Genomic DNA, 139,771 nt, shown 5'->3' on the forward strand with positions numbered 1-139,771 from the left:
GGAGTCCCACAGTCACCCTACACCCACCGTGGCTATAGAGGAGACTGCCTGCCACCAGGATCCCCCAACAGGATGTGAAGGAAATAGCAGTTAAAAAGAACTAAAGATGCTCATGACGAGGGAGGGCTTTACCATGCCACACTCCTGAGGTGCTGAAGGTCAAACCTGTTATTACCTCCTCCCACTAAAAACTATAAGCAGAACATGAAGAGAAGCTTTGCTCTTCCTCTGGATCTTAAAAAAACTCGAGCACTAGTGGAAGGCTCCCTACGATGTTTTCCTTAGGAACATCTGAGTTAGCCACTGACCCCGACCACCAGTCATTTACTTGCTAGTTGTGAGGTGAAGAAAACTGGAGTCAAAGATTCCAATGAGCCGTTTCCTTAGCTACCAACTCTCCAGGAAATTAGGCAAACATGGAATAAACACAAGGTGAGCATTATCTTCTACTGGGGCCCAGCAGACCAAGTGGAAAGAAAGTGCCAGGCTGGTGACCAGGACTCTGGGCAGAGATCAGCACCGGCCACAGCAGCTTGTGGATTCTGGACTCCAGGAAGCCACTTCTTCCCGAGTCACGGTTTTCTTTCTACATGGTGAACCAAACAACCCCCGCTCTACTAACTCTGGGTAACCTCAGACAGCTCATCACCTATGAAAAGTCCGTGACACTAAAAGTTAGAGATACTGGAGAGCACAGCATGGTCTACACAGTTTGTGATGGTGGGCTGTTTCTGGAGTTTAGTGGCTGCTCTGAATTCAACTAAAGATCATTGTTTCTTCGGTAAGTCAGGATGCTCTGTACCACAAGTCACGCTTTGCCCCAGTTGAATGACTTAATACTTCTAAAGCATTTAAAGCAGTACCCAGTGATTTAAAAATTGTGAGCCAGGGCTGCAGAGATGGCTCAGTGGTTAAGGGCACTGGCTGCTCTTCCAGAGGACCCTAGTTCAGCTCCCAGCACCCATGTGGCAGCTCCCAATATTTAGGACTCCAGCTCCAGGGCATCTGATACCCCCTTCTGGCTTCCACAGGTACTGCACACATGTGACGCACTAACATACACAGGCAGACACTCATATACATAAAATAAATAAAATATCAAAAAGTATAAAAGCAAAAATACTAATAAAAAAAGTATAAAAGCACATGTGCTCCGGCGACCCTATGATGTCAGGGCTGAGTACTGCTACAATTCTCTTTTCCGTCATCATCTTGCAATTTATGTCACTTTCACTCTGGAACCCTCTCTAAGGCACAACAATCAATAAACACATTACCTGGCTGCAGAATTCAATAGCATCTTTACACAGCATGTTGCAATTTGAGGGACTGAGGATGTCACTGCCAGTTTTTTTTTTTTTTTTTTTTTTTTTTGCCTCAAATCTGCCATGCAGTCTAGATACAACGCAGGGAAGGCTCCACTCCCTGTAGGGTCCTCTAGTTCAGCTCTTGGGCTGGTCAGGAGCTCAGCTATGCCATCAACGTCTCCCAGAGGCCCTGCGGGGTAGAACGTGGGATAGACTGTACTGAAGAGGTGCTGGGGGCTGGCCGGGATACCTTCCAAACTCTCCCTCAGACTCTGAAGGTGAGCTGCCCAGATAGGGTCTCTGGTGGCCAGTGAACGGACACAGAATATGTGGGCCTTGCTCTTGGCGTGGTATTTGAGAGTCTCCACCTTGAATGGTCCTGTGCAGCCTTCTACGAATGGTGACTGTTTGTCCCTGATGACTGGGTATTCTCAGCAGACAGCACAGAACAGAGCTGTCTGTTCCTCGTTCATGGTCAACCACAGAAACCACGTAAGCCACGACTCCTGAACAGAGCGGAGCTTTGGGGGCTCCCTGTTTTCTCCTGTCCAGTCTCCCTTGACGGCGCCTCTCTCTGCACTAACGTGGGCAAGGCAGGCTTTCTTTCGTGGTGACAGGTACCGTCCTTCCTCTCTGGCAGAATCCTGCATATTTACTTCTTCCATGTAGCTCGTGTGGGTTTTCCCTTTCGAGGAAAGACAAAGTGAAATTTGAAATCCTCTGGTCTAAAAGCCAACAAGTATACAAAAGGTGGGAGGACACATGGGTCCAAAATGACAGCCCTTCCTCTCGGCTTACCCTGAAGAACGCTGTAATCGAGTTCTCGACTCTCACTCGTCTCAGACTCCTCATACACATCTTGCTTAACCCAGAAAGAAACCAAACGCATGTGCTTTAAGCAAATGTTTCCTATCAAAGACTTAACAGGTAGAAACACCGGATCCAATGGCCACTGCTGCACTTCGAGCAAGGCCGCCTCGGGCACTGGCCCTGGCCTAGGTTCAGAGCTTCGGATAAACGCCGAAGGCACGGAAACATGGGGCTTAGAGAGCCCAAAGAAGCAGACTGCAACTCTGACTTTGTAGGAACCTCCTTCTTGGGGGGTGGGGGCTGGCAGAGCGGCCTCTGCATCCTGCTTAAGCACCTCAAAGCAAGACAGCCACCTAACCCTGGCCATAGCTGCAGTCTCAGGATGGACAGCATCTGGTGAACTCTCTGAGTGCGACAGTCCTCCTTGTCTTCAGGGACTGTGCTCCGGGCCCTGACAGATGCCTGGGCCATGGGGGGGGGGGAGGGCTCAGATTCTCTACATACTGTGCTTTTCCCATCTATACAGAAAAATGATAACATCTCATTTATAAATTAGACATAAGGAGACATAAAAATTTCATTTATAAATTAGACATAATAATACTATAATTAAAGTGATGAAAATATCGTCTCTCTTCTTCAAAATAACCTACTATATTACATTAGCTATGGTTGACGGTCGGTTATCTGACACTATGGTGAGACAGCATGAATAAAAGAGGGTACACACAGCGGATAAATGGGGCTACTGCAGTGATGTGGATGGTATCAGGCTCAGCTTCCCTCTATGACACCATAACCTTTCAGAGCACAAAACTCTCATGCCCTCATGGAGACTTTTCTTCTTGAAACTAAACTAGAAGTCCCTTTCTTTACAGGAAATGGAACTGAAATCACTTCTTAGGCACCGACCTAAATTTCAGTGGCCAGTGGCCAAGGGCTCAAAATGGGCCTCTGTGTTTCTCTGCAATCACAGCAGTCCAGAGATGCCTGTGGTCTATCTGAGGAAACCACAAGAGACAGCAATCTCTGTGGATATGACTCACAGGGAGCGTGAGCCCCACTCCCTGTGTTCTCACAGGAGGAACTGGGTTAACTCTGTCCTCTCCCAAAACGCAAATGCCAACACCAACTCTAGGACTCAGCAAACAGCCGCACATTCATTTCTTCACTCATTTGGTTACAGTTTTTCTACTGCTGTATTCCAGGCACTGCTATGGGCACTGAAAATACAGCAGGAGGTAAGACAGTCACACCTCTTTGGAATTTTCAGTTAAACAAACATGTGATATAGGGAAGAGATCACAGGAAGGGGCTGAGAGGGCAGAGTACAAGGGGGTTCGGGGGTAACATTCAGACAAGGTAATATCTGTGGGAAGGACAGTGTTCCTCTTGAGCATGGGGGAGAACAAGCAGGCACTGGGTAAGGTTGGCTTCTAGCATCTCCACTCTGCTCCTTGTCAGTAAGTAACCCCCCCCCCCGACACACACACACATAAACCACACTCACCAGGATGATGGTTCAGGAGACTCCTCTGGCCACGGATGTTGCCTAGCCATGGCTCAGTCCCTTGCCGGAAGCCAGGAAACAGCTCAGGATAGGCAGTAGTTGGTCCTGAGTTGGAAACACAGAAAAGCCATGAGGGCTTGGCTCCAGGTCCTAACACCAGGCTCTGCCTCGGACATCCTCAGTGTTGTGAGACTGAGGGTGGCTTAAGAAAGTGAGAACTAGGTGATCTGGCTTCGTGGTTTAGAAACTCTGCTATCTATGAGACCCCTATGAGAGTGGGGGAATAGGCAAAACCAAGAAGGGGTGCAGGCAAAGTTAAAATGACATTAAATTGTCAGTTCACTGGGCTGGAGAGATGGCTCAGTGGTTAAGATCACTGGCTGAGCCAGAGTACCCGGGTTTAGCTCCTAGTTCCCACATGGCAGTTCACAACCATCCTTAACTCCAGGGAATCAAACACCCTCTTCTGGCCTCTGTGGGCAGCTGGCACACTTGTTATACAGACATACATGTAGACAAAACATTCCTATGCACATATAGTAAATGAAAATAAAGGCAACTATGTGGGACATGGATCCAGCAGTGGCCCAAAATGTTGTCAACTTGAACATGTTGAAGAAGCCAAACTCAACTAGTGAAAGCCAAAATGAGGAAGCAAAGCGGAATAGAACTCCCACTGTGCGCCAAAGCTGGCCTGTGAGATAGTGCTTTGCAACTTGAAGCTTCAGGAACTAGGTGCTTTTCAACCTTATTCAGCAGACATGGAGACAGGACCCAGATCAGCTACAATCCACAGACTCTGAGGTCACGGCTCCCACACCGTCCTCCATCCAATGTGGAATGAGAAAGTCGTGGAGTCATCACATTGCATTCAGCAAACACAAGGTAATGACCCTCATCCCAAAGGCTCAGGGCCGTGGGGACTAAGGATGTAGTTCAGTTGACAAAGTGCTTGCCTAGGAAGTTCCAGGCTCCATCTCAGCACACGGGGAGGTAGATACAGGAAGAGCAGAAATTCAAGGTCATTCTTGGATATATAGGGAATTTGAGGCCAGCCTGAGCTATGTGATTTTGGAATTTTTCAGATTTGTAAGCATTTGTACTTTCTAGTAGAGTGCCCTAATCTAAAATACTCCAAAAATCAAAAGCCTATGAGTACAGATGACTTTCTGGAAGTTTCAGAGTTTGGAGTATTTCAGATTGTAGATTTTTGGATTACAGATACTCAATCTAGAATAGAACATATGTGTGCACAAACATTTGAACACGATTACTTCTGTCCTTGGCACAGAAGGGAACTCAAAAGCAGAGAAAAGAGCATTTTAAAACTAAGACAGAAGAGATAAAAAACACCCTACATTTGTAGAAAGTTTCTGGTTCATTTAATCTTACTAAGTCACCTTAAGCAAATCAAGTCCTAAGAGGTTGAAGGCACAAGTATCAATGTGTGGACCTGGAGAGAGATGAGATTTGCTAAACCAACGCTCTGGTCTCCACTATGGACTCCCTCCAGGCCCTGGCAGCCCCACAGAGCCACAGGTTGTTTCCTGCCCTTCACTGTGGAAACAGCCCAAAGTACTAGACAGCCAGGCATTCCCTATTCCTAGCCAATTTAAAAAAAGAATAGAACTGGGATTGAGTAGATGAGTAACTGATACCTAGAGAAACCAAAGAATTGAAAAAAAAAACAAAAACAAAAACAAAAAAACAACAACAAAAACCCCTCTCCAGTATGTCCTGACCCAGCTGAGGCAGGGGACATGGATGACACACAGGAATCCAAACCTAGAGGTGCTGTCAGCTTGTCCTTCTGTGGCTGTCTGAGCAGCATCCTGCAGCAAGAACAGTGTGATGTCATCAAAGGTCACAGGAACCTGAAAGGAAAATGATCTCTGCTAAATATCAGTTTTCTATGAGACACATCTTCCACACAGGCAGTCAGAGCTCTTACTCTAGGAATTTATCAGTGTGTGGGCCGGGGTGGAAAACATTATCAATGTACGGACACAACCTGCAACCAACCTATAGGAGTAAAAATGCTGAGTAAACATCACAGCACAAGAAAATTAGGATATCCCAGCCTCCGAGCTCAACCAGAGCCTTCTTTATGAGGCTGGTCTAGGAAGTCTGTCTACATTTTACACTGTGTGTGTGTGTGTGTGTGTGTGTGTGTGTGTGTGTGTGTGTGCACGCGCGCGCACACACACACACACACGCGCACACGTGCACCCACATACATATGTGAATGTGTAGACTAGAGATCAATGTCGTGTCTTTCTCAATTGCTTCTCATTTAAAAAATAAAAAGTTCTTACAATATTTATGTGTATAAATGTTTTGCCTGTATGTACGTCCATGTAGCACACACATGCCTGATGCCTGGGAAAGTCAGAAGAGGGTGTCAGATCCCCTGGAACTGGAGTTACAGATGGCTGTGATCCACCATATAGGTGCCGGAACCAGAACTTGAATCTTCTTCAAAAGCAACAAGTGTCCTTAACTGCAGAACCATCTATCTCTCAAGCCCTAGGGAGGGAAAGTTTTTATGTTCATTCTCATCTTTGAAGTATAATTACTATTGTTTGGCATATGACCTCCCAAAGTTTTGTCTACGAATATATAAAAAACTGAGCAGTTTTAAAAAGCAGTAGTAGGGTCCAACAAAACGTGGCTTAGCAGGCAAAGGCACTCGGAGCCAAGCCTGATGACCTGAGTTAAGTCTCCAGAAGCCACATGGTAGAAGAGTACTGACTCCTGCTAGCTGTTCTCTGATTTACCCACATTCATGTACACAACATACTAATAAGGAAAAAGAAAAACCCAGTAGTGGAATGATATCACTAAACAGTCACTTAAAATAAGCATTTGTGCTTACAGAGTCTTTCAAATGCTACTGCAAAGTGGAGTAGACTAAAAGGAAGAAGCCAGACAAGGAGGCACATGAAAAGACAGCCTCGGAGGCTTAGTGTGGAGACATGGGACTCTGATCCCATGGGAGGCAGAGCCCAGGATAGATACTGCCCTCCAGGGCCAGAGGGGAGTCTATTCCTCTCAGTGTAGGAATCTGTGACCAGAAGATCTGGTATGAGCACACCTGGCCAGCAGCAAGGAGGCTGCCACCAGATGGAAGAATTCAAGGTCAGCCTGGCATATACGGGTGAGACGGTATCTCTCAAAACAAACCAACCAAGCCAATGAAAAACACAGCTCTGTGACCAGGGACTTGAAGCTTCCTTTTCATGCTGCTTCCTCAGCTTGAGAAGGTGTCAAAACGAAGGCTGATGGTCCTGTCTCCTTAGCAGAATATTGAGGTGGAAACTGAATATGGAATGAAGTGTCCTGTCACCCAGAGAGATCTGAACACCTGGCACCCCTCTTTTAAGCTACATTATGGCAAACACCTTCTGCCTCTGTAGCATAAAACCTCAAATCTGCTTGAATAAGAGAAATTCCTTACCTATGAAGGATGCAAGTGTATCTGATCTGAATAGTCTATTCTAGCAGGGCCCTCCATCCAGCACCAAAACCCTCCCGAGCCTCAGCCCTTCCTGCTCTACCTTCCCCTACAGGAGTCGTTCTTCCTGCCATCACCCAACTTTCCTTGAAGCAGCCTGAGGTCATATTCTATACAGGCCTTTGTCTTTTCACTCGTTTGCAATGTACCTTCACTGCCAGTTGCTTTCACAATGCCCCTCTCTCGGGTAGTCTGAGTGAAAATGCCCCCCATAGGCTAATAGGGAGTGGCACTATTAGGAGGTGTGGTCTTGTTGAAGGAAGTGTGGCACTGGGGGGTGGTCTTTGAGGTCTGAGATGGTCAAGCCAGGCCCAGCGTCTCTCTCTTCCTGCTGATCCAGATGCAGAGCTCTCGGCTCCTTCTCCGGCACCATGTCTGTCTGTGCACCAATCATCTTGCCCTGATGATTATAGCATAAACCTCTGGGCATGTAAGCCAGCCCCGTTAAATGTTTTCTTTTGTAAGAGTTGCCATAATCTGCTGGGCGGTGGTGGCACAGACCTTTAATCCCAGCACTTGGGGAGGCAGAGGCAGGTGGATCTCTGTGAGTTCAAGGTTGGCCTGGTGTATAAAGTGAATCCAGAACAGCCAAGGCTACACAGAGAAATCCTGTCTCCAAAAAAACAAAATAAAATACAAGAACAAAAACAAACAAACAAACAAAAACAGTTAAACAGTTGCTGTGGTCATAGTGTCTCTTCACAGCAGTAGAAACCCTAACGAAGACAGTCTGATTTTTTTATAATGTTCTCATCTCTCAGGGTAGAAAACATATACACTTGCAGAGGCTAAGCCTTTTGGAGGTACCCTGCAATCCAGAGTAGAAATCAAGAAAGAAATATCTGAGCTTTGAGATTTTCAATTAGTGGTTGGACCTGAAAAAGAAAATCAAATCTTTTAAGACTTCTCTCTTTTCTTGTTAAAGGTTAAGGAAGGATACTACCTAGCAGAAGATCTTGGGAATTAACCTTAAATCACTAACTCTAATCTTGATGCCATTTTAAATACTTTCTGCTCCATTCCCTCATCTGAATTCAGGTTCAATCTACACCAGTCTGAGGCTATTACCCAAGCCCATTCCTTTTCATGTGTGTAAATACAGCTGGCCAAACAGCTTCCATTCCTTAAGGGTCCAGTTGAGCTTGCCTTCACCCAGATAATCTGTGGACTTGCTGGATCTGGAAAATCTCTGTAGCTAATGGGCTGAAGAAAAGGGAGGAGGGGTGAAGAGATGCTTGCAGATAGAACGGGTTCTAAGGCAGAAACCTTTCCAGATAAAATTACAACACCAAACACCCTCCTCATCTTTCCTCTCTTGTGGGCCAACCTTTCCAGGCTCATCCAATTTACTCAAGCGGAAACTACAGGAGATTTCTCTGTGAAATAAGGTTCCTTCCTGTGTATTCCTGTACTTCCAACTTCTTATTGATTGCAAATCTCAGAGTATAAATATTTAATAAGTAGACATCGAGGGGATGGAGAGGGACAGAGGGAGAGAGAGATTCACAGCACTTGAAAACGTTTGTTGAAAAACTTCCTTTCCAACTTACCACCTTACCCCCCACCCCACCCCACCCCCCAAAAAAAAACTTTAAGAAGGGCTGCAAGAACTGAGGGTGTAGCTGCAAAGAAAGACCTTAATCCTAAGAGGCTGTCTTTCTCCGGGCCACTGTGCCCACAATCCTGTCAACACTCCTCTGCTCCTGACCACTTTCCACCCTACCTCATCTCCCAGCTCAAAGCCTCTTCTGTCCAAAGTCTTGCAGCAAGTTTGAGGAGTGTGTTTCTAAGCCGTGCGCACATTCTTCATAAAGCAGACAAACATTTGCAAGCAAGCAAATGCCTGAAGCCTTTTTTCCCTACTCAGTCCTTTCCTGGAAGGAGAAGCAAGCAGCATCAGCCCTCACTCCACTTCTCAGCTGCCCACTTTTTGGTTCCCACTGGCATACTATCTATCTCCAGCCTCCATGTCTTATAAGTAAGGCCTCCTCAAAACGCCGAAAGCGAAGAAGGGAAACCACAAGCACCTTGGCATGCCTATGCTTGGTGATTCCCCCACCCTGGGACCACCGGCAGAGCAGCCACAATCAAGGAGGTGGGCTGACCCTTGGAAGGGGACTGGGGCGGGATGCTCAGGACAGAAGTAAGTGCCTCCTAGATGAGCAAGAGGGAGAGCGCGTCCCTGAAAAGCTAGCTCACCCGCTAGTCCAGACAGGATGCGCGACAGGAGGGAGAGCAGTCCCGTGCGTTCCAGTCCTACCTTCCCCGACTCCCCAGGCTCCATGGCCCGCCTCCGGCGGCCGTGCAGACCCCCTCCCTAAAGGCCTGTTCCGACTCCACCGCTGCCCACTCGGGTCTTGAGCTCCCGGAGGGGAGCGGGACACGTGGCAGCAAACTTAATCACTCCCACAGCAGGAGGCAGTAGCGCTGTTGCTGGCTCAGGTGGTGGTGAGCTGGACTTGGGTCTTACTAGCTCAGCATTTTACAGCTGCCGCTTCACGGGGCAGAGAGGCTCACGGGAAATGTAGTCCAGCCTGGAGAGTCCTGATTGGACCACTCCTCTTGCTTAGGTCAACTCCGGCAGACTCACACACAGGTCAACAAGGCTGATCAAGAAGGGGTAATACTTTTTCATACATTTCTTTGTTTCGTAAAAACAATAGCCCAAGCTTGCCTCAAACTCCTGATTTTCCTGCTTAGCCTCTTGAACGCTGTTGATTATAGGTTGGACCATCATGCTGGGTTTACTCGTGTGTGTGTGTGTGTGTGTGTGTGTGTGTGTGTGTGTGTGTGTCTATGTGTGTTACATATCTGTTCAGGTGCCTCCCTTTGTCATTCTACACACTCTATACCTTGGATTTTGAGACACGGTCTCTCACTGAACCTGGAGCTGACTTTTTGGAAAGACTGGCTGGCCAACAAGCTCCCAAGACCTCACCATCTCTATACCACCAGAACTGGGGTGATAGGTGAGCACTGCCCACCTATGCGGGTGTTGGGAATATAAAAAGATATGAGACACAAAGACTTGTATAAAATAATTTTATGCATAATAGAAAAAGCAGCAGCAACAGGAATGTCTATCAGCTGGTAAATAGATAGGCAAAACATAAGGAAAATCCATCAACTGGCAAATGGTAGGCATTTTGCAGATAATCCACGTCCATGAAGGGCAATTCTGTAGGAGCAAGTTAGTGTTTGCCTGGTGTTAGAAGCAGGAGAAGTTGATGGTCAGTGCCCAGGAAACAACAGAAACGTTCTATGAATGGAGGTGATGTTCACACAACTTAATTTACTTCCTACTAAAGTGTTAAAGTTAAAATGCATGGATTTCAGTCTGATGTGGCACTTCACACCAGTAATCCCAGCACTCAGGAGGCAGCGGAGGTGGATTTCCGTTGAGTGTAAGGCCATCCTGGTCTATACCGTGAGGATCAGGCCAGCCAGGGCTACAGGGAAACCATGTTTTAAAAATTGCGTGCACACACACACAGACACACACACAGAGACAACAAGTTAGTTTCTTACCATATAAATCACAGTTCAATAATACTGTTGTCAAGAGGAGGGTAGCCTGAATGCCCCAGAAGTCTGTATTGTGATGGGATCACATGGGGTTGAAGGATATGACCGGGGACACTCACGCCTAATACAGGAGCTCTTCAGGCTCTAGATTCATCCCTTTCCTACGACAGCTGAGGAGACTGGGGCAGTGATGGGGGCGACTTATTCAAGCCACAGCGAGTGCCATGATGAATGCATAGTGGGCCCACCAGAGCTGCTGCTCAGGTCCAGGCTGAACTCTCCCTCCAACTGGGACCAGGAAAAGAGAGCACACAAGAGTTTCTCAGCATTAGTTGCCAGCATGCCTTTATTTGGAATATGCTAACACCAGACCATGGTTCACAGGTCAGAGATGGGTAAGTGGGCGCCGAAGGAAGCAGGGAGTGCCACAGAGTGTTGCAGGAGAGACAACAGTGGATGCATCCAACAGAGCATGTCAGTGCTTTGAGAAATCACCACCTGCGGACAGAATTTTCAGGAGGGCTGAGAGGCAGCATGGTCAAATGAGACAAGCTGGGGCAGGCAGGTGAAAGACGAGGGAGAGCTGCCTGAAGGAAGTGCAGGGCGAAGCCAGCTCCTCTAAGCCTTCCACCTAATTTGGGTTGTTGTCCTTCCTCTGCGTCTTCCCCACACATGGAGTATGTAACTTAACCTGCCCGGAACTTCAGATGCTCGCCCTTGCAGAGTCCTCCCTGCAAGCCTGTGTAGATGTCAGGCCCATTTAAGGGATGGCATCATGGGTACTGACCCGAGCGGAAGACTGAGATTTGAACCAGGTACAACTTACTGCAAACACCCAAGCCTAAGTATAATTGGGAAGGAGAATGATGAGAGCGGAAAGGATCAGAGCAGATTGGTAAAACCCAAGAAAGAATGGATCCCTGTGCTGTGCATGTTCCTAAGGATTCCTGCCCACCAGGAGCCCTGCCCTCTCCTCCCCAGGTAGACCCACCCTGGCAGGCACTACACTGGCAGCTGTGAATCACTGGCAACACCGCTGGCTCTGTGTGGCCGTCTGGGCAATGGAGATGCAGGATCCGCACGGGGCTGTCGGGATCCAGACGGTAGCTGCAGCAGTCACACTGGCTCTGCAGGTAGGGTTCCTGGGCGAGAGAGGCTGGCTGAGTGGGGAGGGAGCCAAACGGAGTTCTGGGAGTTCTCCCCACCAACCCCCAGCCTTTCCTTTCCAGGGAAAGGGCCAAAATCCAATCGTCCTAGAGGAAAAGGCCAAAATCTGAACATTCAGGGAATGGATGCATTAGGGTAAGGATGTGGCTTGCACCCTAAGGGGTCTAGATGGAAATGGGCTAGTCCTACATGAACGGCTAACAAACCCTAAGTACACAGTTGGGATCCTAAGCACACTGGGTGGTCCTTCCAGAGCAGACCCTCCTGCCGCACCCAACGGTGACTTGATTTTTCTTATAATCTTTGTATGGCTTATAACTCCTTCACACATTCATATGGCATCGAGGTCAAAGACAGCAAAGGTTGTCATCTCCCAACCATTCCTATTCTCTTTCTGTACTCCATTTTAAAAGTTCCAAGTGTGTTTGGGGAAGCATCCCCAGGAGGGCAGGAGCACTTGAGCCAGCAGCAGCACAGCACAGGATTGCGCAGCAGCATCTTTGGGACCCGCCGAGGAAGCACCCCTGTCTTCCAGCACTAGCTAACCCAGCCTGGTGAAAGCAGAAGGGAATGGACTCAAGAGGAGATGTGAGGTGCTGGATCTGGGTCTCCATTCAAAGGGAATGCCATGGTACAACTTTCCACGTTGAAAGCTAAGGAAGTCAGGGGGTGACGCAGGGTCCAAGGAGAGCAAGCAGAGAGAACTTGAGTCTAGGCTTGCTCAGGTCTAGACATTACAGGAAAAGCCCAGGAGGGCTTGTATGTAAAAGGCTAACTCTGGGTACCTTCCTGCTGCAAACATGATGGATCTAGCCTCAGCCACTTTCTATCCCCAAGCCTTTCTTCGTGGGCATCTCCACTTACTGGCTTAGAGGGACACAGGTGTCTGAGAGCCATACTCCGGGGATGTGTGTATACTGCCACCTTGGAGAAGGGCTCTGACGCCCCATAGCCCCGGTTCTGTCAGCTCAGTGAGAATGGGTTGTGTTCCTCGTGCTCTCTGAGTTTTGCCCAGGTCCTCAGCTGGCGTCAAACCCCCAGGGACACTGGCTGACCTGCCCCGTGGACCTTTAAGGCAGTTCCCATCCCCCCATCCACCCCTGCTCACCTCAGTCATGACGTTGGTGCTGGACCTGCAGTATCCACTGCAGTAGCTCACTTCTACCTGATCCAGGTGGCAGGGACCCTTGGTGAGGTTTCTGAGCTCTGTGAGGTACCTGCAGGAGGCTGGCTCCTCCTCTGGGGTTGAGGGGGTAGCACCAAGACAGAGGGTGAGGCTATGACTAGGGGAGACCCTAAGTAAGGACATGGTAGGGAAGAGCCTGGGATGAGGGAACCCCTGCGATCCCCACACAGGCAAGCCTGGGAAGGTGGGAACATAGCAAGCTGGGCGTGAGGCTGTGAGGCAGAAGTGCAGGCCAGGAAAAGGCATTACACAGGTGCCCGAACTCTCCATACCCCGAGGGTCCTGTTGACAAATGGGACAACAGCTCTCCGGCTCCTGCGCCATCACTTCGCCCTACAGAGAGCCATCCAGGATTCACACAGGAGGACATGCTATCATCCCATACTGCCTGCCCAGAGACCCCAACTCCAGCCGTGGAAAGAAGGCAGTAGGGGGCTGCCAAGAAGGCTACAGGGACACAGAGTACCTGAGCACAGGTGAGGCCTGGGCAGTGTCGAGTGCAGACACTCCTCCCACGAAGGCAGCGGCAGCTCTCACAGGCCTCCTGCCATTCAGATCCAGGCTGCAGGAGGGGGAAAGCTCTACTTGGTCTCTCTGGATTTTCTTTTCTTTCTTTCTTTTTTTAAAGATTTATTTATTCATTCGATGTATATAAGTACTCTGACTGCATGTGCACCTGCATGCCAGAAGAGGGCATCAGATCCCAATAGAGATGGTGTGAGCCTCCATGTGGTTGCTAGGAATTGAACTCAGGACCTCTGGAAGAGCAGACAGTGCTCTTAACCACTGCTCTGTCTCTCCAGCCCTTCTTTTCTTTTTTTAAGAGTAAACTCGTGTGTGTGTGTGTGTGTGTGTGTGTGTGTGTGTGTGTGTGTGTGTGTATGTGTGTGTGTGTGTGTGTGTGTGTGTGCGTGCGCGCGCGCGCGCGCGCACATGTGGAGGCCAGAGAAGGGCATCGGATCCCCTGGTGGCTGTGGGAACTAAACTCAGATCCCCTGTCAGAGCAATACCTGCCCTTAATCTTTGAGCTGTCTCTCACCCCATCTCAGCATCCCACCCCCAGATTTTCATGATAGCACCTCAGTTCTAAATCCAGCCCGGGAGTTCCAGCCACAGAAATGGCCTAGATGTAGAGTCTAGCTGGGAGAGCTCAATACAAAATACCAGGGGTTTTCAACCTAGGGCCAGTTGGGTCCTGAGAGGACAGGGTCCCCAGCCACTGTGAGACTGGGAGTAGGGAGCCAAAGGAGGTACAGCTCTAGGTCAGTAGGTAGGGAGTCCTTGAACAAGAAAGGGGCTGGAGTCTCACCAAGTGGAGACTCCCATGGTGCCAGCATTCACAGCGGTCTTCGGGAACGCAGAGACCTGTCTGGCTGCGGAAGTGCCCCCGCTGACACACACAGCCTGGAGCCTGTTTGGTGCAGTTTCTCCAAGCCAGTGTCATGTTCGTTTCCGGGCATGTCTGCTCGCAAGGCCCCAGCTCCCCAGGGGCAACATGCTGCCATATTTCCCCAGGAGGGCACTCTGCAGGAAGACCATCCACTTGTGGCCTCTGCCAGCTCTGGATCCCGCCCAGATGGCCCGCCCCACGAGGCACTCCTCAGGTACTTCACTGTCCCCTTCCTATGCTGCCTCCTGGCTCCAGCAGCCATCTCCCTCTCATCATTCACCAAACACTGGGCCCAGACAGATCTCACCCTATAACCAATTCTGTCCACCTTACCTCTGTATTTCCAGTACCCTGGCACACCCTAAGGGCGTTTCCTGCTTGCCTTTACTTGTTCTGGTGGCACCCTCATTCAGCAGCTCGGCTCAGGGCTTTGGAACTTCCCAAGCCCGTGTCTGAATCCACAGATCCGTGGTAAAGGTGGACAACACCTAAAGGTCTGGGGTTCCTCAAGCCAGACTCCTCCTTTCCACCCACACCCCTGAACCTCAGCAGGAAGGCAGCACCCTTTTACTTCTGGGCCTTGCTCAATGCACACACATACAGTGCTGGTGAATACCACCATGGGCACTTAGGGATTGCAGTGTGGGGAGTTCTGGGCCTCAGGGCAGGGGCAGGGACAGCCACGTCTCACCCTGACAGTCGGTGACAGCACAAACGAAGGCTCCACCTTCACAGGTGCTAAGAAGACAGCAGCAACCCATCAGAGGCCCCGTGGCCCTCCGCCCCATCCCATTCTCAACACCCCTGCCCTCCGCCCAGGCTCCGGCCCTACCAGTGTGTGCAGTTCCCGGTGAGCACAGTTCCTGGGGGCAGCTCCCGGGCCTGCTCTTCCAAGGGTAGGGTGAGGTGCCAGGGCAGGGAAAGCTGGGTGCAGGGGCAGGCAGCAGGGGGAATGCATGCGCCATTGTGGAGCAGCTGAGGCAGATATGTTGAGTTACTCTTGGATCCGGCCTCATGACTCCCCAGTTGCCGCTCTGTCCCGCCCCCAGAAAATAGAACCCACTGGTCAGACTCACCTGTCCCCCAGGGCAGCCACAGCCAAGCTGGCAGGGTTCCCGCACACAGACAGTGCCAGGCTGCAAGTGGGAGCAGAGGCTCGGGCACAAAGTGGCGCAGGTACTGATCACCTGCCCGGGTGGGCACTCTGGGAAATGCACATATACAGTGAGAGGGGTACTTACAGGTTACAGGGGGCCTCTCCTACCCACTGCAGGGGCCAGCAGAGATGGAGGGCTGTGCGACCCCAGGACACTCACCAGGGCAGGCCTGCAGGTTACACTCTTGCCATTGCTGCACGTCCAGGACCTGGCATGGCACACCCTCGGGACGCTCCTCACAGTTTCTGTGGCGTACCATGGTGCCCCTGCCACAGACAGCTGAGCACTCGCTCCAGGCTGACCAAGGTCCCAGGACTGGACACTCAACGTATGGACACACCAGGGACCCATTTATGCATGTGCTGTGGACGAGATGTGCAGCCAAGGGCTTAGGCCCCAAGTCGTGACAAACAGCTTTCATTCTCCAGCAGCGCCCATGGCCTTGACCTGCCCCATGTCACCTGCCCAAAGCCCTTGTCCTGGTTTGGCAGCATGGCAGCATACCAGTTATGGCAGTCCAGCTGGACCACCTGTGTGGGGGCCAGCTCCCATGAGGCATTGGGGGGCAGGCCACAGCGGCACGAGGAGATAGGGACACAGCGTCCATCCTGCACCAGCTGACCAGGGGGACATCGGCAACCTGCGAGGGGCAAGCACGATTCAATGCTTTAAAGACTGGAAAGCAAAAGGGTGATTTACTGTTGAGGAGGAAAGGGGATGGGGGAAAGCAGGGAGAATGAAGAAAAGGAATGAGGAGAAAATGGTAAAAGTACATTATACACATGTATGAAAATGTGACCCTTTATCTTGTGCAATTAATACATGCTAATAAAAAGGTTATGAAATTCAGTGTCTGGGGCAAGGTTTAGCAATGGGTCCCTCCAGCAGCTAGACTAGGTCCAAAGCCTGATCTCAGGCTCTGGCCATGCATGGGAGATACCTCTGGGCTCTTCTATACAGCAGATTGTTTTAAGATAGGATCTTGCTGTATAACCTCAGCTGGCCTTGAACTCACACTGTATCCCAGGCTAGCCTCAAACTCATGGCAATCCTCATGCCTCGGGCTCTCAAATGCTGGGATTTGCAGATGTGTGCCACCACAGCAGCAGGTTCTGACGGAGCTGCTAGAAGGGACTTAGAGTGGTTACTGGAAGTGACCCAAGAACTTACTTTCTTGCCCTGTCATGATCAATAACATCTTCCCTACCCTAGCCCTGCCCATGCAGTGAAGAGGGCCTGGGCAACCAGATCCCCCAGGCCAGGCTGTGCTGCGGCCAGGTACCTGGGCTGCAGGGTCCCTGTAGACACTGAACACCATCCCAGAGGTCAGCACAACTGCGAGGGCATTGGTTGGCACAGTCCAGGGTAAACACGGCGTCCTGAGTCGCACAGCTTTCTCCTGAGGTCCGGAAGTAAAAGTCCATACCAGGGCACTCTTGACCATCCCACCCCAGCCCTCAGCAGAGCCTCTCTTGCCACCGGAGCAGAGGCAATAATTCCCATCAGGGCCCATTCCAATGTTCCAGTCTCTATACCCCTGGGATGCTGGGATACTGGTCACCTGGGCAAGACCCCACATTGCAGCTTTCTGTTTGAGCCCACGGTCCTCGGCACTCTCCTCCAGAGCTGTTTCTGGCCTCTCTCCAGCGCAGCTTGAATCCTCCACTGCAGGGCACTTGGCAGGGGCTCCAAGGTCCCCAGGGATCCCACTGGCATGTGTCTGGGGACAGAAAAATAAAAGCAGAAATCAATGACTCAGGCCCATTTACCTCAGGTCTTGTCTCCTCCTACCCTGGAAAAATACCCTGAAGCCTTTCTCATTCTTTTTTCTTTCTTTTCTCTTCTCTTTCTTTCTCTCTTTCTTTCTTCATTTTTTTCTATTATCTTTTTTCCTAACTGCTACCGCTACTAACATGCTCCACCATGTCTCAAATCCAGCAGGTCCCAGAGGCAAGCAGAAGTATTAGCAGTATTTGCCTCACTCCTAACAACTGGCATGAGCCTGTGGCTAGCCTCCTCTGGACAAACCCCTGCTTGCCAGCATGCCAGACCCATCCTGCCTGCTGGCCTGCAGTCCTTCTTTACCGTTGCAGGCTCCAGGGTCAAGGCAGAGGCGCTGCTGGCTGAGGGGCACAGTGCAAAGGGCAGGATCTCCAGCCCAGGGCCTCCCTGTCTCAGGGTCCAAGCAGAGGCGGTGCCTGTACTGCTCTGAAGCCAGCAGGGTGACTGAGGCTGAAGGGAGGCCTGCCGTGTTCAGAGGCCAGTACCCCTCCAGGGCAGTCCTGGAGGCCGGAGCCAGGGCACTTCCGGGCAGGCAGGGCCCACAAGGTGACCACTCTGACCATCCAGTCAAAGGCAGAAGACCTAGAAGGGCAATGGGTCTGTGCTGGTGATCTCAGGGACTTTTTAATTCAGAGAGCCCAGCGGGCGGGCAGGAAGAGCCATGACCAAAAGGAGCAGTAAATAGGAAAGACTAAGAAAGGTGTCAGCGTAGGGCAGGGCAGGGTACTAAATGTCTAGGACTGTCTTGGCTTTAGCAGTGCAAGCGCCAAGTCCTGCAGGCTCCCAGGCCTAGGCTAACAGGGACAGTTCAGGATTACCTTCACACCCTCTGCTGGAACACTGCAGCTCTCCACTCTGGCATTCACTGTGGGAGGGGAACATCAGGGTGGGTTTTGGGAAATAGGAATCTGCTGAGTATGTATGGCTCATCAGCCCGAGGGCTGGGTGCTCTGGTGCAAGCCGACAGAGCTATAAGGTTGGGCATCTTGGGTCACTTGTTCTCAGATTGGACTGGTCCAAATGGGCTCAGCTTGGCATCTGCTGAGTCAGGATGCCCTTGCCCACCCCACTTCTGGCCTTCTGCCCTCCTTCCCCTATTACTCACCATTCCTTACAGCCTAACTGCAGGCGGTCCCCAGGGGCCAGGGTCACCCTAGCTCCCTCTCCTGAGGTGAGCCAGCAGTTACACTGCTCTGGGGGGATGCAGCCCCCAGCCTGCTCCAGCAGGCCCTGCGCAGAGGGAAAAACCAGGACAGGCTAGAACCGTGCAAGGACCACTGTCTCCTACACGTCCTGCACCGTGCTGGCTTCTAGCAGGTGCACATGTGTGTTGCTCCCCTTCCCGAGTGTCGCACCTTAGGGCAGTAGCAGCCAGGCTGGCAAGGCGGCAGGTCCTGGCAAAGCCGACGGCTCAGATGTGTGGCGCAGAGCCCAGCACAGGGGGAGCCACAAGACTGGAACTCAAAGGGAGGTGGGCAGCTGTCCTCTGAGCGGAGAGGAAGGAAATGCTGGACACCTTCTCCCCATGAAACAAAGCACATACTACACGGTCCCAGTGACGCCTTTAAGAGGTCACTTGGTGATAGATAGTAGAAGACTGTCCTTCTGCTGCCTGTCAAGAAAGACCAGTGTTCCCCGCCCCCGCTCCCACCCCGCCTTCCTCCTGGTTCCAGCTCAGCTCATGTGCTCCCACGAAGGATTATGATGGTTGGGCCCCAAGATCTGGAAGCTGCATGGAGGAGGGACAGTGGAAATCAGAATTACAGTGGGTGTTCCAAGGACTGGCAGATAGGGCACAAAGGGACAAGATGAGGGACAGCTTCAAAAGAAGCTAGGCAAGATACTCTGCCTCTGAGGCAGCTACAAGAGGAAAAAACACAGTGGAGCCAGCAGCTGTCAGATGGGAAGTCGCAGTGAGGAGTACAGCTGGTGAGTGGGACAGAGCAAGCATGACTGCGTTCTCCGGGCAAGGGTCGGTGCAACCCCTCCGCATTGGTACTGTGGTCCGCATGAGGGTACCTGCAGCTCTTCCCGCTCAGCTCCTTGACCTCTCATTCCTGGACCTTACCGGAGCAGTTGCCAATGGCGCATGGCCGGAAGTGGCCATCCAGACGTGTGCAAGGGGCGCCCTCTCCAGGCCGGCCAGGTGCTGGCACCTGGTGCCGGTACCGCTGCTGTACTAGGACCTTACAGGAGCAGCGTGTCCAGCGGCTCCAGTCACTCCACATACAGTCCTCTAGAGATGGGAGGGGATGTAGGCTGGGACCTCCCTGTGCCCACACCCATCCCTGCCCTAGTGGGACCTCCCACATCGTCCCTGTGCCCACACCCATCCCTGCCCTAGCTCGAAAAGGAAAAGTGGAAGCCATGGGTTCCAAAAGACCTGACTGGGTGGATTCTCTCAAAACAGGCAAAGAGAGCCCACGACAAAGGGCTCTTTGTCAGATGTTGTGTGGTAGATATAGGGACATTTCAGAGAGATAACCTAGCATGGGCAAACACCCGTTCCCTGAATTTTCCAAGGAAGAAACGCAGGGGAACAACGCACCCTGGCATGGCCCTGGGTAGCAGGCCTGGGTGTCCAGGTGTGAGAATGTGCCATTACAGGTGGAGTCCTCTTTGGTCAGTAGACAGGGACAGGACCCAGAGCGGGCGGCCAGGCCTGTGCCACAGCTGCGGGAACAGGGTCCCCACGGTCCCCAGGAGCAGGTGTCCTGTGGCTGCAGGCACAGCTTCTGCCCACAATGCTGGGTCTGGGTGTCTGGGCCCTGGCAAGGGAGGCTCCCATGCTGAGGGGCTGACACCATGCAGGAGCGTGTGCGAACCTGGCTTCCACCTCCACAGGAGACAGAGCAGTGGGACCAGGCGGACCACAACGTCCAGCCTCCAGGCACTGCAGGAGGGAAGGGTGAGTTAGAGTAGTGAGTGGGGGGTGGTGAAGACCCAGAGGGTAGGTTGGGATCCTACTGGCACATAGGGGGGCATTGTGTTGGGGGGGCAGAGGACATAGAAGAGACAGTCTATAAGACAAGGTCAGTAAGGGGGTTCTGAGGTGGGGCACAGGATGGAAACCAAACCTGCACACTCAGTGTCTTTGCAGATCACTCCTTCTGGGGTGCAGGAACTAGAAAAGAGCCTGGATTCAGGGCCTTGCTGTCCAGTAGGACAGTGGGTCACCCTTTCCTGGACTGTGCTTACCATTGCTGGCACTCTCCCTGTAGCCAGGTGTCCCCCAGGGCACGAAGGCGGGCTTCATGTAGGCACAGGGGTGGACAGGGGTCCTCGGGGCAAGGTCGGGTCTGTGACTGCTCCTTCTGACACTCCAGGGCCCACGAGCCTGATGCGGAGGACCTGGGCAGGGTCAGGGACAAAGGATGGGGGACAGACAATCCATGGTCTACATAATCCTTCTGGCTTCAAGGGGGAAAGCCCAAGGTAAGCAGGAGGGTGGTTAAGAAAAGGCCTAGGTGACCAGCACAAACTGGGCCAGGACACAGGATGGAGCAAAAGCACTGATGAATGCAGGAAGCACCCAGGAACTGTGTCAGAGAGGACATGCAGAAGGCCCTTGTCACCCAGGCCCCTACCGAAAGCGACTCTGTTGCCCTTGAGCGCCACACGAGTGACTGCAGGGACTCCAGGCAGACCAGTGGCTCCAGGCACAGTGGGCAGGAGGTGGGCAGGGCTGAGCAGTGCAGGAGAGTTGCCCAGCCTGACAAGAACAGTTGTTGCAGGCGTCCTGGTGCTGGCTCCCTGGGGCCCAGCTGCGGCCCTGGGCATCTGTGCATTCACAGTGCCCAGCTGGCACACAGCCACCATCCTGCTCCAGAAGCCCTGTGGGGAGGCAGCAGATCGATGCTGGTATCTGGACCACACCTGCCGTTCCCACTGAGCTACCCAAGGTACCAGATGAATATCTAGCGTATACCTTCAGAGCAGCGACAGCCCAATTGGCATGCCTCGTCCTGACACATGACTCCCTCCTGCAGGTCTGAGCAGCTGCGTGGGCAGCGGTTGGCACAGTTCACCATCTCCATGCCTGCTGGGCACCCTTCCTCTGTGGGGTAGGGAGGAGCCCAGTGTCAAGAGCAGCTGGGTGCCCCAAGACCCCTGTGGTGGTTTAAACAGTTCTAGCCCCCAGAGACTCATGTGTTTAGACGCCTGGCCCATGGGGAGTGGCACTATTAGGAAGTGCGGCCTTGTTGGAGGACATGTGTCCCCGTGGGGATGGGCTTTGAGGTCTTCTATGCTCAAGCTTCACCCAGTGTGGAATCCAGTCTCCTGCTGCCTTCAGATCTAAATGTAGAACTTGGGGCTCCTCCAGCACCATCCCTTCCCACGTGCCCCACTATGATGATAATGGATTAAACCTCTAAAATTGTTGGCCAGTCCCAATTAAATGTTTTCCTTTATAAGTGTTGCCTTTGTCATGGTGTCTCTTCACAGCAATAAAACCCAAGCTAAGACAACTCCTCTCTCTTTCCTATCAGTGACTCCTAGAGGCTACAGGGTCCATCCTTTCCCCCATAGTGGTATGAACTGAAACATTAGGGGCTTGGCAAAATCCTGGGTTTAGATTAATCTAAGTGCACAGAGAGCTCCTCTCCCTTCCAGTAAGTTCTCAGAACCCAGCTGGTCATCCAGCACATGTTCTTGAAGCGAGGCTCAATTTGTACATCTCAGAAGCTAACATTCTCACCTAGTGGCGTGTGGCCCTGTCTGAAGTGTGAGGCAATGGATGAGTGCGGGAGCAACCAGCACCCTCGGGGATTGGGAGCACTGAAAAGAAGGGCTGAAGCTAAGAGGAAGGGGGAAGGTTTCAACCACAGTCTCTGCTTCAGTACAGTGCGCTATGCACAGCCTTGGCTTCACAGTGCAGGCTCTCAGAAACTTTGTCCGGACGAGCAGTTAAGAGGGCAGACAGGCTGGGAAGCTGTCCTAGGGATGAGCTTGGTAGGGGGCAGATCTTTGTATCTCATCCTCAGCCACAAAGAATTCAGATACACACAGAATGTCCCTACTGGGTCCCCAGATCCAGTCATTCCTTCCCTTAACATCTGTGTGTTCCTGAGAAGCCCTCCAAGTAGCAGCCTGCCTCCCCCTCCATCCCACGGGTAGAGTGGTAATGAAGTCAGAGGTGGGTGGAGAGAGTGTTGCATAATTAAGCTCGGCAGACAGGAAGTGGCTGTCACCACTGCAGTACCGCAAGGCATGGGATTGCAGGACCGGATGTGGTGCCTCTCCCCGACACAGGATGCTCCCCCGTTCTTGGGTGGTGGACTTGAGCAGCTTCTGCTTCTCAGGGATCGGCCCCCTCCACAGCTGCGATCACACCAGGACCAGGGGCTCCAGCGGGACCAGCCCCCAGGCACTGTTGAAAAGAGAATAACTCCATCAGGGTTTGGCTCAGGCAGAGGGCCCATGTAGCCCATGAGCCAGGAGATGACTGTGGCATGATCAGGAAGGCTTAATTCAAGACATCAGAGCTTCTGGGAAGAGCCTGAAGCGTGCAATTTTTTGTCACCTGGACAAGCACGCAGGTTGCAGAAGCGGCGCTCCTGGTATGCGGTCAGGATGTCAGGGCACCAGTGTCCACCAGGCCCAGGGGGATGATAGGCACGTAGGCGACGCTGCTGACCCACCCCACAGCTGCGGGAGCAAGGCTCCCATGGGGCCCAGGATGTCCAGGAACAGTTCCCCGACACACAGCCAGGGCCAGGGCACAGGGGCAGCGCTGTAGGATGAAAAGGATTTGGAGCCAGCAGAACCTGCCCTAGGCTCTCCTTCCTGAACCCCACAGAGAGTGCTCTGTGCCCACACATACATCAGGATAAAGGAGAATCTGGCAGAGCTCAGAGCAGCTGCTGGGGCTGCTAAAGTGAACAGGAGGCCTAGAGTCAGGCAGAGATATGAGGTGAGATTAGGTTGTTCTAAGGGGATGGGATGTTGAGCTTACGTGTGGGTTTGGACAAATTGGTTGAAGGCTGTGATTGTTAGGTCCCTACCTGCTGCAGGGCGTGGCTGGTATACCCTGCCCTCCTCCTAGGGGCAGGGCTTTTCCAAGCACAGACACCCTTCACTGTATAATCCACTTTGTTTCCTCCTGCCCTTGTTCGCCCTTGCCCCTCCCTCTTTCTCTCCGTTCTTCCTCTCTCCCACCTCCCTCTGTCTCTGCTTTCTCCCTCTCTCTCTGTGTCTCTGTTTCCTCTTTTCCCCTCTTTGTCTGTGTGTGGGCTTCTTCCCCCTCTCCCTTCCCCTTCCCCTCCAGAGCTGCTCCTAATAAATCTACATTTATACAATCTAGCTTCATCTTGCCATTAGCTCATTCCGTTTTAATCAATCAGTGATTAGGCCCCAAGGTTGAGCTTCAGGGTCATACCTGTACATGAAGGGAGGTTGCAGGGGCGCTCTTGTGAGGACTCCCCCACTGTACAGTTGGCCAAGCAGAGACGTGTGCGGCTGCGCCATGCAGGGTGAGCAGGGTCTGTGCAGCTGTGGGAACAGGGAGACCATGGCCACCATGGGCCCCAGCCACCTGTGGGAAGTTGGAGTAGAAGGCAGAGTGGGTGTACTTTCCAATGAGCCAAGGCTCTCCAGCCCTCCAGGGTGTAGGGATGGGGAGGGAGGAGGCCCAGGGCTTGCTCTTCCCAGAGAAAGGCCATACTGGAGAGGTTCAGGAGACTCAAGCTACCTGCAAGGCCTGTCACTGGTTCCGGTTCCACCGTGGACCCTGAAGTCCCTGTATAAAAGGAGACGGGGCTCAGAAGTGTTTTGGGGCCTGCAATGCACCCTACCCGCAGCATACACACAGGGGAGGGCATCTGCTAAGGTCTCTGGTAAGTGCTGGTTGGAGACCCAAACAAGTCTAGAGCTATTGCATAAGAGGAAAGAAAATCCAGAGATCCCAGACACAGGGGAGGACAAAGGCAGGCTGAGCCATGCCTGGCCAGGGAGGTGTCTGCCTAGCTCCTTCCTGCTTCCCTTACCAGGGCAATCCGGGCTGAAGCAGTGTTCCAGGTCCTGGAGGGGCCCATGGCAACCCAGTCCACCAGGAACAAGTATGGGATGGAGACACTGGCGGGTTCGGGAGCGGGTACCCAGCCCACCACAGGAGCGGGAACACAGGCTCCACATGCCCCAGGGACCGAAACTGCCACGGAGCCTGGAGCATTCCTCCACAGAACAGGACAGCTTCCCGTGAGCACAGGAGCTGGGGAAAACACAAGCATGAGGGGTAGAGTGACCAAGGAGGTGCAGCCAGGCAAGAGGACAGAGCCAGGGTTTCCTACCCTCACCCTCTAATCCCTCCTTTAGCTCCTCCCCCTACATTCTAGCCCACTCCCCACCTTAGGGGTTCCCTTACCAGTTGCCACAGACTGTTTGGAACTTCTGGCCTGGGTGCAGCTCATCTCCAGGTCTAAGGGTCTGGCCCTCATCTCCCAGAAGAATTGGATTGACCCCAGGGGCAGTGCTTGCCACCCCCAGCTCCTGCAGCAGCAAGACTGTCAACACACAGGGGCACTCCTGGACGGGTGAAGAGAAGGAGACAGTGACATTCTCCCAGGAAGCTTCCTCCGGGGTACCTGTGTACCTCGAGACTTGGGGAAAAGGAGGGGATGGGAGGTGGCAGAAGGGAGGCCCTCGGCCTCAGGAGGCATTTCCCAGTACACATAGGACTGAGGGCCTGTAGGCTGTGAGGCCGGCCTGAAAGTCAGCCATCTTCCCGTACAGAACAGCTGGAGGGACACAGAAGCTCCAAGAGGACAAAGAGCGCCCTGCCAGGAATCACAGGAGTCCTCCTGACCTTGGAGCAACCCTTCCTCCCTCAGGTTCATTACCATCATTCTCTTAGTGGAGGAAGCAGGGCCAGGAAGCATCTCAGGTTCTGGCCAGCAGAGGCCACCAGGATTAGGGATGGAATCCCGGAGAATGTATGTATATGTTGGGCTCAGCAGAGCAGAGGGAGCACCTGCCTGCCATCTGTCCCATAGCTGAAGATGCCTGCCATCTGTCCCCACAGCTGGAGGCGGGGATCTGGGACTAGGTAGGGTAATGGTGTGGGGGTCCTTTCCTCACAACAGCATGGCAGGGAAGAGAGAGGTCATGAAGATCCACAGTCCCCCACAAAGAGGGCAAGGTTGCTGGTCCAGGTGCCATGGGCAGCTAGGGAAGCCCAGTAGGGAACTGCCCTTCACTCCCAGGAAGAGTGAATGCCATAGCCAGAGAGGCACAGGGCAGCGTGTGATCATGGTGGGCTCAAAACTCTTCTAGATGGCCTTGATCTGGCCTTGATTTGGGAGATCAGCTGGTAAGGAATGCAAGCCCAGGTGCTGGCCCTAGCCAGCGCGTGACCCCTGGGAAACTAGGGGCACCCTGGGAAGCTGCCTCACTTCCACCTCCCTTTCTGGGCCCCTGCTCCGACACCCTGTATCAGCAGCAAAGCCCTCTCAGGTTTGAGTGCTAGTTAAGATCCCAGATTCCTTAGGGGAAATTAATTGCCAGATGTCAGGAACAGAGGAGGGCACAGCCCTGGGCTCCTGGCCAGCTGAGTTCTCACCTGGACACAGGCCAAGCGATGCTGAAAGGTGCCCTCGGGACAGTGACATCCCTCCTCACAGCTGTCTGAGAAGCAGGCCACCTGCCCCGTGATGTGAGCACAAGAGAAGGGGCACCCCTCGCCAGGCTGGCATTCACGGTACAGTCGGCCCAGTGGGCAGCCTGTCTCTGAGACAACCCTGGAATAAGTACCCTGTTTGATCCCCTCACTGCCTACCTCTGTGCCCACCATTTCTATGGCCTGAAAGTCATTGTACCCACCCCCTTGGCAGCTTTCCCCCAACTCTGCCCCATGATCTGGCTGTTTCCTCTTTTGTTTGATCATAACTAACAAGAGGAAAATATGTCTGGGACAGAAAGAGAGGATTCTACAGGCACTCAGAGTCAGAGTCAGGCACCTGCTAGGACTCGAGGCTACAGGATTGGGGAGAGGCTGGCGGGGCTCACCTCTGCAGACCTGGGTGTGGCAAGTTCGGCTCTGTCTGGCCAGGCCGGGGCAGGGAGGTTGCGCACAGTACCTGGAACGTAGCTGCTCTCCTCCCCCACAGGAGACGCTGCATTTCTCCCAGGGCCCCCAGGAGCTCCACATCCCAGGACCAGGGCAGCTAGGCACCTCCTGGCACTGCAGGACGCCTGCCACACAGGTGCTGAGGCCAAGAAAAGAGGCTTCTGTGACAGGGCCCGGACCGTGTCCCTGAGGGCACCATTGTCCGGCTCCACAGCTCACTCCCCGACCCGCTTACCAGTTGTCACAGGGCCCAGTCACCACCTGTCCGGGCTCCAGGCTCTCCCAGGAGCTGAGTGTGGACCCTACTGACCGGCTCTGGTTCTCAGGGATCCCTGAAGGCCACAGGAGTAAGGGTGGAGACCCTCTTCAGCACAGTGGCCTCACCCTGCCCCTCATCCTACACTCCTGCACTCTAGAACTCCTTCCAACATTACCCACGTCAGGGAGGCGCTACTGACCCATGGCTCTTGGCTGGAAGTGACAGTGACAATCAGCTGGGAGCACACACAGCCCATCCTGGGAGAGCTGGCCTGAGGGACACCCACAGCCAGACTGACAGCCCGCCGAGCCTGGCTGGCATGTGGTGCCAAGGGACAGGTCCTGGCAGGAGTGAGGACAAGGCTGCCCACAAGGTAAGAGTTCCTGTCCCCCTCCACAGTCTAGAAAGAAAATGAGAGAGTTAGCGGTAAGGAGCTATCCCAGGAGGTGCGACCCTCTGACCTGACACCTCACCCAGAACCATGGGCAGGTAGCTTGAGGCTACCCTTTGAACAGTCCTATATATAAACATGAGATAGCCAGAGCCAGCATTCCTCTAGACCCTTACCCCACCCCAAAGCCTTCACCTGTGCACAGGGCGGAACTGTTCCGACAAGGGCGACTCTGCTGGTGGCCCCCAGGACAAGGCCTGCCTCCGTCAGAGGGGGGAGGATGGCTGCATGCCCGGCTCCGGTGGGACTGCCCCAGGCACGCGTCACAGGGAGACCACGGTCCCCAAGGGCTCCAGGCTCCATCCACTGCACCAAGGAGACAGAACCGTCTGTCCTGGGAGAGCCAGGAGGCCCTAGGCCATCAGGGTCAGAACACGTGGGGGGGGGGAAGCACAGGCCTCATGAGAGCGCCACACCTGGGCACACAGTGGAGTTAGGGCAGGCCTCCGTTTGGTGCTGCACTCCTGTTCCCCCTGCCTCCTCGGGGCATGGGGCACCCCCGTGCTGGGGAGCAGGGCAGACGCAGGCCCTGGCGCGGGTTCTTGTCTGGCCCCTGCAGGGCCGGGAGCATGCTGTCCACTCTGACCACAGGCACCAGCCTCCAGGCACTGCGGATCGTAGGGCAGGCGTTGGATGTAGTCGATACAATCCCGAGACCAGCCTCCTTACGCCCCCTCCTCCTCCCCACCCTGCAAGCTAGCACACACCTTGGCAGGGCAGGTCTGTGCAGTTGAGCTTCCCCTCCATGCAGGTGCTGGGCCAGGGCAGAGCCAGGGGGAAAGAGGACAGGTCAGAATGGCCACCACAAACTCATCTGGCTGCCGCGCCCTTCCTCTCCAGCTTTGCACCTTCATGGTGTAGTCTATGCCCTTCCTGTTATCTTATGCTTCAGAAGCCCACCTGTCCCATCAGCTGGCCTGGGATAGCACAGCAGGTGTGCGGAACTGGGTAATGACAGTAACCTGCGGGCGAGTGGGGGCGGGCAGCCGGGACAAACACCCTATCTGTTGCTTGTGCAGCTCAGCTTCTTCCTAGGAATAAATACTCAGTCTTCAGCGGACGCAGGGAGCTGGCTGCCTGTTTCCCCTATTAGACAGGTGTCAGAAGGTCTGCTCTGCATCATCTTGTGTACAACTGGCTGGGCCCCCAGGGCTTAGATGCACAGACAGCAGGCAAGCCCCTCTTGTCAGCGAGCTCCCTCGTGTCCCAGGAATAACACATCAGGGCCTCTCACCAGTGGTTACAGCCATCAGGCTTCATCAGCTGAGTGCCTGGATGGTGGCGCTGCCCCGTCAGCAGGTCTAAGCAGCTGCAGTGACTGGGCTGCACACAGATGGTCCCATCAGCACTCAGTACCTTGCCTGGGGGACAGTAGCAGCCCGGCTGGCAATGCCACACACAGTGCTGGTGGGCAGGGAGAGCAAGAAGGGGTTTTAGTCGGCAGAAAACGGGGCCTGAGGTGAGGAGTTAGGAAGAGGGCCAGACCAAGTTGGAAAGGCGGTGGGTGGGCCTGATGGCTAACCTTGATTGCTGACTTAATTTTACAATCTCCATGGAAACAAAATACACACCCTAAATGTGAGTGGCAGCATTCCAAGGGTTGGGGTCCTGGACTGAGTAAGAGGGGAGAGCCTCATGGCTCCTCTTACTGACTATGGATGTGATGTGACCAGCTGCCTCAGGCTCTTGCCTCATCGCCTCCCCCAAGGAGATGGAGCTCCCCTCCTAACAAGGAGCCTGAAAAAGCCCTTCCTTTCTGAGTTCCTTTCCTCAGGTAGTTAGTCTCTGCAATGAGAAAGCAGCACAGTGAAGGATGCCCAGAGGGAGAGAAGAGTGTGACTTTACAGTTACTTTCCCTTTCAAGAACTGATGAAGGGCGGATGGGAACCAGCAGGCCACTGAGTCCCCCCCTCACCCCCAGCACTGAGAAGGGGAGGGTGGGGAGTAGGCAGGTTAACCCCTCTGCTCCCGAGAAATGCATCTGGAAGCTAGGGCCCGCACATGTAAATTCCCAGTTCTTAGGGCTTGCAGACTCAGTTGGGGGAATGCATTGAGTGTCCGGGAACAGAGGCATGTCCAGATACTCCATGGCACTCAGAGGGCAGGTGCCTCAGAAAGCTGGGTGGCAAGGGAGACAGTGTGGAAAGAACCTGGAACAGGCCTCGTCTGTGATGGCCTGCATTCACCGTGCCGTTCCAAGTGAGCTCTCTTGCTCTACCTCTTCCTCCCCTCACCTGTCCATCCTGGCCTCCCGTATGTACAGGATTCTCCACACTTAGGCCTTGGAGCACTGTTTTCATCTTCAGAACTCTTACAGTGCCCAATCTTTAGTTCATGGCTGTCTTCCTCCCCCCAGAATGTGGGGTCACAGATTCAAAGACCTTGTCTGTGTTTGCCTCCATCTGTATCTACAGTGTCTGCGTAGGTGCGCAGAGAACACACGCACACACACACACACACACACACACACAAGTTTTGTATACCAAAATGTTTATGGCACTTAAGATGATATAGTGGGATGATTTCCCCTCCCACGTGTTTGCGCTGTGTTTGAAATGGCATTTTAATTTAAAAACACTGGCTGTACTGAAGCCAAGGGCTGCTGTGTAAGGCTGGCTCTCTTGTCAGCAAGAGGGGAGCAAGCCTATACTGTTGTAAATGAAAGCCCAGGGCCTCATCCACCCCCACCAGGCTTTGTCCCCAGTGTCAGGCGAGAGGCCATGGGCCCAAGCCCACATTCGAGTGTCCCCCAAGATGATTCTCTGGTCAGAGTCAAAGGTCAGGTGGGAGTATCAAAAGGGCCCAGACTCACCACAAGGTCGTCACAGGAGCGGGGACAAGGGGGGCCACAGGGGCTGTACTGTGCCCCTTCAATGGTGCTGCAGTTGGTCACTGGGAGGACAGGATGGGCAGAGAGAATGGTGGAGACCATGGCCTGCCTCCCAAGGCTGCTTCCCAGCTTCTTGCTCTTTGCTCCTGGGCCCACCCTGGCCTCTGCAGGTACCTGGGCATGGCTGAGCCTGGCAGGCCTCCCCCTGGGCCTGAGGTCCCTCACAGAAATCCCCCAGGCCTTGGGGTGGTGGCTGGCCACAGGCTCGAGTCCGGCTCCGCAGGCCTCCTCCACAGCTCCGACTACAGCCCGACCAGGGGCCCCAAGGACTCCAGCCGCCTGCTTCTGAGGGAACAGCAGAGGAAGGAGTGTGATAAGGTGTGAGGGTGCTGGAGGGAGCCGGTACAAGGATGAGGTACTCCAGAGATGGCCCCACCAAGGGCTTCAGGGCAAGCATCAGCCTAAAAGGGCCACTTACGATCACATCCTGGCAGGAGGCATGGCTCTTCCTCAAACTCAGGGCCTGGGCAGAGGGCTGTGGGGACAGCCACTGTGGCCAGCAGAGGCAGGCTGAAGGGTGCCATGCTGGGGGTCCTGGCACAGAAGCGGTGCCGGTGGCGTTGGGCAGGGCTGCAGGAGGCTGAGCACACACTCCACGGGGTCCAGGGTGACCACGCAGGCTGCCCTTGGAGTGTATGGGGGACAGAGGATGTGAGAAGAGAGTGATGTCATGTGGGGAGGCGTCAACCCACCTTCTTCCTCCGCTTTCCTGAGGCATGTCTTCTGCCTCAGCCCAGACCCATGGCTGCCTGGGATGGGAAGCAAGGGCACATGAGGCATGAAAAGCCTTTCTCACCTTCCTCGCAAGGCCAGGAGCTGCAGTTGGTGACGAGCCCAGAGATGCAGGAGCTAGGGGGAAAAGCAGAGCTTGGGTGCTCCCCAGGGCTACATGGTACCCACAGAGCCTGTACCCGAACTCTGGTCCCCAGGACTTGCAAGTGTGATCTTGTTTGGAGATAAGAGCCTCCCAGAGGTAATCAAGTTAGTAAGGTTGTCAGAGGAGGTCACGGACAATCCAGTGTGACCCATGTTCTTATATGGAAAGGGTATTTAGATGCTGACATACACAGGGGGAAGATGAGGGAAAGAGGGAGAAGATAGCTCTCTGCAAGCTAGAAAGTGCCAGATCGGTGCCAAAAGGAGAGTTGGGACAAAGGCTCCCTCAGTGCCCAAAAAGCGCCAGGTCTACCAACACCTTGATCTGGGACATGTGTGGCCGTCAAAGGCTACTTTGTAAGACCCCTACCTCCTGAGCACGTGTATGCTTGTGCACATGCATGTATGTATATGAATGTGTTCATGTGTGTGTGTGTGTGTGTGTATGTATGTTGCCCGAGTACAAGTATGATATATTTCTGTCACAACAATCATAGAAATTAACACAAGTAGGAAAAAAGAAGACAGGCGATTTTTTTTTTTCATTACTGGAGATTCAACTGAGAGTCTTAACACATGCCAGGCCACCGAGTGTGTCTCCAGCCCCTGAGAGAAGACAGACAAGGACCGGTGGCTGGAGGGGGCAGGCAGACGGACCGGTTGGTTGTGGCTACTGGAGGGATGGGCTTCTCTTTGGCCGACTGGAGCCAATATCCCTGCTGCTGAGGAGAGACAGCCAGGGATAGCTGGGTTCTCAGGGACCGCAGGGCTACTGCAGAGCTGGGGGTTAGCGGTTCTTACCAGTTCTCACATGGATAAACCAAGGCACTGCCTGGGGGGTGAAGCCGCCCCCTGTGGACACAGGGGCAGTCCTGGGCAGGCACACACACACTGTTCTGAAATAGAAAGCCCTCTGTCACTCAGGCTCCAGCCTGCTCCAGTCAAAGCCAGCACTCAAGTCCATCCCACATGCCACCCAGACACCTTCCGAAGAGCAGCGCCCTCTCATTGGGCAAGAGAAGACCCCTAGCTGAGGGTCACACGGGGACAGAGACCCTCTCCTTCAGGAAGAAAATGGCCCCCTTCCATTGCAAGGCACGAGACTGACTTGTTAAAGGAAGTCAACTGTATGATACATATTTTTTCATATGAGTCACGTGATTTATACAACAGCAAAACACCCTCCAGCCCCGCAAACATGTTCACTAAGGAAAAGCAGCTGTGTCTCCAGCCAGACCCGGTAGGCAACTCTGAGTATATCTTGCTTATCCATTCCACGCATCCATCAGCCGAGTCTAGGACTGAGCACACAGGAGCTGCTCGGCACACAGCTGGCAGTGGGGGAGGACACACATTCGAGGGAGCAAAATGTAGAAAACCTCTTTTTGGTCCACCACCGCTTTCATGAACAAGAGAACAGCTATGGAGGGAGTCTGACTCAGCAGAAGCTTTGTCTCCAGTCCCAAACCTTTAGCTCTGCCCTTGTCCAGACCCCTGGCTTTCTCTTCCCTGCTAAACCAGGGACCCAAGCCATATGGTGGTCCCAGCTGTGGGCGGGCAGTGGAGATACTCACCAGCAGGAGCCTTCCAGAGAGGCAGTAGCAGCCAGGGTGGCAGGTCTGATTAGCCTCTCGAGGGGTGCTGAGATGGGCACAGGAGGCAGGGTCCTGGGCACAATCCAGCCACTGCTGGCCTTTGGGACACACTCCTGGCACTGGTCCTGTAGACACACATGACAAAAGGGCAGCCCAGGATCCTAACACGGGGGAGGCATCAGTCCTGGGCACTGAAGATGTTGCCACGGAGGCTGTATTGTTTAAATGGACAGGGCTGCAGGGGTCGGGGTGTTAGAAGTGTCTAGCCTGGTGGGAATGAGAACTAGAGTGTCCCCGAGGCAGCCCTCACCTGCACAGGGCTGCAGGCTGCAGGCAGAGAACTCGATGGGGGCATGTGGGCCACCACCTTGAGTGCGGTTTCTGTAGCCACCGCCACAGGGCACTGAGCATGGAGTCCAGGAACCCCACTCTGCACCGGGTCCTGTGGGTAGCATTCTGGTCACTAGAGGTCACAATACCCAGCCCACCCCTTTCCCAGGCCCAGATATCCAAAGCACCCCCCCCATCCCATCTCCTTTCTCATCCTGTCTCCCTTTACCTGCACGATCGCCTTCACTTTAGGGGACCTGGTGCATTCAGAGAGGAAGCGTCTGGCCTTTAGAGAGGGTCTCTCTTAGAGAAGGGACTAGCAAGGCTTCTGAGGACCCATCTCTTAGTAGTAGTATCCCTTAGGGAAGTCCCTTATATCACTCATGGGGGCCTGAGGGGGCATTCCTGGCTTTTCTCTGAAAGGTTCTTTAAGGAAGTCTCAGGCCCTGGGTCCCCACACTCACCGCGGCATGGCCTCAAACTGCAGAATTCAGCGTCTATGTTGGGGCCTTGGCATTCGGCACCCCCAAAGGCAGCTGGCGGTGCAGAGCCTGCTCTGAAGCGCCGTCGAATACCCACGTCACAGCTTCGGCTGCACGGACTCCACGGAGTCCAGGGGCTCCAGCCACAGGCCACTGCCAGGGTGAGGGCAGATGTCTGAAACCAGGCCAGGCTGTCCTGAACCCTGGCTTTTCTGGGACGCTCCCAGCACCCCCAGGAGGCTATCTCTGAAGGGCTTAGAGTCGCCCACGTCTCTGAGCACTGACCACATGGAGAAGTACCTGGACAGAGCTCCGACGTGCACACCATTTCAGCAGAGATGCAGGTGCTGCCAAGAGAGGACCCACTGAGTCCCAACCCAGCCCTTGCCCTTGAGGCACTGGATACCTGCCTCAGGGACCAGGGATCTGGGCCAGCAAATAAACAACATGAAGTGAATGCTGTGACTTGGACTCTCCTGACTCCCTCCCAAGTCCACGCCCAGTCGGCGCCGTGATGCCCCAGGTGGGGTGCTGTCCCTTTGTCACACGGTTCCATCAGGAAATACCTTTTTGTGCTTTTAATTTCATGCGTACATATTAAACAACATTTTGCACGACTTTAAGGGACAGGACTAGGTAGCGGCAATTGAGAAAGAGCCACAATTCTAGAAGTGGATATATTTTTTGCCCTTCCATTTTCCTCCAGTGCCTGTTTGCTTGTCAAACACTGGTGAGTCCAGAAAAATGATCTGGCAGAAGAACCAAGAGAATTGGGGAGGGCCTATAAAGAAAGGAACTGGGGGAAATTAAAAGAAATTAAAAGAAAGGGGAAAATGAAGAAGAAATCCGAGGAAAGGGGGTGAGATGGGGGGATGTTAGAGCGCCCTCTGCTGGCAAAACTTGGTGTCGGTTGAGAATTGTTTATTTCAAAGAGCAGAACCCAAGGGATTCTATGAAGAGAATTATATTCAAGAAAGAGAAAACCCCTTCCAGAGGGGCTCATGATCCCCCTCCCCAATTGAGTAGCTACAACAAGTGGACAAGTGATGGGTTACGGGGGAAGTGAAGTCCATTTTCTTTAAGGACGTGACCCCTGCTGGGTGGACCATTCTCCAGTGGATGGCGCCATACCCAGGAGTCCACAGACAACAATAACAATAGCATTAAGTTGGAAGGGGCTGGAGTGGATCTGAAAGTGGTTAAGGGGAGGAGTGGGGATGAATAGGATCAAAGTAACTATATGTATATATGAACTTGCCAAGGAACGAAATTACATCTTTAAAAGGAAGCCCCTCTTCAGTCTGTAGTTCCATTCTGCATAGCACACCCACCTATCTGAAACCCAGTCTCCCCAGTCAGATTGGGGCAGCATTTCTCGTGGACACCTGTGTTGTAGCCAGTCTGCTCAGGAACCAAGCTTGGCGTGTTATCAGCTGACCCCTGCCCTCTGACCCCTGCACCCACAATGATGAGTATGTGTGCGAGTCTGTGTCACCTTGACTGTGAATCACAGCCCCTCCCTTCGTGCCACCTCTCCCCTGCCTTGTCCTCCCCTGCCTGGCAGCCTACCAGTTGTTGCAGTCCAGGCGAGCCACTCCTCCTGGCGCATAGAGCTGCCCATGCAGCTGGCAGGGGCACCGGCTGCGGGGCAGGCAACTAGCATTGTGCAGGAAGAGGCCAGGAGGACAGCTGCAGCCTGGGGCACAGGAGCCAGTGCACTCCACCCCGGGGTCCTGCGCCAGGCACAACTGGGGGCACGGACCCCCCTCCTTGTGACACTGCTCTGCTGAGCGGAACACCATGTTTCCTGGGCACTGGGCTAGATGGGAAGATAGAGCGTCTGAGCAGGACAGCAGGGAGGCTGACAAAGGCCTGGGGTGAGGAAGTCCCTCCTCTCCCGACATCTCCCATCCTCTCCCCTTTTCCAGAGAGCTTGGCTCCCCTGGATATGCATGCTCTTGAGAACAGGAGAACACCAGTGTCTGGGCCGGGAGGCATGCCCAAAGGATCAGGGAGAAAAGGAAATAGGCCTCTCTGGGCTGACACTGTTCTCCTGAGTTTTGCCTGTGAGTGGGCTCTGCCTCCAAGGTCACATGCCCTTATCAGGGACAAGTAAAGTGTCTGGCCCAGTATCTGGTTTCCAGCAAATGGGAGGAAGAGGGGACCCGGAGAGACACTGGGAATCCTGAAGGCTCCCTAGCTCTCTGTGGGCCGTTCTGAAGCCAGAGGTCAGCTAAGTGAGATGGGAAGGCCGGAAAGGTCAACGCCCTAGGTAGATGCGGCCACCTGGAGAGTGTGGAAGGGATAAGGCACCTGTGCACGGATGCATGTTGCAGTCTCTGGTCTGAGTGTGGGGTCCTGGGCACACAAGGTTCCCAGGAGCAAAGCCAGAGCAGCTGCGCCCACGAATCTGGGTGCCGCCATTGCAGGAGGCTGAGCAGGTGGACCAGGAAGCCCACAATCCCCAGGCACTTGGCACTGTCAGGAAGAATGGGGGCCACAGTCAGGGGCGGCAAGATGTAGGCAGGAAAGGAAGGGATTTAGTACAATCCAATAATGTCAATCAGAGTCTCCCCTTTTAAAGGAGGCTTTGGGTGGGGGTGGGGTGGAGGTGGTTTAAAGACAGCCACCAGGTTTGCTCTCTCCCCTCCTTCCTGGGCGGTCATTCTCCTTTTCTCACTAAGGTTCCCAGCCACACCAGGACTGTCAGGCAGTACCTAGGCACACAGGCAGGCTGCAGGGCTCCTCCTGGGTGGCTTCTCCAGGACAGAGTAAATCCCTGGAGCTAGGGCACAGCCGAGAACGCTGCCTCCAGCCAGGGTCTCCCCCGGGGACAAGGCAGCTCTGGGAGCAGGAGGACCACAACGTCCAAGGCGTCCAGCCTGGTATCTCTGGAAAGAAGGACAGTTGCAGATCTAGCGTATAAAGACTCCAGACAGGCTGGCCGGGGGGGGGGGGGGGGCAGGGTCTGGGTCAGGTCCAAAAAACCAAGAGGCTGTGAACGGTAGAATTTCTCCCATGACTCACTCTGCTCTTAGGACCCTACCCTACAACTCCACTCTGACCTTCCCTAAGGCAGAGCCTTCCGTGGAACCTGGCCAAGCTCACGCCTGCACTTCCCATGGTTCAGCCAACAGTTCGCAATACATTCCCCACCCTCAGTCCCTCAGCCCAGCTCTTCTAGATTTCTCTATATGGGAAACCTCGGAGTTTCCTGTGACCTGTGACCACCTGCGTGAGATCACCCTTCACTCCCCACTGACTCCAGGACCCACTTCTCAGCCTCCTCCACTCATTTCCACCACCCTCCACTCACTCTGCCTCATATGCCAACAGGGATTAGCCAGCACTGCCGTGATCTCCCTTGAAACCTGCATCGCCTGAGCAAAGGGGCAACTGGCCCCTTTATCCTGCCCCAGAGAGTTCCTGTCTGCCCTGGGAGCCTGAAGCACACAGCCAGCCCAGCAGGCTCGTTCTTCCAGCCTCTGCATACACCTGCCCCCCATAAGATGGCCTGTCCAGGTACCCAGGATGCTTACATGAAAGCCCATCTCTCCCACTCCAAAGCCCACTAACCTAGACCGGTTCCAGGACCATAGCTCAAATGGACGGGCCCACTTCACTTCCACTTTCTGGCTTCAGTACCCACTGCAGCTTGTGTTGGCATTGGGGTTCAGGCAGGAAAGGAGACATGGGGACGCCAGCCTCACTAGCCAGGGTACCAGCCAGGACGGGGGATTAGGGAGAGGAAGGCAGTCTCCTGCCTCACAGTACCTGTCCCACACCCTGTGAAGCAGGCCTGCAGCTCCCGCCTGTCACCGTCACATGGGGCACCTCCAAACGCCACAGGAGGGTTGGAGGGGGACCTGAGGAGAGACTTGCCTGAGCATCTGTCTTGCTCCTACACCACCTAGCACTGCCTTCCTTATCCCTTCCTCATCTGTTCGCTGCCCTTTCTGCCAGGGTGGCCTGCTCTGCTCCTTCCTCCCTATCGCTTCCGCTCTTGCCCCAGCTCCACACCTGAACCTGGCCCTCACTCCAGAGCCACAGGAGCGGTCACAGGGAGTCCAAGGGGACCAGGCAGACCAGCCACAGGACTGGGCGCAGCCCCCTGGCTTACACAGCAGTATCCCATTCTCACACGTGCTGCAGAGAACAGAAGGGACGGAGGATCCCTCAGCACCAGAAAGCCATGGCCAGTACCTGCTCTCCACTCGAACCATCTCTTGACCCAGCGCCCTCCCTGGCCCAGCACCCTCTCTCACCCCAGGACTCAACCCTGGGCCAACACCACCCCTTAGCCTAGCATGCCCACCATTGGCTGCAGTTGTCCAGCAGGAAGGGCAGCCTGGGCTGCCTCAGGTCCTGGCCTACCAGGCAGGGGCATTCAGAGAGAGGCAAGCAGCGGGAGTCCTGGAGGAGGAGCCCAGGAGGGCAGCGGCATCCTGAGGGCACGAAGAAGTCACTTGGGGACAGGGCTGGGCTCGAGAGGGTACCTCTTCCACTTTCTGGCCCTGCCTCACCTTCCATACAGTGCCCGCTGCAGCTCCTGTTGCCTTCAGGGTCCAGGCAGGAGGGTGGACATGGGGGTACGAGTCCCCTCTGGCACAGCTCAGCACTCACATGTACACGGCCTGGCTCACAGTCTGAGCGGAGCACAAGTAGGGTGGGAACCAGCAGACCCAGAGACAAACCCTTGGGCTCCACTGTGGGAGGTCCAGCTTCCCTTTACCTGTGTCACCTGGGCAGAGCTGCAAGCTGCAGGGCACCCTCTCATGGGACGGCCCAGGGCAGGGGTCACCACCATTCTTGGGTGGGGGGTCCACACAGCTCCTCTGGCGACTCTGATGGCCACCTCCACAGGAGACACTGCAGGGCTCCCAGGGTCCCCACTCTGCCCACGCCCCAGCCACTGTGGAGGAAGAAGAGGGTCCACCAGGATGACTCCGAGGGGACGGGATACAAAGGCAGAAGCCTACGGTGGGTACAACTGGCAGCTACCAAAGCTGACACAAGGAAAGTACCAAAGCTAGGGGTGGGACCCTGACGCAGGAGCTGTGGACAGCCTGCTGTGTGTGCCCAGAGTTCTCAGCAACACGTAGAGCAGTCTGGGAGCCACTCTGGTGGAGTCACTGAACCAAAAGGTCTACAAGGCCTTCGGGTATGGAGCCAGGGACAAGCAAGTGGTACAACTGGCTGTCCCTGAAAACACTGTCCTATGCTGTCTCCCTTCATCCTCACACATGGAAACATGGCTGCAGGTAGAACGACAATTACCAGTTTACAGCCTGGGAGCCCTACGTGGAGGGATTCCCTCGGCTACCTAGGCAGACGAGGAAGGGAGTGAGGGCAGAGGAAGGGGTGTCCTCACAACCTTTTGAAGGCTTCGATCACATGGTATCATTGTGCTAGAGTTTCAAGAGACTGAACCCAGAGAGATCAGGGTACTTGGTGAGGGTCTCTGATATGAACCAACCCAGATCTCCCACAGCAAGTGGTCAATCTCTACCCCCAAAAAAATCTGGGGTGCCAGGCTACCTGGGCAGGCTTGTACGAAGCAGGACTGGCTACGGAGCTGGTCCATCAGACAGCTGCCTCCAGGCAGGGGAGGTCTCAGGAGCTCCCGACGTTGGAAGATGAGGCCCAGGCCACAGCTGCGGCTGCAGTCGCTCCAGCCAGACCAAGGTGCCAACACACAGTCCACTACAGGGGACAACACAGCAGGGCTTCGAGGGAGGCTCATGCAGGGACAGGACCCTCGGGACTGTACCTCAGACCAGCGCGTACCACAGTTGTCTTCATCAGAGCCATCCTGGCAGTTCAGTTGCAGGTCACAGCGCTGCTCACGGGGCAGGCATTCCCCACTGCCACAGCTCAGCTGACTTGAGGAGCAAAGGGGCCTTGAGGCTGGCAACCCAGGCAGGGCAGTGGTGGGCACAGTGAAGGGCCAAGCACTTGCTGCTAATTTGTAATTTGAGGGGAGAGAAGGGAGCCTCATAAATGTTTTCTGGCCGGATGAGAAACCGAGTCCCTTGAAATTCAGGCCAAGATCAGGATAGTTTGCTGAACAGAGGCTCTGGACTTTCCACTCCTCCCAGTGTTTCTGGAATCTCCCACCCAGGATGAGCCCACATAAGGTCTTTGTTCTACATAGCTGTCACAGTTTCTCTACTTGTAGGTATCCAGAGAGAGGTCAGTACACGCAAAACAGCCCTTCCCCTGGGGTACCCTCTTTCTGAGTGGGTTCTCCCTAGGGTTCCAGTTTCTGGGATTGGTTAACACTTTTTCTTCACATTGGAAGACTAAGTTTTGATCAAAATTATCTACCTTGGATGGATGGATGGATGGATGGATGGATGGATGGATGGATGGATGGGATGGATATGGATGGATCCATATAGGCAGAGACTATATGGATAAATGGATGAATATGGGGGCACATCGATAGATGAATGGATTGAGAGATGACTGTGTGAATGAGATAGCTAAGTAGATGGTGAATTAATAGATGGGTAGACAGGTAGGTGAGTTGGTAGGTGGAAGGGTAAATGAATAAATAGATTAGATGGATGGAGAGAGAGATGGATGGACGGACGGACGGATGGATGGGTCAGTAGATTAATGGATACATAGATAGAAAGAAGAATAGGCAGATTGACTAAATGACCAGATGCATGAATGTGTGGATGGAAAAAATGAGCGTGTGTATGGACAGGTAGGTTTAAGGGTACGTGGGTGAGGCTAGAGAGGCCTCAGTAACTAAGAGCTCTGCTTGCTCTTCCAGAGGACCCAAGTTTGACTCCCAGCATCCACGTGGTGGTTCATAACCATTTTAGTTACAATTCCAAGGGATCCAATACCCTTATCTGGTCTCCACGAGCACACACATGTGCGCACATACACAAATAAAAACAATCAAAATAAATATTTTTTTAAAAAAGAACAAGTGGATGATAGATACATAAAGAGGTGGATGGAGCAATGGATAAGTAGGTGGGTGGGTGGATGGATGGACGGATGGATGTGTGAATGGATTAGTGGGAAGGTAGACTGATGGATAGTTGAGTATCTTCAACAGCCAAATAGGTTTAACAAAACAGGCTGGGACCCAACGCCTATCCCATTCTCTTCGTTACCTTCAAAGACACTGGTGCTCCTAGTTGCAATTTCTCCCCATTCCCTACTGCCCCAGCCCCTCCCACGCCCTTCCCGTATGAGCTCCCCAGACCTGAAACCCTCTTGCCATCTCCAGCGCATGATACAGCCCCTCCAGCTCACCGCAGTGCTGCTCATCGGAGCCATCAAGACAGTCCTCCGTCCCGTCACACAGCCGCTCCTGTGCCACACAGCCTAGCACGTCACAGGGCATCTGCCCAGGGTCACAGTGCGTGGGTGGGAAGGGCCTGGGGGTGACACTTCGGCCTGCAACAGGACAGCAGCGCAGAACGCCAGCTGGCTTGGAAACCAGCCACCCTTACCCTTCCTCCTCGGTCACTTCCTATCAGTCCCCAGCTTCCCTCCTCTTAAGTGTCTATGATACCCCACTTTCTGCCCTTTTTTTTGGGGGGGGGGTAATGCAAAAGGAGTGAGTTGGGTCAGGAAGCTGGGATCCTAGGCCCATTCTACCAAAAATGACCTGGAGCCATGTGACCTTGATCCACATGACAAACCTCCCATGGTGGCTTCTGCTCCTCACAGAGAAGCTGGGCTCACACAGGCCGTTCAGGCAGAAGAGTCTTACCAACTGGAGTTCCTGGCGTGACTGAATATGGGGGACGCACTGTCACAGCAGCCATTCCTGGGTGTAGGCTCTCGGCGCCAGGAGGAAGGGTGGAGATGGTGGTCACTGTCTGCATAGATTGCTCTGAAACAGGCAGAGGAGTCTCAGGAGCACGGATGGGACCTACTGTCTTCTCCGGGGCCGGAGGAAGGCGTCTGCTCCCTGGCCTATGAGAGGTGGCGAGACAGACCCTGAAGAGGGCACCCCTGCTTCCCACACGATGCAGGGTGATCACAGCTACCACAGGGCACTCAGATAAGAAAGAGAGTAGCACTCTGTCACCCAAGGAGCACGAGATGAGTGCTAAGGACAAGGAGGGGAAAAAAAAAAAAAAAAGAGGTTTGATCTAATCCTGTACACAGCAACTACCCAGAACAAGTTCATCATGAAATAAGGCATTTAGAGGTGAGAAAGAACTGTCATTTAAATGTAACAGCAGAAGGAGCAAGCATGACCGAGGCTCAGGATGAGGACATTGCTGCTGATGTAAAGAAACTGATTTTGAGCTTCCTGACAGCTCTGATGAAAAGGAGAAGCAGATGCTCATTTTCTGCCAAAGCATCCATCTTCAAAGACAGCCTCCTTTGGAACCAGACTTATAATGAGACTAGGATTCATCCCGTGAGCCTACATGTTGCAAATGTGACTCTTTACAAAAGACATGGTGCAGCCAGACTGTGAAACTCCCACCGGAATTCATGGGGAAGAGCTGCCGACTCTCATCCATGAGAGAGCTGAGGCACGCATTAGCGCGGTTTGTCCACTATCTCCCAGGTTAGTCAGTACAAGCCTGCTGCTCTGGCGGTCCGCACCCATCCATCCCACACTGAGACAGCTCCCCTGGGGCCCATGGTGCAGGTGGCTGATCAGTAGCCCTGGGGAAGTTTGCACATGCCAGGCAGGGTGTCCCTTTTTCTGCTTAGAAGAATCCTGAGCTGGGCGCCCTGCCCACTCCCGTGTCCACTTAGGACATTTGTTGCCGACAAACGGCTCAGTGGGCAGAGAGACAATGATGGGGCCAGGTGGTTTCTCAGCTTCTTCAAGGAGACTGACCCAGGATAGGGTGAGGAGACTGCATCCACCCTGCAAGACAATTGCATGGCCCTACGAACTGTCTTCGTCCCCTCAGACCTCACATCCTGGGTCTGGTAGGCTGAGCAGGCCAGGAGCTGGCATGCACCTGGTGACCACTGTCTCTTGACCCTGTAGCTCTCTGGTCTTGGGAGAACTAGGAGAACCGGGGAGTTCAGCCTCTGGGATGCTGCCGCCTTTGTTCTGAAGGGCAGGAGATGACAAGGATGGGGCCTCGGGATTAGAGTCTGTGCACACACCTGTACTAGGTACAGATAACTCCTGCTCAGGCTTCTGGTGCTCGGTGTCTGCCAGAACCTGCAGAGGAAGAGCGCTTAGTCACTGCTCAGGCCTCCAGGGCAGGTCCACATGGCCTTTCCCAGAAGGCCACAGCTATCTCCTTCCCACCTGTAACTGTTTCCGGAAGCCCAGAACTGTGGACAGGGATCATGTCCTGCAAGGTAAGTAGGCTGAACACCCCAAGATACTGACCCTCAGAACTCATGATCAAGGCAGATGAGCTAGGCCTCCTCGGGCACCAGTTCATACCCTCACCGGCCTACCCGTGCAAGCACTTCATCTCTTCTTCCCCAAAGTCCAGCGGAAAGCACCCTGACTGGCCCCTCTTCATGTCACAGGCATCCCCATCCTTCAAGCTTCATGCCCGATGCCTCTGGGGACCTCAGGCATAGATTGCAAAAGCAGATGCTCCGGGGCCTTGTCACCTTAACAGAGCTCTTGTACCCCAGACCGCACCACGTCAGTACCCTGCCCTGTCCACCTCTGCACTGATCTGTGTCCCCAGCACTCAGCACTCCACCTAGCACCAAGCTGGCAGGTAGCTCCGCATCAGGAAACACAAGTGGAGGAAAAGCCACTGAATGTGTAGAGAGGGATGACAGTGCAGGTGCAGGAAGCACGTTGGTGAGGCCGTGAGTCACAAATTCCCACTCACCTCCCGGGGCTGGGATGGAAACTTTCCAGGCTGAGTGGAGGAAAGGGCCTGGGTCCTGGCTGTGGAATGGACTCTAGAAAGAAAAATCACCACAGGGCTCCAGGGAATCTCCTAGCCCTGAAGATTAACCATCTTAAAGGAATCAAGGGATTTGGGACCAGGGTAGGGCATTCAGGAGGGGCGCTGCCCACTAAGGCTGGATGAAGGTGAGTTCCAAACTGAGCAGGGTTAGATCATGTTGTGATCACTGGAGACTAGGTGAAGCCCTCCCACTGCCCGCCCTGCAGGACCAGGTAGAAACTGAGAGTCTCCCGTCTATCATGCCAGGTGGTGACGGTGGTCTTAGCTCAGGAGTCACCTTTGAGGGTCGTTAACCTCTAGATGTTAGGAGAATGTACCGAATCCAAGGCTGTCAAGGTGGGAAGGGCCCAGGGACACCTGGCTATGACCCCTCAGCAGTCATGGTTTGTAAAGGCAAGTCAGGGCTCCTCCCATTCACCTTTCCCGTCCTGGTTCAGCCTAAGACCAGGCCATACCTGCTAGTGGTCCCTCCATGAAGGGGCGCACAGCCCTCCTCATCAGAGCCATCCTCACAGTCCTTAGTACCATCACACAGTCCACCCTGCAGGGCACACTCACCGCTGGCACAGCGGTGTCCACTCCCCGGACACGGGGGTGCCGGTGGGGACACTGTGGAGAATATGCTCCTAAGGAGTCCTGACTTGGCACTGCCCACTCCCGCCCCTCCGGCTCCCAAGCTCACCCGCACGTGGCTCACAGCCCAGCAGCTCCACCCGCAGGAAGATACCGCGCTCGTCGCTGTTGCTGTGGTGGCTGTTGTGTGGCCACACCCGGACGTACCTTGTTTGTACCATCTGGCCGAATGTCCATACCTCAGGGGCCGTATGGTCCCAGCTCTCCGGGGAAAGCTGTGGGAGACATTATTCGCTGCCCAAGTCCCACCTCTTGCTCAAGATGTCACCGTGACTCTGCTTTGGTGCCCTTCTGAGTCTCCCGACCCTCATAACCTGGATGTTGCTCCCACGTAAAGCAGGGGCTCTTTAAGAGGCTGAGAATGCCCACCCGGGTGAACTGAGTCCTATAGCCGCAAGGGGTCTGTCTTCCCGGGGAGGGTGCCAACTCCTAAAGGAATGGTGCCGTGCCGGGGCTGCTCTGTGCTTCCGAGGGCTGTTACAGTCACGTGCCTGTCGGGTGTGCAGATTCTAAGCCACTTTTGTGTTTCCAGATGTCCCTGGACTCTCAGCTCCACCTGCTAGTCGGTAGCTGTCCCACAGATGTCTAATGCAAAGACTGTCCCTCAGGGGAATGAAAGTCCCTTGGGGACAATGGCTGTGGTATCCACGAGGGGGTTTGTTGGGTCACCTGCCCCAGGGCACTGGAGTGCTCAGTACCGTGGGTGGACGCAGGGTACGAGGCAGAGAGTGGAGATAGTCATGCCACTGTAGGCCATCGCTGCTGAACTGGAAGGACAAGCTGCTGACGTAAGCAGCAGAGGAGCCAGCCCACTGCACCATGATGCCTGAGGGGGGGACCGGGGCAAGGCAAAGGTCAGCACTGAGACAGCCACCCCATCCCCCATGCCCGTCCTGTCCCCTTCCCCTCACTGACCAGTTAGGTTCCGAGGCTGCAGCAGGTCCAGCTGCAGGTAGAGTGGCTGGGTGTGCCACTCAGCATAAGCACCCTCTCCAGGGCCAGGCTCCTCAATGGGAGCTCCCACGGCAGCAGCCCAGGCGGTGGGTTCTGGGTGCTGGGAGGGTGCCCTCATGGGCAGTCGGACCGGGCCCAGGGGAGAATAGCAGGCATCTGGGTTCAGGAGAAAGAGGAGTAGGCTCAAGTAGGGCAAAACAGAAGGCAAAATGGACACTTAGGGAGCCACAAGGGGAGCTGGGGAGACAGGGGACAGAAAAATGGAGCAAGGGGCAGAGCTGGGGAATGCAATTTGACATGGGTGACTTTATGGCCTTCAGTGTTGAAGGCAGGGGACTGTGCCAGAGAGCCCCTTTTCCTAGAGGTCTGGCAATTGCTAGGGCAGCCCCTCTCAGCATCCAAAACAGCACATGACTTACCTCCCAAGGGAGGCAGAACATGGGTGACGAGAGGGGCTCCGGGCTCCGGGCTGAGGGTGGGGCCAGGAGTGGCCATGGGGACCGATGTCTGGTTCTTTCCTGTGCAGAGACCCAAGGGTCAGGAGAAAGAGTGGGGGAGGCTGCCACCAGCCACCAAGCCAGCACTCAGGCCCTCCACACTTCTGGAACACATTCCCTCTCATGGCTTCTCAGGAACAAATGTCAGCTCCTACCCCGTGTGTGAATTGGGGCTTTTCACCTCCACTGACTATTTAGAAAACAGAATTAAAACCCCCAGGCCAAAACAACTTTTGGATGAGTGCAGAAGAGGTGCGGTTCCTAGCCTAGGCAGGCGTTAGAAAGAGACCCGTGCAGTGAACAGCCTAGGTAACCGCAAGTGCTGGGTGGCTCCAGCTTCATTGTAAGGACACCTTTGAGCTAAGGAAACCGCCTCCTTACTCCCTGTCATAGTCTGCACCGGATTCCTCTCTCCTTGAGGCTCTTCTGCCGCCCCTCAGACCCACTCACCAGGCAGCGCACAGTGGCAGCACGATTCTCCCATCCCCTCCATCAGGACCCAGCCCTGTGGGACAGAGAAGTCAAGCCACTGTCCATGCCTGAACACTCAGTTTCCCCAAGCCTGGCTGGCCCATACCACCTCTCCACAATCTCAGACCTCTCACCTGGGGGCAGCCGCTCAGGGGGCAGTAGGGGGAGCAGCGTGTGATAGCCCCGTGCAGACACTCACACACCACGCAGGGGCCCCCACGCCAGCGCTCCCCGACACGGTGCATGAGGCCCCACTGCTCACAGCCCTCACAAGACTCCGTCTGGCACCTGGGAAGGGAGACACGTTACAGCCTCCTTCGGGAGGGAGCTTACTCAGAGCTACCCCACCCCCACTTGTGACTTTCAGTCATAAAACTGAGAGAGTCCTGGCTAAATGTTTGGTCACGCTACAATCCCGCTCTGCCCCTGCTCCTAAAGGACCAACCGTAACAGGCCCAAGAGAATGGGAGGGAAGCACTCTGGGCCAACACTGCAGGTTCACACAGCCCGCCCAGGAAGAGCCTGAAATAATGGTGCCTCTACAAGCCTCACCAGGGGCACTCCTCAACCCCTAACAGACACACAGACCCATTCTTGCCACTGGAAAGCTCTATTTGTAGGTTCTGTCTGCTGGCTCCTAGATCTAGCAGGAACAAAACTGATGTAGGAGACAACTGAGGTGTCAATTGAGGGGTCAGAGAGCAGGTTGCTAGTCTGAGGGTCTCTGGCAGATGTGAAACACCTGTCTCAAAGAGGGGCTCAGAGCCACCTTCCTAAGAAGTGGTAGAGGACAGATTGTGTCCCTGCTCTGTACCTGCGGGCTTTTCGGTGGATACCACGGCACTGGCGACCTCGGCCAGAGAGGCGTGGGTTGTTGGGGCTCCGGAAGGACCACTGGAGGCTCTCGCTGCTGCAGGGGCCCAGGCACTCTGCCCAGGGGGACCAGGAAGACCAGCCACAATCCACTGGAAGATGACAGATGACCACAGGGCTCTGTGGTCTGGGCAGGGAGCAGGCCCCCTGGGGAAGGGTCTGGGCAGAGGCTTACCAGCACATTCTGGATTGGGCCGGCAGCGACGTGGTCGGCCATCCTGGCAGAAGCAGAGCTGGCAGCCCATCTTGATGCGTTGCCCAGGCCAGTAACGGGTACCATCCACCAGGCAGGGGCATTGACTGGGTCTCACACACAGCCCCTCAGTGCCCAGCACCTGGCCTTCTGGGCACCAGCAACCTAAGTAAAACCCAGCGTTAGGCATCACGCAAAGCAAGGCCTCCGCAGACCCGGTCCAGTACCCCCTCACCTGGGCTGCTGCAGGCCCTGTCAGGTGGGCACATAGCCTGACCCGAAATGTCATCACAAGTCAAAGGGCAGGGAGCACAGGGCCTGAATACCAACTGCCTGAAGCAAGTGGCATTGGGGCAGCCTTCCTGGGGACAGGGATCTGAAAGTGGGCAAGGGTAAAGACAGAGCTTAGAGAGAGGCAATTGTGCCAGAAACCCAGTGTCCACTACACTAAGCCCCCAATGCCCTCGGTGTCTCAGGTGGTGACTCCTATGCCCACAGTACCCTCCAGAAACCCTTTACTCCTGCTGTGTTCCCCCGCTCTCCCAGTATCCACCCAGAGGCCCCCTCCCCTAGTGACCAGCTACTCACTCAGTGTCCCATCACCCACCTCCTCATGCCCTTACTTGTGCTCTCTTCCCCTCTACTCACTGGTCTGGTGGATGCTACCAGGGCTCTCAGGCAGTAGCGCACAGTCCTTGCCCCCGTTCTGAGGTGGGCGGCACTGCCGATGCCGCATCATGGTGCCCCCACAGGGTTCAGAACACAGAGACCAGGGAGACCAGGAGCCCCATTCACCGTCCACTGCAAAGGATGGCCAGGATGGTGTGTGTGCTGGGGTGTGGGCTGTGAGGCAGGGCTAGAGCTCAACAGCCTCTATTGTCCCCTCTGTCTCCAGCACCTGCTGTTCTATTCCCCCTGCGAGATGTGCCTTCCCTCACCTGGGCAGGCCTCCGTGAAGCAGGCCTGTGACTGGTGCTGCGGGCCTGGGCAGTTCTGTAGCACTGGGAGATCGGGTGCGGAGCAGTGTCGATTCCGCCCCTGTGTGCCAGGCCCGCAGGTCTGACTGCATGGCTCCCACGGACCCCAGGAGCCCCAAGCCCCACAACCCTGCTCATCCAGGGAGAGCTCTGCATCATCTGCCAACTCACAGTCTGGATTCCCATCGCAAACCTGAGAAAGCAAAGGGCTCAGGCTTCTGGTTAGGTGTACAAAATCTGAGCCTACCCATGTCTGCTTGAGACTCTCACCAGCAAGAAATCAATGCAGGTGCCATTTGGGCAGGAGAATTCTGGGCAGGGAACTCTTGTCCTGTTAGGGCCTCCTGGGGCTGACAGCTCCTCTGAGGAAGAAAGAACAGTTAGCTAGGAATAAACGCCATTTCCTAGATAGCAAGAAAACAGTATCCATACCACAGTCCAGCTCATCTTCGCCCTGGGGACAGTCAGGAATCCCATCACAGAGCTGCTTGGGGTTCAGGCACCTCCAGGGAGCCAAGCCACAGGAGAAAAGGCCATGGCATGATGGCAGCTGGGTAGAACCTGTGGATAAGAAGTGTCCTGTCAGCTGGGCAGTAATGGTACAGACCTTTAATCTCAGCAGAGGCAGGCAGATTTCTGAGTTGGAGGCCTGCCTGGTGTACAGAGCAAATTCCAGGATGGCCACGGCCACACAGAGAAAGCCTGTCTTTAAAAACAGACAAATAGACAAAAAGAAGTATCCTATCATGCTCCTGTCCCCCCCCCCCAGTCCTATCCCCCACAGAAGGACCAGCAGGGAAAGCCAAGGCATTAGAGAAGGACATGGTGGGAGGCATAGTCCTGTCCTGGATCAAAGGGATGTTTAGAAGGGGTTGAAGAATGGCGCTGAAGGAAAACAAGGGCCTATGGACAGCCTGATGCCCTGTCTTGTGAGGTAGGCAGGACACGAAGCGCTGATTTGTAAGGGTACAGAGGACTCCACTCAGTTGAGGTGAGGAGAAGCTGTGGATGGTGGAGCCTCCAAACAGACCCACCCTCAGGCCCTGCCAAGACCCACTCTCTTCTTCCTTCTTGCCCAAATATGAACAAACAAGAAACTCCTTTCTACTTTCCCATGGGCCCACAGAAAACACACACACACAAAACCTTCTAAGGTATGGTAAAGATCAAAGAAACAAAGCAAAAACAATTGCTCAGTGTTGCTAATCTTTGCTACTTTGTGGGTTCATCTTTTCTCTCCCTTTATCCCCAAACACTAGATAGGAGAGAAACAAGGGAAAGAAGGGAGGAGAAGAATTAGGAAAATCAATGAATCTAATTTCATTCCTTTTGTTTCTTCTTTGAAACAAATGCAACAAAACCTCCCTAAATGACCAACCACCTCTCAGGGCCCTAGCATTTATACACCCTCTGAAAAGTCCCAGAATTCCAAACATCACACAATCGCAGACAGTATCTGCATCTGGCAAAACCATGCCTCTGCTAGAGCATGAGACAAAGCATACTCAGCTGCTGCAGATAGATCAAAGCGGCCCCATACCCCACACCTGTGATTAAAACAAAACTATATTATTATAATATTTCTGTTTATTTGGTTTTTTTTTTTTTTTTTTTTTTTTGGTTGGTTGGTTTGGTTTGGCTTGGCTTGGCTTGGCTTGGCTTTTCAAGACAGGGTTTCTCATGTAGCCTTGGATGTCCTGGACTTGCTTTGTAGACCAGGCTGGCCTCAAACTCACAGAGATCCGCCTGCCTCTGCCTCCCAGAGTGCTGGGATTATAGGCGTGCGCCACTGTGCCCAGCTTATTTCTGTATTTTAAAAGAAACCAACATTCCAGAATTCTCACTACAACTCAGCCTCTGATATCCCCAGTCATGTTCTAGCTCTGCACCAACCTACCACAGCAAGGGGCGATGGTGACAGGTACTTGGGAAGAGCCAGGCCCTAGTCTGTTAGGCCACCCCTATACAGAAGGGACCTGTACAAAGTGAGGTATGTAACTCTCACCGCAAGCACTGGGGTCCTCATCTGAACCATCAGGGCACTGTGTTACGCCATCACACAGCTGTTCCGGGGACACGCAGTGTGGGCTGTGGGCACAGGGCACCTGGGACAGCAGGCAGGGCCCACAGTCCAGCTCATCACTGCCATCTGTGCAGTCTTCCTCCTGGTCACAGCGCCAGCCCTGAGGGGTGCATTCTCCACTGCTGCACCGGAACTCAAAGAGGCCGCAGGGGAATGCTGCGGAGGAGGTGTCGGTTAGACCAGCAGGGGTGGACTCCTGGCTCTGCAGGCCCAGCTCGCCCTCACACCCTCTAGGTCCAGCACACCTGACTCTCAAACAAGCACACCCCTTCCCAACCTAATCTCACCCTCTCTTGCATCCGGCAGCTGTTCTATTTGTCACGGGCTTTGCCCTGGTCCCTGAACGTCCATTAGGTTCTCCTTCACTCATTCAGAGGGAGGCTCCTGAACCCCAGGAAATAATTCTGGACCTTCCATCTCTTTCAAACAGTGACCACTTCATTCCAGAGCGCCCAGGCCCAGAGTTTGGCCCAAATGCTTCTTTCTGAGATACTTACTCACCCCTGCCTGGGCATCTCAGGTTTCCAGCTTCCTCACCCTGTTTATTCCCAGAGACTCACCAGGGCTGGCACTACCCGTAGGACTCGGTGCCATATCCAGGGAGCTGGTGGAAGGGTTCTGCCCAATGTCAGCAGGGGGAGTAGGCAGAGATGGCAGAGAGCAGTAGCCAGGCCCCTCATCAGCTCCATCTGGGCAGTCCCAAACTCCATCGCACAGCTGGATGGTCCTAATGCACGTGCCGTCAACACAAGATACCTCTCCAGAGATGCAGCTCGCCTGCCCTGCAGTCAGAGGAGAGAAGGTGGTCCTGGAACCTACCCCCTTTGGAGACTTAAAAGATTTACATGTCCACGTGTCTGTGAATGCACACAACATGTGCGCAGAGGCCTATGGAGGCCAGAAGACCTCGTCAGAATCCGTAGATCTAGACTTATAGGTGACTGTGAGTGGCCCAGTATGGGTGCTATGAGCTGATTTCAGGTCTTCTAGAAGAGCAAGTACTCTTAACCACTGAGCAATCCAGCCCCTGGGATTACCCCTTATTCTATCTCTTTTATGGTATCTCCACTCAGTCATTCACAGGCACCACCTTCATGAGCGGAGACCTGGCACAGGAGGGGGTAGATACACAGGGGCCTTCAGGAGCTGGACCCTGAGAGGGGGGTGCCTAGTGGGCAGGAGGCAGGGCAGGGGCTCCTCACCCAGACAGGACTCTTCATCTGCACCATCCAGACAGTCGGGGTGGCCATCACACAACAGGGCCGGCGGCAGGCAGCGGCCGTCAGCACAGGCCAGAGAGCCAAGGGGACACAGGCACCCCCGCTCATCTGTGCCATCTCCACAGTCATCCTGCCCATCACAGAGCAGGGACAGGGGCAGGCAGTGGCCAGACTGGCAAGCTATCTGCCCCTCCCCACAGCCCGAGGTGGCACAGCCTGGCATGGGACAAGGGAGCAGGTTCAGGATATTATGCTGCCAAGGAGAACCCCGGCCCAAGGAGAACCAGAATGCCCTCTCTGTCCCTCAGTTCCCACCCATCACCTAAGTCACAGCTCCTGGCAGGGGATGCAGTGGCTTAGGATGCCGTCCTGGGGACAGATGCTGCAGCCTCAGTCAACACAGTCATCTGTCCTGTTACTGCCACACAGAGGTGAAAAGGCTCACCCTCCTCATCTGAACTGTCACCACAGTCGTCCTGGTTGTCGCAAAGCCACTCAAGTGGCACGCAGTGCCCACTCTCTCTGCACAGTGCCTCTCCTTCCGCACAGCCAGGTTCCGTCTCCTCACACGGCGCACCGGCACCTTCACAGTGCCACTGACTTTCCTGACACGTGCTGAGCACACGGCGGGGGCCGGGGGGAGGGGACAGCGGCCTGGCATTAGCCACAGGTCAGCTTGCTCTGCCCGAGAGCACAGGTGTCTCCTGTTCTCCCACTCACCAGTTTCCACAGTCCTTTTGCAGCACAGTCCCTGGTGGGAAGAAACCTCCCCCTGACTCGCAGGGACAGGCAGCCAGCTCCACACAGGCGCCTCCTGGGAGCACAGAGCACAGGATTCAGAACAAAGGCGCCCAGCCAAGGCCTGTGGCCTTTCCCCAGTCTCAGTGTCCTCTCCCCAGCAACACACCATGCAGCAGCGTCCCCTCGGGGCAGAAGCAGCCTTCCACACAAGCGATAGCCTGGCAGTGCCATCTGGGCTCAGAAGGATGGTCATGGCAGGCGGGGGGACATGGAGAACCACAGGCTTCATATACCTGACCTCCTTCACACTGTAGGGCTGTGTGGGGAGAAGAGAGGCTCTGCTCACTGAGGCCCAAGAGCACAGGCAAGCCAACTTCAGCTGACAGCCAGGGGAAGCACCTGTACCCAGACCTTCCAGTGGAAAGTGAAGGATGCGAGCCCTGTGCATCAGCCAGTCTCACGTTCACTCCATTGAGAATAGGGTCTGGCAACAGAGGGAGCACACAACTCGCCTTTGAACTTGAGTGACTAAATGGCCAGCTGGCGGGACAGGAGAAGCACCTTTCAAGGGGCTCAACGTACGGCAGGATCAAGAGAGTAGGACACACTCACGGCAGAGTTCCTGGCTGCGCCAACGCACAGGATGTCTGTGCCGGGCACACTCCTCAGCATACGCGGCAATGGCTGAGCAGAGGCATTCACAGTCACCCCCTGTGTCACACCTGTGGGGTGGAGCCGTCAGCCTTTCAAACGTCCCCCTCCCCCCACCTCTGCATGCCCATCGCACCCGCCCTTCAGCCTTCTTACCCGCAGGCGTCATACACACACCACTCATAGTGCTGCTGTGGGGGCACCTCTGTGTGGCATGGGGCAAAGAGTGGCTGCAGTATCACCCCACAGCGGGCCCGGGCCCAGTTCGCCCGATGGGCATTCACCTGCAAGACAGGCTGCTTCTGTGGGTCTCTCTCTCTCTCTCTCTCTCTCTCTCTCTCTCTGTTTCTCTCCCCTGTCTCTCTCTCTCAGCTATTACACCCCTGACTCCCTTCTGGCTGTCCTTCCCGGCTCACCATACAGGGGTGTGGCAGATCTCCTGGCTCAGGGCACAGTGGGTTGAGGCGCCAGGAGTGCGCAGCCAGCTCTGCCGTGGGCTCCAGGACTCCTTGGCGGCTCCGCAGGTCATTGCCGGCATCACCATCAAAGTTTCCACACAGCCCAGACACACGACCATGGAAGTGGGGGGACAGCTGTACCAGAACCCGAGTGCCTGGTGGCATTAAAATAAATGTGACTTCCAGGGCCCTCAGCTGGGCCGGGCAGGAAAACATGTGGGTATGATAGTCCCCTGCACAGGTGCTCCCTCCCACCCAAACCCAGGGTGCTGAGTCCCTCTTCTGGGGATAACTGAAAAGACCAACATCTAGGTGCCAGCTGGGAACCTAGTTTCTTAATTAACACTAGGTTGAGAGACAATAAAATCCCCTGCACCGGGCTGGATTCAGGTAGGAACTGGCTTCAGGATGAGCTGAAAGCCCTTTTGAGGCCAGAAGCTCTAGTCTAGCCTGGCTGAGAGGACCAAATCCACCCAGGGTTAGTTTGGCTTCCCTCAGTTCCTCAACAACAGTTATATTTCTAAAACGCCAACTGCTTATGTTTGGGTACTGGGACGTCAGCCGGTCTACTTTCATTTCTTCCTAAAACTTGGTGTTTTCTAAATGTTTCTTTGGTGGCGCGGTCACACTTGTACAATGAAGAAAAGCACAGTTATGAAATTATACTATGAAAGCTTCATCCACTTTCAAGGGCTGTGAGACAGGGGTGGCCGCTGGGCCGGGGGTACTGAGCAGAGGGTGGGGGTGGGGTGGAAGAGAGCGGAGATCTTGGCCCAGCTGTCATACTGGAAATTGGTTCCCAGGTGGCTGTCAGAGGTCAGCCTCAACCTCAGAGCTTGGCTGGCAGCGGGAAGAAGGATCTGGGGGACTCCAGCCCCCAGGGCAAAGAAGAGGTGTGGCCTAAGGGTGAGGGCGGAGCCTGACCTCCGTCCCAGAGCAGCGTGAGACCCAGGCGCGTAGTCAACAGCAGGAAGAGGCCAGCGTGGTGCAGGCTCAGCCCGGGGCCTGTGTAGACTTTGGGGAGCTTTATGCTCACTCCATTCACTGTTACTGCCTGGCCTGAAGAAGAAGGGAGGGTGTTAAGCTTAGCGGGTCCCCGGGGGGTCCTCCCAGCCACTCCCCCAAGCTCCCTTTTCCTTATTTTCTTAGTGACCTTGGGGCAGGTCGTTAGAGGACTTCTCTGAGCCAACTCCAACCTACCCCACCAAACAAACCAAACCTAGGAAGGGGCTGAGAGGAAACCTGGCCATGCTGAGGAGCTGTGATGCAGCGCTGCTATTCCCCCCCTTCCCCCCCCCCCCCCCGCAGTATCGCAACCATCTTCGACAGGTCACAGCCACCTCTAAGCATGTGCACGACAGTGCTGTCCAGACGCACAGCCAACGCCTTGGTACACGTGAGGCCGCTGGCCCCGCAAGGCAGGTTCTGGATGGAGACACTGAAGCGGCCACCAGCCTCCCTCACCAGCAGGTACTCGCAGGCCCCAGGAAAGGTGAGGGCCAGCCCATCGAATGTCACATAGTGGGGGGCGCCAGATGCCTGGCACCATCCACTGCACCTCTGGCCTGTGCACTGCCACCGCTGGCCCTGGCACACACTGTGGGCAAGAGGCAGGACAGAGCCATCAGCCACAGGGAGAGTCCGGACAGACAGACCCTGCCTGAGTGTGAAGAAGTCTGGAGGGTTCCCAGTGTCCAGGCCGCTCAGGATATCCTGCCCATCTACCATTCCAACCCCTTTTAGTGAAAAGAGGCATGATGGCTGGAGGGTCAGGAGTCAGAGGCTCGGCTCATGCAGTAACGGCTGACAGGCACTGGGCGTACCAAACGCTGCAGTCTTCCTGGATGGTAGTGTTGGGTGGGTACCATTGCCCATTGTGACGACAGGGGCAAAGATCAGGAGGCACGCAGCGCTTGTCCTGGGGAGGGGCGGAAACACTGTTGTGGACAGCTAGGGAGCGGGGCAGGGCCCTTGGACAGGGAGAGCCGCTTTGTTGCCCCATGTGTCCCCTTCCCAGCCTCACCAGCAGCACAGTGCCCAGGGGACAGACACAGCCGTCAGTGCTTCCAGCCAGACAGGAATAGTTGACACTGAGGCTGTCACAGGTGAGAAGGCACGCACCAGGAGCATAGATGAGGTCCTGGGGGCAGAGCGCCCGCTGTGGGGGGCAGTGGAGGGCTGTGCAGTTCCAGAGGCCCCTCTCCCGGCAGACACTGTAGAAGGGGAGATGGAAGAGCCGACCCCAGCATGGGCTCACCTGGCTATCCGAGCCTCCAGTCTGCCACAGCAAGTCTTAGGAACCTAGATACAGAGGACCCCCAAAGCCATCCGGATCCCCTCATACCTAGTAGGATCCCAGCCCCCATGCTAGAGACCTGAACAGCTCAACTGCCAACACCACAGCCCCCAGCATAGACGGGCAAGCTGTTCAGAAGGCCTTCACGTGATGAGATCTACAATCACCCAGGAGAATACCGGGGCCTAGCCATGAAGGGTTTTCTATACTGGGTTAACTGAGGTGTGAAGACCCATGCCATGCCGCCGAAGGGCAGCACCACTCCATGGGCTGAGATCCTGGGGTAACAAGAAGCAAGTAGGCAAAGCACGGGTATTCATCTCTTCCTGCCTCCTGACTAAGGATGCAATATGGCCGCTGGTTCCCTCCTGCTGCCATGACTGGCCCACCATGACGGACGACGGTATTCCCTTGCGCCGTGGGCTAAAATAATCACTTCCTCCCTTACATGGCTTCTCGTCAGGTATTTAGTCACAGAAGCAAGAGACTAAGACGTTTACCCCTTGTCCAAAGCAGCAGAGGGAACCCACTGAAGCGACCCGCAGCCTGCCCCTGCTTCTTTAGGTATAGACCTCATCTTGCCTCTCCGGTAACAAAGAGTCAGTCCATCTGAGCCTCACTTTCCTCATCTACCAGGCAGGAATGGTTTTTCACCACCCCACCCCCCACTTTATCAGGCTCTGGTTAGGAAGTACAATCAATGCAGTAAGTAGTGGGCGTGAAAGAGCTTCTGCAGCTGACAGCACCCGGCACTGAGGAAGTGTCAGCACCCTGCCATCCCTCCCTAGAAACCCAGTATGCGGCACAGCCAGCCATCGTCTCGAAGGCTTTCTTCTTTGCCCAGCTCTTACCAGTGGCTGCAGCCTTTCATAGTGGTGGTGGTGCCAAAGGCGTGATGATGGCCTCCAAGCTGACAGTGGCACAGGCCGGGCGGGACACACTGGCCCTCATGGTCCCACAGCAGTCCTGGGGGACAGTTACAGCCAGCCACACAGATGCCAAGCTCTTTACAATCTTCTGGATCCCCACAACGGTGGCCACACACTGGGGCACACTCCTGGTACTCCTGGCCACCAGGACACAGGACAGCTGGACATAGGAATACATGCAAATCAGAAGCCTAGCCACCCCGTCTGGACCTCAGGTCCCTGAACGCTACAGGAGAAAAAAAAAACTAGCAATATTCTGGTAAGGAAGGAGTCCCTGCCCCTGCCATCTTCTCCTAATGATGATGGTGGGCCACTGGGAGGGAGAGCTGAAGTGACCAAGGTAGGGTTGGCTGGGCGGGGAGACTCACGGCATAGGGTCTCATTCCTCCATTGGAGCAGGACGCCCTCCTGGGCGCAGCGGCGTGCATAGGCAGAGAGCACGGAGCACAGGCAGTCCCTGCCAGGGGCACAGCCACACACAGCCTCCAAACACCTCAGTCGGAATGGTTCCCTGTCTACTAGCCCATGACATGCCTTGGGGCAAAAGGAAAAGGAGCAGTTCTTTCTTCACGAATCCCATTCCCCTGGGAGCCCATTGCTGCCTCCCTGTGCCCTTGGACTCTTTCTTGCATTTTGGATCCTTGATCTTGAGGGCAGAAGAGAAGGGCACCCTAGTACCTGAAAAGTGGGGCCGTGCAGGATGGCACAGGCTGCCTCTGCGAAAGTAAGGCGCTGGGAGTAGGTGCTGCAGGAGGACAGCGGTGTGTTGTCCACCAAGGGGCACCGTCCATCACCTGACACTTGGAACTTGCTGGCAAAGGCTGTGACATGGGTCTCTATGTCTCCAGCGGGTGTCACAAAGTCATCCTGCTGCTTCCAGGTGAAGGTGCCACACAGACCCTGCACCTGAGCCACGGAAGACACATAAATGTGAAATACAGTCTTACCTAGCCCAGCCCAGACACTCACTGGCCTCCTAGCCTACCTGGTAGGCATGACGGGGGTCCAGGGTGATGTATGCTGCAGGGTCAGCAACTCCCCAGAGAACCCAGGCCCCGGGCCAGCGCAACAGCAAGAATGTAGAAGAGGCGTGGGAAACATTGAAGCCCTCAGCAGCAATCCAGGGCAAGTCCACATCCCGCCCGTCCACCAGCACTGCTCCTGCAAAAGAGGCCTGACGGTGTGACTGGGAGCCTGTGGAAGCACGGGCCGACAAGAAGATGGAAGCGTGTGTGTCAGTGTGGCATGTGGGAGTAACTAGAGTGCTCCCTGGAGGCCGCCTGTCCTACCCGAGACCACCCCTCCCCTCCACAGCTCAAGAACCCACATCATCACGCATTTCTGTATATCCCTTTGTGCGGTCAATATGTGGGAGGAGCTGGGTAAAGAGAGTTGGCAGCAGGCCTGGCAGAGCTGGAGAGATGCTTGCTTGAGAGAGTTAATCTCCTGTTCATGCCCAAGGCCATTCCAACTCTTAAAACTGTGTGGCTTATAGTTAGCTCCAAAGACCAGCAGAAGAGGTCTTGGAAAATATCCTTGAATAGTGTCTGCCCTTGGGCTGGGAGCATGAGGCAGTGAACTGCAGTAAGTTCAGGTACAGGAATCTAGAAGGGCTACTTATTGGAATCCAAAGGACAGGAACTGGGTAGACTGAGCTTGTGGGACAGTGGGCCACAGGCTCAATTCATACCCCCCAAAGAAATAGACTGTGGAGCTGTCTACTCCCCAGAGAATAAAGGCCCCCTGCACTAGACAAGGAGGCAGAGCAGAAGCTACCTGAGGATCTGAGCTGAATGTGGGTGTTCCCCAGGAAGACAGAGAGGGCATGAAGGCAGCTTCCAGCGTCACAGGACCCATGTTCCAACACAACCAGCAGCTGGCCTTTGCCAGAGTCCTGGGGTGGACAGAGTGGCAGGGGTGTGTGGAGGATCCACGAGGAAGCCTCGGATGACTTCAGTTCCCACCCCACACAGGTGCTGACCAGACAGTCTGTGAGGTGAGGAGCTTAGCCTCCCAGGGACAGACATGGGTGAATGGATGTGAGTGCATGTGAGGAACTGTGTGTGTGTGTGTGTGTGTGTGTGTGTGCGTGTGTGTGTGTGCGTTTACTTGTTGTAGTGGGAAGATCCCCATCTTTCCTCCCTGTGGGGTTCCCTGTATGTACACATATAGACATATATGTGTACACTTGTCGGATCTACATACACACACATGACTATGTGGAGTGTGGTGTGTGATGTGTTGTGTGTGTGTTCCGTGTGCTGGCATCTAGCCTCTAACTGTGTGTGTCTACCTCACGCATCTTTGGCCAGGTGACTGGGGAGTCAGCTGCCCTGGATAACACATCAACCTGTTGACCCCATTCTCCCCTGACTTTCTCCTCGCCCCATTGACACCCAGGCAAGGAGGGACAAGTCAGGGAATTACAATGGTCCAACACTAAAATCGAAAGATCGTCCATCAGTCCTCAGAAGGATGGAAAAAAACCATGGCATGTGCTGAACCTGGGAAGCCCCAGCTTTATTGGGGATGGGCCCCTCTCCTGCCTGTGACAAGCCCAGGATGTTACATCTGTAAAAGGGACTATGAAGATGGGTTTGGTTCTATCGCTCTACACTAGGGTGGCCAGTTAGGAGAGGTGAGGACTAGAAAGGATGAGGATGAGGATGAGGATGAGGATGATGAGTGTGTGTGTTTGTGTGTGTGTTTGTGTGTGTGTGTGTGTGTGTGTGTGTGTATCAGGGGGATGCAGGCAGCCATTCTCCTGCCAGCATTGTTCTGCCTTTTCTTGCAAGCGGCCATATGTTCCATCTACTGCTTTAAGGACTTGTTTACAGTCATCTCTTCTCTGGACCCCCTTGGAGGGCCCCCATTCTGACAAAAATCTCCCTCCTGAAGTACTCTTTCTGCTCACCTGCACCAGGCTGTAGTGGCAGGATGGATGGCCCCTGAAGGAGAAGCTCCGCCCATCAAAGGTGATGTAATGCCCATCACCGCCCACTGCACACTCAGCAGGGCACAGGGCCTGGGCACAGTGCCAGCGGCCGTCCTGACACACACTAAAGGCATAGGGGGTAGGACAGTGACATCAGCTCTACCACAGAACGTGAGCTGGGCATGACCCACTCCCAGCCTATTGGTTCTTTCTCTCCCCTGGCACACCCACCACCCTTGGAACTGGGTAGTCATCAAAAATGTCACAGGTCACTGGGTAGGAGGCCCCAGAATGGGCTTGGTTATGTGTGAGGGGCAGATCTCAGAAACAGCACAAAGAACAGTACCAAGACATGGCCCAGCAGAGCCCGAAGACCCACCAAGGGTTGCACTGCTGGTTCACAGTGTCACCAGGGGCGTAGCGCTGGCGCCGGTGGTAGCAGGGGCAGTGGGCAGCAGGCACACAGAGGGCACCATCCCAGAAGAGGCCTGTCGGACACTCACAGCCACTCACACATTCTTTCCCACAAGGCCCCTCCTCGCCCTGGGCTACTGCTGAACAGCTGGGTGGGCAGGATGAGACACAATCAGAGTAGAGCTGGCCCCCTGGACACGGGTGTTCTGTGGGGACAAAAAACAGCCCATGAGAGGTTGGTCTTGCAAATCCAATGGGCCATGGGAGACAGCCAGGGGCTCCTCAAGCTACTCAAGTTAGTTTTGGGGTAGGCAGACCCAGCATACCACAGAAGCCAGGCTTCCTCCAGTGCACATAGATGTCCTGCCTGGCACAGGCCTGGGCATAGTTGGCAAAGGTGGCACATACAGCTTCCAGTTGCCCCTCTGGGCCACTGCCTGCTGCAGCTCCAACACAGTAGGCGAAGAGGCAGGTCTCATGGTACTCATCTGGGGGAACCTGTAGGGAAGGGAAATCCTCAGCCAGCAAATGCCTTTCCTCACCAACATCTTCTCTCTCCTCTTCCTTTACATCTCAGCGTGAAACCAAACATAATAAGTGCTGGAAGGGGCCTCCATGTCACAAGGACAGCTATCTTGTTTTCAAAGGTAAAAACCAAAGTCAGAGGAAGGATGTCTTGACTGGTGACCCAATGCACTCAATGGCAGGATCAGGTCACCCGACTGGCACCTCTCAAGCATCCACTAGTCCCTACAAATCCTTCCCCTCTGGAGCGCCTCACCTCCATCCCACCCATACCTGTCCGTGACACTGCCAGAATGGATCCTCCAGGAGTTGGTGGCACACGTCCTGAGCTTGAGCTTGAAGCTTGCCAGCTTCCAAGCCGGCCTGTGTGCCTTCCAGGAGGCCCTCACAGCCCCGGGCCACCTCCACCGTATCCAGACACCCAGGCTGACACAGCGCCAGGCCAGTGATGAGGGACATTAGACAGGAAAACAGGAAGGTGATTACTGTCCTCATAGTTGCCTCAAGACCCAACTGTCATGCCCACTAGACCACATTCAGGGCTGCAGATGGCAGCGAAATGACAAGCCCAGCCCAGAGAAAGAGGAGCCAGGGCCACAGTCAGCCGAGACAGAGACGCTCAGTGGTCATATCAGAAGGACCCGGGTAGTCACCCATTGCACAGCAGTTACCAGGCTCCCCGGGGGACCCGGAACCTGTGCATTCTACCTGAGTGACCCCAGGAAAATAGTGGGCAGTCAGGAGGCAGTCTCACCTCATAGCCAGGGAGCCTCCATGAGTTCCCAAAGGTAGAAGCCAGCATAGCCAGCCCCCCTCCTGGCTCCACAAAGTCATCTGAGGAAGGGTGAGGCCAGTGCTAGACCTGGAGTCCTATGTCTCTTCCCTCCTTCCCTTTCTCCCTCCCTCCTCTCCCCCAGCCCCCACCGCCTCCATCAGCCACACCAAGCCCCACTGCGCATACCCTCTGGCCGGCCATTGTAAAGCCCACAGAGGCCCTGCGTCTGTCCCCAGAATTCATAGTCCACGGAGATGGAGATGGAACTGGACCTGTCCAGTCTCACAACAACCCCCAGGCCCCCGGAGAGCACCAGCCAGTCCCCCTGCCACTGCAGGCTCAGCCCTGGGAAGAGGATAGGGTCATTCAGTCTCAAGGGCCACATTCCCATCATCACAGCAGGGCCCAAACGGCCTGGGGAAGGAATTCACACCAACTCCTAAGCTCTGCACTGTGGTTTCCCCTGCAGCGGCTGCTATCTTGAAAGAGTAAACTACAACACACTCTATATCCACGCTTCCACACAGACAACCCCTACACACTGCACAGACACTCCACCCACCCACCCCCACCATCCAGACACGTGCACACTTAGCCCGACCTCCTATCCCAGCTGTGATTAGACTCTCATGAGGCAGGTGGGGAAACTGAGGCTCAAGGCAGGTAAACACAGCGGCTTGCCCAAGTCACAGCTGAAGAGAGTAGGGAGCGGGTGAGCCAGGCTTCTGCCTTCCTGACCCCTCACTTTCACAAGCTTCCCAGCAGTGTTCAGGGGGACACAGAAGCTCTACCCTGCTGCCATCCTGCCTGCAGGAGTAGGCATACCACTCCAGAGGAGTAAAAGCTCTCACCGTGGAGCAGCCGAGGCTCCCCAACAGGCACTGGCTGGCCATTCACAGAGACCTCTCCATTTTTAATCAACACCTCCTCAGGACCCATCATCACCTGAACCTGAGAGAGAGCAGTGGAGCAGATGTGTAACTCTCCTCCTATACAACCCCCTCCCCCTTATCCAGACCTTCCCTGGGCTTATCTCTCTCTCCCTCACCAGCCAACAGTGTCCAGGTTGGCTACAGTGGACCCTAGGCCTGAGGTGGACAGCCCAGGTGGAATCCATAGCACCAGCTAGCAAGTAGGTGCATCGGCCCAGGAAGTGGTAGTGACGGCCGTCAAAGGTTTGGTAGTGGAAGCCGGACCAGGTGGCACAGGTGGCTGAGGGACGCTGGCGCTGGCTCCAGAGCTGGCCTATAGCCCCCGCCAGGGGCTGCAGGAGGGCTTCAGAGGAAGCATTGCCTGAGCAGGATACATCATGTGTGAGCCTCCGAATGCAGGGACAGAGGTTAGGACACAGTTCTTGACATAGGAGGAGGTATGAGAGCAGGGTGTGGTCCCTCTGGAAGGACCATAGGGTAGGCAGAACCTGGTGAAAAGGCCTAGAACTCTTGAGGGTGAGGGTGAAGGTGAGGGCCTGGTATGTCTCCAGTACTGGAGAGTACCGACCTACCTGGAAGGTGCCGACCAGAACAGCTGAGACACATCTGGGAGTTGCTGTCCCGCCAGCTGTGCCCCCAGGGTTGGGCACAGCATTCCTCCAGGCTTCCTGCCGTAGAATTAGCTGAGCCTGCTAGAGGTTGGCACTGCCATGTGACAAAGCACTGGCCTTTAGGGTTGGCTTCAGCAAGGGCTGTGGTAGAGGAGAATGGGGCACGCGCAGCTTGTTATTTTTCGGATGGCCCCGAGAGCCCAACTAGACCTACTGTGTTCTCAGGCAGTCGGTCACTTCTGCATGTCACAGGTGAGTCCCCATTCACAGACACTGCCCCAAGGACGTACACTCACCCATCCTGCCTGGTTACTTACCATCTGTGCAGTGAGCACCCCCCCATCCTGGACAGCAAGCCCTCACCGTCCGGTTCCAAGCAGCAGGCCGAGTTTCCGGGGGTCTGCCTCGCCACGGGGGGGGGGGGGGGGCAAGCAGCGAGAGATGTTAATATTCAGCCAAGTCCCACCACAAGGCAAGACCTAGGACCCTCAGTGAGGTCAAGTACCCTGAGGGGTCCTATCGAGTCAGTCTCCCCTCCTGAGCTTAATTTCTTCAAGTGCCAAGTAAGAAGAAATGCTGGGAAGCAGCCTCAGGCAGAAGGGACAAGTGTCTCTCCTCTCTGTCCCTGCCACCCTGTGCCCACTATGGTAGCCTCTCATCCACCCACTCACGCCATCTCTCTCCACCCTTCCTTGAATCCAGCTAAAACCTGTTTCCCAAATGCCTTCTGCATCAGCTCCTCCCCAGTCCTTCCCCACTCTCCGGATATCCTGCCCTGTCTCTCTTTCCTTTACTGCCAGGCAGACAGCCCAGGTTCTGACCCTCACTCACTTGTAGATGGCACAGAGCCCAGGTGCTGGGGGCCCAGTGAGCCCTGCACGGCCACTCCAGGGCAGGTCCAGCCGCCAGCCTAGCCGGCTATAATGGTACAAACTAGTGCAGGGTACCAGGTCCTCCTGACGAGGAGTTACTTCCTCTTCCACAAGGATGGTCTCTGTCTGCTCACACCAGCGCCTGTCCAGGCATAGGAGAGGCTACCAGCACTGTCCCCTCTGTCACCAAGAAGCACTGTGCTATGACTCCAAGCCCCCAAGGACTGTGGGAGAGGTACTTGAAAGAAGGAGGTTACGGGTGGGCAGAAAAGTGCTGAAAGAAGAGTGCAGCATCCCAGAGGGTGCAGAGACAAAGACAGGCAGGAGGATCTGACCGGGAGCTTTCCCAGGAGCTGCTCACCCCTTAGCCAGAGCCCACAGCATCCCAAAGAGAAAGGCAGGAAGCAGCATGGTGCCCTGCCCCAGGTCACCTTTGGGAGGACCTGAGGCTTGCACTTGGGCAAGGCTGCTGGAGCAGACCAGAGGGGATAGCACTGCCCCACACTGAGGTCTGAATGAACCCAGGGACCAGTCTGTCCAAGGCTCTTCACAAGGGGAGATTTTATCCCAGCCTCTCGCCCCCCGGGTACCAGCTGCTCAGAACCAGATTGGACTTACCTCCAGCAACCTCAGAGGCCAACTCTCCCTGGAAACAGGGCCCATCTCACCCCTCCCAACGTGTGTGTTCATGTGTGTGTGAGAGCGTGTGATGGGACTACAGCTGGACATTTTGAGCCCCTGGCTTTTCTGCACTTTCAAGCACTACCACAAATTAATGTATGATTGTGGTAAAGACACCTTCCCTTTCTGGGTGTCTGTTTCCTTACCAGAAAAAAAAAAAAAATTCAGGGACTTCCCAGGGGCAGATGGGACTCCACAAGCTTTTGAAACTTACAGGTGTGGGAGGGTCTTCACAGCCTTCGAACACTGCAGGCTGGAGGGATGGCTCGGTGGTTTAGAATGCTTGCTGCTCTTGCAGAGGACACAGGCTTGGTTCTCAGCATTCACACTGTGACTCACAACCATCCATAACTCTAGTTCCAGGAGATCTAAAGACATCTCCTGACCTCAGCAGCACCAGGCTCACATGTAGCAAACATACATATACACAGGCAAAACATACATAAAATAAACCACTGCCTTTATTATGGCGTTCTCTCTGTGCTCTTTTCTCTCCCTGCTCCCTCTCAGGCCAGGTACACGAGAAGACACAGCAGAATGGCTGAAGCATCCAACTATGTGGAGACAACTTGAAAATGTAACCCTTTCCTCAGTGAGGTCAGTGTTTTGAGATTATTTGTATGAGGTGTTTTGGGCCAGTTGGTCACCTGTGGAGTTTCTGGGGCTTCCAAGGATCCAGGAAGATGGGAAGTGGAAAGGGGTGGAATAGGATTGGGAGCCTGTTCCCCCCTGCCCCAGGGTGGAGCTGAGCTGAGCAGGATAGACTAATCCCAGGGTCCGGTTCAGAGGAGGCAGCTGCAGGCTCCACAGGCAAATCCTGGTTACATCCTAGTAACCAGTAGACCTCCAAGGCCACTGGGCTGGAATGCAGCTGGACCTGAAACTCTGAACCCTTTCATTTCAGAATGAAATGAGGACCCATTGGGCACCCTGCATGATCACCCCCTTGGTACACCACAGCTGCCCTGGGTGTTCCTCCCTCTGAGCCTACTATTGGGCCTAGAACCAAAAGAGGGCCCGGCAAGAGTCCCTCCAGCTGCTTCCAGATAGCTAGAGTTAGTGTGTGGGAGTTATCTGGGACAGCATCTGTCATGGGCACAATGTCCCTCTAACTCTTCTCACACTCTCACCTGGCCACTGCTCCTGCATATCCTACACAGGAGGACAGTAGTTCTCAATGCTCCTTCTTATACACTCTGCTCCTAGGCCACCTGCAGACAGCCAAGTATCCTGGTATTAGAAGAGCCTTTTGCATCTTGAGTCACAGGACCTGCTGCTCCTTCAGGTCTCCATTGCTCCACGCCTCACTCTATGTAAAATGCTGAGGACACCCCTGCTGCATCCGGTAAGGCCAGCCTTGGATTACTGTGCCCTGATTTCACAGGTGTCAAGGTACCATAGTAGCCAGGGACCTTGTCCTGTCCATGAGGGTCATTTACTGGCCTCCTCTTCCCAGACTCTCTTCCAGCTCTGTTCTGCAACTTGGCTGGAAGCTTGGATTGGGGAGAAATGTAACTTGGATTTGCCCTTTCCCCTACACAGACAGACAGGCAGAAATGCAAGCCCATGGGAGTTTGCAGAAAAATCACAGGGCATGGAATTGGAAGCCTAGAGCTTAGCTCCAGGACTGGAAGAGGATGTCTCAGGAGCAGAGGTGGATGGGTAAGACCCAGGAGTGTGTGCACTCCTGAGCAGAAACGGTGGAAGAAGTCTGGAGAGAAATCTACCTAACAACGGGGGATTTTCTTGACCACCAACAGACCCCCAAGCCTCCGCCCAGCCCCGCCCCGCCTCCACACCTGCCCAGCCCTCTCTGTAGCGGACTTGTTTCAACTTCTCGGGTGTTTTGCTTTGAGAGCCCTCACCCTGCGCTCTCGGCTTGGTCCCGAGTCCTCACCCCCACTCCTCCAACCCCCACAGCGGGTCTCGGATCGCTGGTCTGGGTGAATTCTGGTGGAGTTTCCCTGACAGATTCTCCCAATATCTGCTAGCCAGACAGTCTCCCGAGGGACCTCGGCGCTGCCACACGCTCGGCGGGCACCAGCAATTTTAAAGACAGCGGTGGATGCACACACTGCTGTCCTCTCCAAACATGCCCCCTCATCTCCCTGCTTCCCCCAACTCTTCACCATCACCACCACCACCCGGTTCCGCGCTCCACCTTTCCCCAGCTCCTCCCTCCTCGGCTGTGAGCACCCTCCCTCCTAGCCGGAGTGCCCTTCCTCCCTAGTCTCCTCTTCTCCTTCCAGTCCCTTCTTCCCTTCCTCGGTCTTAAGCTCCCACTTTCCATCTCCCCACTCCGGGTACCCTCCCTACAGACCGTCACCTGCACTCCAGCCCACGAGTGCACCCTCCCGCGACGGGTCTTTCAAAGACCCTCCTCCTTAGCCCGGTGCCCAGAGCAGTGCTCCCGCTTCTCGGGTTCCTCCCCCATCACCCGCAACGCTGCCCCGCACCCTCTCCCTCCGAGCCTTTCCTTCCCCTCCCCACGAAGTTTCAGGGCTGTCAGTCCCGGAGTCTTTCGGGCAGCCGGCACCCAAGCTGCAGGCAGCAGGCGCCATTGTGCAAACGGCCGCCCGGGAGCGCCTGGGTCCCCGAGGCGGACCACGGTAAGTAAGCCTGGGGAGCCCGCCAGGTGAGGAGGCTCCAGGGTAGGTACCTCCGCCCGCCACCCAAAAGGAGCTTTACAGGCACCGCGGGCTCTCAGCAGGTGACAACCCCGAGGGAAGGGGCGCGCCGGCTCGAGTGTGGGGGAGGGGCAGGGGTCAGAGAGGGAGGGGAGGGAGGGAGGAGGGAGGGTCCAGGCGCAGAGGGAGAGACTGGAAAACGGTGGGGGGGGGGGTGGAGGGCGGGGAGAAGGCCCTGTGGGAGCAGGTGGGAAGGGCGGGAGGGGCCTGCGGGGTGGATCCCAAGGAGGAGTAGGGTTCTTTGGGGAAGAGTGTGGGAAGGGTCCGGCGCAAAGGGGCAGGGACGGGCGACCGGAATGGGGCTGCTCCGGAGCGAAGGACGCTGACAGGTGAGCCTAGAGCAGGGCAGGGGTCCGGGACCCGCGTGACACGGGCGCTCTAACTGGGGCGGGGACTGGGGGATGGGGAGAGTCTGGTCAGGAGGAAAACTCCGGAGAGGGTGTGAAGTCAGCGGGGAGCAGAAACGGGCACGGGGCCCGCTGCGAGGGGGGTGTGTTGGGAAGAAAGGGGGAGGGGAGGGGGCAGCGCCAGGGAGTCGGTCCAGAGCCTGCCGGGTTAGCTTGGATCCCCCTGGGGTGGGGGGCGTGAGACCTGGAAGCTAGGGAGCGGACCAGGAAGGGGGAGGGGAAGAGCAAGACTGGGGGCCGGGAGGGGAGGGAAGCGGAGCCCGAGCTTGCAGGGTAGGCAGAGGGGGAAGGGAGGCGGGGGCCGCTGAGGGGAAGGAGAGCTCCAGGAGGGAGGGAAGCCGAGGGGAGGATGGTGTGGGGGAGGGGGAGGGAACCGAGGAGAGGAAAGAAGGAAAAGAAACCCGAGTGGGGGAGGAGAGGGGAGGGGCAAGCGGGTAAGGGAGAGCAGCTGAGAAGGGGAGGGCGGGAGTTGGGGGAGGAAGGAAAAGAGGAGGGGGAAGGAAAGGAGAGAGAGTACAGCCGGGGAAGGGGGTGGCGCGCGGAGAACTAGGCGGGCGGGCACGAGAGGAAGGGGGAGGGGAGCGCTGCCCAAGACTGCCGGGAGAGGAGGGTCAGGAGAGGCAGTAGCTGCCGGGGCTGGACTCAAAGGGGGCCCCTGGGGGTTGACCCGGCGGGTGCGCGCAGGGGAGGAGCCAAAGGGGCGGGGCAGTAGGAGGAGCCCCAAAAGGCTGCCAGATTTGGTGGGGAGAGAGGGCGGAAGGCTAAAAGAGAGGGGAGGGGCAGAGGAAGGCTGCCAGGGAAGGGGGAGGGGAGTCTGCTAAAGGAGGGGCAGAGAACCAGTTGGAGGAGCTGGGAAGTGCAAAAATCGGGGAGTGTCCTGGCCTGGTGTGTGTGGGTTTCCTCGCGAGGTTAGTCCTGTGGGGGTTGTGTGGCTTTGAGGTAGGGGTTTAGGGGGAGGAAGTCAGTCATTTACTACCTCTGCGAGAGCCCTTGTTCAACCCCTCCCTCCCAGTATCTCTGAAGTGTCTCTACTTCCCCAGGGCCAGCTCCTATTTCACTAGCTCCTACCCTGGAGCCTGGAGGGTCCACACGAAGTTTTCCACTCCCCGTCTTGGTCTGCCACCCTCTATCCAGAGAATTAAGTGGTCCCTGTACTTCCCCAGGCAAAGACACAGTGGGTGTTGAGTGACTGCTGACAGCCTTGGTGGGGGGGGGTGGGGGTTAAAGGCTGGACAGGTGGGGTTGATGTCTATAGCCAACCAGTTTGCAGAAGACTCCGTGTGATTGGTTACTCACCTTCAGAGGTCTCTGCTCATCTCCAGTTTCCCCAGAGTTCCCTCACCTATGCCAGGGACATCACCTTGGTGCTTTTGGGAAGAACAAGACCTAGGTGGAGGTTGACAGGAAGAATCTGAACAGGGCTGTCTTTTTAGGGTCTGTGGCGTGATCACCTAGGAGAGCCACTCCTGGTGGCCATGAGAGAGACCCTGGAGGCCCTGAACTCCTTGGGTGAGTGGGGACAAAGGAACCAGGAGGGTGGGGGTTCCCAGGTAGCTGTGGTGTAGCAGTGCAGGCCTCAGGAGTTTAACAGCCCTGAGTCCTGAGCCCATGGAGGCCTGGAGAGGCAGCATCCTTTCAGGTCACCATCATGTGCCTCAGTGACCAGACTAGACGGTGTGTGCATAGGCGTCACAGAGAACCGGAAGCGAAAAACAACAAAATGCTTATTACACTTACACATTTAGTCACTGTGTTCATCTTTATTATATGTACACACGTGTGGAGGTGAGGGGACGACTTTCTGAGTTATCTCTTACCATGTGGGTTTTGGAAACCAAATGCAGATCATTAGGCTTGGTGGCAAGTACCTTTACCCACCGAGCCATTGTCTCCGCCCAGCAGTGGAATTTAATTTTTTTCTATTTCAAACTATTCAGTCTTTCTTCCTTTCTTTCCTTCCTTCCTTCCTTCCTTTTTTTTCTTCCTTTCTTTCTTCTTTCTTTTCCCCCTCGATTAAAAGGGCTAAGCTTAATAACTGGCCAGATTGCTGGGGTGCTTGGGCAGTCCTTTGTCCATGCAGACAAGAGATACCTGCTTCCCAAGCCGGCTGGGAAAATGCCCCATCTCTGAGACCAGGTCAATATTAGAAGCATCATCTGAACTCATCCCTCTGCCTGTAACAGGATTCTCAGTGGGACAGCCAGAGATGGCTCCCCAAAGCGAGCCCAGGGATGGGCTCCAGAATGTCGACGAGAAGATGCCAGCGTCTAGAGAAGAGAGCACACTGCGTTCTTGCTCAGGTAAGTGAGGACCATGAAGGGTGCTGAGTGAGTTCTGGACATTTGGAATGCCTTAGGGACTAACCAGACTCGGTTCCCCCCTTCATGGAACCTAATCTTAGCGTGAACAGCAGACAGCCAACAAGAAATGCAGACATGGTAAAGGTTGTAAAGCACCTTAGAGGGTGGAAAGTGCTGTAGAAGGGACCTAGAAGGGATAAAACATAGTGAGAGGGGCCTAGATGGCTTCAGGTGGGATGGGGCAGGAATGCCTAGGGCAAGATCTAGCCTGGCTCCTCACCATTATCTTCCTTATGTGTGTTTCCTTGGAACCAAAAGGCCTAATGCTCAGGTCAAAGGTCTTTCCTTACTTTCACCTCCTCATAAAATACATAGTCCAGCAATTCCTCAAAGCTGTGACTTCTGTCTTCCCTGAGCACCTGCTCTGGCTACAGGGAAACTGCCTTGGCAAGTATGATATTGGATGGAGCTCTTTGGGGAGTTTAGGCTTGATTCCTAGTACCAAATGGGGACTGTCTTCCATCTGTGTTGTTTCCAGAGTCCTTGGGAGCATCCTCTTTTTCAGGGCATGATACCCCTGGCCAGAAAGAAGGCATCCACACAGAACAGGCTGAAGCACCTTGCATGGGCAGCCAGGCCTGTACCCCACAGAAGGCTGAGCCTGCGGCCTCTGTCCCAGGTGAGTCCTCTTGATGCTGTAGGATCAGGCAAAGGGAACAGGGACCAAGCAAATTCTGGGCCTTCTCTCTGAGAAGATAGTTATGCTCCAGCCAAGATGAACCCAGACCCCATCCCCTTTCCTCTGTAGACCTTCAGAGCTCCAAAGGAGTTTCACATCTGTGGACACTGAAATGGGAGAGGAAGGTACCACAGAGAAGTCCATCCCTCACCACCCCACACCCCCCATTCACACATGCTGTTACTCTTTTGGATTATAGTCGACTACGAAAGCTACAGGGTGTTCATCGGATTGTTCACTGCCTCTACCCTGCATGTTACTTTCCCCAAATCTCTGCCGATTTTCATGGTACCGAAAGCCCCCAGGCTGTAGCACCCCCACCCCCACCCCCCTGGCCCAGGCTGTAGTCATCAGCTCATCTCTCCCATTCCCCAGGCAATCACTCCATGGCCCCACTCATCACTTCTCTCATTCATCACCGCTTGCTTGAATGGCAACACTCACTCAAGGATGTATTTAGTGCCTGCTGCACAGAGGTGTTGAGTAGCAGGACAAAACGGAGCATCCAGCTTCGTAGACCTGGGCTGCACCCTTTTTCTGCACTGACCAAGTGCTCTTGGGTGGGGGTGTTGGGTTCACCTGTCATCAGGGTGACAGTAACACCATGGCTGATAAGAAGCTTTGTGACCCTGTATGAGCATTACCTCATCTGTAGTTGGCTTCAAATAAATGGTCATAGGGCTGATTTTAGAATCCAAGGTATCTCCCATCCAGAAGCTAAACCATAGATGGGCTGCTGTTACTATGAGGCAGGACAGATAATTAAATGAACGCAGGTCTTTAATTAAGCCCAGAAGCGAGTATTAACAGTAATTGCTGTAGGAGTTTATGGTAAAGGGTCTTTATGCGCTGGACGTGTCAAGATGTTGCTTTGTGTTCTGCATTGTTAGAGAAGCATAGATTTCAGCTGTTCCAAGTGGGGTGGAGGAGGGGAAGACATTCTTGGCGGAGAAAGGACTTCCAGGCAGGAAGCAGGAAAGGTGACATGTGACAGGTTGAAGAGCCCATACTGAAAGACAAAGCTTCACACCTCAGTGAGGGAAGCTGGAAGAGGAGTGTGGAAGCTCAGTGCTGCTGGGTGCTATTGCTGATTCTGGAGTAGTGTGGAGAAGTGACATCACATTGGAGGCCGAGCAGACAGTGATTTGGAACCAGTGAGTTAGAAACTGGGAGTAAATATAATATGTGTGTAATATGATCGAGGCTCAGGCCGTGACAGGCTTTCAGGGCCAGGCAGCACTCAGATCATGTGGCTCAACTGGTCTCAGACATGATGGGGTGGAGAGGGTGCTTTAAAGGAAGAGAACAGATTTCTCTGCATGTGTGGATGCAGTCTCTGAGCGTTCCCTAGAACCTGAATCCACACTTGGGCTGAGGCTCCCTTGAGGCCTCTCCCCGCTTCTCCCAGCAGCTGAACCAGCCCTCCCAGCCTGTAAACTCTGGTCTGCCTTCTTTTCCTTCCCTTGGTCCTGCAACTCCACCTTCTTTCTTAATGGGACTTCCCAGTCTGTTAGAGCAGGAGGAAGGATGCTGAACAGTGGAGCAGCAGAGGGAGCTTTTGAGAAGGCAGGATGGCGAACAGGGTGCTCTGTGTTTAGTGGGAAGCAAAGGGCGAGGTACCGAGGTTCCAAGGTCATCCTGCCTCCTATGGTTAAAGTTAGCTGGGAAGTTCGAAGGTCAGCTGTTTGTTGACACCTGGGCCCAAGCCAGTTTGAAGGGCGGGGACGGTAAGGGACAGCCTCCAGAAGGATTGGAAGCTCAGAGGAAGCCTGAGGACAGAAGTGGGCAGCAATTCTGGAGGAAGCAAGCAGGGGGAAGGGTCTACTAAGGATCCAAGGAAAGGCCCCTGGCTTGGGGCGCTGGCCACCCTGGGAGAAGAGCCCCAGGAGGGGTTAACTGCTTGCCAGCAGTTTTGTTTGCAGAGGGAACAGGAAGAGGATGGAAGGACTTTAGGGTTCACCAGGAAGCTTTGAGGCAGGTACAGAAGGGAGCCAGACTACAGTGAGACTGGAAGTGAGGAGCACATTGGCAGATACGTGTGCCCATGGATGGGCTTTCACGGTTCTTTTTCTCTTTTTCGCTATTCAGGGGAGGAGTGGATGATTCGGAAGGTGAAGGTAGAGGATGAGGACCAGGAGGCAGAGGAGGAGGTGGAATGGCCCCAGCATCTCTCCTTCCTTCCCAGTCCTTTCCCCACACCTGACTTGGGTCACCTGGCTGTGGCGTACAAACTGGAGCCAGGGACTCCGGGGGCACTAGGTGGGCTTGCGCTGTCGGGGTGGGCCCCGATTCCGGAGAAGCCTTATGGCTGCGAGGAATGTGAGCGTCGTTTTCGGGACCAGCTAACCCTGCGGCTCCACCAGAGGCTGCACCGGGGCGAGGGTCCCTGCGCCTGCCCGGACTGCGGCCGCAGCTTCACGCAGCGCGCCCACATGCTGCTGCACCAGCGCAGCCACCGCGGAGAGCGCCCTTTCCCGTGCTCCGAGTGCGATAAGCGCTTCAGCAAGAAGGCCCACCTGACCCGCCACCTGCGCACTCACACCGGCGAGCGGCCCTACCCATGCGCCGAGTGCGGCAAGCGCTTCAGCCAGAAGATCCACCTGGGCTCGCACCAGAAGACCCATACCGGGGAGCGGCCCTTCCCTTGCACGGAATGCGAGAAGCGCTTCCGGAAGAAGACACACCTCATCCGCCACCAGCGCATCCACACGGGCGAGAGGCCCTACCAGTGCGCCCAGTGCGCGCGCAGCTTCACGCACAAGCAGCACCTGGTGCGGCACCAGCGGGTGCACGATGCCGCCAGCCGCACCCGCTCCTCCCCTGACGCTCCCCCCTCTCCCCACTCCCCGACGGCGTCCCTTAACCCGTCCGCCCCTGGGCCCAAGCCTTTCGCTTGTTCCCACTGCGGTTTGAGCTTCGGCTGGAAAAAGAACCTCGCTTCGCACCAGAGTCTGCATCTCACCGAGGGTCGTGCTTTTGGGTGCGATGAGTGTGCGCTGGGCGCCAACGCGGACCCCGCCGCCGCCGAGCCCTCGGTCTGCGCTCCCCACGCGCCTGACTGTGGCCCGGGTTCGGGGCCCGGGGCGCCCCAGCGCACCACCTCCAGCGAGCGCTCCTTCTTCTGCCCCGACTGCGGGCGCGGCTTCACCCACGGGCAGCACCTGGCCCGGCACCGGCGCGTGCACACGGGCGAAAGGCCCTTCGCCTGCGCGCAGTGCGGCCGTCGCTTCGGCTCGAGGCCCAATCTGGTCGCCCACTCCCGGGCCCACAGTGGCGCCAGACCTTTCGCCTGCGCGCAGTGTGGCCGCCGATTCAGTCGCAAGTCTCACCTGGGCCGCCACCAGGCTGTGCACACGGGCAGCCGCCCCCACGCCTGCGCCGTCTGCGCCCGCTGCTTCAGCTCCAAAACCAATCTGGTCCGCCACCAGGCCATCCACACGGGCTCCCGCCCCTTCTCCTGCCCGCAGTGCGCCAAGAGCTTCAGCCGCAAGACCCACCTGGTGCGGCATCAGCGCATCCACGGCGAGGCCACCCTCCCAGCCTCAGCCGCGAACCTCTCTGCTCCAGCCTGGCCCAATCCCGCCGAGGTGGTTCCGCCTCCAATCTTCTTCTAAGCGGAGTTCTGACCCTTTCCTGACTGATTTGGGAGACATGTGCCTGGAGACTAAGCGGTTTTTCAAGCCTCGCACCTAGGTTGCTGCCAGGACACCCGAGTCCTTGTCATTTCCATGATGCTAGTTGAGGAGTCCGGAAAGCGTACTCTGCTCTTGACAGTTGTGACGAAGAACACGCAGATGCCACATTGAACACCAGGCTTTTTTTTTTGAAGATCAGCCAGGTTGAAGGGAGACTGAGCGGGAAACCACAAAATAGAGGGAAACAATAGTTATTTATGTACTTGAAGTTCATTAAAGTTCAGATCTGAAGTTCTGGGGCTGTTAACTGAGCCAGGAGAGGAAAGCCTGACTCATCATTCCTACTCACTGCTACCCCAGACACGGTCCGGGGAGGTGAAGCTTAGCTGGTTGGTTCTTCCCAAACCAGCTAATCCGTGTGAGATGCACAGATGCCAAACAACTACCCTGCGTGTGTGTGGGTGTGTGTGTGTGCGCGCGCGGGCGCGTGTTTGTGTGCGCGCGGCTTTTTTTTATTCTGGCTATTCCCAAGGGACCAGCATTGCTACTGTAAGTGCTGGGCTTTGAACCAGCTGTTCTCAGCCCGTCAGGAAGCTTCCCAGAAGCATCCTTACCTGCCCTTGCCTGGGAGGAATGGAGGGAAGCAGCGCTTGAGCAGGCCATGAAGGTTGTTTGTTTCACAGTTTCCACCGGTTGTTCTGGTGAGGAGTGCGTGAGCATGGGGGCACTTCGACTGCACACCTGGCTGGGTCAGATGGGGGGGAGGGGCTGGCAGAGAGAGGAATGGGGGAGGGGCATGAGTTTGGAGAGAACTATTTTGGATTTGACCTCTCCTCTGCCTGGTGGGGAACTTGGAGGGAATCCATTACTCTCAGTTTCTCATTAAAATGGGTTGGTGTTGACAAGCGCTGAGGCCCCTTTCTATCCTATTAGCAGATGACTAACAACAAAGAGATCCCAGGCAACTGTCTCCTGGGCGCTCAGCACTGGGAAGGGTAGGGAGCCGGTGTAGCAAAGGTCACAGCTCAAGTGGGCTTCCTGGTTTTCATTACTGTTGTGATAAAACGTTGACCAAAAAGCACCTTGGGCAGGATACGGTTGTTCGTTTTATACTTCCAAGTCGTAGTCAGTTATTCCGGGAAGTGAGGAAAGGAACTAAAACAGAGACCACGGAGGCATACTGCTTCTTGGCTTGTTCTTATGACTTGATCAATTTGGTTTCTTTTAAAAAAAAATTCAGGACCACTTGCCTGGGGCTGGCACTGCCCACAGAGGAGGCCTTCCCACGTTGCCATTAATGAAGAACATGCCCCACAGGCTCACACACGGGCCAGTTGAATGGGCTTTGTCAGTCGAAGTTTCTTCCCAGATGACTCTGGCTTGTGTTCTGTTGACAACAAAACAGCCTAAACCTGCGCAGCACAGCGGCTCCCTGAGGGCAGAATAGGGACCCAAAGCCCAGGAATAGTCAAGGGAAGCTGAGGAAGCCATACCTGAAGAAAGGTGGGAAGCATGGGCGGGAGGTGGATGGAGGTAGAGGACCCAAATTAGGTCCAACCTCAGGTCCAGAGAGCTGCGGTGACGGCATGGTTTGGGCAGGGTGGAGGCGGGGCCATGCTCACATTCCTGCTCTCTGGAAAGACTGGCTGGAGACTTGTGTCTCAGTCGCCCATCTGCCACGTGGTGGGGACTTTGGACTATAGACAGATTAGAGGAGATGGAGAAATGTTGATTTCAAGAACCGCTAGGCATATGAGTCAGGACTCACTAAGAAGGATGGCGGAACCACTGGGGTCTGACATCTGCTTCTCCAATCAGCAGCCTTCCCCTGAGAAGGGTGCTCCGGGTGGGGAAGCAGATTTATACTGGGAAAACATTCTACCTGCTGACTGTGACTTGTTGGTCCAGAGCTTAGGATAGGTGAGCTGGAGACAGGTGGTCCGAGAAGCTATTAGGTATTAGATGCCAATCCTCCAAAGAATGAGTGTGGAGTGAAAAAAAGGAGGCCATAGACCAGACACTGGTGTGGAGCACCAACAATGAGGGCAGGACACGGAGAGGAAGCTGCAAAGACAGGAAACCAGAGGATAGACAGGAGGACCCTGAGAGGAGACAGCAGGGTGCCAGTGGCCAGCATGTTGGAGGAGTACTACCACGGGCCACCCATTTCTGGGATTTCACATTCTCGTGAAGATTCGCCGCCCAGCAAATCGTTGTCTTTCTGAACCTGTTTGCAAATAGTTGAAAGTCGTTTAGGGTCAAGCTTGGTGGTCAAAACAAATGACAGGTGCTCAAAAGCCAGGTAAGACTGACGGTGCAGAGCTGTCATCCCAGCCACGGCTCAGGCAGGATCAGACGAGCAAAGCTAACCTCTACGGCGTGAGTTCAAGGCCAGCCTAGAGAACCTAGTAAGACATGAGGGGTGGGGGGAGAAAAGGGACTGCCAGGATGCCGTAGCAGGTACAGATGCCTGCTGCAAGCCTACATGTGAACCCAGGGACCTATGTGGAAGGAGTGAACTGACTGCTATAAGTTGTCCTCTGGCCTTCACGTATGTTGCGGTATGTGTATGTGTGTGCATACACTGAATAAATAAAAAGTTTGAAAGGGAAAGTTCTGGGTTGGAGCTTGGTGGCAGGGCACTTGTCTGGCACATGTGAAGTTCTGTGTTCACTTCCCATCCCTCCTCTGCTCAAGGCCTGAGTGGAAGGCTGGAACTTCTGAACACTGCTGCAAGGAGGAGCTCTAGGCCATTCACAGGGGTCCTGACTAAATGAATACACACTCCTGTGTTTCTCCAGGTGAGACCCCAGACGTGAGCCATCCCCAGTACTGGTACTCAAAAAATACTCTAAGAAGTAAAACGCAAACTCTATGTATGTATTTATGTATGAATTCCTCTGTGATGAAATGTTTCCCTAACCAGCCAAAATGATCCTCCATTTCTTGTTCCACAGAAAGATCGTCTGTAGTAAACAGGTATGAAGCAGGCAGTCTGCAGTCCTAGCAAGTAATTCAGACATGCATCGGTCATGCCACCTGCCTGCGTGGAACTTGCAGTCTGGCTGGAGATGAAACACCAGTGTCCACAGAAGAGTAAGGCTCTGTGTGCTCTTGCTGTTGCCTTTTCATTTGCAGGAGGAGGAGTCAGGGGAGGAGCTGGTGTGTTGTGTTTTCAACAGAACATGCAGCCCTTGCATTTCCTTGCTTTGGCAGCTGCTCAGATGCCCAGAATGCTGTTTCTCATTCTTTTCTCATTCTCTTCTACGGTCAGCATGCTTGGGGAACCAATCAGTGATCAAGAGACTGTTTGGCAAGGGCAGGGCAAAGTGAGTGGACTTCAGCAACAGCTAATCCAGGCTCTAGTGAAATCTGCCAATCAAGTGACCCAGTAGACCCAGGAATCTGGCTTGTGGCTGAGCCTCTTGGTGTCTTCTCACTGTCTGCAGAGGTGGACGCTGATTGCTGCTGGTCAGAAGGGGCTGCCAAACATGTCTGCGTATCTCAAGTCAGAGAGAGTCTAGGTGTGTCTCTGACCAGCTCAGACAAGCAGGTAGAGAGACTGGCATTTTAATCCTCTGAACTTGCAAATCCACCCAGCCCTGTGCAAACATTGTAGGAAACAGAGCCCAAGCCCTTGATCTTCTGATTTGATTTTTCTGGTATAAGACAAGCTATGTTCTGTGGATGGCCCTTAATGCAGGCTGAGTGCTCTGGGGCATGGTAAAGAAATAAGAGTTATGGTCCCAGACTCGAAGACTTGAGCCCGAACCAAAGGAGGAAGCTGGAGCTTCACATGCTGTCCTGTGTGGCTGGGCAGGTACAGGGATTGCATCCTGTTCAAGACGAAAGTGCAGAGAAAGGGCAGGGTGCAGTCTGGAGAAGCCAGGGGTATTTCTGCAGGGCAGTGTGTCCTGGGTCAAGAAGATGGCTAGGGCTGAAGCAGGAGGCACAGGTCTTAGGATCAACCTCAAGGCATTGTAAGGAAACCAGCTTTATGTAACTCTGGGCCCTGATGAGAACTGGTTATCTGTCTCAGGGTGAGTCCAGAGAAATCCCACCTCAGCTGAAATGATTGATGTTCAAGCTGATAGATGTTGTCTTAATTAGGGATTATATTGCTGTGATGAAACACCACGACCACAGCAAGTTGGGGGAGGAAAGGTTTATTTAGCTTATGTTTCCATATTACTAAAGTTCATCATCACAGGAAGTCAGGACAGGAACTCAAACAGGGCAGGAACCTGGAAGCAGGAGCTGATGCAGAGGCCATGGAGGGGTGCTGCTTACTGGCTTGCTCAACCTGCTTTTTTAACCCAGGACCACCTTTCCAGGCACCCACAATGTGCCAGACCCTCCCCTATTGATCACTAATTAAGAAAATGCCTGACAGTTGGAACTTATAGAGACATTTCCTCAATTGAGGATCACTCCTTTCTAATGACTCTAGCTTGTGACATAAAACTAGACAGTACGGTTAATAACTACTAACCGTTCATCATTATATAAACCATATATGCCATACCCCACATACATTCAGTCACGAGTGTCAGTTGAGAAAACTGAAACTCTGCCCACGTAACAATGATTCCCCAGTCTCCCCTTGGCAGCCTCCGACAACCAACATTCTACTTCCTGTATGAATTTTACCATTAGGACTCTCCCATAAGTTGTATTGTATAATATTTGTCTGGTTTATTTCACTTAGTAAAAAATCTTTAAGGCCCATCCATGTGGCAGCACATACTAGAATTTCCTTTATAAATTCCTTTTCTTCAAAAAGTAAATACTGTGTGTGTGTGTGTATGTGTACACCACACTATGCATGTGGAGATTAGAGGGCAACTTGAGGGAGTCTGTTGTCGTCTTCTGCCATGTGACCTTGGGTATCACATAGCAAGTTCCTGAACCCACTGGGCCATCCTACAGACATAGCATTCCCTTATTTTTAAATTTTAGTCTTTTAATATACATTTAAACCCAGTTTTCTTTCTTTTAAAGGCTGAATAATATCCCGCCGTGTGCCTGTAATTTTTTGTTTCTCCTTAATGGTACTGGTTGTTTCTAACCAATGGCTGTCATGAATGGTGTTGTACCTCTTGCCGAGAGCACCCTCACATTCCTGGGTTCTGTGAACTCGGATTCAGAGATGGACCCAGCAGGTTAAGATGTAAGACAAGTGCACATGCATGGTGTCTGAGAAAAGAATAAAAAGAGACAGAATCTGCCTGAATGCTCAGGAGGCATCTCAGAGAAGATGAATCAAACTGGCAGGAACGTCAGTGTTGGGTGTGAGGCTGGGCCCCCGGCCATCCAGGCAGCATGGTTCCACACATCCAGGGTATTCCCTGTCTATCTCCTGGGAAAGAGGAGAACATTCTCCCCCATGCCCAAGACTATGACGGCAGCATCATACATAGCACGGAAAGCGTGAAGCATCTGGTCTCAGTGATGAACTGACAGCTTCAGAGACACACTAAGATGCAGGCCTGCAGTCTATGACAAGGTGTGAAAGATACAATTTAAAACACCTAGAAATGAGCAGGCTGGAGAGCCCAGTTTTCATGGAAAGTGTGTTCTGCAACATGCGGAGTAAAGGCACTTGGGATGGGAACAGTTGTCCCAGCAGGTGATGCGAAGGGGAGGCCAGCTGTTAGGGAGGCCCCTAACACATGAGGGTGGGGGACAGGAGGGTTGCAGGATCTTGAAATGAGCTCCCAGAACGGGTGGTGGAGACCCTCAGGAAAAGATGCCGGGCATCAGAGACAGGGACAGCGTCCAGGCCCAGCCTGGGAGAACTGCCTGGGGGTTCCCTGTCTCTTAACATTGCCTTCTTCCTCCCTTACCATCTTCACACACCCATCCATCCCCTACCTCCACACCCACTTCTCACACAGAAAGGGGGGCAGTCTGTGTCCAATACCCCTTCACCAAAGGCGCCATAGTCCTTTTTCTGGAGCCTTCTTAGCAGAGTACCAGGGCCTGGGAGGCTCCAATTGACAAAACAGCTCCTGTCCTGTTGGATTAGAGACTGCAAAACTGAGACCCAGGTGCTAGCAGGACCTCACCCTCTGCTTGTGGGGGAGAACGGGGGGACTCTGGTCTCTGCCTCTATCCTATTTGCCCCTTTACTGATGGTTGCTTCTCCATCTCCCCTTCTGACCTCATACGACTTCCCAAGCCATCGCTCTGTGGGCATCTGTGTCTTCTCTTCTTAAGGACACAGGTCCTATTGGATTAGACCCAATCTAATGACTCCATCTTAATTTGATTACCTTTGCAAAGACACTGTTTCCAGATACATGGCCTGGGAGCTGTAGGAGAGCCTGAAATGAAATCTCTGGTGCTTGGAGGCTGGGAGCTTTCTCTGAGGTCCTATCATTTGAAACAGCTGCTGCAGGACGGAATAACAATTTCGCCTGTACAACTCATTTTGGTGGTTTTGTTTTGGAGACAGGGTCTCACTATGTAGCCCTGTCTTGGCCAGAGCTCACTGTGTAAACCAGGCTATCATCCGTCTCGGGAAGATCCACCTGCCTCTGCCTCCCAGTTGCTGGGTGGAACTAAAGCTGTGTGCCACCATGTCTAGCTTTTGCTGCCTTCCTCCTCCTCCTCCTCCTCCTCCTCCTCCTCCTCCTCCTCCTCCTCCACCTCCCCCTCCTCCTTCTCTTCCTTCTTCGTGAATTCCACGGGCCTCAGATAGACTCTCCCTCTGTTCTTTAGGGGAACTCACAGTTTACTTGCTTATTGACCCTTGCCTTGGGACTTAGCTGGAGACCACTCACGCTCTCCTGTAGATGAGCAGCACCCAGTGCTTTCTGGGGCAGCCGTTGTGGTAGGGGCTGGAGGAGTGTCTCTGGGAAAGGGCTGTGAGACTGTCCTTGGGGAGAGGTGGGGGTGCATGGCAACAGCTGGAGAGTGGAAGAGCGGCCTCACGAAGGACGTGGCGGTCCCAAGATGCTGAAGATAGGATCAGTACATGCTAGATCTGTACAGGCTGCTTGGGAGACAGACGGAGCAGATTACACCAACTGCCCAAGCGAAGACGGAGCCTTCAGGTTGGGGATTAGGGGATTAGGTCAGCCTTAGGGCAGGGGACCTTCCTGGTCAACGACACGCCGCTGATTTATGTAATGGGTTTATGTAATACTGTTATGTAATGTCATTAGAGTCATCACAAACTGGATCCTACTTGAGGCTCTGCAGAAACCAGACCAGGGCTCCCTTCCAACCCTGCAAGACAGCTCCTGGGGGTCAGAGCCCTCTTTCCCTACCAGGATTTCTTTCCAGGACTCAAGAGCTTCCCTCCCTGTGATCTTCAGGGCCTTCCCATAGGATCTGGATTTTAGACAGATGAGGCCAACTCCATCCTGGGGAATCCCTGGGATCTTTCCTCAGCAGAACAACCCGCAGGCCTATTCAGATGCCTCTTCCCCTACACATGTCCTCCCAGTGCTGTCAGCTCAGTCAGGCTTGTGTTAGAGGGGCCTGGGACTGTTCTCAAACATGGGTCTCTAAACTTCTGTGGACCACTAAATATTTTAAGTGTTTTTTAAATCACGTATTAGTTGTACATATTGTTGGTGTTGGTGTGAGACTTTCACACGTGAGTACAGTGGACACCTATCTACACACACCTGTGCTCTTTCCAAGCTTTGTTGTTCCCTGCTCTGCATTCAGACCCATCTAGCTCAGCTTCCTCATGTGAGAGACAACACGCAGTATCGCCTTTCTGTGTCTCCGTTTCGCTCAGAGCCTTCCAGTTCCAAATGGCAGTACTCTGCTCCTCCTTCGGGCTGAATAATATTTTCTGTGCACATAGACTGCATTTTCCTTGTCTATTATTCTGTCAATGGCTCTTAGGCACATTATAAATGGTGCCATGATAAACACTGATGCTTCTCTCAAAATAATGTCTGTTGAAATAGGTTTGCATATAAATTCAGAGTCCATGATCTACTCTTAAGCCTATGCATGGGCCCTCATGGGTTCTCTGGGCTGCCAAAAGAATCTCTATTCTCATCCTACATACAAGACAATTTGGGCCTGGTGATGGAGAAATAATTCCACGGAGCTGCAGGTGGGAGGGAGGGAATGACGGGCCTGTGGTGTGGTAGGGCAGGTCCTGCTTCCATGCATTTCTGGCTCCCAGTGTGGTCTATGCCTACCACAGCAGAGCCTAAAAGAAATTCCAGAGCGGGCGGGTGTACACAAGACACAGCCTTGCCCCTGTATCCCCCTTGCTCCTCAGGAGGCAGGGGAAGGTAGGATATGAAATGAACTCAGGGGTCTGGGCTACAGGCTAGTGAGATGGGTGGGTGGTTAAAGGTGTTTGCTGCCAAGCCTGATGACCAGGGTTAGATCCCTGGGCCCCTCAGGCTGGAAGGACAGAAGCATTTACCGTGAGGTGTTCGCTGATCTTCACACTGACACTGTGACATGAGAATGTGGGAGGGGTTACTGACAAGGAACACAGGTGACTCGAAGGCAGCTGTGTCACTGAAAAGCCTACCCAGGAGTGACAACTCAAGAAAGGTGTGTTACCTGGGCTCTTTACACGATCAGCAGATAATTCAGCCACTCCATCTCCTCTTCCCAGCAACTGTTACTGTTATAGAACCTTTGGAAGGGAGGCCTATAAATCTTGTAAGTTTCAGGAGTTTCCTGAGACTTGTGAGTGTTGTTTTATTCCCGAGCCTTTTAATTTTCATCCTCATCTCCACTTCTCTTTCTAGCCAAGGTCACAGCTGGGAGATGTACAGGTTCTGGAGTGATGTCCCCAGGGAAGTGCTGCTGACTGGAGCAAAGGATAGTCACCAGAACAATTGGGTAGGTATTTAGGGTTCAGAGACTATGAAGGAGGGGTACATCTACACTCTATATAGCCTCATTGCACTATCTGCCTTTTGATCACATAACTAGTTAAATGAATTTTACTATGTAGGTAGAATGCAGGAGGTGAATATTTTCCTACTACCATTTTCAAAGTTATGCTGCTGGATCTCTCTTTCCACCATACAAGTTTTCTATAACTGGGAAACACACACCAATCCCAGATCAAGTGGGAAACAACAAGCCTTCCTTTGTTTTGATTTCATGACATATTGGTTTCTTTTCTGTAACAAAAAGTACATTCTGTCACAAAAGCATCTTAAGAAAAGAAGGGTTACTTTGGCTCATGGTTTAAGGAGGATACAGTCCTTCAGAGCATGCAAGTCATAATAGCAGGAGCTCAAACCAGCTGAGAACATTGTCAGGAAGCAGAGAGTTTCCCCTTCATATTCAGCCCAGGACTCCAATTCATGGGATACCCATGTTCAAGGTAGCCTTCCCCTCCTCAGCTGATAGTCACTCAAAACACATAGAGATATCCAAAGACGTGTCTGCAAGGTGGTTCTAAATCCAGTCAGTGGACAGTAATCGGCACACTCGGGGCAGCAGTGAGGGGTGGCTCTGCTGAGTGGCTTTGGCTGGTCTTATTTTGGATGCCTCATAAGCTATAATCACTGTGAGGCTCTCAGGACTCCAAGATATCCCCACAAGCCACTGGGTGACTCGTTCTAGCTCTTGGCCGGGCCTCTCTCTTTCTCCAGGAGGCTGGTCTGTGTTTCCCAACATGACAGCGCTGAAACAAAGAGTAGGAGCAGCCTTTATCCCAGAACTCATGCAATGTCACCTCTGCCAGATTCTTTTGAACGCATCAAGTTATCAGCTATGTTGACAGTCGCCTGTACCCACTACTGGAACATGTGTTAGGCGGATCCTAACAGGGCTTGGGTGCTTGGGTTCCTCTTTCAGCTATTGCCAAGTTCAATCTTATCTAACCTAAAGCTTCCCTATCTCACCAGCTTGGTGACGCTCCCTTTGATGCCACTGAAGCTTCTAAGTGCCAGGAGAAGAGGCCCAGGTCTCCGTGGTCTCTGTCTTGTTTTCTACTCCATCTCTCCGGGGACACTGTGGACTCCCCTATGAGACAGGGCTTATGAAAGGAGAAAGAAACATCTCATTTGTCTCACTCACTGTCACCTGGCAAGGGACCAATTCATGTCTGGATGCTCTTGGAATACTAACTTTTTATGTTCTAAGAGGCTCTGCTGAGTTTTCTCTGTCCTGGCATGAGACCACGCAAGGTTCCATTGTTCTCTGATGGGGAAACATGCTTTCTGATGCCCACCGCTCACTTTCTGCCAGACACCACAAATGATGACTTTCACTTTCTTCATTTTGAATCGCTATAACAGCATGCCTGGATCTGATTAATTTATAATATATGCAAATGTATTGGCTCATGGTTCATAGGTTCTGTAGGCTGAGTATCTTTTAGCCCAGTTAAATTGACACATAACATTGATCATCACAGCAGCTCAACTTATCTAGAGAAGACAAAAAAGAAAATGTTGCTTCAATAAATTCATGGGAAGGCTTGTTTGGCAAGGCAGGGTAGAATGAAAGGTAGTTCCCCCAAGGGAGACAGGGGTGGGGGTGGGAGGGAGGGGGGTGGAGGAAGAGGGAGAGAGAGACTAGAGGAGTAGAAGCATGTAGGCAGAGCCTCACATCTCCACATGTCTCAGCCACTCATCAGGGAGTTCTGAGACAAAGGTAGTTTGTCCGATGTGTCCACTGTGGGTGGGAGAACCAAGCCTAGTACTCTGCCATGCCCAGGTTTGGTGGATACTTCCGAGGGAAAGCATGGCCTGGGCTGATGAGCTGAGGTGAGGACTGAAGACAATCAGCCATTGCTTTCTTGAACTGAGCAGACTGGGTTTAGATGAGAAATTCAAGGGTGGCCTCTCTCTAATTACAGGAATGTGGGGTTCTGCTTTAGCCTTGGGGATACCAAGAACCTATGGTTCATTTAATCCTGAGATTCTTCTCATCCTGCTTTACTCCTGGGTCAGCTTTCACTGAAGACCAGCCTTCTCATGTGATAAGAAATGTGGTCAATGAAAGCTCTCAGGATTTGCTGTTTATGGCTTTTGCCAACTGAGAGAGGTGCACAACACACCATTCCCTGATCTAAAGTTTCTGTCTTTGAGGAAGGTATTTCAGCTGATCCAGCGTAGCTGGATATTCCATGTGTATGTGTGTGTGTGCGTGTGTGTGAGTGTGTGTGTGTTTGGGTTATTTTTGGCTTTCTGAAACAAGGTTTCTCTGTGTAAACCAGGCTGTCCTGGAACTAGCTCTATAAACCAATGCTTTGAATTCCCAAAGATCCGCCTGCCTCTGCCTCCCAAGTGCTGGGATTAAAGGTGTGTGTGGCCACCGCCAGGCGGGGATCCTCCCTTTTGGACCAATCAGCAGATGCCCCTGGCAGGACCATACAGGCTGGCAAAGCAGGAAGAATAAAGAGCTGCTTCTTCCTGAAGAAGAGTGCCACTGGGCAAATAAAAATTTCGTATCTAGTTCAAGTATGCCTCTAATCCCAGCACTTGGGAGGCAGAGGCAGGCAAATCTTTGGGAGCTTAAGACCAGCCTGATTATAGTGAGTTCCAGGCCAGACAGGGCTACACAGGGGTACTTTGTCTCAAAAACAGAAATAAAAAATTGCATCTCTATCCTAAATAGTCAGCACACCTTGTCTCCACTTCCTCACTTCCATTTGTCACCAAACCACTTGCAGTCTCTGTCTGTCCTATTGAAGCAACCTTTGAAGGGACAATTGATGGTTTCATGATCAGTAAATCTGACTGTGCCCAGGTGAAGCAGCTTCAAGTTCCTTCTCTGCAAAATAACGATAAAGCAACACTTAATTGGGTTGGCACGAGAATTAAATAAAATAATGCAAAATGATGAGATAAGAAAACAGAGGGCACAGAACATTCTGGATGTATTTCTTAGCTAAATGTAATTAAAAAAATTAACAGACAATAAAACCATTAAATCTTATTTCATCAAGCTGATCAAGAACAGTCCCTCATCTTCAGTGCGAGTCATTATTAAAACAACCCTGTTGAGGCCAGCACACAGTAAGCCTTGATAGGGCTGGCGAGATGGCCCAGTGGGCAAAGTGCTTGCTGTGGAAGCATCCTGATCAGAGTTCAGATCCCCAGAACCCATGTAAAATCCAGGTGTGTGGCTGAGCACATCTGTGTCCCCCGTGCTGGGAGGGGACCAGAGGTACGCAGATCTGAGGAGCTTGCTGGCCAGCTGCACTAGCCAAAATGGCTAGCTCTGATTTACTGAGAGACCATGCCTCAACAAAATAAAGTAGAAAACAATAAAAATGGGCATCCTGTTGTTGGCCTCTGGCCTTCCACATGTGCACACACAAGCCAGTGCACCCTGGCGCACACATACACAGACCACACACCCCTCTTGAGGGTGAGCAAGTCTGTGGCTTGGCCTCTAAGCGATGGTTATGGCAATGCTGATGGAGGTCACTGCTCTCACCACACCATGTAACAGAGGGCTAATCTGCTAGCAGAGTTTCTCTCTTCAGGCCTGATGGGCAAGTGTACTCGGAAGCCTATGGCAAAGAACCTTCAGTGCTCTCCTAGCTTGGCGTCTGAGAAATGAAATCTGCCAACAAACACACCCAGAATGTCCTGTGCCCTCTGCTCTATTATCACCAGTTTGCATTAAATGCCTGTAACTCTAGCTCCAGGAGATCTGGTGCCCTCTTCTGGCCCCCAATTGTGCCTTCACTCAGACAGACAGACACACACAGGCGCGCACACACACACATACACACTCAAAAATAACTCTTTGAAACAAAATACGGGAGAGAAAAGTATAAGGAAGAAAATGTAAATGTCTTAGCATGCTTCTCACGAGTGTTTGTCCTATGCTTTCTCTGCAGAGTGTACTTTTGCAAGCTTACCTGTCCCAGCTGGCTGGTAAAGTGACTGAGGCTTTGAGAGGCCAGGGCCTTGTTGGGACTCACACACATAGAGCACAAGCCCTTTATCTTCTTTGAATTTGAGGCATTCTTTCAGACAGAACCTTGTCAGCACACTAGAAGAGAGTTTAGGATTTGAAATAATGTTATGTGAGTCTGGAAAAATCCAAACACAATCACAGTTACATTTTTTAAATATGTCTCAGCAAGTCCATAAAGGTATGCTGCTACTAGCTGTGTTTTCTTTCTTTCTTTCTTTCTTTCTTTCTTTCTTTCTTTCTTTCTTTCTTTTCTTTTCTTTCTGTGTCACAACTTGAAAAGAATGACTTTCAGACAATACTACATTCTAAGACTCTTGTAATAAACTTTATGTATTTTTCAGTAGCATCTCTTTGACTTTCACATGACTTTTGCCATATCATTTGCACTTCAGCTTTGCAGTGACTGGGCAGCGACTGACTCAGTGGTCCACAATCTGTTCTCAGAAAAATGGTAGCTGAAACTTATTGAACACTGTGCATGCACACATATTAGTGTGTACATGCATGCACGCAAGTTAGTGTATGCATGGGGTAGTGGTCTGCATGAGAATGTCCCTCATAAGCTCAGATGCTTGTACACTTGATCTCCAGCTGGTGGCGCTGTTTGGGGAGTTTCAGGAGGTGCAGTCTTGTTGGAAGGAGTCACTGGAGGCCGATGTTGAGAGTTCAAAGCCTCCTGCCACTTCCAGTTTGCCCTCTCTCTGCTTTGTGGTTGCAGCTGAAGATGTGAACTGTCAGCTTCCTGCTCCTGCTGCCTAGCCTGTCACTTCCTGCTGTGCCTTCTCACCGTGATGGAGTCGTACCTCTCTGGAACTGTAAGCTCAGATAAGCTCTTCCTTTTATTGGTTGCCATGGTCATTGTGAAAATTGAAGATGAGACAGGTAAGTCGTCTGCTTAGCCTGACAACAGTAATATTCACTAATATTGTTCACAATTGTGTTTTATCACAGCAACAGAAAAGTAACTAATACACGATGAGTGAGTGTATCAGTGTGTGTGTGTGTGTGTGTGAAGGACATGTCCACACAACTAACCAAAGACCAGCTGGATGCAGAACTAACCTGTGTGTGCACTTCAGCATCAGTCTCCCCGTCTGTCTTACATACTAGTTCACAGGCATCTCCTTGAACACTGTTGAGCAGAACAGAGGAAATGCTTTCCCTATGATCATTCCAGAACATTCTCTTGTACCTATTGGGACTTCTGACTATAAAAAGGTCACTGCAGCTGGGCATGGTGGCACAGGCATCTAATCCCAGGAGACAAAGGTAGGACATCTCTGTGGTTTGAGGCCATCTGGTTTCCATAGCGACTTCCAGGCCAGCCAGGGCCACAGAATATCTTACTTTAAAAAAATCATTGCAGAGATGGCTAGGCCCCACCAAGGAAGCATGGTGCTGGGAGAATCAAGAGGTAGAACAAAGAGGTACTGGAAAGGCTGAGGAGGAAAGTTGCTGTTAGAAGCAAGCCCAGCTGTCGGTGACTTCACTTTTGAAAGGTGCTTACGGAGAGCAGCCTGGTGGAGAGTTCCCTGTTTTGGAGTGGCTTAGGCATTGGAAATGGAACTCTGATTAGGCCCGTCTCTGTTCACAGGACACAGCAAGAGCATGGAGCCTGACTCCCAAAGGAGACCCACTTTTAACTGTGTCAGATGTAATCAAGCTGGCGAAGCTCTCAGTCAGCTGTCAGAAAGGAAGGCTGACTGACAGGAGGGCAGTCACCACAGAGGATGAGGACCCTGGGAGAAGAGATCCATGGGAAAGTGCCACCAAGACCCCACCTTGGGAGCCTCAAGACTCAGGGGAGCCAGCTCAGGATTGTGAAAGCCATCTTGGTATAGGTGTATACCACATATAGGACCTTCCATTTACCCAGAGAGCTGCTGGCATTGCTCCTAGCCGAGCTAGGTCCAATAATGCCGGGCTAAAGGACTCCTGAGATGCTGTAAGAACATTAAAAATCTAAGTTACACCCCTGTGTAACACTGCCTGCCTGTAATCCTGGCATCAGGAAGGCAGAAGAATAGAAAGTTTAAGGCCAATTGAAGCCATATACTGAGACTCCCCTGTCTGAAGATAAAAAGTTTTGAGTCTCACTTTTCATGAAAAAAAAAAAAAAAAGACTTCTATTTAAAATTTATTTCCTCTGTTTTTTGTTTTTTTTTTTTTTTGGGGGGGGGGAGTGTAATGGAAGGTTTGGTTTCTTTAAAAACTCAATGTTATGTACGTATGTTTTTGTTTTAGTCCCAAGTGTGGGATTTTAGTTTGGGCTTTAGTTTGTCCACAGCTGACGGTTGTCTGGTGCGGGGCGTGGCCTTTGCCAGGTCATTGCCGGCCTAGTGTGGCACGGAGAGGGCTGTGGCCTAGGTCTCTGAGGACATAAATATGAGATCCCAGAGAGAGAGAAAGTATGGCATGGCATGTGGTGAGAGGGGCAGTGTGAAGAGACCAGAGACCGGACGGAAAGGTTTCAGCGCAGCGGCTTGAAGGAGACTGCTTGCTGAGTCTGCTGTTGATGAAGGTTGGTCTAAGCCCAAAAGAAGCCGCTGACCCTAAACAGCAGCAGAAGTAAAAGGGTCTGCGCCCCTCCCCCCACTAACGTCTCTCCCACCTAGGGTTGGTGGCTGGAAGGGAGAGGCTTTCAGGAACCCCAATGAAACAGTTCTAAAATGAGTGCGACAGGGTGGAAATGAGTGGGTAGAACAATCTTCTGATGACAGCACCTCAGAGCTGGGACACTTTGCTTGTGTGAGATTCCCCGCAGAGGCCTCCTGTAAGTTCACCCCGGGTACCCAGCATCATCTTTGGGTCACCAAGGCTGCAGGAGAGCAAAGGACTCCTGGAGAGGTTGGACAACTACAGTTTCAGTTTGCATCCTTGTCAAGATTTAATAAACGTGTCTTTATCAAGAGTCACAGGTTTCATAAGCCACTCTCCCCTCCACGCTCAGAATAGTCTATGTCTAATTCATATACCTGGTTTCCCGGCTGGCTTCTGCTCCAGATCCTTGATTCTTAAGGGCTCTGTGGTAGTGCACCCTTTTTGCTTTTTTCTTCCTTTTCTTTTTGACATGAGGTCTCATAGCCTAGGATATCCTTGAACTTTCCATGTACTCAAGCTTAGCCTTGAACTCTTGATGCTCTCGTCTCATCTTAGAAGTGCTGGGTTTACAGTATGTGTCATCATGCCCAGCTTTTCTTTTTCTCAATGTTTTATGTGCTTGAGTGTTTGCCTGTATGCATGTCTGTACATTATATGGACATCTTATGCCCATGGGGGCTAGAAGAGGGTGTGGGACACCCCCCCCCCTGGAACCGGGGTTATAGATGGTTGTCATCTTCTACATGTAGAATAATCATTCCTTTTTGAATATATAAAAATGTCTGGGATTTGCTATTTAGTCTAGAAAGTAAAGTGTGGTCAGAAAACACACTCCATGTAATTTCAACGTTTTAAATTTGTTTGAACTTGCTCTAGGGCTCACTCAACTAGGTCATTTCCGTACTGGTCTGTGTATATGTGCAAACAGCAGTCCTGTGGTGCACTGTGTTTACACTCATCAACTGGGCCAATTTTGTTAATCAGCTTAGCAAGATTTGGCTTCCTTCCTAATTGGTCTTATCAAGTTGAGAAAAGAATACCAAAATCTTCCAAATAGGATTGTGAAATTCAAATGTTTCTCCTTCTAGTCCTTTGGAAGAATAAAATTGGGAGAAGCGGAATGAGTATGAAAAAAATTAACAACAATAACAACACGCCAATACAACCAATCTAAAATGAGAGGAAAGGAGGAAACAAAAACCAAACCCAGTCAGCCAACCCCAAACTCTAAAGTGGGACAAGGCAAAAAGTATCAACGGTGTGTTCAACTGTAAATGTAACCAATGGCACCTAATGAGGCCTCTCAGCAGAGACACTGTCAAGATGGATTATTTACAGGAGCCACATGTGAAATCCAGAGACCGGCCAGCCCAGACAAGTCACAGCACCAGTGGCAGATGCTCCTCCGGTGGAACAGTAGCTCCAAGGGTGTTGTAGGAAGTCACTGATGGTCCCTGTGGCTACCTCCTCCAGCCTTCCATTGGTCTGCTCAGTGAGGACTCAGCCACTTTTCAGCCCCACAAGGAAATAAGATCCCCACCCACGGCCTGGCCTATGGCCACTTCGCTGAAGAGGAGGGGAGAGACCTTGTCTGGCCCCCACTGGTGGTTGTCACAGACAAGGTCATGCCACCCTAAGTTTCAGTGTGCAGCCCAGGCCCAGGCCTTCCCAACCCTACGGGTATGGGCACGGCTCCTGAGGCCTCATGTTCAGAAGGAGGCGAGTGAACATGGGGCAAGCTGCGGTCCAGCACCCAGCATCTCACCAGGCAGGCTAGACCCGCGGCTGCACGGGTCACAGGTGTGTCATAAGCTAGGCGGTGCCCTCCTGCTTTCCATGCTGATGTCTTAAGCCTAAAGGGCACACCCACCTGCAGCCCACCTAACATGCACGTAGATGAGGAATGCTGCAAACCAGCCCAACACAAACTCTAAACACACTTCAAACATCAGATTTCCTTTCTGGCTTTTTTTTTTTTTTTTTTTTTTTTTTTAATCTCAACTGTCTGGTTCTTGAATGTGAACTTTCTGGGTGACAATGCTGTGTCAAAAGGCTGACACCATGTCGCTCCCCCCTGGCACTTCAGACTGTGATGTTCCTTAGAGTCTTCAAGTTCGAATGGGAATGGATGCCACCCAAAACATCCCGTGTACTGGTACAAGGGGGCATTTGGAGAAAAGACTCCTAGAAGATGCCATCTGAGCACGAAGAGAGCCTTCAACAGAGCCAGAGGTCCCCTGCTGAACCAATCCTGACAGGACCTGGTTCTGGGACTCCTGATTTAAGCTGCCTAGACTAAGTGTGAGACTTTGTATACAGCCTAAGAGACTGGCACATGTGCAGAACTCTCCCCAGGGGACCTGCGGCATTCTGTCTTCAGTCACACTGCACGAGTTCAGGTGTATGTGTGGAAGTCCGGGTGACCATCCAGGCAAGCATGCCTGAGTGTCGGCCCTTCTGAGCACCTTTCCCTAGAAGCCAGTGCCCTTTTCTTGGCAGCTAATATATTTAATTTTAAAATCCATGTGGGGTTAATTGGACTTAGACCACAGGCCAGGCTCTCCCCAAATGAGATCTGTGAAGTATTCGTTCTAGGCAGACAAAGGGTAGCCTTTCAGTGTCCTTGAGATCAGGAACAGGTAATCAGATTACGGTGCCCCCGTGGTGCTCTCTGCAGCTGGCTCCGTGCACATGCGGTACACACGACACCCACCTGGATCCTAGATGGCTCTGCTAAGTGGGAGGAAGAGCAGCTGGCTGAACCTGAGCTGAGAAAGCCAGAGGTATGGCTGAGGAATGCCTCTATGGTGGCTCCGTGCAGACACCATAGGGGCCTGGCACAGCAGAGGCAAAGGGCCAGATGTGAAGCAGCAATGAGAGGGCTGGCTGAATGGGAAAGAAGGAAGATACGACCCCGGGGAAGCAGGTAGCCTGGTACGGCTGGACCCCAGAGGGTCCCACTAGGACATCTCCACCACCCGGCATCCCCAGCTAGGCTAGGCAGACAAGCGGCACAGTTAATGGGCCCCCCACCTTGGATCCCTGTGGTCACCTCCCCAGAGGTCTTTGCTGAGCGGTCCCCCTAGAAGGCTGCTAGGTTCCTTGGGCTGGTTTGGAATGCTGATTGCTGCCACTCTAGCAGCCCTAGGTTCTGTGTCTGCAGGGGCTGCTGGTGAGGCCACACGGGGGACCAAGGCAGTAGGCACTGAAGGGGAGAGGGGATTCTGGTGGCACCCGGTGTGTTCCAGAAGGGGGAGTGCAGTTAGCACAGTGTGGCCTCCAGCAGAGGAGATCTGCTGGGAGGAACTACAGGTGGGCCTGGGAGAGTCTACCAAGGAAGCATCTGGAGGCAACAGAGGCACCAAACTGTCCTTCCCTCTAGAGAGTCCTGGGCAGTCACCGGCCTTGCAACCTTCTGCCTGGGCTCGCAGGATCTTTGGTCTGGGCTTGGTGGGGCCCTTCTGCCTCCAGTAGGGTAGATGTCTGTGGTTCAGTCTGTTGGCCCAGCGAAGTCTCTGGGGGAGGGCCAACTGCCAGGAAGCCCGGCCTTTTGGTCCAAGGTTCCACGGGCGCCTCCCCAGCTGATTCATCTGGGTCCTCATGGCGGCCACTTCCTGGGACAGGCCTGCCAACGCTGCTGCAAGCTGGTCCAGCTTGTCTGTGAGGGCAGTACCAAGGCTGTGCAGCTCCTGCTGCAGGGACCTGCCACAGGTGCATGGTGGCTGGAGAGAAGCAGGTGGCCACTCTGACAAGATAGACGTGGGAAGGGGAGACTTGTTGGATGGCTCCAGAGGGTCCCCAGAGAGCAGCTTCTCTTGGGTCCTGTCTAAAATGAGAGGAAGGATGGGTAAGAGTGAGGATAATCTCTCTGGTCCCAGAGACTTCTTTAGTGTATTCAGTATTCGGCCTGTAAGGCCTGGTTTCCAGAGAATTTTAATCTCAGGTTTCTTCTTTTCCAAAACCATCTAATCCTTCAGTCCCCCATCCCTCGGAGTGGGTCTCACCCCAGCCAACATAGTGCCATTCTTCACCCACTCGGCTTACACTGGAAGAGGAATCTGCTGTTTGCTAAACGCCACTCAAGGTCTGCCCTTGTCTTTTCAGTGCCTTTAGGGCTGCAGACAGTGAAGGATAGCTGATGGCCTGAGTGGCTCAAGGACACCAAGTGGCCTGGGTTGCTTAGTGAAATCTTGTCTCAAACAAACACGGACAGTTAAACTCCACAAAACAACGTAAGAATGTGGTGTGATGCTTCATCTGAGGGAGGTGCCAAGGGCTCTGAACAAAACCTTTTCAGAGCAAGGAGGCAAAGCTCACGGGCAAAGAAGGTGGCCAGCACAGGTACAAAAGCCAGCCAAGGGCAATCGGCCCAGACACCTGAGTCCTGCACATCTGTGAGGTCTTCCCAGCAAGCTCAGGACACAGGTGCACCAGCCTGCCTGTTGTCTCTGTGGATCCCTGAAGCAGTGTGTGATGTGAATTTTGAAGCCTGTCCTTTGGCCAGGGCGATGGTAGCCAGGTCACTCAACAGTGCTGAGGTTCAGGTCCCTCAGACCCGATGGCTCCCTACATGCTTCTCAATGCCTCTGCAAGGTGAGCCTGTGCACCTTATGAAAACCCTGAAGTAAAGTGAGCCGTGTATCCAAGTGGCTTCAATGTAACTTTCCTATCCATGATCCGAATGATGAACTTGGAACATGTTTACTTCCTTAGGATGGGACCTGGGTTCTGATTTTCCCGGAGGCCACTAATGCACAGCAAACGCTGGAAAAGCCACCCATTTACCTGCAGCACTAGGTTGCCCAGGTCCAGGCGCCGGGTCCCTGGGGTCTTCAGAACCCTTGGGCTCAGGCCTTTCCTCCAGTTGAGTGGCAGGCTGTGGGTGCCCAGCTGCTTCTGCAGGAAGAGCACAGAGCACTTGGGACAAGGACAATTGTTTTCTCAGAGCCACTCCAACACGGGGGATATTCTGATGAGCCACATCCCTCACTCCCACCCTCATACCAATGGCAAATCTTCAACTTCTAAACAACGATTATGTCAGAGGCCAGATGTTGGGGAGCCCAACACTGGTGGGCTGCCTGCTGTGACACCTAGGGACCCACTCGGCCATTTCCTACCAAGTCCTCAGTGTCTTAGAAGGAAATGGGGCTCCTCCTGCACAGGTGGTAGCCAGGGCCTGTGAGCAGAACAGCCTCTGAAGATGGTTCCTTGAGTCCTACCTCCTCTTTTCCCTTCTCCTTTTTCTTCAACACTGCAGACAGGGCCAGGTGGGCAGGTGCGCTCTGCAGCCTCTTCTATTCTGGGTGGGTGGGACTTAACTTCTGTGCCTTCTGCTCTTCCTGTAGGAACAAAGTCTTGGTCACAGCTCAGGTAGAGTGTAAAGTGGCTTGTAATACTAGGTGTCATCTCTAGACTCCTGGGACAATTTCAAAAGTTCTATTTCTCATTGTGTAGGTATGTTGAGGATCGGACCCAGGGCCTCATATGTGCTAGACAAGTGCTTTAGCACTGAAAAGTCTTACTTTTGATACTTCTTTTGTTGAATCTGCCAAGTTGAAAAATGTTATTGAAGGCTATATGGTGTATACTGTGCACATACACATGTGTGCATGTATTAGTGAACACGTATGTAGATGCTATCTATCAGGAGTTTACCAAGAGCTCCCTAATGGAACACAGGCCTTGGCTCATGGGCTCACCTTCTCCCTGGCTCAGCTTTAGGATCTAGAGTACAACAAATGAGGAGGACATTTTAACAAGAGTCAGCAGAATGACAGTGACACTCAGAGGCGGAAGTCTGGACCCTTGGCCCCCTGGGAACATGTGGCTGACATCTAGGGAGGTCCCAGCCTTACCTGCACTGAGGCTGCTGCAGTCCCTGTGCTCTGTGCTCTCAGGGTCATCAGCAAGACAGCTATTGTTGTCGACTCTTGGGGATGCTCCCGAGACAGGGCACTGAGGGACGGGACCCTTACAGGAGGGAAGCTGGTCTTTCTCTGTGTCATAAGCAAGCCAGCATCAGAGGACTGACAGGCACCTCAAAGACCAGCTCATTGTCACTCTCACCCCCATGCTACCACACTCACTCTTGGGGGGTGGCTGCCAGAATGCAGGCTCTGGCCTCTGGTCTTCTCCATCAGAGCTGCTGAAGCTGGAACTGGAGCAGGGACTGGGACTGGGGCCGGGACCAGTCACGCAGGTGAAACGCAAGGGCCTCATGGGCAAGATCCCCTTCAGAGAGTTCTCCAGGCGGTGTAGAGGGGAGGGCATGGTGGGTGTCTCTAAACAGAGGAGAAGAGTTCACTGCCAGTGGCTGACAGCACCCGTCTAGATGGCTAGGCACACAGATGTATATTCTTCTGCTTGACCAAATCCCATTTGGGCTCTAGTGGATCCTGAACACAGGGTCCACTTTCTGATCACAGGCAGAGAAGCAACGCCAGAGGCTAGCCATGTCCCTGCCTAACTGACCTGGGGAACTTTCTGGAAGTTTCACGTCCTGAGAAGCGACTCCTCATGAGATTCCAATTAAGTGCCGAGTCTTGCAAGCTAGGCGTCCCTTCTCACGGGATAACCTTTTACTTAGCAGACCATGCACCATGCAAGACCTGGCGTTTACTGAGGGCCACTGATGAGCTAAGTCATCCTTCTGCCCCCAGCAGGGACTAGAACGGTCCTGCCAGAGCTGCCTACAGTCAGGAGTATGTATAGGGGTACCCCTCAATCCCAGCAGCGTCTCCACTGAAGAAACCCCTCCACAGTAGACCCAACAACATCCTACTCATTCTGTCTACTTCTATGTTCATTGCAAGGGAAGGGAGGTAGGACGGAAACAGGAAAACAGAGAGAGGGGAAGGCTATTGCCTTGACAGAAACTAGCTGGAGGGGAACTATGACGTAAGCACCGAAGGCAGCTCACCATCTTGCGGCCATTGCCATGTTCCCGGCCTGGTGATCAGCTGGTGGCAGGTGGGAGTGCAGGTCTGTGGATTGCCCCGATGGAGACTCCTGCTGGCTACTTCTCCCCGACCCTGTCTGAGGTGGGGTGGTTCACATGCCTCGCTCCTCAGTCCTGTTTTAATGAGGAGATTCCTGATAGTCCTATGGAACCTCATACTGTCACAGAACAGACAGAATTTCTGCCACAACCAGGCTTTTCACATACAAGTTTCAGGGGAGAATGACCCTGCTTGGTCACTGCACCAGCCCAAGCCTCATTATTCCCAACCCAAGCTATATGGAATCAAAATGTGCAGACAACAAGGCATGAGGGGATGACACAGCCACAACAGACATTTGGTCAGCAAAGCTCTGGCTCAGTGGAGCAGCAGACAGCAGTGCTGGGCCTCCATGTCCTGGACTCTGCCTATCACTCATTTACCGGAGAGTCTGTATGTATGGGGAAGGACTGACTATCTGCCCGTAGGGCTCTGCCCAAGCTCCATTCCAGAGCATCCTCTCAGCTCAGCTGAGATCTGGCCTGAGGGCTGCTATACTGCTGCCAAAGCCACAGCGTCGAAGTGACTGCTCTTCTCCCAAGTACCCACAAATTCCATTTTGTTACCTTCTCTGTCTGTAGCCCAGTTCCTGGGCTCTGTTCTCTTCAACCCCCTGTCTGCAGCCGAGGGGCAAGGCCAGGCAGCCTGTGGCCTGGGAACAGGGATCTCTCGCAAACAGTTCTCCAGGCCTTGGAGTGGAGAGTTTCCTGGTGGATATCCTGTGAGGGTCAAACATGAACAGTCTTGGATGGGTGTCTAGTGCTCTGGGAAGCCCTGCAGCCTGCCTCTTCTGACCTGATTAGAGCAGAAGAAGAAGACACAGAGTATAGGACATGTCCTGGTAGCTCAGGGCCCAGATGGAGACATGGTCCAAACAACTGTCATCCCTGCTCAGGTGACCCTGGAGAAAGCCTACACAGAAGTCTGCCTTGGGGGCTAGAATGAGGGAGTCTAGTCAAAGGTACAGGTTTTAGGCTCCCTTAGTACAGCAGCTGTCACCATGGTGTGATTCTGCCTGCTTCAGTGTGCAGAATACCCTAACAATCACATGTACACAAGGCTTCTTTTACCCCCCAGGGAGGGCAAGCTGCAGGCCTTCTTGCCTCTGTATGACATCAGGGCACAGGAGGTCTAAATCTCCATAGGTTTCAGATACACTGCAAAGACAATACTCCTAGTCCCAGTCTTGTGCAAATATCAGGAACTAGCTGATGTGAAATTCTAGAGGGATAAGGTAAATGGACAGCACTGGTCACATTCCTCCATGAGGTACCTCCTGTCTATCTGGACCCAGGCAGAGGTTGTAAGCAAGGGACTGTCATGTGGGGCTGGTGTAGCATAGCACAGCACTGAAGTGGACCATAGCAGGCAAAGGTGCTTGGTGCCAAGCCTGAGCACACTTGAGTTTCACTCCAGAACACTTATGGTATAGGAAAATTTAGAACAGCCTCCTGCAAGTTGTCCTCTGATCACAGGTATGCCATGGTACACCCTTGGGGGATGAGGGCTGGGGCTAAAGTTGAAGGACATTGAGTTGTATACTGGGGTGGGGTAGGGGTTCCCTCAGTAGGACTCAGGAAGAGAGAAAGCAGGCTCTGTAATGAAGGTCTCCTGAATGCTACAACTTGCAGCAAAATGTCACTTAGTTCTTTTATGTGCCAGAGAAGACCACAGTATGCCAAACTGCCCACCATTAGGCAGCGTTTGGCAAGACCAGCAGAACTTTTGATGAAGGCAAGAACAGGGCACATACAAACATGTGACTTGCCCAGCTGGTTTTGTCCTTGACCTCTGTCATCTCGGCCTGTATCAGCTCTGTTGCTTTCACGCTGGGTGGTGCTACAAGTCAAGCTTTACATTATTCTGCTGTACACTTAGAGCCATATAGATTAGGAGCTTGGTAGGTGTAGGTTTGGGGACATTGAGAAAATGCAGCTTTGCAGTCATCAACATGCCTGAAGTAAGCCCTCATCACTCTTTGGGCTGCCATATCAGTGAGGCAGATGTCAATTTCCCCAAATCCAGATTCCCATTACTGCTGCTGGCTGAGGAGAAGCTGGTAGGGGTACCCTGGGAGCCACAGGGTTGAGTCATGGGCTGCTAACGCCATGTCAGTGAGGCAGATGTCAATTTTACATTTCCAGGCCGTCCCACTAACAACAGATGTGGCCAGGGCACAGATGAGCAGATGCACTGCGTTTCCAACATAGGACAAGACAGACATGACTGTTCCAAGAGGAAAGACAAAGGGGGATGTCGAGAGAGCTCTATACGACCCCAAAGTCCCCAAGACTGATGCCCTTTGGCAGGGCGCAGGGAGGCAGATGTTACTGAGTACAACTCTGAAGGTGGTCTTCTACGATCCTCTATTTCCCTTAAGCTGGAGGTCAGTTAGTAGTATAGACACTTCTTTTTTTCCAGGATAGGGGAGCATTTACCATAAAGGGAGATTGAGGACACGTGATTGGCACTGTCCTATCCCTCCTGAGCCAAGGAGGACCCCCCTCACTCTGCTGGAACAAGTCCTACGTCTGCTTCTGCACTGGTATCCCAGCTCTTCTTCTGGTGCTGGGGTAGAAATAATAGTGGGCAAGGACCTTGTGCTCCTTCCCAGAGAACTACAGCCTCAGGCTGGACCAGCTCACCTTTCCCAAGCCGTTGTCCATGGCTGCTCCTAGGGCTCCCAAAATCCAGATCCCCATCACTGCTGCTGGCTGAGGAGAAGCTGGAAGGGGTACCCTGGGAGCCACAGGGTTGAATCCCAGGTCCTTCTCTCATGTAGCCCTGCAAGCTCAGAGGCAGAAGTGGCTCCCTTGTAGCTCCTGTAGAAAGAATTATAATTGGGCCAAGGCAGAGCCTGTTGGAGAAGAAGTCCTTGGGCCTTAGAATATCTGGCACTAGGAGACCCAGCCCAGGGAATGAACCCCTTCCCCTTCCAGGGTTTACTACAGCACTGGTAAAAAGTCTCTACCTCCCTCCCCCCTAAACATAAATACTCCCAGGAATAAGGGGAATTCCTCAAAGCAGGGAAGTGGGTGGGTAGAATTAGGCTGTCACAAAACCTGGATAGCTATTTGAAGGAAGGCATAAAGCAGGGGTTAGGAAAGAAGGGCACACACTCGAGGGGGCCCAAGAGGATGACCAACACCTCCCTCCACTGTATGCACTGTCAACCCCGGGCCCAAGTACCTTCACTGTGAGATCCTTGCGGCTGTAGCTCAGACCTCTGAGACCCAGCATCTCCTGGCTGGGGACTTCTGGACCATGAGATGGCTAGTGACTGAAGAGGTGATAACCCACCTGGAGGAATGCCCTTCAGACAGGCCTCCAGAGCTTCTAGAGGTGAGCTTGAGGCCCTGCTGGCTGGACAAGAGAGACCACCTTGTAATGGTCTCTTGCTGGGCCCTGGCCTGCTTGTCAGACCCAACCTTGACCCTTGGCTGGCTGGCCGGCCCACAGCCTGCCTTCTACTAGGATCTACTAGGCACATGATCCTCCAGTGAGGAACACTGAATGTGTTTTTTGCTTCTAAGGAAGAAATAAAGCTGTCCTCAACTCTGAGGAGAACGGTGGGACAGACACCTGAACACAGTGGCCAGCTCCCACAGTCAAGATCTCACTGCCAAACGAAGGTCCTGAAACCAGAGGGCTGCCTGCACATGGGCATGGACTGAGAACATGGACTGTGGTGGAACAGCTTGGGAGGAGAGGCAAGAGAAAGGCTCCTTGGCCAAACTTGCCCGTGAGCTTTGGAACTCATTTCCATTGGAATATATAGATAGATAACCCAGAACTTACCTAGAGTCAAGGGGCCCCAGCGGGGCACACGGACCTCTCTGGTGTCTCCAGTAGAATAGGGACTGTGGCTTTGCCTGCTAAGCTGGCAGGATGCTGGCACCAGGGGACTCTGGGCCCAGACATCTTCCACCTTCACTGTGGCCAGCACACTGCCAGCTGCATGACCGGGATGGGGAGGAGTCTGGAGGGCTCTCATCCCTGTGGGAAAGGTGATTGCTGGAAAGCCCTAATTTCAGGCTTGGACTCACCCTAAGTCCTGAGAGGCTTCTCTTTATAGAGCTAGCAGGGACTTTCAAGGCTCCTCTGCCTCCACAGCAGTCACTGGCTCTGATCCAAGTTACACCCCTATCACCTCTGGGTGCTCCAGAGCTTGCTAAGGGATATTAATATGAGCCCCTCCCTGGCCAGCAACAAATCAGACCTCACTTCTCATGCAGCAGGCTTGGCTCAATCCCACCCTCTACCGTCTTTAAGGACATGTTTTCAGGAAAACAAGGTTATTGATGAGCTGACAAATGATCCCAGTCCAAACATGTGCTAGGAACCCCAACCTCCAGTCAGAGCACCTAGCCCGAGCACAGGATGACAGGAGTCCCCAGTCACAAGTACGGGCTGCTGTGCTACAACTCCTGCCTTCTATTTAGTTTCTCTCCCCCTCCCCAATGTCTCTTCTAGAAAGTTCTAGTACTTTTACCTCCTATAACAACAGCCATTTTGGAAAATTATGAAGCATTGACTAAGGATCGCCTACATGCTTCACTCTTTACAGAGTGATGGAATCAGCACTGGGTTCTCTGACTCACATGCTGACACAGGGCATCACATACAGCTGTAGATGGGAAGCCATCTAGCTCCCCAGCACTCATCCAGCAAGTAGCCTTTACCTCCAGAATTCCTTTTCCCTGGATCCTCCTGCAGCCGCAGGTCTGCTGCTCCTGAGGGGCTGGGACGCCTGCCTGGGGCTTCTGGGATCTCCTTCAGACAGTTCAGCAGGCCCTGAAGGGGACAATCCCCGGATGCTGCCTCTGTCTTGACTAAGGGAAAAGGCACACATTTCACTGTCTCCTGACAGATAGACAAGCACAGTGCTGGGGTGCAGGCTGAGCAGCACAGGGCCAGAAACAGGACCCGCAGACCTGTCAGTGGGCAGCACTTGGGCACAGCTATCACTCAGGGTGCAGACTGAAGGAGCAGGCTGGCAGTTTCTGGGCTCCGAGTACAACTTAGCTTCAAGGTCCATCAGGCTTGACATACATGGGGGGCATTTATATGTGAGAGGAATTCTGTAGTTAAGTTCACCCCAAGCCAGAGGATGGAAGGTTTTCCCCTACAGATACAAGACCAAGGCTCAAAGCTTCAGCAGCCTTTTGAGGGAAACCCTGGACTGCGTGTCCACTGACACCTCATTCACGTCAGCAGAAGGTGACATTTGAGCACCGAAGCCCCCTTCAGAGTCCCATGTCAGAAGGAACAGAGAACAGTGAGGAAAACAGGATAAATTTTGCCGCTGCTATCCTTGAAGGAGGCAGTGGCCTGCAGATGCCTGACCCTAGGGACCCAGGAGCATCCGGGAGCACAGCAACGTCTGTGAATGGCAACCTGGACCTTCCAGGACTTTGGAGACTTTGGCCTGAGCAGGCCAGGTGCCCAGGGACTCACCCGGGCAGGGCAGGCTCCCCGCCTCCACCTCAGCTCTGGTCTGTTTCAACACACTCAAGCCAGGGAGAGAAGATGACAAGTCTGGGGCTGTCCCCCGGTGCTGGGGCAGGGGCACAAGGATCTCCTTCAGACAGTTGATGAGGCCTTGCAAGGGACTGTTCTCGGGAGAGGTTCCTAAGCACAGACAGGGCAGCTAAGGTTAGCGTAGTCTGCACAGGCAGCATGAGACCCTCAGTTCTCCCCACCATCTCTGCAGCTGAGAATCACCCATATAAACAGCAGCCGTTCTCAACCTGTGGGTCGGAACACCCTCAGGAGTAGCGAGGGTATCTGTACATCAGATATACAGATGTCCTGTCTATCAGACATTTACATTACGAGTCATAACAGTAGCAAAATTACAGTTATGAAGTAGGAACAAAATAATTTCATTATTGGGGGTCATCATAATACGAGGAACTGTATTAAAGGGTCGCAGCATTAGAAAGGTTGGGAACCACTGGCTTGTGGGGTTGTCGTGAAGTTCAGTTGAGAGAGTGACATGACCTCCACTGACGCCACTCAGCTCTAGGCTGTTCAACCCCAGGAAGGCCAGTCCTTTACCTGTTTCCATGCTGCCTGTATCCTGGCCTAGGCGGCTCTTGCTCTGATCCAGGCTTTGAGTGGGATGAATGGATGTCTCTCCCAAGGCTCCTACGCCTTCCTTCTCTAGAGACAGTGATTTATCAGCAATTCCTACTGCAAAACACAAAGAAGGCCATGTTTGGAGGAAGGGGAGGGACTCAGACTCTGGGATCTCCCCAGATCTGTTTACCTAGAGGATAGACCACTCTAACTCTCTAATCCTTTGAGAGTCACCAAAATCCTTAATAGTAGGCTCATGCTGGGGCTATCTTTAGAGGATTTGTTCCAGGAGGGCTGGAGGCTGTTTCCTGTTTCCTTTTGGTCTAGCTGTGAATACTAAGACTTGTATATGCCAAAATATTCCCAGACATTTTCCCTGACCCCAGTCTCTGAATCTGGCCAGGCCAATGAAGCCGATGGCTACAACACAGGTCAGGCTTGTACTCATACGTCTTACGTGGGGCTCGTAAAACAGATGGCACATGGAATCACAGGCTAATTGGGAAACATGTTTTGGAATGTCCTTTTAAATCTTTATTCCTTTAAATATTCTAAATTAAAACACCAAAACAGGGCTGGAGAGATAACTTAGCCATTAAAGGCTAGGCTCAGAACCAAAAGTAAAAAACCAAAACATTCAAACAAGTATAACTTCAAAGAATTTCAAAAGATAAAATGAGACCCTAGAGAAACTCTTGTGACCAGCATTGCTTCCCTGCTGCTAGGTCTAAGAATCTGACCAGGTGCACACAGGTAAGTGACCTGCTGGTCCTGTATATTAGGAACTGATCAGAGCTCCCTTTGTGCATATACATTCCTCAGTGATCACCACGTGGGAAAGGCCATCTGGAACCAAGCATCACATCATCTGGTCTGTAGGCCAGAGGCCAAGTGCATTTTCTCACTGTTCAGAGGCCTTGGTCTCCTGCTAGCTACGGAGCAAGCCAAGGCAGAAGAAGTGAAGAGGGTCCAGGGTCCAAGGCCAATTCCAGGGCTGGGCCTCTATGATGCTGGGCGTCCCTGTGCATGTTAGGTCAGACTCACTAGTAGGTAGGGGGCTTCCTTGTGCCCAGTCTCCAGGACAGCCACTGGAAGATGAGCTGCCTGTGGGTGTGGTGGCCAGGCTGGGGTGGCTTGCAGAGCTCTCCAGAAGAGAACTGAGCAGGCCTCGGGAAGGGCAAGTTTCCATAACCACAGCTACTGTTGGGAGATGGAGTAACGCCCTGTCATGTTCCACTAACAACAGCCAGGAGCCAGTGACCTAAGCACTGTCACTACTAAGCTCCAAAACTATAAGATGTATGCTCTTGGCCTGACAAAGCACAGAGCAGCCATATTTCACCAGGTCGGTGCCACTCTATACCTCTGCTCCCTTCCTATGTCATCCAACATTAACTGAAGAGGGCTGCGGCAGGCAAGGGGACATGTTCTAGGGTGGGTTGGGTCCTGAGCTGACCAAGTGCGGAGAGAAAGAACAGTTTTTGTGAAGCAGAAAGAGCAAAGGCTGGCAATAGGATCTAGGCCCCACTGCTATCTGGACAAAGCTTAGCTTCTCTCTCATTTCTCCAAACACTGCTCACCACCATGCGAAGTGCAAAGCTCCAGGGAGGGATTGCCAGGTGGCTGGACCCACACAGAAACACCATGAGAAGGCATGAGCTGTTCCCACACCTACTAGGTCCCAGAAGCTCAAGCTCAGAGGATGAGCACACAGCGAGGAGGTCAAGAGCTGAGCTGGAAGGCAGCTCTGCATGGCACTGTGGACTGTAGTGAGGTCACTCTTGCAGCTTGTGTGACTTACCCTCAGGGCTCGTTTGCTCCCCATCCAGACTGGTGCTCCCACTCTCGGAGTAGTCCTCGGTGCCCTTCACTTCCCCAAACAAGAACTCTGGAATCTCCTTCACCAGCTGCACCAAGGCCGTGAGGTGTAGGCTCTGCTGCGGTTGCTCTCCTGAGGAGAGATGTGTGAACCCTGCACTCAGTCCCCTAGCTCCTCAGGGCACCTTCCCCATCACAGATGGAGCAGCCAAACAGGGCAAATGGCGCAGGGACGGAGGGCTGGGCTCAGGAGGGTTCTGCACTTGTCGCCTTCCCATCAAGGGCAATACTGAAGGGCCCTGTGGCCCCTCTGGTGTTCTACCTTTCCTCACTTACTCTGGGCCCCATGTTTCACCTCTGCTATCTAAACTGCAGGCTGGCTCTGGATAGTGGCGAGTGAGGCCCAAGGCAGAGGTTGTCCCTGACATGACCTCAGGTTTTATTCTGAGCATTTCTCCATGGAATAGACTACATGTAACCAACATCCAACCCAGAGGAGTAAGGGGTGAGACTCAAGGAGGCCTGGACTGAGTTAGTGGAAGTCTAAGTGTTGCTTGAGGGGCAGAACCTAGGGGCTAAAAACCATGACTAAGAGGAAGTGCTCAAAGTCCATTGGGAGAACCTACCCTGAGGACCATGCTCCAAAGGGGGTTCTTGTCCCTTATCATGGCTCTCTCCTGCTGTGCCTCCTCCAGACTCTGCGGGTGACAGGAAAGCAGAGAGAGGAAGCAGCTCAGCAGTCCCTGGAGAGAGAAGGAGCAGTTACTCTGGGAACTGAGTGGCTTCTACCCTCCCACAGTCATGTGACAGCCCAGATGCCTGCTCATCTATGTATAGCCTTCCATACATGTTTGTGTGGTCATCAAATTCAAAAGATCGCATGCCCTTAAAAGCCTTGCACCTAGACACCCACTCTAGCTCACAGAAACAAAGGAACAAAGGAAAGTAAGGACCTGGGCAGCCTCAGGTTCTGAACACTTCCCTAAAACTACTCAGTTCAACGGAGATGAAGACAAGGCCTTGAGGAGCTGAGGGTCTCACAAAGACTCAAGACTCCCGGCCATGTATGCTGACATCCTTCACTGCTACCCTCTTCTGTCCCTGCAACCCACACTCTAGAGGCCTCAGGACCTCACCCACAGACACCAACGTCTCGTAGTTTTCCCGCATCACGTCTCTGTAGAATTCCCGCTGCCCCTCCTGCAGGAGCCGCCACTCCTCTTCAGAGAACCGCACGGCCAGGTCCTTGAAGCTGATGGGCACCTGTGGGCACAGTCTCCGGGGGGGTTGGCTGCATGCATGCCAACAAGGCCCACCCAAACTGTCCCTTAGAACTCCGTGAGCCACACAGAGCTCCTGGTAGACACTGTGAGCAGGCCGCGCAGACAGGTGGGGCCTGGCCGGGGAGTTGCAGTTACTGGGACAGAGCTGGAGTTAGCTGGGTGCCCAGTTGCTTCCAGCAACTTTTTAGAAAGAAGGTCACCAGAGGTGTGACTTGGAAAGATAAAGCTACATTCCTAAGTACCCAGGAAAGCCCTGCATTCGCTGTGTCTGAATGTCCAAGGACCCAGAACTCCAGCACCGGGGCACTGAAAGGGGGACACCAGGTTACTAATAAAACCTGCTTGTTACCAAGGTCTAGTATTCTTTGCCCCAAATTCTTGGGGTCAGATGTGTTTTGGATATTTGGTTTTGACTGCTCTCCTATACATAACAAGTTATCTTAGAGATAGCACTCAAGTCAAAACAAGAAAGTCACTTATATTTTGTTCTTTGGACACCTAGCTGAAGGTAACTTCAGCAGTGTTTTTAGTGCGCCTGCATTTTGACTGCAAGGGTTACAGGAGCTCAGATGTGGACTTCTCCACACACAGCATCACACAGCTGAAAAGCTTTGCCTTTTGAAGCATTTTCCATCCCAGATTGCTAGACTCGTGCTAACCAACCTGCAGAGCAAAGGAAAAATCCCACTTGATCCTCTTCAACAGGGATGACACAATTTATGTCAGAAATTAAACCCCTCCAAACAAGCAGGTGGAGGGGCAGTGACAGAAAACTCAGGAAGCCTTGGAGGTCTAGAGAAGAGTGACTCCTTCTCACCTGCCAGCCAGGCAGCAAGTGAGCCAGGCACTCGCAGGCCTGACCTGACCTGAGCTTAGGGCGCCTAATCTCCAGACTCCAGTGTGGGTCCTAGCTGCTGGGCAGAAGCCCTCTTCACTTTCCCAGCCCCACCTGCCCTTCACGGCTTCAACTCTCTACAAACCCTGGTACAGCTGTGGTTAATTCCGTTGCAGACGGCTGTGACACCCACCAGCAGGCTCATGCAGCAGAAGCATGCAGCGAGAGGAGATGTCCACAGCGCCCTTCTAGGCTCCATCTCACCATGCTTCCTACCCCACTACTGCCAGTTAGCACTGAAAGCCTGCAGTGTGGTCCTTAGGAACCTGCTCAGAAGACACCCCAAACCCAGGAGTCTCGGGTAACAGTGCTTCACATCCATACTCCATGCTTTCTGCCTTGCTTGCCTGCACCCTGTGGCTTTGTGAGATTAAAGCAACATCTAGCGTCTTTAAAAGCCGTCACTCAGGGGGCTTTCACACAGCCGTGAAGACTCAGACGATAACCGGCAGCCGATGGGCATGAACTTAAATTATGGCCGAAGTTAACTGTGCAAATGGCACAAACAGAAGGTAAATGGTGGGAAGAATCCATCTAGGTTAGAGACAAGCATGACCTGCAAGAAGGACCTGTAGAGAAAATGGAGACAGTCCTACTAAAACAGGGGAGAATCTACTGCTTATTCCATGCACTTGTCAGTGACTTTAAAAACTATCTCTGCTACTAGCTGACAGCCCTGTCACCGCTCCTTGCCGTCTCTCTGCCTGCCATTCCTGACAGGTGACAGCTTCCCCTGTGCATCACTAGACATACATCGAGAGCCCTGACATTTTGAAGTAGTTAGTCTCCAGCCACACATCTGGCCAGGGACCGCGTCTCCACTGACTGTTGACATCCAGAAGCCCGGAAGGAATCAGAGGCAGAGTCCCTTGCCTCTTGGTTTGCTGTGCATTCCCAACCATCTCTATGGCCTGCTAGGCAACCCAGCAGGCTCTTTCCCCAAGCTTAATCTGTGCCTCTGGCCCACTATAGCCACTATTCCTCGGGAACATCTCAGATACTCCGCAAACCTCTAGCAGGGAGCCCTTCTGCATTTCTTGTAGGCCTCCTAACACTTAAAATGTGGACAGGCTTAGGTTCGGTACTAAAGAGCCAACAGGGTAGGCATGACACTGCTGTCCTTCAAAATGGCTAGCACCAGGTGGCCCAGGCAGACACCTGGCAATGTGCATCTCAAAAGGGTTTGTACCTAATCAACACAGAGGTTAATCTGTATGATACAGCTCATGCTGAACACATGCCTTCTTCCAAGGTGTCTGCAGCTGGGCCAGGTGCCAGAAAAAGGTGCTAAATGACCTGTTCTAAGCAACAATCCTGAGTCTTAGGTCTCTGGCAAGATTCCCCCAGTGGGCATTCCACACGGGGTCATTCAGCATCACACTGGAGGAGCTAAGTGCTTCTTGGTGACTGCACTAGAGGCCTCTGGGAAACTGCCCTCAAGCTTCCTCTAAACTCACCCCAAAAGACAACACCTCTGCTGTCTGCTGGATCTGTCAGATGTCTTCCCATTATCATGGACACAGCAATGCCTGTAACCACCTGCTGAGCCTGAATCCTCATGGGAGTCTCTGAGCCTCAGATGCTCTTGGAGGGCCCAACACAGGACCTCATTATATTTGTCTACCTTACAACCCTCCCCCGACCCCAGGCACTCAATCCATCACTTCCTAGCCTCGCCTCTGGCATCTCTGCCATAGCTCTGTCCTCTGGTCCCTTGTGATGCTGCCCTCCCTGCCTCCCTTCTGGGATCCTAGCAGCCAATGCCTGGGAGCCATGGGGGCTGGCGAGTGGGAAGACCCAGGGAACCCTCATATGTGAGCTGCAGACTCCCAGGTCTGTGACAATGGGCTCAGGATCTAATGGGCATATGTGTGCCTCCTACAAACCAAATATGCCTGTTTTACTTGCACACTTTAATTAGTGTTTAATCATGTGCAGATGCTGTTGTGATGAACGTGCATGTCCCTTAAAAGTCACACAAATCACGACACATGAACACCTACCACCTAGTGCAGTAAGTGGATAACTATGTGGGATCATGGAGACTTCAGCATCAGAAAGGGGTCACAGAGCCAATAGAAGAGAAGCCCCTGTTTATAACCCAACTGTAATAGCTAAGGAAACACAGGAATGATCAGTCACCGGAAAGGGTGGCCAAGCCGTGGCAAGACAGAGGCACGACCCAATGGCCTGCACCCTGAAGAGCTGGAATTGGCCAACTGTTCTAGCCTGGACAGAAGGGTGTGCCCATGGAACGGTGTAAGTTTGCAGATGGAGTCCAGCAAAAGGGAAGGACTGGCTTGTGGGTCCCTGGCCTTTGCCAAGTGACATGTGTATTCTGACCTACATAGCAGAACTCCTCTTAAATAGCAGTGTGGCTCAGGCTACCAGAGCTCCGTGCTGCCAGCTGTTACGTTTGTCCAGCACCTCTGTGCTTCTGAGACAGCTCTCCATTAGCACTTGGTTTCCCAAGTGGGGTCCACTCTAGGTGCAAGAGTGATTAGGCCATGCATAGATTACAGCCAGTATCTGGGGGCCTCATTTCCTGATAATGATGGGTTCAACCCTCTTCTTCCTCGCTTACTGCTCTTCTGCCTTCCACTGTGGGATGATAGTGCTATTGGTTAATGTAAAGTGTCTCCCTGCCACCCATCAAGTTCACATTTTAAACACTTGTTCCCTGACTGCTGAACTATTTTAGGAGGTCATGGAAACTAGAGGTCACGGAGGTAGGTCCTTTGAAATATAGTACTCCTGGTCCCTTCTTGTCACACCCCCTATCTCCCAATCAACCAGACTTGGAGAATACACACCTTGTTGCCATGATGTTCTGCTCAAGTACAGGGGTCAAATGTCCATGACTGAACCGCCTGAGAGCATAAGCCAAAGTAAATCTAGCCTCTCTTAGGTGTTCCTGCTGGGTATTTGGTCAGAGCAACCAGAAAAGTAGCTAACCCGCACATTAAGGCAACCCTTGCCAGATGCCAGTTCTTTGCCAGACATTGACACCCTGACTTTAGATTTCTCAGCAGCCAGAACTGTAAAACAAAAATCTGGTATGTTTTTGTTGTCTGCTTTTTGAGAGAGGGTCTCACTATTGTAGCTCTGGCTGTCCTGAAACTTATCATCTAAGTCAGGCTGGCTTTAAACTCACACAGATTCAGCTCTATGTCCCAAGGGCTGTGATTAAAAGTGTGCACCACCATATCCAGCCAAAATCTGTTCTTTATAAGTGACCCACCCTAGGCATTTAAATACAAAAACACAAACAAGACAGGTGGCCAGATATTTCAATAGCTGCATCTCTATGCATTTTCAGTTTGTCAGCTCCATTTTTCACTGTAAAGTAAGCCCTTGGCTTTCTTCCTCTCTGTGTCTATTTCTACTACTAAAAGAGAATACCTGAGACAGGGTGATTTATAAAGAAAAAAAATTGATTTCTTAAGTTGCAGATGCTGGGAAGTATACAGTTAAGGGGCCATGTTGGTGAGTGCTTCCCTGCCATATCACATGTACATGACAGTTTCATGCGGAACGTCACGTGGGGAAACAAAGCAAGCCAGAGAGGCTTTTAAACAAGGCTACTCCCTCAGTAACCCACGAACTCCAATGACTCCCACACAACCAATGAACATATGATACTAGGAACTACGTTTCTAACAGGTGAAATCTGGAGGATATTGTCAAACCACAGCTTTCGTGTTCATGTGTCTTCCGTGAGTCTGCTTAGCATAAGTTGGTCCTCTTGAGAACCATAACCTACAATGAGCTGAACGACAACAAATTATTTATGAGACTTCAGACCAACCGGCTGACCTCTCTAAGCCACAGCAAACTCATCTGTAACAGTGGCTCATATCCTAGTTCATAGGACTATTGTACAGACAAGACTAATTGCTGCAGGCAAAAGGTCTGGAATAAACGCTGAGACACATGAAGTGCTGTGACTGGTGTCACTGCAGCCAAGCTTATCTGCCTAATATGTGTCTACAGAGTATAGCTTGCCACCTCAGGCAGTTCTATACGCCACTCTTGAGTGACTTTGGGGGGTGGCATATGTGACTCTTTATCTCAAGGCTAAATATATCTGGCTCTTTTAGGCCTTTGCCTGTGGTATTTTCCAGGCCTCTTTCCAACCTAGCCTCAAAAGGAAATCTTTATTGACAATGTTGTGACTGGGAAGATGCTCCCTTCAGGTCTTTCCCAAGAGGAAGTGTTTCCCTGGCACACCCTGGGACTGATCCCCAATACCACACAAACCAGCTATGGTGGCACATTCCTATACTTCCAGGTGGTTGTAGGAGGATCAGAAGTTCAAGGTCATCTTCAACCACATGAGACACTGTCTCCAAAATAAATGAAATAAAATAAAAAGTGAAGAAAGAGTGAACAGTGTGTGCGCAGGAGAGGTAGTAGGAAGAGGAGGGGAAGAGACAGACAGACGGGTGGGGAGATTGACTTCAGGAGGATAGCTACAACTGGCTTGCCCTCTGGGCCCCTGCCCCCAACCATCAGAAAAAAAAAAAAAAGTTTCTGAGACTAAGTAGGACAACTCTAGTTGGTCAAGCTCCCTGCTAACAGCTGCCATGATGGGCCTCCTGAAAAACTGCTTTCACTGTGTCAGTCCTTCTGTGAAACTGCACTCACGGTCACTCAGCACTCACAGCCTTTGTTAGCCTAGCCTCACTGCACCCCATGCCTCAGGCTACCAGGTCGGCCCTGTACCATGCTGCCACTCACCATCTGTACCATGCTGGCACTCACCATTCCCACCTGCAGACCGTGCACACACACCTATGATTCCGGTGGTCACCCTGAACACAAAGATTACAGACCTTCCGTATCCCTCTCCATCAGACCGTGACCCTTAGCTCCCACAGATCATGCCTGACCATCTTTTCCACGCAGCAACAGAATTTGGATACTCTTCCTTCAACATCAGGTCTGAGAGATCCGAGGTCTAACTCCCTCATCTACAGAACAGAAAACCCAAATAAGCAGATTTATGGTGGGGTCGATGCGCGTGTCTGAGCAAAAGCCTATCAGCCAAAGCTACAAAGGGCACTTCCAGGCCAGACAACATCTCATTTACCTGGCTTATCGTTTCTACCAAGATACTGTAGGGTATTAGTGATACCTAGACACTACTACAACACAGCTGCCTAAGTCTGGTCAAAGCTTGTGGGTACCAAAATAGCATGTCTGACTCCTGGTGTCTACCCAGAAGGCAGTGCAGCAACTGCCCTGGCATCTTCACAGCCCACGACCCTGCCCAAACTGTTCCTAGGTCACAAGAGCATACGGGGGGTATTTTTCAGCTCTGGGATTGAAGCATCTCACCAGCATAACGTGGGTCTGTTTTCTTTCTTCCCACTTTCTCGGCCCCACTCCCCGGGATGCCGTATCTTAACAAAAATGTCAGATTTAGTTATTCCCCCAAGTCCCGCTGAGGCTTCAATCGTACACACCCTCTCACGATATCTTGTACTGAAGAGCCAAGAGAATGAGTTCCCAGGCAGAAAAAAAGCTCCAGGTCCGTGGGTCCTCGGGGAATGCGAGATCCCAAGACTTCTGGCTAAGGAATCCTGGGCATCTGGCCGGCTCGGATGGGCTCACCCGAGCTCAAAGTCGGCGGTGCCCGCTCCTCCCGGGCCCGTCACCCCGGGGAAGGCGCAGCGCCGAGAAGCCCGGCCGAGGCGTCCGTCGGTCCGCAAAGGCTTGCCTTACCTGGTGCGCCATGGCGGAACTCAGCTTCGCGACTCCCTGGCCCACCTAGCTTCCGGCGCGGCTCCGGCAGAAAGCTGCACCCAGACCCTCGAGACCCTCGGGAATAGCGGCCCGGTTCTGTACGGGAGGAGGCGGGGCCGGGGGCCTGGCTGCACCAGGAGCCGCACAGTTGGCTCTCCTGGGTCAGCCCGGTGCCTCGCATCCCGGGAGGGGTTGGTCCCGCTTCCGCCCGCAGCCCCCAGCCTCACAGCGAGAACAACGCAGGCGCAGACTACACTTCCCAGAGGGCTCCATGGCTGGGGCGTGGCTCCGGGGGTGTGTGGTGGAGGGGTGCTGCTCACTGCTCCGCCCCTCGCACTTCTTGCTCCTCAGGTTCAGGGACCAGCTGGGCGTCCCCTACGTCCTGGCAGGCTTGCGGCTGCGCATGCTTAGGTGCAAACAACCGTTCATCCATACAACTATCCATCCACTCGTGCATTTCTTCTAGCATCCGGCGCTTTGTGAGCGTGTCCTGTGCAGGTGCCAGGTGGGGATGCGTGGATAAAAAGGAATCAGTTTCTCCCATAGGCCGCACTCACGTAAATCCGACCCTGTGTGGTTGAGGGGCCAGGGCACAATGGCTCACCACCACACTGACCTGCGTCACTATTTTTTGTGTGACTATTTGCTGGTGTCGCCCGCTGATGGTAGCAGCCCCCGTGGTTCCTGACAAATACTAAGTGTGGGCCCCACCCTCCCTGGATTCGTCTGTGCTGCTGTCTGTGAGGTGCAGACGCAGCACAGTGCTCAGGCTGAGCCCTGTGACGCTCATTTTCCTTCCAGGAGCCCTCTCAGTGTATATCTCCCTCATTCATTACGTGGAAAAAACTCAAAGAGGAGAAGTTTGTGGAACTTCAACTGCTCTTTGGAACAGGTGCTTGGAGCCACAGCGGAAGCAGAAGCCACCTCGCCCAGGACTTGTCCTTTCCTGCTCCCCACTCCTGAAAATGCCTGCAGGACAGTCCCCTCATCTGATATCTTCTGAGGAAGGCGGATTTCTCTCCTAGACACCTCAGCATGGTTCTTTAGCGATTCTGGCCTACATGGGCCCCACTGGCTTTGTATGCCGACATGCCAGAACACAGGATGTGGCCTTGGAGGGAACAAGTAATCAGAGACCATTAACCATATTGCCCAGCACAGCTGAGTGAATTTCCTCCTTCACACTCCAAGGACAGGACTGGAACACGGAAAAAGCGAACTGAAAGTTGAAGCTCATCTCCAATAGCATCTCAGGGTAAGTCCTAGGCCTGAAGCCAGGAACCCATGATCCCTAAACCATAAAGTCCTCTCAAAACTTTTCAAAAAGAAAAGACAAAACCTACAGTATTGAAAGTGTATTGACTCTGCCTTGCTTGAAGTGTCCTCCTCCTCTCTGGACTTGGTGCAGCATTTGGAGATTTGGGCCGTCTGTCACTAAGAACTGCTTACACCATCAAACTTGTTGAATGGCCAGTTGTTAAAGTTACGGGAAAAACTGCTGCCCCCCTCCCCCATTACCTGTTTGACAATTCTTGCCCTTACTCCACCCCTTATAATCTCTACAGTAAAATTTTTTACTCCAGATGACAGGAGTTGTAGTCTGCTACCATGACAAATCATGATTGTGTTCATGGAGGCAAGAGAAGACAAGGGCTTTTTTTAAAGGTAAAAATAAGCCAGGTTGCACAGTTGTTTTGAAATGATAGCCCTTGGCTATAAGGACCAGTAACAAAGGTCCCCTTACTCCAGCTCTGAATGGGCGCTCGCTGGGTGGGCATCCTTGCAGAAGCGCTCTTTTCCTACAACGTTGCTTTGGCCTTTGTGCAAAGCTGTGGCCTCGGCAGTCTTTTGCGACCATATCTGCAAATATGTGTGAGCTGTGGCCTCGGCAGTCTTTTGCGACCATATCTGCAAATATGTGTGAGGGTAAGGAGAGCCTTGCTACCATGGCTTCTTGACTTTTTCTGTCAGCAGATGACGTAAGTGATTGTGTGAGTTTAACGTAAGTAGCTCTAGTTTGATTCCAACAAATTAGCATGAGCTCTTGATGTAGACAAGGGGTGTGGAGTAGAAATGGAATATATATATATAAAAAAATCTCAGTAATTGAAATTGGTTGTTCAGTAAATTGATATCCAGGGAGCTTAGCTTCCTGCATATTTGGCATTTGGTTATTTGGCCATTAGTGAAATGACTTTTGGTAGACTAGCCTGCTCTCTTGCTCAAACGGAACAGCTAGCTCCTGCCAACGATAAACTGTGCTGTACATTTCCCCATATAAAAAATAGCTGGAATTTAATTAGTTTCTGGTTTTCATTATGGCTTTCTTTTTCCATCCATGAAGTCACCTAAAGAGACTTTTAAACTTCCCATGAGGTTTTTATAGAAGTTATGAGTGTTTTTAAATTTTCTCTAAAGTCAGAGACTGTGATGTTGACTGTAATGGGTGTATCCAAACTTTTGACACTGCGATAAAGTTCACCACACAATCAAATTACAAAAAATTGCAAAAGGAAAATCTCATAAGGTTTTAAGTAAGCTAACATAGCTGCTGTGGATCAGGGGTTGCACACTCCTGCTAGAATTTTCCGAGACTTATTTTGTGGCCAGTAAAGCAAAAAAAACATTTGACTGTTTCATATTTGCTTCAGAAGAGTGTTCATATTCGAACATGGTTGTAATGCTCTAGTTAGAGATTAAATCAAGCATACTGGTCATACTATATATGTCTTTTACATATTATCATTTGTTTGCCTTTTGAACTATTGGTTATTGTGCTATGATAAAATTTCAGTATTGTGCATTTGTCTAATTCTCCCTTTATGTATTTGGTGGCCTGTGCATAGAAATTTAGAATTTTAGTATTTTTCCAGAGAATTGTTAATTTTAATTTTAGGAAGTAACACTATTTCCAGCAATACATTTTGTCTATAATCTTTTTTGAATCGCTGGGTGTGGTGGCTTGAATGAGAACGGCTTTTATGGGCTCATATGTAATGGAAGTTTTGTTTTTCTTTGTAAACTCGTGTTATGTAAATATATCTTTGCTTTAATCCCAAGTGTGGGATTTTAGTTGAGCTATAGTTCGTCCACAGCTGTTAATTGTCTTGTGCGGGGCGTGGCTTTTCGCCAGGGGGTAGCAGGCTTCCATGTCTGGCAGGGAGAAGGGTGTGGTCTAGGGCTATGAGAGTATAAATGGGAGAGCAGAGGAAGAGAAGGGGTGGCATGCCGTGTTGGTGTGGGCGTGTAGCAGTTTGGAGAGACCAGAGATGGTGGTGTGGTGGTTTGGAGCAGACAGACGGAGAGAAACGTGTGGGGCGCAGGGGCTAAGGAGCCTGCCGGCTGCATCTGCTGTTGACTGAGATTGGTATAGAGCCTTAAAAGAACCCCTTGACTCTAAAAAGCCCGAGAGGTAACGGGTCTGGGCCCCCTCTCCCCATTTTCTCTCCTACGTAGGGTTGGGAGGTTGGAAAGGAGGTTGAGGCCTAAAAACCCAAATAAAGTAGAGTTTTTAAAAAGACTATTTTAAATGAATATATTTAAAAATATATTCATATATTTGAGTGCTTGGTCCCCAGTTTGTGGACCTGTTTAGGAAGGAGTAGGAGAAGTGACTTTGTCAGAAGAGGGAGGTCTGTCACTGGGAGAGGGCTTTGAGGTTTCCAAAAACCCCCACCCCTAGTGTGGCTCTCCTCTTTGAGGGTGCCGATCAATAGTGAATTCTCAGCTATTTTTTCACTCTACTATTATGAACGCACCCTCTGCAACCGCAAGCCAAATTAAATGCTTTCTGTTATAAGTTACCTTGATCATGCTGTTTCATTACAGTAGTAGAAAACTGACTAAGACACTGCATTTGTCTTTTCTTCGCTCTCTGGATGCTCCAGTTAGGTAAAGTCCCTGAGATCACGTAAGCATTTGATGCCTAGTTTGATCCCCAGAACCCACATGACAAAGCTGGGCATGGTGGCATGTACTCTAATGCCAGCACTGGGGAGATGGAGGCGGGCAGCTCCCTCAGGCTCACTGACTAGCCAGCCTAGCCTACTTGGTGAGGTCCAGGCCAATAAGAGATCCTGTAGCAACAACAAAAAGTGAATGACACCTGAAAAACTGTATCTGAGGTTGTCCTGTGGCCTTCACATTCATATGTGATAGATCCTTGCCCAGTGTAGACACACACACCTTAAAAGGAAGAAGAAAAATTTCAATTTAAATGCGAAAAGTAAAATAAAAAACTTGAATTGGAAGAACTTACAATTCTGGGCCTATGGCATTCAGTGACACAGTTCTAAATCACTCCCAACTTTCTCTGAGATTTTAGGGAGCTTGGTACTCTGAGATTTAGGATTAGAGAAAAGAATGGATTTTAAGCACTTAGCCTTAGTAACCAAAATGATGATGATGATGGAACACTATGGGCACATAGACTTAAATTAATAATAATTTCCAAAATAATATAGTATTAATCAAAGTAATGATAACAAAGAGTAGGGGGCACCTGGATTTGAACCAGGGACCTCTTGATCTGCAGTCAAATGCTCTACCCCTGAGCTATACCCCCTGATGGTGATTAGAATATGAGTAATGCCTTATACCTGTGTAACCATGCCCAACATGCCTATAAAATGTTGCTGTGGGTAATTCATTCAACTGCAGCTCCTAGAAACCACCAAGCTTGCCTCACTATAAAATTACTTCCGTGATATAACACAAGCAACAGTCTTCTCTCCCAAACACTTTCTTGTACTTTCTGGGACAGGATCGGTACTGCCATTGTTGGCTGAAAGGGTCCACAGAATCAGTCATTTGTGCCTCTCATAGCAGGCATCTGGCAACAGAAAGTCAAAACTAACATGCTTTCAGGCACACATGGAATTAGGAACTACGTTCATTCCTCCTGACTGGGTTTCGGACCCTTTAATAAACCATCTCATATCTTCCCCTCACCTCAGTCTTTCATTAGTTCAGCTAGTGCCAAGACCATACTAGGAGCTCTGCGAGTAGATCTACACACTCTTTAGGTGCTAGAGGGATTGGAACGCAGATCTGAGAGGGGAGGAACATCCTTCGAAACTCAAGGATCTCAGGGTTGGCTAATGGGGACTTTGAGGATTTGAACAGGTGCTGAACTGCACCTCTGGGGCCAGTCCCTAGATTCTGTGTTCTAGAAATCGTCTAGGGAGTGTCTACAGACATCACCTGAGATTAGGAAGAACTCCTGCCATGGATCTAGATTCGTTGGAGGAAGAATCTGCAGGAAGAAGTGGGTCCTGCAAATGGAAGAAGAGTCCAGCTCAGGCATCTTGCCCTAACACCCAGTGCTGGCACAGAGGGGCCAGGGTTTAAGCAAGGACCTTGCCCCATGCTCTGAAACTAAGCTGGTGGCTCCTGATTTTCACTGCATGAGGGTACCAGAAACTGAGGCTCAGGGAGTAGGCCTAGTGGGAGAGGGGAGCATTCCAGTGAGGTAGGTCAGTACTAAAGGGAGATGCTGGCAAGGTGCCAGCTCTGCATCTGCAGGCAGCGCTCAGGTAGTGCCTGACTGTGTGACCACGGAGATTTGAGAGCTAAGGGTAGGCTGGACTTACTCCAGGGGTGTGACTGGGGACCTGGGGCAGCCACACTGCCAGCACAGACACAAATCCACTTCAGATGTGTGCCAGACTGGGATCTGGACTTTTATGTCCTTGGTCACTATAAATGTGAAATCAACATGGAGTGCTGCAGGCAGGAACCCCTTGCCCGAAGCTCTGCTTATGGATGGAACAGGCATGCTCTGTGCCAAAGTGACTCAGGTCTCCAGACTAAAGTTTTTTTTTGTGGGGAGCCTCCAGAAGGGAGCTTCAACCTATTCACACTCTGATTTTGGCTCAGTAACACAAATTCTGAATATCAGTCCTCAAGGCCTATAAGAAGATAGATTTTATTTCCTTTAAGCTATTAGTTTTAAATGGATTGTTGCATTCTTACTGGCAAACTTTGAAGTCCTGATGGTCTGACTTTGGAGGACAAAGTTTCTCAGTAAATAGTTTCTCAAAGAAAGGGTTTGTTTTGACTTCTTTGTCTGGAGCCTGGGGATGTCTTTGGGAGAAATAGCCTTCCATGGTAACTTCACAGTTTGATTTCTGCCTGTTGGTAATCTGAAGTGATCTTCAGTTTTACCCCCAAGTTGATTGTTACTGTTACTGCCTCCTTCTGTGGAATAACAACAAACACCAGAAGGTAAATAAGGTGGCTGTGACTTTGAACCAGGGACCTCTTGACCAGCAGCTATATGCTGCCCTAGACTCCAACCCCAGCAGTGATTTAAACATACAGTAATTGGCACTTTTAACTCTTGGCAGCACATCCAAGACTCCAGTAACTCATAGCTACTTCCGTGTGACCAAGGAGGCATCAAGAGTGGGTTAAGTTGTATGTTGAATCTGTGTAGAATAAAGCCCTATTCCTGGAGAATGTGACCTAGTTAGAAGTAGGGTCGCTCAGTTATAGTCATGTTGAGTCAGGCTAGAGTACAATAGCTTTGATCCAATAGGATGTGTGTCTGTATAGGAAGAAGAGAGAAGATACACTCAGAAAAGAAGACTGTAGGGATAGAGACAGAGATGGGAGTGGTGTGTCTACAAGAGAAGGTGGGCCAAAGATTGCCAGCAACCAGATGAAAGGCCCTGTCAATCAATGGGTTGATTCTAAACTGTTAGCTTTCAGGGCTATGAAATATTAAGTTCCTTAATAGTCACCCAATTTGCGATGACCTCTGATCACAGCTCTGAGAAGCCAGTTCAGCTTCCAATTAGGTGACATAGCCTCTGGTCCTATCAGACTTCCCCTATCTGATCCTCATCTCCCCAGGCTTGGGTGAAGCCCCAGCCAGAAGAAGACCTATCTCTACAGTCATTGGAGACTTTGACAATCAACTAAGTTTCTTGTCTTACCAAAAAATAAAGCAGAGCCTCTTACCACACTCTTCTTTACCCTTCAGCCTGGATGCAGGGTCCACATCTCAGACTCTTTAAATTTTTATTTTTATTGTTTTAGGAAGAAGGAGATTATAAGATGTTATCTCCAGGAACTAGAAGAGGAATCGAGCTCTAAGGAAATAAAATAAACCCCACACAGCTAGGACAAAGCACTTCTGCAGATGGGAGGTTACTGTGAGGTGCAGAGTTGCTGGTTTCAAAGTGGGCCATAGGGAGGGAGTGTGGTGTGAAATAAGAATGTAGGTTCGGGGTCAAAGCTGAGTGAGCTCTTACAAACAACAGCTTGTGTCATTGAACTGGCATTTTTGAACATGATTTCAAATGAGCCTGATTTACTGGGCTGTGGTGGGAATTATGCGGGAAATTATAGTTGAGGCGGCTAGTCAAATACTTGGAACCTAGTATTGCCCTGTAGGAGCCACTTTCCACCAGTTTCCCTTCCATGTGCCTATAGAAAAGCGAAAAGCATTGTGGTTTTTTTCCTCATAGGTAAGGACACCCACAGTTGTTTTTTTTTTTTTTTTCCCTTTTCTCCCCTCCTCTTTCATCTCACTCTTCCCTTCCAGGGAAGCAGGGCCTGATTTTGTCTTCTGTTTCAGAAGATGAGAGAGAGATAAAGGGTTTGCCTTATTTGTTTCCCTACTCTCCAGATATCTACTGTGCACCTGTCATCACAGCCCAGGGAAAGTGCTGAGGACTTTGTTATGTGGCTCTTTTTGTTTCTATTCCATGCATATGCTGGCCTAGGATGTCTGGGTTATTCCCAGTACACTAGGTCTGTGGTTTCCTTGGGTAAACTATTTCTAGCTTCTGTCACCAGACATCAAGCAACCAGGTGTGGAATGTGCCAGGTAACCCCTCTAGACAGTGGAATTAATGAGATCTGTGGACAGCCATGTGCTTTTAAAAAATAGATTTATTTACTTAATTTTATGTCTTTGAATGCTTTGCCAGCATGTATGTATATATGTGCAGTACATTTATGCTTGGTCAGAAAAGGGTGCTGGCTCTCCAGTGAACTGCTATGTAGGTGCTGGGAACTGAGCAGAGCGACACATGCTCTTAATCCCTGAGCTGTCTCTCCAGGACCAACTGTGATTTTTAATCGCTGTATTCCAGGATGTAAATTTTACCTAAAAACTCTGAAACTCTCTTCCTATAGTCTCTAAAACAAACAAAGCAATACAGAGATTAAAAAATGAGATGTTACAGGACAAAGAAGATAGAAAAGTTAGCCAATTTTTCAACATTATGATTAAGTATAATATATGAAATGCCAACTTAAAAGACAAATAAGCTGCTGGATTAAAAATAAAGTCAGTCAGCTAGGTATTTTCTGTTCCTGAGAGATAAATCTAAACACAAGAATACAAATATGGTAAGAAAAAGAAGGACAGGAGAAAAAAAATAACTTCCAAGATAAGTACAAACTAAAGCAATTTATGGCCTGTATTTCAGGAGATATTTAAAAGAATTCTACATAGAAGTGAGGAAGAAAGACACTGGCAAACATTAAAGGTCAAGAAAGAAATTTGGTAAGAATGACTAGAAACAAGAATGAATTAGGAATGAATCAAACAGGTTCTATTCAGTAAATTAGGAAACTCTTTCACTAAACAAGGGGTAAACAAACAAACAAGTCAACAAACAGTGCTTGTCTCAACCAAGAAAATAATCCAACAAAATTTCAGGAGTCATAATGTTCAGTGGAAATTCTAAATGTAAATGATCTTAAGTCTCCTCCAGTTTAAAAACTGCAGACTAGCTAACTGGATTAAGAAACAAAAACAAAAACAAAAAACAAAACAAAACAAACAAAAAAACAAAAAAACAGAGTCAACTGGGTTTTAGTCTGCAGGAAACACACCTCACCAGCAAAGACCAGACAGATTGAAAGTGGAAGGACAGAAAATGATATACCAAGCAAGTGAAAATAAAAAGCACCCAGAATACATATATTTAAGCTAAAACAGTGGAAGAGATGAAGAAGCATTGTATACTAAGAAAAACAACCCACCACATAGATATATACACCAGACCTGGAGGCCCTGATTTCATAAAACTTAACACTACGTGGCACAAAGAGTCAGATCGGTTGAGATACAATAGTGAGTAGCTCCAGCACCCACTATCTTTGAAAGATATGTCATCCAGATTGAGAAGATTAAGAAAGCACCTTTAATGCAGCGACACATGCCTCAAACCACCGGGCACATAGTTTCAGCACTCTTGTCATCTCAGGCGTTACAGGAAGAAGTGATGTCTTACACTTCTGGAGAATAATGCTATTTTAAAACAGTGCCTTCTCTGAGCCTGTGATTCACCCACTCCAGAAAAGTGGCTCCTGTATTCATCTCACAAACTAACTACTTGTTCAAGTGACAAGATCTATTTCTGGATCAACCCAAACTAGGACACCAGATTAAGGGAGAAAATCACATAATTTTAAAACAGAAGAAGAGTGAATATATGTCCATGGTTCCAAATGTTTTTGGCCAATTAGGACATGTGTGCTCTGGGGACTCTTTAAAATAAAATAAATCCTATTAATTGTGGGATGTTGAAAGTTTTCCGTTGAAACTCAAAACAAGTTCATTGTAACTACATCTGATCTTTGATAAATGAAGGTCTTAGCCAGGAAAGAAGGAGTTGATAAAATAGACAAAATATTGGGTTTCAAGGGGATACTTTTTGAAGCTGAAATTATTATAGTATAGGTGAGAAAGTCGCAGACCACCACGCATATAAAGACAAATTAGAGTCCATCATTTATCTTTGGCTGTCAGCCAAGAATGGGCTAGAGCCCCACTAATTTCTTGGTGCCAATATTCAGAGATATAGCATTCTAAAGAGTAAAACCCAAAATTATATCCATCTAAGATGAAGGTCAGAGTTCCTGCCACATTGGTTTTGGCAGAACATAGCAGTTATTTCAGATACAACATAACAATTAATTGTGACTTACATTCTTTTCAGTGATTTTTAGCTTATGTTTGGTTTGTGTAAATATTATTTTGGCTAGCATATCTGGGTCATGATCAGGATCTTGGAAATTGCAAATGTGTTGCCAAAGCATACATGGCTGCTGGAGGCATAGAGAGCTGAAAAATGTCTAATCAGACATAAAATGGAGTCAGGAAAAGGTGGTGTTACCTTAGTCACTTCAGTATGATTGTATATGTAGAACTGTATAGAGCTATAGAGAGAATTCTCAACATAGAAATATCGAATGGCCAACAAGCACTTAAAGAGATGCTCAATGTCCTTAGTCATCAGGGAAATGCAAATCAAAACAACTTGAGATTCCATGTTATACCCATCAGAATGGCTAAGATTAATGACAGCACATGCTGGCAAGGAAGTAGAGAAAGGAGACCACTCCTTTGCTGGTAGGAGGGCAAACTTGTACAATCACTTTGTAAATCAATCTGGTGCTTTCTCAGAAAATTGTGAATAGCTCTACATCAAGACTCAGCTATACTACTCCTGGGCATATACCCAAAAGATATTCCACCATACAGCATGGACATTTGCTCAACTGTGTTCATAGCAGCTTTATTTGTAATAGCCAGAAACTGGAAACAACCCACATGTCCCTCAACCAAAGAATGGATAAAAAAACTATGGTACATCTACACAATGGAATATTACTCAGCTATCAAAAACAAGGACATCATGAAAATTTCAGGCAAATGGATGGATCTGGAAAAGATCTTCCTGAGTGAGGCAACCCAGACCCAGAAAGACATAGTATATGCTCATAAGTAGATATTAGCTGTACAATACAGGATAACCATACTACAATCCACAGACCTAAAGAAGCTATGTAACAAGGAAGCCCCTAGGGAGGATGCTTAATTTTCATTCAGAAGGGCAAATAGAATAGACACCAGATGTGATTGAAGAGAGGGAGCAGGACAGGAGCCTTCCATAGTTGTCCTCTGAAAAACTCCACCCAGCAGAAGATTGAAGCAGATGCTAAGACTCACAACCAAACTTTGGGCAGAGTGCAGGGAGTCTTATGGAAGAGTGGGAGGATAGAAGGACCCAGAGAGGATAGGAGCTCTACAAGAAGAACAACAGAACCAACAAATCCGGGCCCAGGGGTCTGTGGAGACTGATGCACCAATCCATGACCAGGAATGGAGAGGCCCCAGGCCCCTGCTCAGATGTAGCCAATAGCCAGCTCAGTCTCCATATGGGTTCCTTAGTAAGGGGAGCAGGGGCTGTATGTGACATGAATTCTGTTGTTTTCTCTTCATTTACTTCTCCCAGGTAAGACGGCCTTGCTAGGCCACAGAGGAAGAAGATGCAAGCAGTCCTGGAGAGACTTGATAGAGTGGGGTCAGTTGATAAGAGAGGAGGGCTCCCCCTGTCTGAGAACTAGGGGACAAGAGGGGAGACAGGGATAGGGGAAGAGGGGGAGAAGGTGGGACTGGGAGGAGATGAGAGAGGGGGCTATGATCAGAATGTAAAATCAATAAAGTAATAAAAAAGAAAGAAAAAGATGTCAAAGGCACACTAATTAGGATGATTAGCTGTTCCAGCAGTATTTCTTGATTCAAAGTTGAAATTATATCAATGATTATATTTCAATGTACCAACAATTCCATTTAGAATAAGATAAAATGTTAACTTTCTTTTTTTATTTATTTAATGTGCATTGGTGTGAGGGTGTCAGACCACCTGGAACTGCTTACGGACAGTTGTGAGCTGCCATGTAGGTGCTGGGAGTTGAACCCGGGTCCTTTGGAAGAGCAGACGGTGCTCTTTATCACTGAGCCATTTCTCCAGCCCCCCAAATGTTAACTTTCTATGTAAGCTAATTTCCATATTGTTGTGATAAAATACCTGGCAAATACAACTTAAGGATTTATTCTGTTCTGCAGTTGTAGATCGGGTGCCGTCTGTCATGGTGAGGAGGACTTGGTGGCAGAGGCATACATGGCTGGTCACATGACTTCCTCAGTTGGGAAGTAGAGGAGATGGGTGCTGTGCTCAGCTCCCTTTCTCCTTCTCACTTAGTCCCAGACCCCAGCCTATGGGTTAGTGCAGCCCACATTCAAGCTGCGTGTTCCTTCCCCAGTTTAAACTTTTCTCAAATCACCTTCACGAATATCCAGAGGGTTGTTTCCATAGTGACTTTAAATCTAGTCAAACTGATAAGATTAACTGTCATTCCTCCTAACCAAAGATGAGCAAAAATTACACAAGAATTTTTGTAGCTGCAGAATTCTGGGGAAAAAAAAGAACTGATGAATCAAAATATTGAGAGGAGTGAAGACTTGTGGACTGGAAACCTCGTTATCAGAAATATGTAGATTCTCCCTGCTCTTGTCAAATGCCAGTGCAAGTTTATAAATGCTGGAAGCTTGTTGTACTTGTGTGGGTGCTTAACTGTACATATAGTTTCTAAAAGAGATAAGTAAGTACAGTAGCCAAAAATAGCGAGGACAAGTCTTGGATAAAATATAAGAGGATGTGTTGAACCAGAGTTCAAAGCTCATTCAAGAGAGAAAGAAAGAGAGAGAAAGAAAAGAAAGAAGGAAAGGAAAAAAAAAAACAAAGAAGGAAAGCATGGGGTGTTCACAAAGATGGGCAGAAATTCAAAGGCTGAGGCTAGACCCCTTAGGAAGAATCCTCTCTGTATGATTTGAATGTGAAATGTCTCCAAGGGCTAATTAATGTATTGGAGACTTGGTCCCTCCCACCCACTACCTAATTCTCAGCTGGTGTATCTATGTTGGGAGTCTGTAGAAACTTCAAGAGGTGGGGCTTAGCTGGAGGAAGTAAGTTAATAGGGTGTTTTTTTTAAAAAAATATTTTTTTATTTTTGAAATTACAGTGTAATTATATAATTTCCCCTTCCCTTTCCTTCTTCCAACCCCCCTATGTGCCCCCCCTTGCTACCTCTCAAATTATGGCCTCTTTTTCCTTAATTGTCCCCCCCATACACACACACACACACACACACTCTCTCTCTCTCTCTCTCTAAATAACCTGCTCAGTCAATATAATATTCCTTGTGTGTATATGACTTCAGCGTTGACCATTGGGTATTGGATAACCAGTTAGTGTGCTCTTCTTTAGGAAAGACTATTTCTTCTGCTTACATCATTCCCTAGTTGCCTATAGTTCTGTGTCTAGGGTTGAGGCCTTGTGAGAGTTCCCTCCTCCGTGTTATGTTATCATGACTATTGGGGTTGCCCTTGTCCCGGTATTGTTAGGCAGCCTCAATGGTGAGGCTTCATGGATGCAGCTTCACTGACATTTCTAGGAGACACAACCTCACATAAAACTTCCTGTTCTTCTGGCTTTTACAATCTCACTGTGTCCCCTTCTTTCCACCATGATACCTGAGCCTTTGCTGTAAATATATCCTTTGGGACTGGGTACCACACCATCTCTTACTCTTTGCAGTTTAATCAGTTATGGTTTTCTCTAATGGTCTCTGTTGCAAATTGAATTTTTTTTTTAATGATGGGTAAGAACTACACTTACTTGTGGGTATAAGGGTAAATATTTAGAATGTAGTTAGGGATTATGGTAGTTTAGTAAAGTGGCATTTATAGGTTCTCCTACAAGATCCACGAAAAGTAGTCGGCTGGGTTTCCAGTACTGGGCATGATTTCCTTTTTATTGAGCAGGCCTGAAGTCCAATTAGAGAAGTTATTGCCACTACTGCACTTTTAGAGTTATTGTGCCATGCTGTTCAGTGTGGTGGTTCACAGATGTCATTGAGAGATAGAACTATTAGTTGCTTTCAGCCCTTGGGAGCTTGCATGGTGCCTTCTGGTACCATAAAAGCTGGTCCCCAGGAAGCATGTCAGATCCAGCTCATGTCTGCTGGGTCTTGTATCTGAAATGCATGACATCTTTGGCAATAGGAACTTACCTTTAACTTCTGGGAGGAAACCAAGATCTACAGCAACTGCCTACAATATTTTGGGAGTCTCTTGGACAGCCCTAACCAACCACTCAAAATGGGGCCAGGAGGGGTTCTTCTGAAGGACATTTTGTGCTTGGCTCTTTCTGCTACCCTCTTTGTTTCCTGGCTGCCATGTCCTGACAGCCTTCATCTACTATCCCCTTCCTCTGTGTGGGCCTAAAAGCAGTGAAGCCTACTATCCTTAGAAACCTTTAGAGACAATGAGTAAAGGTAAGCCTTTCCCCTTCAGTGGTTTCTCTTGGGTATTTTTTTAATTAGGTGTTTTTGATAAGAAAATTGACATAGACAATGGTTGGTGGCAAAGGCAGTTTTCAGAGCACCAAGAAAGCTGGAGCTGTCTAACAAAAGGAATTGGCAACTGGGCCCACTTAGAAAGAAAAGAAGCTTGGGAATCCTGACCTCTGCCTCACAGTACATTCTAGAGGCATTTATGAAACAAAGTGACAGTCAACCTAACAATGTTTAGGGGAGTAATACAGGAAATTGTCAGAAGAGATCCTTAGATTGAGCACAGAGCACATGGTCAATTAAGGCAGCCCCCTTAAAACGAGTCCACATCAGGAGTAGGCACCGTTAGGAGAAAGTTCTATCGTAGAAGTGCACAGCCAGGCGACTACAGATAAAAGCTATGTTCAGGGCTAGGAGATGGCTCAGAGGTTAGGAGCACTGGCTGTTCTTCCAGATGGCCTGGGTTCAGTTCCCAGCACCTATGTGGCTGCTCACTGTCTGGAACTCTAGTTCCATGGGATCTGATGCCCTCTTCTGGCCTCTGAGGGCACCACATGGCGCACAGACACATACACAGGAAGAACATTCATACACATAAAATAAAATAATAAAAAATGTTTCTTTTATTCCAAAAAAGCCAGGAGCCTATGGCATTGCATAGGCTCCAACTTTAGAAGACTCCAAACAAGACTGAATATGTCAGTCAGCTGCAAGTCCCAGGGTTGGTTTTCTTTCTTTTGTGTTCCCACTCATTCCTCCTCAGGATCTCCGCACTTCCTCCTTCCTGGGGTGACACAGTGCTGTCTCTTTATTGACAGCTCTGTCTGTGGGCGTTTAGGATGTACCCTAGAAAAACACTTCTCACAGTGCTGCTGTGCTGGACTCCAGGCCTTCTACTGCTCAGCTCTCAAGTCCTGGCTGCAGACGGCAGCCTGCCTCCCCTTGCTTCCATGGAGTTCTTTGAATGCTCACAGCCTCGAAGGTCCTTTCCACATGCTTGGCACTATATCCTGTTGCTTATGGGAGAGGGCCTGAGAACTCCAATAGCCCCATAGAATTTCATGCAGAAGGCAGCATCCTGCTCTCTCTCCAGCTGGGCAAGCAGAGGAGGGGCTTCTGGGCTACCTCATGAAAATGTGAATGGGACTCCAAAGGAGAGGCCTGTGGGTAGAAGAAGAAAATTTCTTAAGAGAAAAAAATGGGGTAGAGAGAGAAAGAGAAGGGGCTTTGCCCACTACCGTCCAGATATGAGTTAGATGGGGTTTGTTGATGGTCTTGATCTGTGCTGGTATCAGTCCTTTCACACTGTGGGGGATTCCAAACCGGCCTTTGACTATTTCTTTGAGGAGCTCATTGCCCATCATTCTTACCTGTATGGACTGACGAGGACATTGGAGAGGCCCTCACATGTCCTGCTCTGTAGTTGTATAGGAAGTGCCAGGGACTCTATTTACTGGCCCAGGTGGGTCAGGCTTGACTTTGTCATCATATTGACAGGACAGACACCTCAGTCCTGTGCAGCTTCTATTGCAGGTCTCCATCGTGATGGGCTATGGCTTTGAATCTAAGGGCCATTCTAGCAGACAGGTCAGTTCTTCTTTAGGCGCTAGCTGGCCCTAGGGGTTTGTGTCAGGCTTCCAGGGCAGTGACCCTGTCTTTAGGTACACAGCAGAAGATAGGCTTCCTTTGACTCACAGGTGGTGCTCCCGGGATCTCCATCCTGTAGTGTCAGTAAGTGGGTTACAAGGGATATGAGTGTGGTCTAGGAGTAAAAGGTGTTATTTAAACCCCATATTGCTACACTCTCCCCAGCGTCATCAGTGTAGCATATCAATAGATTGTGCTACTAGATGGGAGATACATTTCCCTCAGGAATAGGCTCCCTGGAGGTCACTGGCAAAAGTACCCCATCATGGCCACCTAAGCCAAAAAGATGTATTCTGAGAGTCCCACACTTCCTCGGTTTCAGGGTTGGATTGATGAGCTTTTTTGCTGTTTCTCTATGATGCTTGGAACAGCATAATTAACTATTCAAGGAAACACATTTCTGATAGATTGCTAAAAGCTTTAGCAAATAAGAGTGAAAGGAAAATAAAATTTTAGGAGAGGTAATAAATCACATTCAACATCAGGAATTGCTTGTGGAAAAACCAAACATTGTAGGTAATAAAGGAGCAAGAGTTTTAGGTCTTTCTGAAGAAAAATATTTAATTAGGATCTGTCAGGATGAATGCTCTGGATATTCCCACTGCAGTAAAACTACTACAAAACCATTACCAAACACAGGTGATTATGATGAGGCAGAAAGAAGATGGGCAAGCATAGGAGGTCAGAAGGTTTTATATTATACTATGAGTTTTAGCTCAAGCATCCTATCTCTAAAGGAAGATTGTAAATCCTTAGCAAGACAAAGAGGAGGAATTCTTCTCAGTGCTTATCTCTAGGGAGGGTTGTAAATCTTTAGCCGACTTGGCTCGGAGGGCAATGACAGCCCCTGGCCTTTTTCTCACTAATTAACAGCAATAGAACTGCATAAATAGCCACGAGTTTAAAGTTTTGTATTTGCTTTGATTCAAAGCTTTTAGGCCAAGATTTTTTTTAGACACTGCTTTATATCACGTTGCCCTTTCAGTTAAAATGTAAACTTTGTATTGTTGGTAAAAGTCTGAATGTTCCGGGAAGTATGTCAACTTCAAGGTACTTCTTTATGTAATCACTATATAAGTGTTAGCTTGACTTCAGGAAATCGCAGCAGATTCAAACACTACCTGGTGTGTGCGTCTGTCTGTCAATCCGCCTACCTGTGTCTAACCTGATATCCAAACCTCTGATTCCCCGAGGTTGTGGGACCCTGGCTGGGCCGGCCCATGGCACCATATAGCTTAGAAGTAGGGTGTTTGACTACAGAGCTGGAGGTGTCTGGTTCAAATCCAGGTGCTTCCTACTCACTCTTATATTTGCTTTTGTGTGTGTCGGGGTGGGCATCCGCTTTGTTTCTGAGACATGGTCTCTCACTGCATCTTGAGTTTACTGGTTGGCTATACTGACAACCCCTTCTTCCTTGCACCTTCACTGGACTGGGTGGTCAGCAAGCTGTCCACAACTCTCCCAGCCTCTTTCTCTCTTTGTCCTCCCATACCTGTCTCCCAGCACTGGGATTACAGGCACACTACACCTTGCCATGGTTTTTGCACGGAGCCTGGATATTTGGGCTCAGATGTTAGTGCTTGCAGGGCAGGCATTGTCATCACAGCCCCACTACTAGTTCTAACCACTGAAAGAGATGCTGGGATTTCAAGTTCTTCTCTCTGTAGTAGATACTAGGATGCATTTTCTTTTTCCAGACCCAGCGCACAGTGAAACTTTATTGTAGTGGTTTCGAAACCCAAATATATATTAGGAGCACCTCAAGAGTCTGTAAATGTGTCTTTTTTTCAGGTGTCACCAGGACCAATTAAATCAGAATATCCTGGGTGGGGCCTGCTCCTATAAAAGCTTCCTGGTGGTCCCTGGACCACAGAGGTGAGAAGCCTCAGAACTTCTTCAGCCCATGCCGCCAGCACCCGTGTTCCTAACCTTTGCTTATGTTGCTTAGAAATGCAACATGTATGTCCATCTTTCAGGGACAGTTGCTTCCTCAGCACTCTTAAGTTTTCTTGATTCTTCTGGTCTCTCTCCGAATTCTTCCTGGGAAGGGGTGGAATTGGTTTTCATTATCTTCAGTTTGAAGTGGCCTGGATTCTCTCTCTCTTCCTACTACTTTTTTTTTTTTTTCAGAATGTAAAAGGTCTTATTTTGTATTATATGCTGTCTGTGTAAAGAGCAGATGCTCTTATTCTTTAACATTTTTTCTTGACTTTGGTTCTTTTTTTCTTTAAGCAACCGTATCAGTTATTCCCAGTTGGAATACCCGGCAGCTGTGCATGCCTGAGCTTACGTGATGTGCCTTCCAGCCCATCAGTGAGTGGATGGTGGGCAAGCGCATATCTGCACTTTTAGATACACAGCATAAGGTGGGGAGGGGAAATAGGGGAAACAGGGAGGGAGGTGGGACTGGGACACGAGGAGGGAGGGGCTATGACTGGGATTTAAAATGAAGAAATAAAAATTAAAATAAAAAACAACAAAACAAAATAAAATGCATGTAATTTTCCTCAAAAAAGTTGCTTGGTAACCAGGAAATGTGAAGTTAAGAATTTGTTCAAGTAACATTCAATGATATTAGCACACACACACACACACACACACACACACACACATACACACACACCACTGTGGATAGCTTGTACACTTTAACTAGATGGGCTACAACTTTCCATGGGGCATGAAAACCTCCTCTGGGTGGGGCTCTGCAACCTTCCCTCTCCATGACAGCCAGATAGGGAGCGGGACAGCTATATCATTTCTACAGTGGAAAAAAAAATCACTGTTCTCTAGTGACTTTGTGTTCTAGGTCCCCTGACGTAGTGTCTCTTAAATGTCAGTTCTCAGAAAGCATCCTGATCCTCTAGTTTCCAAACTGATGGCCACTATCCCCTAACTAAAACAACTTGAAATTTAAAAAAAAAAAAAAAAAAAAGTTCTTTTCTAAGAAAGAAAGAAAACAACAGTGCACTCCAGCCTTGGGCTTCCTCAGCACACAGATGAATAAACCTATGTCCATTCATTAGCATAGGCCAGTCCTTTAGAGAACGCAAACACTTGCTGTATAGAGAAACTGCTTAATAATCAACTATACTAGGAGATACGGTTTTAGAAATATCCTTTCTTTTATTTCATGTGTATGAGCATTTTGCCTGCATGTATGTGTATGCACCACTTGTGTGCCTAGCGGCCAGGCTGGCCAGGAGAGGGTGTCAGAGCCTCTGGGTCTAGAGTTACAGACAGTGTGAGCCACCATGTGGAACTGAACCTGGTCCTTTGCGAGAGCAACAAGTGCTTTTAACAGCTGAGCCATCTCTCCAACCCCAGAAATAAGTTTTTTAAAGTGTGGATCTAGCCAGGCAGGGTGATGAATTAAGTCCCAGCACTCGGAAGGCAGAGGCAGACAGATCTCTGTGAGTCTGAGGCCAGGCTGGTCTACAGAGTGAGTTCCAGGCAAGCCAGGGCTACAAAACTAGACCTTTTAAATTAAACAAATAGACAAATAAATGTGTTCCCATGTTCTAGAGATAACCTAAAGGCGTGTGTACCAGTGTGCACAGCTTGCTGGATGTAGCATAGCGCCAATCCCCCGAAGTTTCAAGGACTCGAAACCTGAAACAGATCTCAGATCAATCTTTGCACCTTTCATTTTCCTCCTATAATGATAGCTCTTGTTTGTGTTGAAAAACGTTGAAACTAGGTAGTTAGTAAATTGAGTCCCAGATTGTTTTGTGACCCATCAGATGACACATTGAATCATTGTTTACCTTAGGACAATGGATTTGCTGGTGGCTAGCCAGGCAGAAGGGTAGATGTTCAAGTACATAGACGGTAGATTTAAAGATACGTGCACGCGCACACGCGCATTCATATATACAGTATGTATTTTGTGAGAGTGTTGGGTGTTGGGAATGGAACCCAGGGCCTGTGCTTCTGGGCCAAATGCTTTACCACTGAGCTACATCCACATTCAAGAAAATATAATTTTTAATGTTAGAAACTGCACTTGAAAGAAGCCTTATTTATCAGTGACTTTATGGTGTAAATTTAAAAACAAACATGAATAACATGTGTCCTAGATTTCTCTCTGTTGCTGTGATAAAACGCTTTGACTGAAAGCAACTGGGCAGGAAGAGGTATTGAGCCTATAAGTCAGGGCAGGAGTTTAAGCAGGAAGCAAAACAGAAGCCATGGAGGAATGCTGCATATGGGCTGTATCTCAAGCTCTTGCTAAGCTGGCTTTCTAATACAGCCCAGGACTCCCTGCCTAGGGAAGGTATCCACTCAACAGTGGAGTGGGCCTTTCTATATCAATTAGAAATCATTAAAATGCGCCCAAAGGCCAATCTGATTGAAGCACTCCTGCAGCTGAGATTCCTCCAGAGAATTCTAGTCTGTGTCAAGTAGACAGCTGAAGCTAGGAGACTTCACACCTTGACAACCTAATACACAAAGCCATGGCCTTTCCTTTATTGTTCATCCTCCAGACAGCGTATTAATACTATGACATAAAATACAGTACAACTTTAAAATTTCCAGAGTCTTTGAAAATTCTAATACTTTAACAGTTTGATGTATCTATTGTTAGGAAACATGCGAATGTGAAGGTTACCCGCGGGTTCACAAATCACACCACGAGATCGGTTCCACGTGGGAGGTTTATTAAGGGAAGGGGGGAGAGGGGAGGAGTGAAAGAGTAAGAGAGTAAGGAAGAGAGAAAGGAAGAGAGAGAGGAAGAGAGGAAGGAAGAGAGGGGGAGGGCTCCAGTTCTCTATAGGGTGATCCAGGGCATGCGCAGGTAGTTCCAGGTGGTCAGGGTGTCTTCACAAATGCCTGATAACCTGTTAGGTCCCTTGGAGCTGGCCGTAAAAGTGCCTGCTTACCGATCCCAACATTCCTCCCTTTTTCTATAATTAAAAATAGGGAGCTTGGGCTGCCTTTTATAAGGTAAGTTAAAGTATATAAATTTAGGCTCATTGGAAGCAGCTCTTGGTTGTCATGCAAGAGGTTGAGAGAGAGAGGAATTATAGTAACAAAATGGTTAGGTTGTAAGGTTAAGAATAAGAGAAGTCTCTGCCCTGGAAAATTTAGGGTAGAGGGTTGTCAATAGAGAGAGTTGCCAGCCACGCAAGGCAGCAGCAGGTAGGGATGGGGGAATGCTGGGAGAACCTGGAGCTGCTTGTCCTGGTCCTGAAGCACACCACCTCAGCCTTTTGTTAACAAGTGAATAACGGGCATAGATTCTCTTCTGGCTACTTCCTGCTGACACTGGGGGCACTGTAGGGAGGTCAAAAGGCTGAAAGGTTGGCCAAGTCCAGGAAGAATTGGCTGCTTTGATGCTTTCCAGGGTCTGCAACAACATCCATGGCTGGGAGGGAAGGTGCAGGTCCAGCTTGTTGGAAGTCTGTGAGGTCAGAGCTGAACACCTGCAGTTTGTTGGAAGTCTGTGAGGTCGGAGTTGAACACCTGTAGCTGCTTTGGCGCTGTTGTGGCTGTAGGAAACATCTGTGTCTGGCAGGACACTGAAACACATATATAGGCAAAAGATAAAGTTGAGTATAGAGAAAATCCTGTAGGTATACATTGAACGGTTTGGATTGATGAAGCTTGTACATGGGAACCTCTGTCTACCTGGAGGGACCTTTATTTACCCAGTCACTGGTAATATTTAAAGAAGGCTTTGTTTTTGACTTGTCATTGAGGTGAGGTTTGGTTACAGAAGCATGTAAACTTAGCGGCCCTAATGCCAGCTGGCACTAGGTGTAGAAACCTGAAATTCTCCAGCCTGTCAGGAGGGACGGGCATTTGGACATCTCCCATTGGGGGCAGAGAAGTAGAGGAACCATATGCGAGGGGGGACCTTCCTATGAGCGAGCAAGGTGGGGAAGGAACCTGTAGAGGGGGTGTACCGCCCAATGGAGATTGTGGCCGAAAATGAAAGTCAGCATAGAGAGTCAAACCTAGACAATTAAGGCTATGGCTGAGGGGGGTCCCTCTGTCTCAAAAGATAGTAGGAAGTTGCCAGAGCTCTGTGGTCTGGCAAGAGAGGAGTTTATGCTGAGAAAATGGAGTGAACTCACCAATCTAGCCAGTGGTTGCATGTAGTAAACGGCAGTCTGATAGCCAGGAAAAGAAGTCCCAAAACCAGGGAAAGGGGAGGAGTCCCACCTTTTGAGATGGGCAATGAGTGCAGTACTTATCTGGAATCTAGGTGTCCTGAGAGGTGGATTTAGGTGGACTTTCTGCAGCTTACAAGAATTACTTTTAAATTTAAGAAGGAGATAAAACTTTAGACATGTTAGTATTACAATTGTACTCTGCATTGAGAAAAAGGCAGTAGACATACATATGTGTTAACAGCATAAGTACTTTTTAAGGTGAGCTCTGGAAAGGCAAAAGCCTTTTATGAAATAAAAGGGAAACTCACTTGATTTTAACCTTTAGTATAAGCATAGACATTATGGAGGCTTACAATCTTGAGCTTAGGACCATAATAGTGGAATAGTGGTATAGTGGAATGTTTCTGTATTAGAGTTAGATTAATAAATTAGAGTCCTACTGAGAAAGGTCAAAACTCTGGACAGTCAATACAACGGTAGCAGAACAACAGGAAGAAATATTAATCCTTTTTACCTATTTAAGATACCTTAAATCACCTTAGACCTTGTAACCTTTATAACTTGCATTTACCAACCTTAAAACATTTTTTAGAACCTCAAACATTTATAAGTTGCATTATCAAACTTAAGACACTTTTTAAGACTCTCAAATATGTGTAACTTGTATTTTTATAACCTAAACTCCTTTTATCCTTAGACCCTACATAAGCTATATATATTTTATCTAACAGTAGATCTAATTGTCTGCTCTTTAGCTGCAAAGCTACCATTAGCTTAGCATAGCTGTCAAGGTGATCAGAGACCTGAGAAGGATAAGTTCTGAGCTAAATAAATATACCAATTTATGTGCCAATCAAAATGACAGAGATGACTAGTTAGTCCATCACCTAGGCAGCGTCCCTGGCTCCTGGGGTCTCATAACATCATGGGCAGAGGTGGTCCAGCTAGGCACAGAAGATGAGACTGTTTCTGTGGAGAAAGAAACGAGAGAATGGCCTCACCTCAGCCTTAGCAACGTGAAACATTGACTCTCCAGGTGTTTTGTCCACAGTTTAGGCTGGGCCCTAGCAGTGGGCCAGTTGGGGCAGTATTGCCCAGTGGTTAGCATACCACAATCCAGAGTCGAAGTCATCTGTCATTGTGCCCAAATCTTCTCGGAGACCTTGGGGAGCTACTGCCAGGACTTTGGAACTTTCTGTCACAATAAGCTTACACATGCTAAAATGCCATATTCATCATATCTCTGACAAGCTTGAGGGTCAGCATGTCTGACTTTATTATCTGTTTTTTATTGTCTGTCTTTATTATCTGTTCTAAACTGTGTCCTATAAAACAGAATGTTATCTAGAACCATATTTTAAGTAGATTTATAAAGGCAACTTTAGTTATTCACCCTGGGCTTAACCTTAAAAAAACTAGACAAAGACACTAGGTATAGCTCAACATCTTTAACCAACTGTAGTTGTTAGCATAACTTTAAATCTGCTCTTTTTGAACTAAAATTAAAGCAAACCTTTATTAAGGTTTAATAAACTAAACTAAACTAAACCTAAATCAGGTATAGTTATAGAGAAGCTAGCAAAGCTTGTTGCTCCTACCACTTGCATTAAAATTGAACAGTAAAAAGCTTTGCATTTAGCATTAATCAGACGACTGAACATAACTCAGCCCTTAACAAAAGTGATCGTAAACTCATGGCTTTACCCTCTTTATCTCTGGACTAGCATGGTGGCTGGCCACGTGTAACTGAACTCAGCATCCACAATCCCCATCATCAAAATAGAACTTTGCATTTTGACATGATCCTGTTGGAGCCCAGCGTCTACGATTTGCTTCTTATAGGCAAAGCAAAAAACAAGTTACATTAATACAAAGAGGAGTTTTGAAACTGCCAAAATTTATTTAAATAACTTTCCTGTAGCAGGTAACATAAAGGTAACATAAACTCTAAGGAACTAGAACAAGTTTTAAGGAACTAGGTGAAAACATGTTTTTCCATAAACAAAGCAGCTTAACAAACAGCTCTCCACAAGATACATTTTAAAAACTGTAATTTTTTTAATTAGTCCAAACCATATGGCTCAGTTTTACTTAGTAAAATTAATAAAATAAATATTAAAGTATTTTTATTTTCCCAAAGTATCGAGAAACTTTTAAATTTTTTGTTAGACTACCCAAGATCATTGTCATACCCAAATGCCTGATAGACTTTAAATATTTTATAGCCTTAAACATTTAAACATGTTTTAAAACCCGTTTTTGCAATATGAAAACAAAGTATCCCTTTTGTAGAAGTCACAAGGCATAACCATAATCTTAAAAGTCAAACCCATATTTTAAAACCAGAATTTACCAGTGTAAACAATTTAATTTTTAAAACCAATATTAATTTAAAATAACTCATCCTTTTAACCTAGAAGGAAATAAGAATTATTTGACTAAGGTTACCCTTTTTTTTTAACCCATACCAAGATGGCGGTCAAATTATAACCCACATGGTAAAGTCAAGATGGCGGTGAGGCACTGAGGCACTCTATGTATGACGTGGTAACCTATACATATGCGTCCATAGAGCTTATGAACAAATAGGCACACATTTTAAAAAAGTTTTATGAGGCCTTTTAGAACATAAAACAGAAGGTATACACAAACAAATACTGCACAGAGACATTGAGACAAAAAACACTAACCAGCTGGCCAAATTTTCCGGGACCAAAACTGACTCTTTTGGGGCAGGCTGAACATACTGATTTCTCGTAGGCAAAGGCCCTGATGCCCCAGTAAGACACCGAGAGTGGGCTGTTGCCCCAGGAGACACCCAGTGGCACTCACTGGGACCAGGTGTACAGATTACCAATTAAAATACTGAAAATATTGATGAAGCTAGGGGTGTCCCCCTGAACTTCGGCAGCTGTGACCACCTTGATCACGTCTTGCTACCCAGATACAGACACCTCGAGCTCTGAGGAATTTTTCAGAACAGAGAACAGAAAGTACTACACATACAAACATTGCACAGAAACATTTAGACACTTACGGCCGGCATAAAAACCTCCGGGTCAGGTTCCTAGAGTCTTGGGGTCCCGAGACGAGCCCCCAAAATTTTCTGCCCAGTTTACGAACCCCAAAAGACCAGGAATAACTAGACTCCGCTGTAAATAAATGGTGAAAATGCTACATTTTGAATTGATTGGCTATAGGAAGTTTTCCAGACCATTAATGACCAGGTGTACCTCCCTAGGGGGATGGTCCAGTTTCCTAGCAACTGTATCTCTAGTGGGTGGGGAAAGAATGCAAGCAGTGAGGTGGCTCTTCCCCTCAGGGCATTACTAAAATTTTTTTATGGTACCTACTTTAGGTCTTAATTTAAAATATTGATAAATAATTTGTATGTAACAATGAACCCCTAAGCAGAACAGTATAAAGCAGTTTAATAGTCTTATATTTTAAACCAACTCAATTTGAATAGATATTTGTAACTTTGAAATTTTATTATTATATAAAATTTATTTTAAAGCAGGATAGTGAAATGTAACCTTGCATTTTTATAAAAATCCATACCAACTTGAAATGAGGCCTAAAAGACAAGATAAACAGTTAATTATGGTTAAGACTTATAAACGTAAACCCAATGAGAAAATTATAAAGATTTTATAAAGCATTTGAAAATATAAGAGCTGAGAATAGAAATCAGAAAGAGCTTTTAAATAGAAGCCGCTTGGGAAAGGGGCGGAAGGATCAAGCTGGAGAAAGGCACACGGGAGGCGGGGCCTCTTTGCCCGAATTAAAGATGGTGCCAGCCACATGGAAGCCTCTGATGAAACCAACGTCCTGCCCATTTTTTTCCCAAAGCCAAGATGGCTGCACCCAGGGATTTTCGAGGGAATTTTAAATTTTGCAAAACTCCTTACCAAGTTTTGAAAAGTCGATTTCGGCGCTGTGTGTCTCTGCGTCTCAGAGCGCTGTCGGCCGCCGGGACTGGTGGGACTGACGGGACTGAGGCTGTTTACCTTGGTGAAGACCCGGCCCAACCGCTTGCGGCCGAGCCGGCATGGTGGGAGGGGTGCCGTGGGCGGACACCTCGGCTCGTGCTCCTCGGGGCTTCGCTCAGCTCTCCGCCCCAAGAGGTGGTGGCAGCGGAGGTGGAGCAGCAGGCAGGCGGGGTGGAACTTTATCCGCTGGGTCAAAGGCAGAACTCCTTAGATTTAGTTTCATGGTTAGAAGGAGTTTAGTAGGGGAACAGGAGGAACAGAGAGGAGTTTTAGAGCAAAGGAGAAAGAAAGCCTGGGTACCTCCTTTCCTTTACCAGTTTGCTGACAATGGTTAAGAAGATCCCATAAAATACTGGGATTTAACGTGCCGTTAATCGGCCAATTTGTACCAATTACCTAAGAGTATGTAGGCCAGGTTTTTATAGAGGTGTATGAGTTTGGAAGCTTTTAACTGGGGTTGTAAACCCAAAGTATTAAAACTTTCTAGAAGACATCCCAGTCTTCTAGAAAGTCGGGGGAATAGACTGCAGAGTATGGGTGTTACCCATTGGGAGGCGAGGGAGACTGGCCCCTAACAGCGTCCCAGAAAAAGGCGGGTCTCTGGAGAGAGCGATCCGGTCTGGTCCAATATCTCGTCAGATTTTGGCCAGGGGTCGAAGCACAATGCCCCATGGCACGGCCGGAAGAATACGGTTTTGTCTAGCTAGGGCTTTCTGCAAGAGCAGGTAGAGAAAACCGCGTGTAGAAGGCTCCCAAGGGAAACTGAGGCCCTAGTAGATATGGGGTCTAGCAATAGGGATATGCTGACCAAAAGGGAAACTTACCAATGTAGCCGGTGTTGGATGACTTTGTAGCGAACTGGTAGTAAGAAAGTGGAGATCTCGGGCGGATTTGGAGAAAAAAAGGTTTCCAGAAGCCCCGGCGCGCTCGCTGAACTTGCTGGAGGTAACCTATTCTGGCACAACGCACCAATGTTAGGAAACGTGCGAATGTGAAGGTTACATGCGGGTTCACAAATCACACCATGAGATCGGTTCCACGTGGGAGGTTTATTAGGGGAAGGGGGGAGAGGGGAGGAGAGAAAGAGTAAGAGAGTAAGGAAGAGAGAGAGGAAGAGAGAAAGAGAGAGGGAGGGCTCCAGTTCTCTTATAGGGTGATCCAGGGCATGCGCAGGTAGTTCCAGGTGGTCAGGGTGTCTTCACAAATGCCTGATAACCGGTTAGGTCCCTTGGAGCTGGCCGTAAAAGTGCCTACTTACCGATCCCAACATCTATAGGTATAATGACAAGTCATCAGAAGTTGGTTTAATACTGTATCCATTCAGCAGAATAATACTAGTAATACTAATACTAGTAATACTAGTAAGTTCTCCCCTAGACCTATGACCTGTTCAGGCAAAGACCCTTTGACCAATAATGGCACCAGTTATGGTTTTCATCATGTAGAGGGGACTTAAATCCGAGGAGAAAGTGGCTGGTTGCCCATGACATTTATGCCACTATTGCAGCAGTGACCAGGTCTTGTCAGACTGGTCAGTATTCTAGTTCATGTGATTCACACGTGGGTACAACTGATGATTACTTTATTTCTTTCCAGTCGCATGTATAGGACCTTCCAGCATCCAATGGGAATGAAGCTTCCAGGGGAATACTAAATTGATTTCTCCATGTTCTTCGATTCACAACTGTAACTCCCGTTCCTGGAGATCTGATGCATGCTTTTAACCACAGTACTCAGGAGGTAGAGACAGGTGGATCTTTGTGAGTTCTTGGCCAGCCTGCTCTACATAGTGAGTTCTAGGACATCCAGGGCTGTACAGAGAAACTCTGCCTCAACAAACAAACAAACAAACAAACAAACAAAAGAAAGCAAAATTGTT

At 51.3% G+C, this 139,771-nt stretch overlaps 4 protein-coding genes and 1 non-coding gene across 10 annotated transcripts in view; 1 reads left to right on the forward strand and 4 right to left on the reverse strand.

Annotated features, from left to right (window-relative positions):
• The window catches only part of Znf862 (zinc finger protein 862), an 18,104-nt gene extending 16,791 nt beyond the window's left edge, over positions 1–1,313 (reverse strand). The window contains exon 1 of the mRNA XM_055605518.1: positions 1,278–1,313. Coding sequence (XP_055461493.1) covers positions 1,278–1,313 — 36 coding nt within the window. The remainder of the gene's footprint in view (positions 1–1,277) is intronic.
• A 9,690-nt stretch (positions 1,314–11,003) lies between these two features.
• Positions 11,004–63,633, reverse strand: LOC129675535 (SCO-spondin). Its single transcript, XM_055605517.1, has 103 exons — positions 63,584–63,633; positions 63,182–63,364; positions 62,668–62,750; positions 62,312–62,491; positions 61,856–62,100; positions 61,659–61,758; positions 60,994–61,152; positions 60,787–60,866; positions 60,306–60,458; positions 59,834–60,005; positions 59,473–59,713; positions 59,073–59,217; positions 57,935–58,052; positions 57,144–57,319; positions 56,837–57,064; positions 56,527–56,692; positions 56,081–56,318; positions 54,957–55,146; positions 54,757–54,851; positions 54,274–54,530; positions 53,858–53,992; positions 52,892–53,088; positions 52,632–52,759; positions 52,437–52,546; positions 51,991–52,140; positions 51,804–51,897; positions 51,529–51,698; positions 51,066–51,299; positions 50,424–50,645; positions 49,786–50,019; positions 48,051–48,142; positions 47,742–47,973; positions 47,452–47,604; positions 47,039–47,179; positions 46,786–46,968; positions 46,552–46,702; positions 45,872–46,025; positions 45,717–45,771; positions 45,189–45,287; positions 44,731–44,925; positions 44,514–44,641; positions 43,880–44,030; positions 43,638–43,791; positions 43,102–43,174; positions 42,405–42,464; positions 41,037–41,205; positions 40,574–40,717; positions 39,083–39,253; positions 38,834–38,998; positions 38,028–38,207; positions 37,819–37,941; positions 37,611–37,740; positions 37,316–37,441; positions 37,070–37,161; positions 36,013–36,186; positions 35,609–35,773; positions 34,865–35,114; positions 33,596–33,642; positions 33,278–33,448; positions 32,794–32,925; positions 32,463–32,608; positions 31,690–31,784; positions 30,809–30,861; positions 30,431–30,637; positions 30,127–30,297; positions 29,935–30,014; positions 28,357–28,526; positions 27,830–27,876; positions 27,539–27,730; positions 27,258–27,428; positions 26,871–27,071; positions 26,648–26,744; positions 26,352–26,551; positions 25,906–26,066; positions 24,712–24,872; positions 24,335–24,558; positions 24,040–24,087; positions 23,728–23,883; positions 22,873–23,082; positions 22,552–22,719; positions 21,277–21,405; positions 20,936–21,182; positions 20,547–20,699; positions 20,426–20,472; positions 19,897–20,241; positions 19,417–19,584; positions 18,704–18,834; positions 18,454–18,578; positions 18,167–18,213; positions 17,652–17,930; positions 17,128–17,286; positions 16,849–16,965; positions 16,071–16,206; positions 15,726–15,928; positions 15,486–15,613; positions 15,242–15,384; positions 15,101–15,147; positions 14,329–14,543; positions 13,486–13,581; positions 13,283–13,352; positions 12,942–13,072; positions 11,658–11,808; positions 11,004–11,164 (listed from the first exon to the last, which is right to left on the reverse strand). Exons 1-103 carry the CDS (start codon positions 63,631–63,633, stop codon positions 11,142–11,144), a joined length of 15,441 nt encoding a protein of 5,146 aa, XP_055461492.1. The 3' UTR covers positions 11,004–11,141.
• Positions 63,634–65,947: 2,314 nt separating this feature from the next.
• Positions 65,948–90,626, forward strand: Znf467 (zinc finger protein 467). Of its 6 annotated transcripts, XR_008719949.1 has the most exons (6): positions 69,897–69,976; positions 76,629–76,767; positions 82,407–82,500; positions 87,269–87,819; positions 87,917–88,049; positions 88,145–90,626. XR_008719949.1 is itself a non-coding variant. In XM_055605497.1 (5 exons), the coding sequence occupies exons 2-5, from the start codon at positions 68,473–68,475 to the stop codon at positions 73,648–73,650; spliced, it is 1,818 nt and encodes a 605-aa protein (XP_055461472.1). In that variant the 5' UTR covers positions 65,949–66,512; positions 68,431–68,472; the 3' UTR covers positions 73,651–73,962. The 6 variants fall into 6 exon arrangements, 5 of the variants coding, with proteins under 5 accessions (XP_055461474.1, XP_055461472.1, XP_055461471.1 ...); XM_055605497.1 differs by lacking the exons at positions 76,629–76,767; positions 82,407–82,500; positions 87,269–87,819; positions 87,917–88,049; positions 88,145–90,626 and adding exons at positions 65,949–66,512; positions 68,431–68,506; positions 69,181–69,297; positions 72,125–73,962 and having other exon boundaries at positions 69,836–69,976; XM_055605496.1 differs by lacking the exons at positions 76,629–76,767; positions 82,407–82,500; positions 87,269–87,819; positions 87,917–88,049; positions 88,145–90,626 and adding exons at positions 66,846–66,919; positions 68,431–68,506; positions 69,181–69,297; positions 72,125–73,962 and having other exon boundaries at positions 69,836–69,976.
• Positions 90,627–91,140: 514 nt separating this feature from the next.
• On the reverse strand, positions 91,141–112,027 carry Krba1 (KRAB-A domain containing 1). The gene is made up of 17 exons (XM_055605494.1): positions 111,957–112,027; positions 105,188–105,314; positions 104,678–104,794; positions 104,035–104,184; positions 102,213–102,347; positions 101,610–101,783; positions 100,835–100,984; positions 99,951–100,148; positions 99,342–99,515; positions 98,798–98,974; positions 96,719–96,871; positions 96,074–96,226; positions 95,241–95,435; positions 95,010–95,150; positions 94,374–94,493; positions 93,937–94,047; positions 91,141–92,977 (listed from the first exon to the last, which is right to left on the reverse strand). The coding sequence occupies exons 1-17, from the start codon at positions 111,966–111,968 to the stop codon at positions 92,169–92,171; spliced, it is 3,096 nt and encodes a 1,031-aa protein (XP_055461469.1). The 5' UTR covers positions 111,969–112,027; the 3' UTR covers positions 91,141–92,168.
• Positions 112,028–116,469: 4,442 nt separating this feature from the next.
• On the reverse strand, positions 116,470–116,541 carry Trnac-gca (transfer RNA cysteine (anticodon GCA)). Its single transcript has one exon. It is a non-coding gene; the product is annotated as a tRNA-Cys (tRNA).
• Between the last annotated feature and the right edge of the window lie 23,230 nt (positions 116,542–139,771).

Source organism: Psammomys obesus, unplaced genomic scaffold, assembly GCF_907164565.1.
Source record: "Psammomys obesus unplaced genomic scaffold, mPsaObe1.curated_primary_1811, whole genome shotgun sequence".
Taxonomy (NCBI): Eukaryota; Metazoa; Chordata; class Mammalia; order Rodentia; family Muridae; genus Psammomys; species Psammomys obesus.

What these genes read in the sequence shown, in the direction of transcription:
- LOC129675535 (XM_055605517.1), bottom strand. Translation starts at nt 63,633, where the DNA reads ATGCTGCTTCCTGCCTTTCTCTTTGGGATGCTGTGGGCTCTGGCTAAG. An exon ending in GGGCTGTCGCTGCTCTGAAG is followed by an intron (nt 21,183 to 21,276) that starts GTATACGCTAGA and finishes GCCTCCCCACAG; the next exon opens with GGCTTCTGGAGCAGGATGGT. An exon ending in TGCTGTCACCGACTGTCAGG is followed by an intron (nt 14,544 to 15,100) that starts GTGAGACGTGGC and finishes GTCTTCCTGCAG; the next exon opens with AGTGCCCTCCTGGGGAAATA.
- Znf467 (XM_055605497.1), top strand. Translation starts at nt 68,473, where the DNA reads ATGAGAGAGACCCTGGAGGCCCTGAACTCCTTGG. An exon ending in GGAGGCCCTGAACTCCTTGG is followed by an intron (nt 68,507 to 69,180) that starts GTGAGTGGGGAC and finishes TGCCTGTAACAG; the next exon opens with GATTCTCAGTGGGACAGCCA. An exon ending in GCCTGCGGCCTCTGTCCCAG is followed by an intron (nt 69,977 to 72,124) that starts GTGAGTCCTCTT and finishes TTCGCTATTCAG; the next exon opens with GGGAGGAGTGGATGATTCGG.
- Krba1 (XM_055605494.1), bottom strand. An exon ending in GGAGCAAACGAGCCCTGAGG is followed by an intron (nt 102,348 to 104,034) that starts GTAAGTCACACA and finishes TGTGTTTTGCAG; the next exon opens with TAGGAATTGCTGATAAATCA. An exon ending in CTGCAGCAGCCTCAGTGCAG is followed by an intron (nt 94,494 to 95,009) that starts GTAAGGCTGGGA and finishes TTGTTCCTACAG; the next exon opens with GAAGAGCAGAAGGCACAGAA.